General features: G+C 48.0%; 9 protein-coding genes across 23 annotated transcripts; 6 read left to right on the top strand and 3 right to left on the bottom strand.

Moving 5' to 3' along the window:
• Positions 1-34,481: 34,481 nt before the first annotated feature.
• On the bottom strand, positions 34,482-40,381 carry FBXO2 (F-box protein 2). Of its 4 annotated transcripts, none has more exons than XM_075114289.1 (6): positions 40,273-40,381; positions 38,464-38,762; positions 37,208-37,334; positions 37,015-37,110; positions 36,506-36,641; positions 34,482-36,105 (listed from the first exon to the last, which is right to left on the bottom strand). In XM_075114289.1, the coding sequence occupies exons 2-6, from the start codon at positions 38,711-38,713 to the stop codon at positions 35,971-35,973; spliced, it is 744 nt and encodes a 247-aa protein (XP_074970390.1). In that variant the 5' UTR covers positions 38,714-38,762; positions 40,273-40,381; the 3' UTR covers positions 34,482-35,970. The 4 variants fall into 4 exon arrangements, with proteins under 4 accessions (XP_074970390.1, XP_074970387.1, XP_074970388.1 ...); XM_075114286.1 differs by having other exon boundaries at positions 38,464-38,818; positions 40,268-40,369; XM_075114287.1 differs by having other exon boundaries at positions 38,464-38,739; positions 40,268-40,365.
• On the top strand, positions 38,551-44,997 carry LOC142066613 (F-box only protein 6-like). Of its 3 annotated transcripts, none has more exons than XM_075114283.1 (6): positions 38,551-38,664; positions 40,992-41,321; positions 41,946-42,072; positions 42,799-42,894; positions 43,232-43,367; positions 44,045-44,997. In XM_075114283.1, the coding sequence occupies exons 2-6, from the start codon at positions 41,063-41,065 to the stop codon at positions 44,189-44,191; spliced, it is 765 nt and encodes a 254-aa protein (XP_074970384.1). In that variant the 5' UTR covers positions 38,551-38,664; positions 40,992-41,062; the 3' UTR covers positions 44,192-44,997. The 3 variants fall into 3 exon arrangements, with proteins under 3 accessions (XP_074970384.1, XP_074970385.1, XP_074970386.1); XM_075114284.1 differs by lacking the exon at positions 38,551-38,664 and adding an exon at positions 40,367-40,444; XM_075114285.1 differs by lacking the exon at positions 38,551-38,664 and adding an exon at positions 40,433-40,510.
• Positions 43,679-52,183, bottom strand: MAD2L2 (mitotic arrest deficient 2 like 2). Its single transcript, XM_075114290.1, has 9 exons — positions 52,095-52,183; positions 49,749-49,800; positions 49,395-49,513; positions 48,775-48,846; positions 47,742-47,842; positions 47,527-47,621; positions 47,338-47,411; positions 46,163-46,255; positions 43,679-45,872 (listed from the first exon to the last, which is right to left on the bottom strand). The coding sequence occupies exons 2-9, from the start codon at positions 49,786-49,788 to the stop codon at positions 45,831-45,833; spliced, it is 636 nt and encodes a 211-aa protein (XP_074970391.1). The 5' UTR covers positions 49,789-49,800; positions 52,095-52,183; the 3' UTR covers positions 43,679-45,830.
• A 274-nt stretch (positions 52,184-52,457) lies between these two features.
• DRAXIN (dorsal inhibitory axon guidance protein) lies at positions 52,458-66,208 on the top strand. Of its 2 annotated transcripts, XM_075114280.1 has the most exons (7): positions 52,704-52,942; positions 59,704-60,185; positions 61,510-61,697; positions 62,268-62,379; positions 62,737-62,826; positions 63,069-63,158; positions 65,190-66,208. In XM_075114280.1, exons 2-7 carry the CDS (start codon positions 59,726-59,728, stop codon positions 65,300-65,302), a joined length of 1,053 nt encoding a protein of 350 aa, XP_074970381.1. In that variant the 5' UTR covers positions 52,704-52,942; positions 59,704-59,725; the 3' UTR covers positions 65,303-66,208. The 2 variants fall into 2 exon arrangements, with proteins under 2 accessions (XP_074970382.1, XP_074970381.1); XM_075114281.1 differs by lacking the exon at positions 59,704-60,185 and having other exon boundaries at positions 52,458-52,942.
• A 5,489-nt stretch (positions 66,209-71,697) lies between these two features.
• AGTRAP (angiotensin II receptor associated protein) lies at positions 71,698-81,641 on the top strand. Of its 7 annotated transcripts, none has more exons than XM_075114044.1 (6): positions 71,698-71,838; positions 77,406-77,469; positions 77,666-77,777; positions 78,364-78,562; positions 78,790-78,828; positions 80,746-81,641. In XM_075114044.1, the coding sequence occupies exons 3-6, from the start codon at positions 77,673-77,675 to the stop codon at positions 80,850-80,852; spliced, it is 450 nt and encodes a 149-aa protein (XP_074970145.1). In that variant the 5' UTR covers positions 71,698-71,838; positions 77,406-77,469; positions 77,666-77,672; the 3' UTR covers positions 80,853-81,641. The 7 variants fall into 7 exon arrangements, with proteins under 7 accessions (XP_074970145.1, XP_074970144.1, XP_074970143.1 ...); XM_075114043.1 differs by having other exon boundaries at positions 77,406-77,497; XM_075114042.1 differs by having other exon boundaries at positions 71,699-71,838; positions 77,406-77,440.
• Positions 81,642-87,446: 5,805 nt separating this feature from the next.
• On the top strand, positions 87,447-91,988 carry LOC142066535 (uncharacterized). The gene is made up of 7 exons (XM_075114037.1): positions 87,447-88,245; positions 88,805-88,848; positions 89,421-89,640; positions 89,823-89,998; positions 90,481-90,578; positions 90,939-91,125; positions 91,567-91,988. The coding sequence occupies exons 1-7, from the start codon at positions 87,466-87,468 to the stop codon at positions 91,841-91,843; spliced, it is 1,782 nt and encodes a 593-aa protein (XP_074970138.1). The 5' UTR covers positions 87,447-87,465; the 3' UTR covers positions 91,844-91,988.
• A 31-nt stretch (positions 91,989-92,019) lies between these two features.
• Positions 92,020-101,399, top strand: C19H1orf167 (chromosome 19 C1orf167 homolog). The gene is made up of 13 exons (XM_075114036.1): positions 92,020-92,271; positions 92,435-92,657; positions 93,228-93,409; positions 93,575-93,671; positions 94,079-94,221; positions 94,721-94,929; positions 95,689-95,833; positions 97,754-98,018; positions 98,593-98,701; positions 98,951-99,182; positions 99,291-99,426; positions 100,189-100,299; positions 101,014-101,399. Exons 2-13 carry the CDS (start codon positions 92,505-92,507, stop codon positions 101,071-101,073), a joined length of 1,842 nt encoding a protein of 613 aa, XP_074970137.1. The 5' UTR covers positions 92,020-92,271; positions 92,435-92,504; the 3' UTR covers positions 101,074-101,399.
• A 1,018-nt stretch (positions 101,400-102,417) lies between these two features.
• MTHFR (methylenetetrahydrofolate reductase) lies at positions 102,418-113,583 on the bottom strand. 2 transcript variants are annotated; one of them, XM_075114035.1, is made up of 13 exons: positions 113,430-113,571; positions 110,560-110,811; positions 110,399-110,455; positions 109,192-109,430; positions 108,769-108,879; positions 108,396-108,589; positions 107,664-107,914; positions 106,779-106,913; positions 106,288-106,468; positions 105,722-105,904; positions 104,205-104,306; positions 103,838-103,957; positions 102,418-103,282 (listed from the first exon to the last, which is right to left on the bottom strand). In XM_075114035.1, the coding sequence occupies exons 3-13, from the start codon at positions 110,407-110,409 to the stop codon at positions 103,085-103,087; spliced, it is 1,725 nt and encodes a 574-aa protein (XP_074970136.1). In that variant the 5' UTR covers positions 110,410-110,455; positions 110,560-110,811; positions 113,430-113,571; the 3' UTR covers positions 102,418-103,084. The 2 variants fall into 2 exon arrangements, with proteins under 2 accessions (XP_074970136.1, XP_074970135.1); XM_075114034.1 differs by lacking the exon at positions 110,399-110,455 and having other exon boundaries at positions 113,430-113,583.
• A 49-nt stretch (positions 113,584-113,632) lies between these two features.
• On the top strand, positions 113,633-134,675 carry CLCN6 (chloride voltage-gated channel 6). 2 transcript variants are annotated; one of them, XM_075114032.1, is made up of 23 exons: positions 113,633-113,740; positions 114,678-114,737; positions 115,777-115,842; positions 116,345-116,410; positions 117,091-117,157; positions 117,571-117,677; positions 117,872-117,998; positions 118,604-118,671; positions 118,776-118,834; positions 119,490-119,622; positions 120,520-120,633; positions 120,896-121,062; positions 121,951-122,077; positions 122,452-122,578; positions 122,922-123,075; positions 123,172-123,331; positions 123,474-123,580; positions 124,178-124,364; positions 125,014-125,171; positions 126,013-126,169; positions 126,879-126,986; positions 127,641-127,766; positions 129,149-134,675. In XM_075114032.1, the coding sequence occupies exons 1-23, from the start codon at positions 113,657-113,659 to the stop codon at positions 129,227-129,229; spliced, it is 2,610 nt and encodes an 869-aa protein (XP_074970133.1). In that variant the 5' UTR covers positions 113,633-113,656; the 3' UTR covers positions 129,230-134,675. The 2 variants fall into 2 exon arrangements, with proteins under 2 accessions (XP_074970133.1, XP_074970134.1); XM_075114033.1 differs by lacking the exons at positions 117,091-117,157; positions 117,571-117,677 and having other exon boundaries at positions 113,635-113,740.
• The last annotated feature ends 1,269 nt before the right edge of the window (positions 134,676-135,944 follow it).

Here is a 135,944-nt window from a genome sequence, read left to right as displayed (position 1 = left end):
ATCAGCTTCTCCAGGCTGCTTAGCTTTTTGATGTCTCACCAGTATTTAATTGTCTTAACTTGGTCTTAATAGAATTATTAGGTTTTATATTTTTGTAGATCTTGATTTATTTCCCAGCTCTCAATCTATTGGCCTGTGGCAGCACTTCTGCTTAGCTTTGATTTGTGGGAGGAGGGGGGAAGTTATTAGACGAGCAAATTTGTTCTGCATTAGCAAAGGGAACAGTTCTTAACCAAATCATCTATGCTTTAGGCTGCAAATTTTAAGTGAAATATTGCTATGACAATGCTTACCACCCTGGATGCACTGGATGTTATCCTGATGAGTTAATTGTTCTCTTTTCCCATCTTGAAATGGCCTCTGTCCTTCAACATTGCATATGAGTCTTGCTGTCCTTCCTTTCTCAAATAGAGCCTTAGCTATAAGACTGCCTTGGGACTCAAGGAGATGCAGATCCAGACAGGCTGTGTAAAGTCAAGGAGGACTCCATAGTTATTTGTGCAGACACCTGCTATGAAAATGAGGACTGTGGATTTGCAACCTGGTCTCGGTTGTACCACGTCTCCTGTCCCACTGGGGAAGGCAGAGCTTCTCTTGGCTTGCCTGGCTTCAGGCTGAGCCTCACGAGGCAGGAGGCATCTGTCTCTGCATGCCCTGTAGCCCAGTTGTCACAACAAACATGGCACAGGGTTGGGGGTTCCCTGCTGCCTTTGGTGTCTTCACCTTTCTTGTTGTCAGCGGTGAGGGGTTCTATGCGGGGAGGGGACGGTGGCTTTGCTGTGGCTAAGTTCTCCTTGCTGTCCTTGCATAGTATGAAGGGTTGCTGCTTCTAAGTCTGAGGAGCTGGAGCAAACCTCTTCCAAGCAGACCTGGGAATTAAGTTTTGAGTCAAAGCTGGTGGCTGGAGGGTGAAGTGAGGCAGGAAGATAAATATCTTAAGTTTCAGTATTTGTGTTTTTCTGAAATGCTGAAGTATGTTTTGAAACAAAGTCTTTGTTTGTTTTTATTCTGTTTGATACAAACCAGGATTTTCTGGACTCAAGCAAAGATGAAATTTCACTCTTCACATCTTCCTTGGTCAATGACTAAAAGAAAGCAAAGAAAGAAATTAACTCCCTCAGTCAACTGCATCCTCAGGCTGCCAAGGTTTTGGCTGGGAGAGATTGGCCCCATATCCTCAGGGATCCTTTGGAGAAGAAGCTGGTCAGCAGCAGATTGGGGAAGGCACCTTGGGACACCAGTGGGTTTAGCCCGTAATAACAGCAGGGGTCAGTGACAGCTCTGTCTGTAGCTGATAAGCAAAAGAACAAGCTCAGAACTGCAGGTCAAGAAACAGCAGCTGTCATTACCCTAGAAGTCCTGATAACATAATCCTTTAATAACACCAACATAATGCCAGCAGCTGAGGGCAGGGGAGGATGGGGAAAACTAGAAAACCTGGCCCTGCATTTGGTGTGCAGTGACATGGGAGGAGGACACGTGCCCAGGTGGCTGGAGCACCGTGCAGGTGAAGGTGGGAGTCTCTGGGCACAGGAGGTGGCTTTGCTAGGAAGGATGCACTGTTGCATGCCCCAGTGATTATTTTGTTGTTGTTTGTTGTTTTTAACTTCTTTTTCCCCACCCCTAAGGTGGGGAGTAGGATCTGTGCTCCTGCTTGTGCCCTGAACTAATGCTGCAGCTGCCTGCTAGGAGGAGGAATCCCCTTTGGTTGCTCCTTGGCCACGCTGTGTCTCGGCCAGAAGTGCCAGCTGTTTGGGGCTGGGAATCCTTTTGCTGCCAAAGACCTTGTCTAAGGCTCAGGAGGCAACAGGGTTCGGTTAGCCTCTGCCGAGGAGGTCAGTGTCCTCAGAGCTGTGCAAGCTCTTCAGAAGCCAGGAGCTTGTGCAGAGCCTTGAAAAATAAGGCAAAAAGTATAGTTTGCCTCTTACTGGGTATTTTGTCCCTCTGCCCCCCACTTAAGAAAATATTGCCCTCCAGATTCAATCCTGTAGCCCATTATTCATGAGGTCATTACTGTTTAATTTAATCACCAAATGTCAGCTGAATCCCATTTATTCTGCCAGCTCACTAGAGATTTACCTATTTATTTTACATTTCAAATGAATTGCTCATTATTCTGTCATTCTGGGATTTTATTCTGTAATTTATTTTGTGGGCCCTGACAAGTTGAAAATGAGCCCTGGTTCTCTCCTCTGTCTTGCATGTTAATCGTCAGGCCTACGGTTCAACTGTGTGCTTGCAGGACCGAGGGACCTGACCCAGTATTCCGGAAGGGAAGGGAACCAGTCTCTGTAATCCCACAGCTGCTGTTGCTGATTCAACTGTGACAGGAAGGAAATAATTTCTCTTCTCTCGCTCCCCTGCCTCTCAGGTCAATGACAAAGGACAGATCTCTGTGCAACTCTGTGCAGCTTGCTACCAAAATACATCATGGCAGTTCAGAGGTGCGTCATACCTTATGGTGTGTGGGCATGGGTGTGGATGTGCATTAGAGTTCTGAGAGCAAAGGCTGTGAAATAAAAATGTTTGAAAGAATACACTGTTTGGGGTATAAATCAGCCTTCTGTTTTAATGAGGTGAGGATGAAATGGTCCTTGGTGAGGGACTGGCCTTAGATTGCCTATTTCTGGCTCTTTTCTTTTTCTTGGTCTTGTTGTCCTGTGTTGGTGCTGGAGGAGACAGACCAGTGCTCAGCTCTAGCTAGCAAGGTGCCAGGCGCCTGCGGTGTCCCCTCGCCTGGATTAGGTCTCGCTGTCTGCTGTAGGTCCACGTGGCTGAGCTTGCAGATCAGCTCCTTGCAAATAAGTTGTTGTGCGTATATGTTTGCCTGGCTACCATGATCACTGTGTGTGATCTGAGCCCCATCCAGCCTCTTTCTCCTTCCTTTTGCAGAACACGTAATATTATGGAAAACCACTCTTCTGTCCGGATTAGTTCTTTATCTGCCAATTGAGTGCTTTGCGCTATTTCTCAGCTGCCCTGTGAGCTGCTGGGGCCCTGCAGACTGCCCCTTTATTATCTAGTTGAAGATCAGCTCTTCTGTGCTGGAGATAAGACTTGGTAAGGAAATTCACAAAAGGCCAAAGACACTGGCAGGCACTAGAAAGAGCAAGAGGAGGAATTCAGAGGATACAAAAAGGGGTTTCAATCCTCAGGCCCGTTTCTCAGCTCAGTGAGAGCAAAGAGCAAAAAATCCACTGGGTTTGTCTTTGACGCTTTCCCTGACTCTGACACAAATCCCAAGTACCTCATTGATTTTCTGCTTTGCCCAGCCTGCGATCAGCAGTATGAGGTTGCTCCTATTTGCTGGGCTGAGTTACTGTCTGCTGCTTCCAGGGAACTGCCCTGGCAGGTGTTGAGAGTTGGATGGGGTTAGACCTGTTTGGCTTTTCTCTGAGATGCTGTTCTTGGATGCAGTATTTTCTGACCCTTCTCGGCCTGGGTAATCAAGGGCATGATTTGGAAGTTACTGTTTTACAGGACTGGAAAAAGCTTCTGTGGATCTGCCTCACCATCTCTATGAAGTAAACTCAATCTGTCCAGGCCGATACTCGTGTAGGCATACTAAGAAATCCTAGGTGCTGTTAGTAGCTCCAGGAGTGACTGTAGTCAGACTATTACCTTGCCTGCATGTCTCCACTGCTCAGTCTGTCTCATCTGTTTTACTAATATCCAGGGCAGAGGCTAATAAATGTTATGGGGCGCTACTCCGTGAGGGGCAGGTGGCTCTGCAAGCCAGTCTGATCCAGCTTGGGGGTCTTCCATGGTCTCGCCTCCCCTGTGCAGATTAGGAAGGCCCTGTCTGCGCAGGCTGAGGCTGTGAGGTGGGTGAGCTACTCAAACAACTAGCTGCCTCTTGATGGGTGCTTGTACTCTAAGCCTTTTGAAGCGAGGAGCACCTTTCAGTCCTGCTTTGCACAGTGCTTCATGCTGAGAAGAACGTGGGCTGAAACAGGGCCTTTCGGGCATGGCTGCAGTATGAGCAATTGCAAAAGTACCTAAAACACGAGTGGCTCGCTCTGGTGCTGTCCCCTGGGAGTCCTCCCTCTTCCTGGGGTCTGTGCCAAGCTTCTATGCCTTCACTGGGGAGGAAACCTCCCTTGCTGATGGGGAGAGATGTGCCTGGTTCGCACTTCCTCAGCGCCGGGAGGAGTGGGGTGGCCAAGTGCTCAGTGCCTGTTCTTGGGAACAATGGCTCAGAAGGTGTCACTTTCCAACAGGATGTCCGGCATGTTTATTTCTGGATACTTAAGTACTCTTGACTTGGCCCTAACTGAATTTGTGTCCCAGCATTTTTCTTAATTATGCTCTCCGATTCCTCTCTGTCAGTGTTTAATTGGAGATTAATTGGGAAAAACAGTGGTATGCATCCTGCTAGAGGAAATGGATCTGCATATCTCTTCCATGCTCCTGGCAGGCTCAGGGGAGGAGCCCGGTTCAATTTTGACCTTGGTCCTCCCCCTTCAAAGTCAATGTCTTCTCTGCTTCTCTCTCTGCCCTGCTGATGTCAGGGAGGGTTGCTGAATATCTTGATCAGCAGCTGTCTCGGAGCAAGGTGGCTGCGCTGAGAAATGCGGTGCGGTGAGCAGGTTCTCCCATGCGTCTTCTTGCACCCTGGCTCTTTGGGGTGCAATGGGGAGGGGTGCCAAACCGTCCGTAGGTGGTTGGTGGAGGAATTAAGTCCTGCCTGGCTAGATCCTGCCAGAGGAAAGGCTCTGGGGCCCTGCTGAGCACTCCTGGCCATGCCTTCAGCTGAGCATGGGATGACTAATAGAGGTTATTCCTGCAAATGCTCCTTCCACCCATTAACAAGCAGTTAATGGTACAGAGATCCAATAACAATCCCTCACACTGGCTCGGGAGATTGCACGGCAGTGTCCCTGCCAAGCAGCATCTCTCACATCCTCCTGTGGCTGGGAGAGCAGTTAAAGGGATGAGGGGACTGCTGCCGGGGACCTCGTTAAATTTAGGAGTTTAAGCTCCTTATTCTGCCTGTGTAAGGTGAGCGTAACCATGGCTGACACAGATGTAGCAGCTGGCGTCCCTCTGATAGCCACGGAATGCAGGTCTCAAAATCGCTGACAGTGTTGCAGGCAAAGACTTGCTTTAGGCTCATTTTCCCCAAAACTCTAAGTTCCCAGATAGGTCGGGAAAGCAAGGAGCAACCTTTGCTCAATTCAGAAGGCTATGTGCTGGTTGGGGTGGCTGTTTGATGTTGCAAAGCTCCTGGTACCTCTTAACTGTAAAAACTCCTGCTCCTTTTGAAGCTGCATAAGCAGTTATGTTACTGAGAGCACTAAGTAGAAAATAGAGCCCCTCAACATCCTCCCTGCTGGTAACACATTGTGAAAAGCTTCCTTTCCTTTTAAAAGGAGCAAAGAGCCTTGCTTTACTGCCAATAGAAGATGCATTTCTCTGGCAGTCAGTGTAAAATAAATCTATTTAAATAGAGGTAATTTGGTGCAAAGGAATTGATTTTGCTATCACAGTATGTTGGATAACACTAGTTTGTTTCTTTAAAAAAAAAAAAAAACGTAGGGGCAGGACTAGTTTGGTACATTGTATAGCTGTTTCCCTCCATATTTTTGCAGTCTGTCTCAGGGATGTTGCTGTCCCTTCGCACCCCCCCTCCAGTAGGTTTAGTTTCGCTGTCCCATTTAGCATGAGAAATGCCTGGTTAGTCCAGTCCTACACTCCAAAAAGGCTCATTTAATTTTGAAGGATCCCACTTCTAGAGGAGATGGGGGGTGGCATAGAGATGGCAATAGTTAAGGCTTTGGACACCCGTGAGCTCTGGTAGAAGATGCAGGTGCTTAGAGCATTTGATAATTGTACCATTGGTTTCCTGCAGCTGAGTACTAAAACTGAGGTGTCTAAGAAAAATGGGTATTTGGTCAGCTTAGGCTGTCCAGTTGCAGAGCTGGCTCGTCTTGTCTCAGTTCTGTCCCTCTTTAGCAATGGGGCACTTCCCAGCACTGCCACGTTACCCCAGGGCCAAGTAAGTCTGGGGTTTGGTACCCCTGTTTCATGGTGCTACAGTGGCCTCCTCCAGTCCCGGCCCCTTCTTCAGGCTGAGGTCGGACTCCCCTGCCGGAGGCTGCAAGCTCCCCAGGGTGCTGTTCCTTGGGAAGAGGCTTTGCCTCTTTTGGCCCAGTGGGCACTGGCTGGAGTGAGGGCGCAGAGAGCAGATCCCTGGGAGGTGCTGAGCAGTAACATGACGGGGACAGTGGGCAGGGATGGAGCTGACCTGAGCACATCTCTCCTTGGTGCCTGTCAGTCAATAGCACCCAGCAGACCTTTGAGGGTGGGGGTAAGATGTGAAGGGGAGGGTTGAATTATGGCTGCAAAACCACCAGATTTCTTGTTTTTAATCAGGAAACCTTTCAAATTTACCTCTGTGGTCTGGCTAGTCTAATAATGAATTGATTTCTCTGTGCCTTGGCACGTTTTACAGAAGCCCTGTCAATATAAGGCCCTTGATTTAGTCAATAAGAAATGGGCTGGGGACTTCAGGCTGGGATTTAATCATTGCAACATCACCGGTGACATTTCAAGTGACAGATTTCCCATTAACCTGGGGAACCCTGTTTGGCTGGTTCCTGCAGTACCCTCTGATCAGCTAATGTTTGGGGGGGGAAATACCTGCAGACACGCTGGTGTTCGTGGCTCCAGGACCAGGGAGCTGAGCTGTGGTGCCGAAGGGAAGAGCAAGACTCCGGACCGGGATGCAAGACTCAGCAGATGCACCGATGGCTCCATACACACATCCCATCGTCACACGGCGAACTTAATGTTTGGCAGCAGCTAATTAACACATCTCTGAGCTCACCTCTTCAGAAGCACGGCCATACTTGTCTCGCCTACGAGGTGGTAGGTTTTTAGTGTGCGGCCAGAGTGTGCCGTCTGTGTAGCGGTTCTGACCTGTCCAACTAAATCCTAGTGCTGGTGAAAACGCTATTCAGGCAGGGGTAATTTTGCACTTGGATGCAAAATGTAGTTCTGCAGGGTTGGTAGCTGGACTGCTGCAGTGGTGTGTCTCCTGCCAAGCCACTGAAGTCCATGGAAACCTGAGATGTCAGTGGGCTCTGGAGTACAGGGATGTCCAGGATATCACACTTTTCCACCTCCCATCAGAGCTAAGTGGACATGAGGCATTCAGCCTCTCCCTGCAAAGACATGTGCTGCCCTCATCATGTCAGCTGAGCTGTTGCTTCACTTCCATTGGAGTGGCTTTTCCCCCTGACTGGGGGCTGCCTGTGTGAGGGTCTGTCCAGACCCTGTTCTCCACACAATCGCGGTGCACCGTTCCACTGGCAGTCGTGGGAAGAGAGGTCTCCCTTGCTCCAGTGGAGCTGAGATGCTGCCTGTTCCTCCTGGGCCTGGAGCAGAAGTTGCTGGCAGTGGGTTACTGCCAGCTCTCTGCCTTTCAAGAGAGCCCTTTATTCTCAGCAGGGCAAATAGAAAACCCATGACCCCCTCTGCTGGCAGTCATCTCCCGTTGAAATATTATTTCAAGCCAATATAAAATTCATTCACATCATCATCAGTGTGAAGTGAGGAGGCAAGGGTTTTCCTTGCTTTTCCCATTAAGAAAAATCTGCCCTCTGAGACAGCCTGTTTACATCTTTTAATGAGCCTCTGCTCTCTGAAGCGGGATCGCTGCCTGCTCTCCAGGATAAGCCACGCTTGCTGAGCACCCTCTCATCTTTCTGCTGCTCCTACAAGGAGTGGGAAATGCTCCCGAGTTGCCTGTGCAGGGCTGCTGGGATTCCCTACCCCAGGACTGGCTGTATTTCAGCTCTGCTGCTGACACTGGGAGTTTTGTTTGGCCGGATGATGCTAGAGCACAACACAGAAACTAGCTGAGAATTCAGAAAGAATTTTCTTTTTGCTGTTTTAGTGAAAGAGGCTGTTCTGCTAATTAAGCTAACTCAGGGCCCTTGAGGCTGGTGGTTGGACTAATTTGTGCATTAGCTGAGGGGGGAGGTAGCCCGTGGCATGAGGTCCGAGCTAGGAGCGCTCTCATGGGCCAGGCTGCACTTTGTATACTCCTCCTCTGTGCTGTGACAAGCTCGGGTTTGGGGCATAGGTTGTGTGGTTTTTTTTTTTTTAAGAGAAATTGGAATCTCAGAGTTTAAGATACCATGTTCCTTTGGCTTATTTTTAGCTTGCTGTGGTAGTGAGATTAAATAATCTTCCAAGCCTCTCTAAATGAGGAGCTGCTTGCTTCTCTTCACTGGATGTGTTTTATAGGTGAAGGAAGAGAGTAATGGAGCCAGAAATGTAATTATATCCCTCGCAGTGTGGGGCTGTTCCATGAGAAGACCTTTGCTCTGTGCCTAGTGGCGAGGAGCGGTGCTGGGCTGCAGGATTTCCACAGAAGCAATGATGCAGTTGTTGGCTCCCTCCCCCAGCTCAGGAGGCCCTGAGCGAAGAGAGGGCGATGCCATGGAGCCCTCCTTGGGACAGGGCTCGGAGGTGGTGTCATCTAGGCTGGGCTGGCACAGGCAGTTCTTTGGGCTTGACTGTTCAGTCTTGCACCATGAAATACGGAGCCTTCTTGGGTTGACTGGGATGGGCTCTGGTGTACGGGCAGAGCCAGCTGCCTGCTCTGATGCTAAGGGCTTAGACTTGAGAAAACCAGCAAAAATGGCTAATTTCTGTCCCCTGCCTCCCCTGGCTAGATGGAGGCTCTTCAGAGCTAGGTGTGCTGCGAACTGACGGCCAGCAGCCAGATCTGCCATTTGTGCCTGACCAAGGCATACCCTGAGGGAGCAGAGCAGTGCTGTCTGACCTGCCATAGCCCTGGCTTTCTAGGTGGCCTCCCATGGCCAACGTGCTCCAGCTGCTCTGTGCTTACACTCACGTAACAGTGTTGAGGGAAACCACTCAGGAGGAGGAGGTGATTTCCAAGCATGTGCTGTGGTCTGTGGGGTGGCCAGTCCTTATCCCCTCCTATTAGCAGCAAGCTGAGGTTTCCCAGGGTTGAAAACTGTTTCTGATCCATTTGTGCTCCTTGGCACTGACAGGAGAGCAAAAACCTTGTGGTTAATTGATTTAGCTCAGAAAAGTTCTCATCTTTGCTCTGTGATACATTCTCCTTTTAACCCAGCTCCCTGCAGCTGGGAATTAGCTGCTCACTGGTTATGTTGCCTATACAAGCTTCTCCTTTGCTAGCACCCAAAGGTGCTATTTGTCGCAGCCGTGCATAGCTAGAGATGGGAGTACCTGTAGGTAACTGGTGGAGCTGGAAGAAATGGGGGACAGGGCATGTAGCTAGCATGCGATGAGGTGGTCGTTACCCTGTCCTCTGCTCAGAGCTGGAGGGGACAAAGATCTGGGTGTGTGATGGAGCAAGGGGCTCTGTGCCTAGCTCACTCCTGGGTAAAAGCACTGTGCGCTTTGCTGTCTGCAGAAACTGGATAAAATCCTGAGCTGGCACAGCTTTGCTGCAAAACACTCTTCTCTGACTTGGCTTGGATTGTGGAGGAGGATGATGCATGTTTACACCAGCTGTAGTGCTGACCTACTAACTAGGAAGTAGCTTTTTTTGTTAAAGGATGGAATTGGCCCAATTTGGTCTGTACAAAGCAGCTTTTTAGAGCTGGTCCTGCTGTGTGAGTTGAAAAACAGTGTTGAAATAATAATAAAAAAAAAAACACTCCATAAAGAGGAGATCTTGAAGACTTTGTCCTAATCATATGAATGCTTTCTGCATTAAAGCATTACTATAATGAGAATGTGTCAAAGGCTTTGCTGGAAAAGCCATTAAAACAGATTAGAGCATCTATCTGTACCATAAAAAGGTCCTTTTAGTAGAACTGCCCATAATTCCAGCTGTCACAAAACAAGAGACTCCTGAAATGCCCTGTGAGCAGCCATTAAAACTGGGGAAGACTCAGACACATGGTCTTGCTTTGATTGTTTTCAGTGCAAAAAGTACTTTGACCTTTGGGCTGTCACTGCTTGGGGAACCTCTGCCTAGAGGAATTAATGACCTCTCATTAAACCAAGATAATCGTCACCTCGATTCCCAGCTGACTGCGGGGAGGAGGACGAAGGCAGTGCTGTGTGATGTGCTGTGTCCTGTGGCTTTCCCTTGGTCCGTGGACCTGTCTCCACCTCCCTGAACACAAACGTGAGCTGCTCAGACAAAGACTGGTGTGTCCCAGGGCCCGAGAAGGGCAGGCTTCAGCAAAGCTGGGAAAAAGGAGTCTGCAGAGACACTAGCCTAAGGTGCGATGAGAAACTTTGCTTCCTTTGGAGCTATAATAATCAAAACATGTCCTTTTTCACTGGAACAACTTTTATTTTTATCCACATTTTCTCCTTTCTCTAGCAAACATATGGGTACTTTTTAAAAAGAAAATCCCATCTCTGAGACTTTAGCTTAGCTGAAATGACACTTTCACTTGCGGAAAAAATAAGAGGAGGGGAAGCATCTATCTGCCTTGGTCATGATTACCCCATCCCCAATAAAGCAGTGGAGCCAGAAGGACAGATGCACAGGGCTGAAAGAGCTTGGGAGTATCTGAGAGAGAATAGAGGCAGGATCAGATTAGCATCAATGCTTTTGGGTTTCTGCCCTAGTAACAACTCAGACACCAGTCCCCAGATCCTTGTTTTGATCCTTTTGAGCTGGGAATATAAAAGGAGTGCTCCTCCATATTCAACAGATGCATCTGAAGAAGGTACAAAGGGGAGAGAAAGTGCCAGATCCTTTAACGTCTTTGAAGAACTAAGCATATGAAAGAATGTTTTTAATTTTAAAAGGGGGGGGGCGGTAATTAGGGTTTAAACAAATCAAGAAGGAAAGGGGGGAGGGGAGTGAAACATAATTTTAACCTGTAATTGTCCTCTGCATTCATTTCACTACTCCAAAGGGTGTTTCTTGTGCTGTGACTCCTCACAGCTTTTCTCACTATTATCCCCCCCCTCCTAAACTGAGTCTTTAGGCATGATGCCGCTTTGTCTCCTCACCTCCCTGCCAAAGAGTGAAGTGCCCCTCTGGGAGGGGACCTGGCCTTGCCATTACACTCCTAGGGTATGATTCATGCCAGCACAAAGCTGTAGCTACCACGGGGGTAGGGGGGAGGTTGGTTTGGGCTTTTTCCCCCCATGTCTCTTGTCCATGTGCCTTCAGCCACCTGTGTGTGCTGTGATGGTTCTGCTTCAGCCTCCAGTGAACGAACATTGCAAGCCCTGTGTGGTGTTTGAGGTTTCCCCTCTGGTCCCACGACAGAGCTTGTTTAGACAAAGACCTTGGCACAGGCAGATGGCTTCTCTGCCGTCTTCGCTTCTGGCGTTTTCCCTTGAACGTTATTGTTTTAATGCATCCTCCTTTGTTTAGAGTAATTTGTTTTGCAGTCTCCACCTTGTGCTCCTTTCCTTTGCTGATAGCCCCAGGTTATGTGTCAGATACAAGCATTCCGGATAGTGTCTGTCATCCTGTAACAGGTGCTTATGCTATCTGAAAAATATGCATTACATTACCAAGCAAATAGCCATGGCTTTTGAGGGGTGAAGAGGATCAACTGCATTTAGATTTGAGGCACCTGTGAACGAACTTGTGATAATAGTTGCTGGTTTAGCAGTGAGACTGCATTTCTTTTTCCAGTGCTTTGGTTGTATACGTAAATTATAGTCCAGGTCTCAATGGAGAAAACTGTTGGGGAATTCTACTTTTGTTTATCAGGTCTTTAATGGCTGTGTAGGAGGGTGACAAGCTTTTATAGTGAGTGCAGCTGTGACAGTGGTCACTTGGCAGCAGCTGGTTTGTAAGGGGTCAGGTGGCTTTAACAGACATGCACATTACTACTGTTCTTGTATTGAATCCCAAAGCAGGTAGAATCCTCCCTCAAGAGAAAATACCAGGACAAGCCACATCGTAGCTTTGCTATTATTGCAGAGCACTGGGCAGTGACTGTAAAGTGCTGTTGTATTTTATTTGCTTCCATTTACAGTCAATTGACTGACCTGTGTTCTGGATAGACAGCCATGTGTTTTGAGCTTAATGAGTCAGTGGCATGTGGGACAGAGATGGGTAGCTCCTCTAAGCATGGGTGAAAGGCCTATTTATGTCTCTTGTGAATTATGTTAAAATTGATGGGAGTAGATAATATCCAAAGTATGTTGGCATTTAAAAATGCTCTGCAGCTGCCCCTGTGGCTGTTAATGCTCACCCATACAAGCACCTCGTAGCTCCAGGACCCTCTGGGACTGGAGCTGATGTGGGTGGAAGGTGCAGCAGTGGCTGTGTCTCCCCAGGGCGTGCTCTGGAGGACAGCTGGTCTCCTGGGGCAGGTGGGAGGCAGCTGCTTAGCTTTGTCCTGTTTCTGTACCAAAACAGCTTGTGCATCTGCAGTGTTCTGCTGCAGTTATTCCAGAGGGACCCTCAGCGGGGGCAGAAGGCACTGCCGTAGACCTATCAGTTGTGGCTTGTGTCCATGCCAGCTGCGGTTGTGAAGTGCGGAGCTGTGAGTTTCTTCCAGGCTGCCTCAGTTTGGGAAAAGGCATCAGGACCCAGCCCTTCAGAGGCACTTCAGTGTCACAGGGCATCCTGCCTAGGCACAGTGCTGGGCTGAGGGCTCAGAGCATGCCCCCGCTGGTTGTTGCTAGGACCAGCCTTGGAAGGACCTGCACAGCCCAGAGCTGAAGCTGGCTGAACGACCCCCTTGCTACTGCTGCTTTGTAACATGAAAATAAACCATTTTCTATATATGAAAGCCTGCAAGGTAATTAATATCCTAGCCATTAAATTCTGCTGTAGTATACTCAGCGTTAATAAGCTAGCTAAGAGCTCTGCTTGAAATTAATAAGTTGCAAATGACCCAAGGGCCACTGCTCCATGCTTGCTTTTTTCCCCATTTACCCACCCAAAATTACAGAATTTAAATAGACAATTTTCATTTATGAGCTAGTAACATTATTCATAACTGGAGAGTTGTAAAGAATAAAAAGCTTTTCCGGTTAATTAGAAACTTCAGCATCTCAGGGAAATTTGGAAGGGAAGAAGATCTGGGTTTGACTGAGGTGCACAAATATAAAGCACAAATCAAAAGGAAAGGTAATGTAATTTCTGCAGAAATTTCAAAATCCTTGATCCCAAGGGTCCAGCTCTCCTAGGCAGACCAACAGTCTCACTGCAGGGAGCATGGAGCGTGCCAGGAGGCAGAGTTGCTGCATATCTAGGGTATTTCCCCACCTCCCGGCTGCTCTCTCTCTGGAGAGGAAGAAAGATGGATGTGCTCCAAGAGGGAAAGCGGGAGCAGAATGGCACGATCAGCTTCTGATCTGAAAGAGCAAGTCCCTTCTGCTGGTCATACTGTACAACTCTGGAGCTTTCTCCCAGCACTGATCTGCTTGGTCTGCCTTTGGGGAGCTGCTTGTGAAATGTGGGAGGGGTGCTTGGGAGGAAGCAGGAGCAGAACTGGGCAACTGCCTTTGGAGTCACAGAGCTGAGACTAGTGGGGCAGAATTCCTTCTCCCCTTTGAAAGGGAGCAAGATAGCAGAAACTTGCAATGCTTTTGTGTGTAACTATGGCTTTTTTTCTTGTTCTCAGAACTGTCAGTCTGCTATCCCTTGCCAGCAGCAGAATCTCTAATTAAAACAAATTAGGGGGAGAAGACCGAGAAGTAGAAATGCTCTGCTAATTATGTGGCTTGCTTAGCAGGAGAGCTGGGCTGCGGTTTTGTTAGTGTCGTTTCTAAGAGAAGGTGGCATTGCTCAGATGCTGGGGAGTGAGAGTGAGGGAAGTCTTGGAAACTTGGGTTGTTTTATTTGCAACCATTGTATGCATGTGGGCTACCTCTGTGCCCCAAGTACCGGCCTGGTTCCTGTATTAGTGCTGCTCTTCCCACACTCTCTAAAAACCTGGTGTTTCTACTGAGCTGCTGTGCTCAGAAGCATCTCTAACGTTGTGTACAATCCCCCTGTAGCTCCAGATGCTCATCTTTTCTTCCAACCGTACCCCATCCCTTAGGGACAATTAGGGAAGAGCTTGTAAATCCATAATTATGGACCTTTTCAAACCTAGATTAGTTCCTCCAGTCTATCGGGTGAATACATATTTATAAGTGTTCTTAAAAATGCGCCATCCTTCACTCAATGAGGTGTAATGAATCCATCATGTAAATACATGCTCAGGTGCAGAATGGAAAAATCCTTAGGGTATTTTTTTTTAGGATTATTAGAGGGATGTTCCTTGAGTAGCTTGGCTTCTCTCACAAGTGAGAATGAAAGTGATTTAACTATATATAATGCACAGAACACTTAATGGATGTTGTTTCTTTATCAAAAGCATACTGGTGCTCTTCAGGCAAGCAAGGTCTGTCTTATCTCTGCAACTTGGTTCATCTTAGGAGTAGTAAGGTAAAAGAACTTCAGGAATAACTCGCCTATGTGCTGAGATCAGACTCTGAAGAGTGCGGCTTCCAGGTACAAACCCAAAAACCTCAGTATATTGATACAAGAAATGGTGTTTGAGATGCCTGAATCTGAAATGTCTTGCTATCTAGTCTCTCTTCTGCTCTGGTGAGACTTAACCATCACTGGCTTTGGTGCTGACTCATGGGTGGCCTTGAACAAGCAGTTCTGGTTTCCTTCTTTCTACTGCATTTTCTCTCACTGCAGAACCTAGCATTTATTACTGTTTTGAGTATTTAGCATTTTCCTACTAACAAATGTTAGTAGTGAATCTTAAAATAACACTAGGGTACGTCTCTGGGATATACCTGTGATTACAGTCAATCAGGGCTGTAAGTGCTTCATTGGACTGATGCCAGGGCACTCAATCACACTCAAAGTCAAACTGGCTTCTCAAATCCTCCTGCTGCTAGGCAGAAGAATGTGCTTCCTCCAGGTTTCTGGGTGCCAGGTGAGGGGGATATTCAGTATTACAGCTGGAAGTGAGCCTTTCTCATTTCAAAGACAAGTTAGGAAAACTTGCAGACTTCTATCCTGACCCCAATTAATAGAATCTTTTCTGCTTTCATTGCGTGCTACTACTTAGCTGCTTAGAAAGGAGATGACAATTATTCTGGAGTGTTAACGACTATCCTAATTTAATGTTGCAGGGAATAGCTGATGTGGAAAGAAATCTGGGATTTTATGGCTTTAAGTCTCCAGAGTCTGCCTACCCAAAGGGAAAGGACTCTTTTACCCAGAACAAAGGGAGTGTATTTTGTAAAGCAAGGAGTCCAGAAATGCATAGAAAAGGGGCAAAACATTTTTTCTCCTACGCCCATTTTCCTGCAGATTTATTAATTGCTGTGTGCCACACAAGGCAGCAGTTGCTGCTGCTTAAATGAGCAGGATCAAAGTCGTATACTCAGACCAAGTATTTGCAGGTGAATCCTGTGTATGCAGTAGCCTTTGTCTGTTACCTCTCTGCTTTGATGTGATGTGCAACAGACCTAGAGATAATAGAGCTGAAAGGTTGTACCTCGGAAAAACTTTGCATGCTTCTAGTCCAGACTGAGCTTGTGTGAACCCTACTCTCGTTAAATCCACAAGCAACTGAGCACATTCTGCACGTTGCCAGTTGCCACCAGCCACAGTCCCAAAGTTTAAAATTAAAAAAGTCAAGTATCTGAGCATGGCACTGCTGGGTGGACCAGATCAGTATGCAGGGGGGGTACCTCCTTTCTTCCTAACAGCCCTTTTTCTCCTAAACAGTATACCTGTTTGTAGGTGTTCAGTTTTAAGCCAGGTTGATGGTGTTACAGTTCTCTTACAAGGCTCCCAGACTCCCACACTGAGCTGATACAGAGAAATTACCTTTGAGTGCCTTTCTAAACCCTGATTGCTTGTGTGTAAGCAGTTGTGGGACTGTGGCGGGGATGATAAAGATGAGGATCAGCCAGCGTGGAGGTATTCAGGCTGTTTGGGTACGGCCTTTCCAAGGGCTCCGCGTCTGTTCTGGAGAGCCTGGTGTGCCGGGCTCCTGGAGGATCCTACTGCCTGCCCGCCTCGTGCTCCCTGGGAGCCTGCTGAGAGGCTTGCGAGTCACTGGTGACCGGCAGGTCGTTGATGGACGAGATCAGCTCCTGGCACTGCCAGCAGATCCTTCTCCAGTTATCTTTTTCTCCTTTTATACTGTCCTGTTAAGCTTGCCTTTAAAAATTGCCAGTTCTAATGTTACAGCCTGAAGATGTTGTTTCATTAATTGTTACAGCTTATTATGGTTTTAGTTACTCCATTTTTTTTAACGTGGGCTGAGCTTTCTGTAACATGAATCTGTTTGCACACACTTTTTTCTTTCCATAAAGCAGAGTGCTTTACCATCTAATTACAGTGGACTTCATAGACTTAGCTGAGGGGCAATATTAATTACCCTTTGTCCTAGCTCATCTCTTGATGCATTTATTTTTTTTTTAATTTCCCAATTATTTCTTTTTATGTTCTTTGCATTGTGAAGCTAAGGAATAAAACTAAGAACAACTAGGAAGGTCAAGGTTTGGGGTGGGGGAGTCGTATGCAAAACCTGATCATCAACTGCACTGTTTCTGCACTGTTGATCTGTGCTGCTGCAGCTGGACACGGCAGGCTGTATCAGGAAACCCAGAGCCAGGACATAGCGCTCTCGGCACTGGTTTGCCTGCTCCCGTCCTCTTTCTGCTCCTGATGTTAGAAGGGTGATGGATTTCACATACCACCACCACCACCCCCAGGCTAAACCTAATGGTAAAGCAAGCAAGTAGGGGAGGTGGAAAGAGGCAGCTGGCAGCAGTGCAGTGGCCAGGTGCTCATTAAAGTCTCCAACTCACAGCGACCATTAATGACCAGCTAGTTGTGCTCCCAGTGCCCCCACTGTAGTACTGCCTTAATTTAACAAGCCTTTCCACCGCGCTCAGTACCCATACAGAAAAGCGGGGTCTACATGGCATCCACATGCTCTGCTGGCACCAGGGCACCCCCAGCCTGACCGGTGGCCAAGGAGGCAGGGTGCTGCTGCACCCAAGGCTGGCGACAGGTTTGTCTGGGTGTCTGAAGTCATCCATGTGCTACAAGCCTCTTCCCTGGCAGCGGGCAGTGGGGGATGCTGGCTGCTCTCCTGCCCCAGGCGAGGGGGAGCAGGCAGAAGATGACTTGCAGCATGTCCTTCTGGTGGCCTGCCTGCTCCTCGCTCCCGCTGTAATTTACTGAGGCCTTGTGGTTTATTAGCTGTGGTCTTAGAATGATGGATGGTGCTTGTTTAATGCAAACCTGCCTGTGGTGCTGCTACTTCAGCAGCTGCTGATTTGTTTTCTTCCCTCCTCTGCCGCAGGACTGGTAGTACCTTAGCTGGCATCAGGATAAGGCACTCTTTCCTCTGATACAGGCATGAGCCTGTCCCTCTTGCTGCTGCTCCACCAGCCACCTCCTCTCCCCCTTGCCTTGGTAAGAGCTCTGCCCAGCGTTCGGAGGGCTTCCTGCCTGCTGGGCCTGCGATGATGAACGCGTTCCCCTGCCTGAAAGAGGTGAATGCATTCCCTGGCTGCTCTGCCTGGCTCTGCTGTGCAGCCTCCAAAAGAAAAGAGGATCTGCTGCCATCCCAGCACCTTGGTGCTGAGCAGAGACAGGAGCCAGCTCTGGCCATGGGGGACAAGGAAAGGAGGAGCAATGGCTGTGGGGTGAGATTGAGCTAGCCTGGCCCCCGCTGGTGTGTGGTGCGGAGGCTTGTTAATTGTTTGGTGCTGTGTTACATGGCCCATTTGCAGCTTTTTCGTGTCTGTTTTGAAACTGTGAAATGAGGCGCAGTAATCAAGGAGGGTTGTAATAACCATCCCAGCTCTGACATTTAAATTACAGATAGCATTTTCAATTAAACAGGCTCTCTCAGCAGGTTTAATTTAGCTATCAGTTCTGCTCTGTTCTTTAAGTGCTTTCTTTAAAACAGTGATGAATTTAGAACTTGCTCCAAAGGGAGAAGGAGCTGAGGAGGGATTGGAGCTGGCTGGAGAGGGGGAAGCCTCTCCAGGGGATGCTGAGTGCGCAAAGGGAAGCCAGAAGCTGAGATGAGATGTTCGACTCCCCCAGCACAGACTTGCGTACAGGGTGCCTGACATGCTGCTCCTAAGTGTCGTTTTGTGGGCCTACATGCGTGCACACGCAGTCACAACACCATGCTTCCCGATGCAGCGACACCTGGACTTGAGCACCCCATCTATGGGCTGATCAGGTGCCTGTGTGCCTGTCTGCCTGCTCTCCCTCCTCTGCTCCAGACCGGCTTTCTGATGGTAATACATTATGCATAATCTTAGAAAACATGCCTGGCTAACATAATAGATTGCCTATATCTTGGTGTATACAGCATGGTGTTGCCAGCCTTGTGCCTGGTTGTACTCCAGCTCTGGAGTGGGTGCCTGTGCCTGTGCACTGACACTTTCTCTGGCAGAAGCCCTGTTCTACCCAAGTGCATCTGTGCTGCGCTCCTGCAGTGTTTTTTCCACCTGTGTTTCATTGCTGTCCTGCTTCTGCCCATGCTTGACGCGCTGTCCCACAGCACAGCAGCCTATGGAACTGCTGATGCACAGCAGCATTTGCCTGTGGGCCCACAGCTGTCCTTTCTACCTTTTTATATGTTTATGCTCCCAGTTTACCAGGGCACCCCAATCCACTTACACATGTGAGCTCTTCCATGCACCGGATAGTTTGCTGCTTCCAAGCAAGGCTGAGGCTCTTTCCAGCTCTGCTTAAACCTGAACCTAACAAGAGAAGACCATAAGGGGCATGGTGGGATTTACTGGTTTGGTTCAAACTTAATTGTCTCCCTGATGGCTCTGGCTTGCTTTCCTCATTAGTTACTGGATGTGCTGGCTGCTGGCACACTGAGCTTGGTGTGCAAGTCCTTATGGGCCCTGGGAGCTGCTTTTGCTCCAGGCTGCCTGTGCTGAGAAGTGCCCTGCCTCCAGGTCTCTCCCAGGAGGAGCAGGGAGCATGCGGGGAGGGAAGCAGCCTGCTAGCTGTGTCATTCACCTGGGGTGCGTGCTGCTCCTGAAAGCCTGTGCTGCCTGGCACGCGGAATCTGGGTGGCCTGCAGGCAGAATGATACCCAGGGGGAACTTGCTGTATAATTGAGGCAGGGGTGAAGCTGGGACAACCCCAACTTCTGTGTGCCTGGGGCTAGTTGGCTGCCTTGTTTGTGAGGTGGACACAGCTGCTCTTCGCTTAGTTCAGACAAAGCCTGGTAAGCAGCCCTGGAAGGTGGGCTGTGTTCTCCCTCGCCTGTCCCTCTGCACACAGTGCACGAGCCTCCAGGTCCTCACGGCCCCGCGTGCTCAGGTCCTGCTCTTCTCTCCGGGTATGGCAGCTGCGTGGGCAGCCAGTCTGGCACCTGGTGTTTCTGGAGGATGAAGCTATAGGGCTCCTGCTTCCAGATCACTTCCTGATCTCCAGGAATTAAATCCTGCCTGATTTTTCTTGAGGCATGTGTGTTTCTAGTCCTCCATGGCAGAGCTCGTGGTCCCCTAGGTCAGAAATGTCTCCTGTTACCTCCATACCCAGGTGAAACAGCTGGAATTCTGCCCAGCTCAGTTATAGATCAAGGATCACTTGTGATCCTGATAAAGGGAACTCATTTCAAGTAGTACAGCTGGGGAAGGTCCTGCTTGGGCCAGAGCTCAAAAAGGCGATGGCATTGGGAATTGCAATGTTAGTAGTCGGCTCTGTGCTGTGTTGCTGCAAAGACCTGGAAGTCACAGCTTGTGTGACGGTGCAGCTGACAACTCAGCTGGTGTGTGTGCTCATGGTCCACAGCTGGTGACTTCTGCGGCAGAGGTGTGTTGCGTAAATTAAGACTGTGGTGCTGGGCCTTCCTTTGGGGGGGCTGCTGTTACCCTGAAAAGCAGGTCCGTTTGCCTGGCGTGCAAAATGCCAAACTACACACAGAGCGGAGGTATTTTATTCAAGTCGTTTTTGTGCAAAGATGGGTGCTAGGTGGTAACGCACGAAGCTACCACACCAAGAAACTACAAGGCATTTATACAGTTAAATATGTCAGTCACAGCTAATATTCACATGCCTCAGCTAATAATTGGTTAATTTCCTTCTCGTTTGGATACAACAGTACAGCTCACTTTTAATTTACCACACGTGCTCATAGATTAAGGGACTTACTAGAGGTGGGGTATGGTTCCTGGCCTATGGGCCCGACTTTTAGTATTATAACAAGGATATTTCCCCTACTGAAAACTTTTTTTAGTTCTTATCTACATCCCAGTTAGTTGTTCTCCTTGACTATATGCTTTATCACCCCGTTCTCAGCAGCTTCTGAGGTGGGATGTTTGCTTTGATCAGTCTCTCAGCCCTCCTCAAGGATGTAGTTGTAGAACAAGTGCTTCTCTATCTCTGTTTCTGTTTCTGGCCCTCAACTTCTGTTTTGCCAGGCTCGCATAGTTCATTGTTGACTTCAGTGGGCAGTTCCAAAAATTCAGTTTTCTTAGGGATATCACTGTGGCACTTGCAGAAGAGCCTTTCCCCTTCTGCCAAGGAGAGCGCCCACTTGCTCGCAGCTGTCATGAAGAGCCTCCTGCATTTCTCTCCAGTGTAAAACAGGGCTGGATAATTTCATCACGGCTTAATGTAATTTCTAGCAAGGCAAGCTACAATAATGATAAGGGTAATTGAATCTCATGCTTCAGGGATAAGCTGAGCTCAGGAGGGGGATCGGGGAAGAATTCATTTCCCCCTTCCCTGAGGAAGCTGCTTTGCACAGTCGATCATTTGTGGTGAAAGGCTGATGCTTTCCCTGGCGCAGGGGCTGGGCTGACCCTAACAGCTGGGCTCCAGAAGATCCCTATTGCCTGCTGTCTGTCCTGGGTCTCGGCGCTCCGCTCTGTGGTGGGAAGTGAGCCGGGTTTCCCTGCAGTTGTTCCAGGAGAAAGTGGAGAGCAGTGATAAGGGAAGGCACTGCCTGCCCAAGGCTATCGGTCGCTTACGGCCTGCTGGCGTGTGCAGGTGCGTGCTGAGAGGCAGCGTGAGTGGGCGAGGGTGCCAGGGCGAACAGAAGAAACTAAAGTTAGCATCTATTAGTTGTGATCCTGTGCAGCTAGCTTGCTGTCGAGAAAGCATTTGAGCAACTTCTGATAGTGGTAAATTGTTCTATGTCTAAGGCACTGCTTTGATTTTTAACTTTGGAGGGCTGAGTTAACCTATAGGGACATGCGATGAAATTAATAGGAAGCCAGACTGTCCTAAGGGTTGCCAAGAGCTCTGTTGTCAGCTAACACCTTTGGGCTTTGGTGAATCTAATCCCCAGGTCTTGGAAAGTCTCAGAATAGCTGGGAGTTCTAATCCCTGCAATCACATTATGAAAACTGTTTTTTAAAAAAATTGCATTACAAAAATAGTATTTATGGTGGAAACTTAATTTCAGATAATATAATTTGAGAAAATCCTGACTGGGTCAAATCTTGGAGGGGGCCTAGGAAGCAAAATGTGTCTGCACAAGTGTTTTGTGGTCTTCTCCCAGCTCCTAACACAGTCTAGAGGTAGATGCATTTCAGAGCGGTCTGAGGGGATCTCTTAATACCTTTCCATTACCTTAAAGGAGCATTGTTGTTTGTTTACCTCATTTATGCTTGTTGGGAAGCTTAAAGTGTTCTGAGTTGTGGGAATGAAAGGGGCTATAGAGGATAGTGTGGTGTTATTTGTTAGGAATAAACCACAGAGTGATGTAGCTCAGCTAAACGGAGCTTTCAGACCTATCTGTCAGGGTGGGAGCTCTTGCTCATAGGACCTTGCTGGCTGAGCTGGAGAGGGGAGATGCCTGCCACGTGGTGGGAGAAAGGTGTCAGCAGCCAGCCATCTGCCCTCGTCCCCTCACTGTACTCTGACCATCCCTTCGGATCGGGCAGTAGAGTTGTCTCAGGGTCTGTAAGTGGGCATCTGAGACCTTGCGAATGAAGTGACATGTTCAACAGCCATGCAGGGAGACTGTGCAGAGCAGCATATTGAACCCAGCCGCACAGAGGTGTTCAGGAATGCGCTGGAGTCTGCCTTTACTTGTAGGAGAGAAATCTCCAACCTTGGCTGTTAGTCCTGGAGAGAGGGCCCAGGAGGCAGGAAAGCATTTCTATTCATTTTTCCCCTTAGTAGCTGTGAATTATTCATGGAACTCCACTGACTTAGTGCTGGGGAAAGGATTTACTGTTCTCTTCAGAAGCATTACACTTTTTTCTTTTTTTCTTTTTCTTTAGGAGCAGGAGAAGTTTGTCCCCCTGGACTTTGAAGGAGTCCTTTGCCATGTGCCTCTGTTATTTATTCTTTATAATGAAGCTGCTAGAATTAATTCCTAAGAAAGACAGTGTAAAGGAACATCCCTGTCATTAAACAGTCTTCAGAACTGTGGTTAAAAGATTTCCAAGTGGCAAATGAATGCCTCTGTGGACTCTGTGTCAATTGACTCATTATGTGATTGACTGGTGGTGTCTAGTCTCATACTGAGGCTGTCCTTGGTGTCTATCACCTGTTTCCTTCCCTGGCTGTAAGCATGGGTTGAAAGACTGCAGTGGGATGCACAAAAGCCCTGGTGACCACGCTGGGAAGGCGTCCAGCAGTTTGGCCGGCGACTAGGTCTCTCTTGAGGTTACTGATCCCCAAAGCAGTGAGGATATTGGGGTAATACCTTTAGATTTTTTTTTTGGTCAAGGCTGTGGTATGTGGGATCCATGCCCTGTAGCAGGGTCGCTCTTTGTTCATCAGACAAAATCTGGGTCACATTCCTATCGGGTCTCCATCATGGGGTCTCTGAGAATCAGGGGGGCTGGTCTGTGCCAGCATGTCCTGTCTGTTCTGGGGTTGGGTGCCTGAGTGAGGCAGTGACATGTCTCCTACCTCAGTCCCACACACGGCATTCACACGCATTCCTGCACATCCCAGGAGGCACACTGAGTTTGCTTCTCACTGGAGTTTTGCTCTTTTTTCTCTTTTTTTTTTTTTTCTTCCCCTCCAGCCCTAGCACTTCGTACAAATGCAGGTGTTGCAAACTTTACCTATTGTTGGGTTTGTGTTTTATGGGGCATTTGCTGTTTTCTAAAGGTGCTTTTCATCCTTATCTTGTGGTTTGCAGATAGGGTAATTTCTCCAGGTCTGTTTCCAGGTGGGACTGCGATAGTGTCAAGTAGTTAATTGGGCTACGTGGCCTCTGAGTCCAGCTTCAGATGCCTGATTACCTGTGTGGACGAGCTGGGGAATTACTGCTGTGCGTATTGATGAAGACAAACTTTCTGTGGGAGCCTGCCAGGCTGGGGTGGGGGGATGATGAGCAAAGCTGAAGGTAAGACCCAGAGAGGGGAGTGGGAATAATCACTGCTGTCAGGGGGAGAATGGCTCAGAGGGTCTGAATTGCCCAGCAGGCATCGGTGCAGGCATGGCTGCGAAACAGACCCTGCAACATTGCTCTTGCAAGCAGAGCAGTCCCTCTGGGACACTACGGACAGAGAGGGGACACCGTGGCTCTTCATATGGGTCTCTGTTGGCATGCTCGGACTGTTGTATGCTACATCTCCCGTATTGTGCTCCATCTGCTTTTGTTTGTGCTTGCTGTGCAAGGTCTGCCTGCCTCTCTGTAGGGTGTACAGCTCAGCAGAGCTCTGGTTCCCAGGGAAGCCTCCTCAAGACTCTTGAAACACCACAGGAGCAAAGTGAGTTGAGGCCTGAAACTTAGTCGCAGTCCGAAAGAAGGTAGTTGTTCATCTAGACAGGAATCGCTCCCGCCTTGGCTATTCCCACCTTCTCCTCTCCGATATCATTAGACTTATGAAGGAGCAAATGCAAAGGAAGGGTTTGAATGCAGCCTGGGAAAGCTTGGCTGGCATTTCTGGGTTGCAGAATACTAAGTCATTAGGAAAACAGCAGCACCTCTGCCTCTCAGTTAGCTCTAACATTCTCTGGAGACGCAGGTTAGCTGTCCGGCCAGGCTGCAGTCTGGGGAGATAGGGAAATGGGCATGATTAAATTATTCAGGCAGTTCAAAGGTCTCTGCAGGCAGCTGCCCGTTGTGTATGTGTAGGGGAAGGTTGTAGCAATGCTAGTGAGCGTAACCTGTATGGGAGGAGATCCGGAGCTTTGGGTGCAGCCTGGCAGTTCTTGGCTCGGGGTGTTCACTGGTTGGCACTGACACCCAGGGGCTCGGCAGGACAGGCTTCCAGTGTCTCGCTAGACAGATGTCACTATCCAGCACTGCGCCACGCTCTGACAAGAGGCAGCGTGGTCCCTCCTGTCTCCTCGGGGTAGACATTCTCCAGGCACCCCGGGGCCTTGGGGTCTTTCCAGGCTGTTTTGCTACCTGCTGGATGTACCAACCCTTTCAGCTACTTTCTACCACACAGATGTGCTCAGGGAGGGAGAGCTTGTGTGGGTTCCCCTCTGACACCAACTGGGTACTGTTTTTGAGGGAGGTGGGCCTGGACACTGATGGGGCTTGGAAATGAGGTGAAACGTCATCCATTTTGCATGCAGGCAAAAAGCACAGTAAATGAGAGGATTAGATGGAGTATGTATGAAGGGGAGAGCTCTTGCCCTGACCAATAACTTAAAAATTCCCAGGCAAGTCAGGGTTAGGGCTGCAAGTACAAACCAGTTATTTGAGGCTTAAAAAAAAAAAAAACCAAACCAGAAAGCAAAGCAAACAAAAACAGACAAACAAAACAAAGCAAAAAACCCTTCTAAGCAGCTATTAAAAAGACTAGTTTGGATTTACTGGTTGTACTTGAGCTGAAGGTTGCAGTTAAATGTAACTGGAACTTACGCATGTATAGGAATTCATAGTTATTTGCATTCAAACTGCCTTAAACCCTGACCCCTATGATGATAGCATAAGGGAGAATAAAAATCCAAGGTAGCCCCGTCCACTTAGAGGATTGGTTTTGTCTTACTGAAATCATAACAATTCAAATGTTTTTTATCAATGTGTACTGAGCGTGTTCAAACTCTTATTCTGCATGGCCAAGTGCTGTGTGGGAGGCTGTACAAAGCGGTGAACAAGGCTTGGCTGGGGAGGCGATGGGGCTCGGAAAACAGGGATGTGGCCTTGGAATTCTTGGCTGTACTCACAGGCTTCCTGTGTGACTCACAGGCTAAGGCAGGCTTATGCCTCTGCCATCCCTGTGCTAAAATAGGGATAATAGCTCATCGAAAGAAATAAAGTTTGCTGATAGTTCAGGTGTATTATGGCCCTCATTCCTGGAGCAAGCACTGTCTTAGATACAATAATTCCTGACCTGTATCCCATGCTTTTTTTTTTTAAAGACCTTGCCTTTTAGGCTTGCTGGCCTGTATCAAAGCCCCTTCCCCCCCCCCTTCCATCCATACAGAATCCCAAACTCTCTGCTAAGAATGGAAGCACTGACCTGCATAATTGTCCATCAGCAGCATCTCAGGAGTGTGTCAAACCGTAAGTACAGCAGCTCCTCATTTCTTTGAGCCAAAACATCCAAAAGCAACGGATCAGTATAACTTCCTTTGTTTTATCTGGTTTTCCTCATAATCTCTGCTAACACTGAAATTTTTTTGGGGGGGGGGGGGGGGGGCGGGGGGGGAGGTCCTCTGCTTCTTCAGATACATGGTGATACCTTTTCAGCACCCCACATGCCCTGAGTGTAGCCCACCCTGTGAGAAATAGTGGCATCAGCAAGTGTTAGTGTTCTTGCTCTCTGTGAAAGCTGATTTGAGGGGTCTCGGCCCAGCTATTCCAGTGAAGAGTCCCCAGTGTTGTCGTGTTGCCTCTGGGGATTCCCAGAGCTAGGTGTGCCAGTTCATCACCCCAAGTGAAGTGTCAGAGCCTTGCAGGTGAGAAGGGTCAGTTTGTGTGTGCTGGTCCGAACCCCTTCCAGACAGGGTGGCAAGCTGCGCCTGGCATAACTGCGGGCTTGCCCAAGCCTGGGTACGAGGAGGAGTGTTTTCATGTTTGTTGTGGTGGTTTTGGATCAGTGAGTTATCCCCCCGCCTCTGTCCACTTGTACCTAGCCCACTCTCACTTGAGTGCTGCGTTTCTCGGCTTCATGCCCGTGGCTTTGCTTGCTTACAATAAGAGCTGCCTTGTACGGGTTATTAGGCATCCTGTCGCTGCGGGGTGCGCTTGAACCTGACGCGCGCCCCGAGGGTGCAGGGGGAAGCGCGGGCTGGAGCTGTGCGCTCTTCTCTCCCGAGCCCTGGTTTCCACTGACGGTGGTGGCTGCGAGTTTGCGCTGTGCAGGACGGGGGACGCCAGCATCTGAAAAGGGCGACTGGGGCTGCTGCCAGATGTTTTTGAATGTTGCTTAGAAACCAAACTCAATATTACCTAACTCCACCAGATCTGCAGTGCAGAAATCATGGCACAAGGGGAAAGGAGGTTTTTTTATTTTTATTATTATTTTCTACTTTTTTCCTTTTACAAGAAATAACTCACTTTTCAGCTGTTGGAGAAGGTAGTAATTGATCTAGAGCTTTGCAGCTTGCCTTCCGGAATGGTTTTATTCTTAATGTAGGAATAAAACTCTGTTAGGTCAAATACACAGCAATAAATACAAGAAGCACATTAGCTTTAATATATTGGATTATTCCACTTGATGGTGACGGGGGAAAAAAACAAGATTTAATTCCCCTGGCAATGCAGGCAAAGAAAATCACTTTTCCTGCCTTTTTTTTCAAATGTTAAGTCACTTTTGTCTTTCAATGTCAGTGCTGCAGGCTTTGACAGGGTTTAATTTTAATAATTTTTTTTAACCTGGTGTGAAAGTAAGAAGTATTTTCTGCAAGTAAATTGTCCACAAATTCACTCAGTGCCTTTTATTTCTAGCTGTTACTGCAGATTCCTTCCCCGGTGGGATGTGGGGAGCTCTCGGTACTGTCAGAAACGTGGGGTGGTTGTGAACTGGCAGGGCAGGGGGTAGCTTTTAGCTTCACTGCTGTTGGAGTGGGGCAGCGAGTTCAACACAGCTGCTCCCCTTTTTCCAGGCATGCTGCTGTTGGCTCCTCTTCCTACCATGAAGCTTCCCAGCTAAAACTAGGATTTGCTTCTCCGTGCCAACTGTTTTTGTGATGTACCACCACTCTTCAGTGCCATAACATCTGTTGCATCTTCCCGTGTGCCCCACAGGCTAGTGGTGGCTTAGGGCTCCCATATGGGGGTGAATGTACCCAGCAGTGCATGAATGTCTCCCAAGTGATATGCCTTGCACTGCTGAAGTCCATCGGCTCCCATAGTCAGTCCTTGTGCCAAACCTTCTCTCATTTTCCTGGAAGAGCAATGACATTGGATCCTTTTCCTACAATCCCTGCTTTTTCCCAAATTTCAGTTGTATGTCAGGAATAGGATGGATGAGAAGAGGCAGGAATGATCAGGGCCCATCGATTTGTGCAGGAGCTTGACCCCTACAAATCAATGGGCTCTGACGCCATCCACCCAAGGGTGTTGAGGAAGCTGGCTGACATCATTGCGAGGCCGCTCTCCATAATCTTTGAGAAGTTGTGGAGAACGGGGGATGTCCCGGAGGACTGGAGGAAGGCAAATGTTACCCCTATCTACAAGAAGGGCTCAAGAGAGGATCCGGGTAACTATAGGCCCATTAGCCTTACTTCAATTCCTGGGAAAGTTATGGAACGAATCCCCCTGGGGGCCATCACAAGTCAATTGCAGCACGTGATTGGGAAAAGCCAACATGGCCTTGCTAAGGGCAGATTGTACTTGACAAACCTGGTGGCCTTCTATGACAAAGTGACTTGCCTGGTTGACACAGGGCAAGTGGTGGACCCTATCTACCTGGACTTCTCCAAGGCTTTTGATACAGTTCCCCACAGCCTCCTGCTGGAGAAATTGATGCATCATGGCCTAGACAAGTGGTCTGTGCAGTGGGTGGGGAACTGGATGATGGGCTTCACCCAAAGGGTGGTGGTAAATAGCTCCTTTTCCAAATGGCAACATGTCACAAGTGGGGTCCCCCAGGGATCTATACTGGGCCCAATGTTGTTCAACATCTTTATAAGTGATCTGGATAATGGGATCAAGCGTAGCCTGATGAAGTTTGCTGATGACACCAAACTGAGCGGGGAAGTAGACACTCCGGAAGGGAGAGCTGCTCTGCAGGGAGATCTGGATAGGCTGGAGGAGTGGGCCAGCAAGAACCTTATGAAGTTCAACAAGGACAAGTGTAAGGTCCTGCACCTGGGAAAACATAATCTAAGCACAGCACAGACTGGGATCCACCTGGCTGGAGAGCAGCTCTGTGGGACCTGGGGGTCCTGGTGGGGGGAAGCTCAACATGAGCAAACAGTGGCTGCTGCGGCCAAGAAGGCCAACAGGATGCTGGGCTGCATCAAAAAGGGCATCACCAGCAGAGATAAAGAAGTCATTATCCTGCTCTACTCAGCGCTTGTCAGGCCACACCTGGAGTGCTGTGTAAAGTTCTGGTCCCCGCTGTACAAAAAGGATGTGGATGGGCTGGAAGGGGCCCAGAGAAGGGTGACCAAGATGATCAAAGGAATGGGAAGCTGCCGTACGAGGATAGGCTGGGAGAGCTGGGTTTGTTCAGCCTTGAGAAAAGGAGGCTCAGAAGGGATCTCATCCCCATGTACCAGTACTTAAGGGGCAGCTACAAAGAAGACGGAGACTTCCTTTTTACAAGGAGTCCCACGGAGAGGACAAGGGGGGATGGACACAAATTGCTCTTTGGATGATTCTGATTGGACACAAGAGGGAAATTTTTCACAGTGAGGACAGTCACCACTGGAATAATCTCCCCAGGGAAGGGGTTGACTCAGCCACGTTGGACACTTTCAAGAGTCGGCTGGACAGGGTGCTGGGCCGTCTTGTCTAGGCTGGGCTCTTCCTAGAAAGGTTGGACTAGATGATCCCTGAGGACCCTTCCAACATGGGATTCTGTGTGATCTCCTTGCTTGTCATCATAGCAGACAGATAGGTAGAAGGTGGTTCTGCTGTGGACCAGGCAAGTAGCAGAGAGACTACAGCAGAGATTTAGCTTGGGTAACAGAGGAAACATCTCAGCATGGTGAAGGACTCTAAGAAAGGATTTGCAGGGGGTGAAGCCTTCGTAGCCAGAAAGGTTTGGAAAGAAACCCTAGATGAATCTGTGTCAGGAATGATGTACAGGTGGAGAGGTGTCTACCATAGTCAGGAGAAGGGGACTTAGAGTAGGCAAGCCTGGGTTGTGTGGTTGGGGGGTGTGTGTGTTGGCTTTCAAAAAAATAATATATCTCTGTGCAAATTGGCAGGAGAAACTGGGTAAGATAGCAAGGCAGGAGTCTCCATGTGGTTAACTGAGTCTTTGCACTGAATTCATCTGTCCAGGCAGAGTTATCGCTCCAATAAGCAAGGCTCCTCCACCAGCACCTAGGCTGTATCTGATTTTATTTGTCTAAGACGAGAAAGACTTCACAATAACCCTGCTGGCAATTAATTGGCTTTTGTTCAGCACAAGTGAACAAGATCTCATCTTAATCTGTTTCATTATTTCTCCTTGCATAGCACAGCCAACACAAGATTAGGTTTAATTTATAAAAAAAAGCAAAGTCATTACTTATATCTCGATCAGGATTTTATCTGCTTTTGTTTTGCGGTGCTTCACATGTCAATATTAACAAGAGGAGCTGCATGGCATGTGGTGAGGTAGAAATGGCACTGCTTGATTTCAAGACCTTTGGTAGGATTGCAAGCAGTAGAGCTCTAATCCGTCCTCTACCCCATCTCCTGCCCTTCCCCAGAGAAGCAGCTTTGTGCTCAGGAAAACTAGTCTCTTCCTGCAGGGCAGTGGGCCGTGGTGCTCTTGGCTCTCATCCCCTAGCTCCTTATGCAACAGCAGCCCTGGGCGTACGTGTGGGAAGGAGCTAAGGGAAGCCAAAAGGAAATGTTCTGGGGTCTATGGCAGTACCAGCCAGAGGTGGGCTCGTTTGACCCCAGGTGAAAGGCTGTACCAGTTCCCTACAGTGGTTGGTGTCTGAGGACATCCTGGCACTGGCAGAGCAGAACGGCCAAATTGGTGGCTTCTGAAATGGTCTGTATGGCTGTGGACATGCAGATATGCCTTTGGGCTTACCTACCCCTGTGCATTTCAATGCACTTACCTGTGAGTGCTCATCCCACTAACCAGGCTCCCCTTCTACCGTGGCCCCACCAGGCAGCTGGCTCACAGAGCAGTTCACAGCATGTTCCCTTTCCCCTGGTTCTTCTGAATGTGGTACCTACATCTGCCACATGCTCAGTGGGAGGCATCTCACTGCCGAAGCTTGCTCCCCTCCCTGGTTAGTGCTGAGCTCCTGTTCCTGCAGCAGTTTGATGTGTCCCCCCATGATCCATCGGTCCTGTGAGCACTCATGACTTTATTGTGGCCTTTCTGGGAACACCGATTGCGCTGTGGTTAATGAGTCTGCACAGATAGCCGCTCCAGATGAGTTGCTTTAAGTGCCTGCAAGTGAGGTTAGCCAAGGGCATGTGTAATGTAGCTGGGACTCTTGCCTTGCTGGGGAGGGCTGTTGAACTTTGCATGCGAGGAAGGTAGGGGGGTGGCTGCGTGCCCTTGGGCACAGCGTAGATGGGGATGCAGACAGCCCTTCTGCTCTGGGTGTGCTGCTTCTGATTCTCGTGCGCTGGATTAAGGTAAGAAGATACTCTGCAAGGAAAGAAATGGTACAGATCCGAGTGATACTGCTAATAAATCAATGCCCTAGGATAGTGTTGGGCGAGTTGTGCTGATTCCAGTCAAATCCGAAGAACAGAGATCAATGTCTGCCTAAGAAAGCTTTTACTGCTCTCCGGTTAGTGTGTAACAATTTAAAAGGCTGCCTGCATCCAAGACAAGTGTGCTGTGAGTGTCTGTTGCCCAAGAGGCAACTGGGCTTCAAAAATGCCTGGGGTGTCCTAGATGGCGGGGGTAAGCATTAGGGCCTGTATAGCAAAAGCTGCTCCGCAAACCACGGCAGCGGGCATTTAAACAGGACAAAAGAGAAAACAAACTTGAGCCGAAGCCGCAGCTAGAAGAAACAAGGTGCAGTGATCGGAGGTAGGCCCACAGATGCAATACTCGGGGTACCTTTGCCTGTCCTCTGCGTGGGAGCACCCGCGGCCGGCGCGGCTCTCCGGGCTCGCTGCCTGCAGCCCGAGTGCCCTCTGCTGTCACGGCGGCTCTGCGGAGAGCGCCGGGGGTCCCGGCAGCGCAGGGGGCGAGGGCACCCTTCCCTGGAGACGGCTCGGGGCCGATGGTCGCGGGAGGCTTTTGACATTGCTCCTGCATGGACTGCAAACGGGGCTGCATGCACGGCGCTACCTTCGGACGCCGCGGGCTAGCTGGAGCCCAGAGCTGCTGGGGAGATAGGCAGTCGGCACCTCTGCTGCAGTCTTTTTTTGCATGGGGCAAAACTCTCGCCCTCAAAAAATGAGGGAGGCTGACACTCTGCCCAGAGTATGCTTGTGTGCTTGCCTGGCTGTATCTGCCTTTTCGGTTCCTGTGGCATCTCTCCCTCCCATGCCAACCTTGACCATGTACCTTGTCTATCCATTTCTGGTTTGTCTGGGTACCTTTGCTTTACATGCAGGCTGCCGTGTAAGGAGCTCAGCTCTCTTGTGCAGCTGTCTTAACAGCAGTTATGCTTTCCAGCTTCCATGAGACTGCCCTGCTGAACTCATGATAGCTTTTCCCTCTAACTTCAAAGTACCTCCCCAGTAGGAGGGCATCTTTAGGCCATTTTTTAACTAATAGGTAAGGAGACTGCGAAGGACAGGGCAGTCGCTGCCCCAGGGACATCAAGAGGAGCTAGCTCGGTGGAAGGAGAAGCAGGAATCGGGTTAGCTCAGTGCCAACACTGCTCACGTGCGGACTTTGTTTCTCCCTGAGGTGTCTGTGGTGTGGGACGGCAACGAAGGGTATGGGAATGGCTGTGTCTGAGCCGCAAAAGGCACAGTGTGTGCCTGGGGGACGTATCTTCACTAGCCCACTATTTTCCAGTTCTTCGGAAGTTTTCTGCTCCTGACAGGCTTGTGGGCCCAAATGCAAGGGTAAGTCACTGGTGTTCTGTCCCATGTGTGACCATACTCATCTTGGCTGCAGCTTGAGGCTGGAAGCCTCTGCCGCAGGTGTGGCTGATGCCCTGCTATCCTGGCTTTCAGGAGGTGCCATTCCCAGCCTCTACCACCTGTTTGGTTTAGGGGCAATCAACCTCCTACACTATCCTCCCTCTTACAGCTGGCTGGAACAGCTGGGCTGCAAGCAACAGGGAACTGTCAGATAGAAAATTTTTTCCCCCCTCCCTCTTATCCACAGTCTTGAACACCTGGTGAGGGAGCAAACTCCTCCATCTGTCCACAGACCCCCCCAGGTAGTTAATAATAGATGCTTCATATAGAAAAATTCAATTGGACTTGACAGAGAGATGTATGCTACTGCTTCCTTGCCAGGTCCCCATCTTGCTCTGTTCTGTTCCTGTACAAGAGATTTGCTGTAGAAGCTATTATGAAAAGAAAAATCCTTTTAAGTTTAACGTCACTTATAGCCAGGACTGGCTGTGGTGGGCTTTGTAGAAAAGAAAATTACAGTGGGATCTTGTACAACTGCGGCCACTGAGATGCAATTGGCTACTCAGGACATCAGATGCCAGCTGCTCAGAGCTGCGCTGTGCTGTATCTAGGGCTTCTCTTAGTGCCTCTGAGTATTAAAGCTGCTAGGGTAAGAGGTGTGTTCATGCCAGTGTCTTGGCCAAACGTGAGTAGTTCACGTCCTAAACTCTCTCTCTCCCCAGTTCTCATCATCCAGCTGTCTTGTTCCAATGTGGGGTGTTTCGGAGGACGTGTTTGGTGTAGCTCACTACTAAGCTCACCAGTGGTCTGCCCCAGACGTGGCTCTGGTGCACTGCGGGTTTGATGTGCAAAGGAAATAGGAGCCCTTTCTACAGCTCCAGTTGCCCTGTTCAGGACTGGGAGCAGACCCTTTTGTGTGGTTTTTAGCTTTGTGTTTTGCTCCAGCAACACTCAGTTTTTGTCTTTTAATGCTTGGATTTCTAAAGACTCTGAGTCTGGGTGATGAGAGTATCTGTTATAATGTACTCAAGGACAGATGTGTCTCTGTACAGCACACTTGTCTGCATTGGCCATCAGTGTTCCCAACAGCTACTGTGTAGTATCACACAGCTGCTTGCTGCTGTTGGTACAACAGAAAGCAGGAGGAACCCCCATTTGAAGCTGTGTGTTAGAGCCCTTCAGCAGCTGGGAGCTTTAATACATCCAAATCCTTTTGTCACAGTTGCACTGACTTTCTGTAATCCTGTAAAATTGCATTGTCTCAATATCTGTGAAATAACATGTGAGAACCCATTAACCTCATGCGCTCTGCTCATCTCTGACAGATGACTTGACATAGTCTTGGAATCGGATGTATTATATGTATTGTGCAGGTTTCGGTGTGTTCAGACTTCTGGTATTTGATCAAAATTCAAAAGGCATTTGGAACAGAATAGTTATGCAAGCAAGATTTCCTCCCCTCAGCACCCAGGCACTCGCTTGCGCTGGGGCTCTAGCACTGACACGGCTGAACACAAGGAGTATTCGCTCCCCTGAGGTCAGCAGCAGCTTTTGCAAGAAGCTCTGTGGAGCACAAGTAGTTCTTTCTCTGCAGTGGAGCTCCAAGGCATTGAGGTTTTGGAAAGCACCTCTCGGAGGCGAGGGGGAAGGTCAGGACGGCTTTGCAGGGTGCCCTGACAGCCAATGTGAACGTCAGGCCTGCTGGCGTGGGGGGAAGTGTGGAGCAGGAAAGCCCCCAGGCAGCTGCATTCATTGCAGCAGAGCTGCTGGGGAGGCTGTGTGCATTTAGTAGTTCAGCCTAGATAAGCCTAAAGTGGGCACTACGGCCCTACCCTGTATTTACAAGGGACACAATATCTGAAGGCTTAACACTGGGGTTTATCCTGACTGAGACAGGGGTTTAGGAAAGGTGCAGTTTAACAATTGCATCATGATGTGGAATGTTGATCTCCTTGCTGTACTGATTCCTTAGGGACAGATGGAGGCCTTATTTCTTCTGAGGGGTAGAGAGTTGAATATTAACTAACAATTTTTACATCTGCCTTAGAGGCTGTGGTGAATAAAGCTGCATTGTGTGACGGTGTGTCCAGAGGTAATGGAGGGGAAAGAGTCACATTCTGAACTGGTTCTGGTCTCTCCTGGGTCAGAACCAAGGCTGAGCTCACAGTAGAGCTACAGTTAGAGATGACCTGGAGGGCATCTGTCGGGGCTGGGCTGTGTAAGAGCCTTCCTGGACCTCCTCTGTGCCTTGCATGAATTCCCACTGTGTTTTAAGTGTGCCTCTGCCTGCTGCTGCTCTGCAAACCTGTTGCCCATCAAGTGCTTCCAACAGGTTCAGGCTGCTGCGTTAGGGAACAGAGCATGTACCTCTTTCTGGGAGACCCATATACTACACAAGATACAATGACTCCTGTGCCTTGGATAGGACTGTTTGCCGCTGCTCCATATAACTAACAGAAAAAGCACAGGACACAAATACCCAGCACACGAGGGTAGATCCACACACGATTGTGTCACTTTATTAAGCTTGCCTGGACTCTGGCTTGGCACGGCTGTGGTTTGGAAGGCCAGTGTGCCCTCGGCGTCCAGGCGCAGCAGTGCAGAAAGCCCGATGAAGCAGAGCGTGCACGAAGCGACCAGCTCGGAAGCTCTCCCCTTCGGTGACACGTAATAGTACACTGCCTTTCTAATGGTGCACTTTGATGCAAAGTGACATTCAAGTACGTATGCGCCAGCAGCCCCAGAAGGGAAGACAGACAAATGGACACAAAAATGTAAGTGCCTATCTCTCTAGGCAGCACCAGCTCTATTAAGCAGGTGCACTTCCGAGAGGACTGCCTAGCAGGGACAGGCTTGGCTCAGGGAAGCTTGCGTGTCTCTCTGTTCAGGGTGGTGGCTCGCAGCCCTGAGTGATATCAAGAGGCACTAGTGGGAGTACGTACAAAGTGCTGTCTCACCAGTGAGCGTATTGAGTGGAGGCAGACCTGTACTTTTTGCAGACACCATTAATAGCAGGAAGAACTGAGGTCAAGTGGGGCTAACAGCAACTTTCTGTGAAGAATATCTCCTGCCTGCACAGTCATACTGTGTGACCAGGGTGCTTGTTGCATGAAGCATGCAGAGGCCAGGAAGGGGTAGATGACTTTGTAGTTTGTTCCTGAACCCCCTCCCTAATTTGCTTCAAACCCATTTCCCAAAGTCCTTGTCTCTCTCGCAGCTATTATTCTCAGCTGCTGAGGGAGCCCAGTGAAGCCCCAGGGTTGGTCACCAGAGAGGTTTCAGCTCCCAGCACTTCCCTTGATAAATGAATGCTGGGAACAGTGTAAGAGAAAAGGATCCAATCCCTATTGCTTTGCATTATCATCACCAAAAATTAAGCACTTGGCAGCCAAGCTAGAGCTCCCGTGAGGCAAGCAATGACATCTATTGTTTATAAATGGGAGAAGCCAAGGTTCTTACTGCAGGTCATGAGAGCAGTTGATGACTGAGATGTGACAGGGCTCTGCGTTTCCCTGGTATGCTCTCAGACACAAGGCCTATGCTTTTCTTTCCTCCCTTTTTTTTTTTTTCCCTGTTCTTTAACCTCCAGAAAATAATGCCCGCAGTACTGCTTAAAGGTAAGAGGTGCCCAAGTCTGGGAAGCAGGTGGGAGGGGTGCCTAGCTTGGGCTGGGTGCTAGGGATTAGTGGCTTAGGAGAGAAGTAAAGTCTGCAGAATTTCTAGGTGGTCTCATGTCCAGTGGAGAACATCAGTGAAAGCGGCGAGGCCAAGTCTAACGTGGTGCATTCGCAAATCTATTCACATTCTTTGCATAGTCCCCTTGAGGAAAGACGGATGGTGGCTCCTGGCATCTCGCCCCATTCATACACAGAAAGGTTGTATGCTCTACAGCCCAGAAGCAGCACCATGCAGAAACCATCCAAAGGCCATGGGATGCCCTGAGGGAAGTCAGCTCCAGCATGCAGGCCCCAGTTCAGCATGGCTATGGCTCCACTGTCACGCTGCTGTTGGTAACACGTACGCCGTACCATCCCTTCCAGAATAGTGTGTCCTGGCCACCGTGTTCAAAGCGGACAAAGCGGACCCCAGGCCCATAGTTGGAAAAGGTGTGGGAGATCTTTGGGATGAGACAAAATGGTGGTTGGTAACCGACAAACCACCCGTGAACCTTACCCTTCTTTAGTGCCCAGAGCCTTCAAATGCCCCTGCCCGAGTCATACCTACCAGCCTGGGTAATAATGAGGACACTTCCACTGGGAGTTACTGGGAAGAGCTTTGATCCCATTATTGTTCAGAGGCCATTGAACCTCTCCCAGCTGGGCATCTCCATCTTACGCATGCAGTGATGGCTCAGCAAGTTTTATGTAAGGCAGCCTTCCAGCATCAAGGCGCCACAGAACACGACAGAGTCGCTGCCGCCACCTCCTCCAGGGGAATCTCCTGCTTCCCTCTACTTGAAAATATTCCCCATTCATGCAAGTTGGGTGTCACTTGCTGAGCCTGCAGCTGTAACTCACCTCAGTCCAGTTGGCATCGTTGCCCTCTGGGATGTCAATAGTCTCACTTTTGTACTCAGCCAGAACATCCTCATTCTCTGAGAGCAGCTTCACACAGAGCTCATAGAGGCAGCCGGCGTCGCTGCGTCCTGCATACCTGCAAGGAGATCCGAGCTGCTAGCCTTACCTGTGTGAACTCGGCAAAGAGCCGGAGCAGCAGCTGCATCTGGCTGAATGCAGGCTCTACCAATCTCACCAAGCTACTGGGGCCTTGGTTTGAGGTGGAAATCTGTAATGGCTCTTGCCCCTACCCACCACCTCCCCTCATTCACAGCAGGAACCTAGTCTTTAGAGGCAATATGCACCAACAGTTTGAAGCTTGCGGGAGCTGCTGATGGCTCTGTAAGCCAAGACCCAGCCCTGTGTCACATCTAGGTGATCGGGCCGCTGGGGTTTTAAGGTCCACTGCAGGTATAAGCCCTCCCTTTCTTGACTCTCTGCCTGCCTTCTGAGGCATCCTTGCTACTTACCAGTCTTTTACCACAACTTTAGGCTGGGTTGTATCCATCAGCTCTTCCCAGTAGCCCTCAGCCCTAAGGTCAATGACCTGAGCCTTTTGACACCACCTGAAATGTGAGATGTTAATTGGCATCACAGTCTCTCCTGGGAGTGGGGGAATCAAAAATGTCCCCTTCCCTGAATAAGAGAGGAAAGCAGCCTTACTCATAAGATGTAACAAAGTATTTATGGACCTCTTCACTAGGGAATTCTTTTCCAAAGTCTCCAGGGAGCTCTTCAATTTTCCAGCCATCGCCTCCATTCTCTACCTCTCCCCAGTGCTGCAAGTCCTCTGCAAATGGCAGAAAAGAGGTTCGGATGAGTCTCAGTTTCTGTGGGCCTGGGTGAGCTGATCTTCTTCCACTGGAACTTTTCTCTGGCTTGTAAAAAGTTTGCTGTTGGTGCAGCACTAATTTTGTATGTAAACTACGGAGATGGAGTTTAGTAGAAGTCAGGCAAATACCTTCAGTCTGGTTAAACTCTAATATTAACAAACTTTAGCATTCCCCACCAAAACAGCTATGTACATGTGGGTTTACTTAAGAAAGTACTCCAGTGAAATTATTTGGGTATTCTGAACTGTGTGTCAGCACTTTCAGCTTTGTAACATAGGAATAGCCTGGGGAGAGATGCTGACTGCTTTATTTCTAAATTTTCTGAATTGCTAAGTGTATTTTTAGAAGCAGTATGGCCCTAAACATTGGGATTTTCTGGTCTTAGCCAGAGGGAACATGCATGTTGGAAAAGCTTGCAGAAAAATAATCTGTAAACAAAATGGAGAAGCTGTGTTGATATTGCTTTGGTCTATGATGTGTGAAATATATTTGTTGCTGCTTGGGTTATGAGGCTTGGTTACTGCTGCTTATTGCTAAGCATCTTGTAGACCTGGCAAGCGAAGCTCATGGATTATCAGAATAATGGCAAATGGGGTATGTGCACAGCTCTAACATGGGCGGTAGTAAGGAGGGCACAAACAAGACTTGCCTGAGCTGCTTCAAGGAAGGAGGCCTGAATTGCCTGCTGAGCTAAGGGCAGACTAGCCCCTGAGTGGGGAAAGGCTTGATCTTCCCTTTTGTGGTTTGGCAAGAAGCAGTCTGGAAACCCAGATGCCACTACCATGGCTGCACCGGACAGGGGTTCTGCAAAGGATGTTTTTGTGTCTCAGATGTGATTCTGATCCCTGCAGGGGCTTATATATAAAGTTGATGTCAAACAGAGCCTTTTGCAAAGGCTGATTATCAAAGGCCTTCATGCCTATTAAATGATTTAACTGCATCCATTAAGTGATTTGACTTGGGCAAGAATAAAATGCTGCAACCTGATAGCAACAAATTTTTTTTTTTTCAGAGACTGGAGATGCCCAGTTCCCAGTGACTGGTCATCTCTATGAAACCTTGGGGCTTGTTACGCTTGTCTCTCACCTTCACCACAGGGGTTCTTGATGAGATTCTTCTTTTTTTTACTCAGGAAGTAGAAGTTCTGCCAGTTCTCTGCATTCTCCTGTGACTCTGCTCCAGTGAGGCCTTCCTGCTGACACTTCAGGATCCAAAGCGCAGCTCCATCGACCAGGTTCTTCCACTGGCAGCAGACCAGGCGGCACGCCAGCACCAAATCCGCTGCAGGTATGGAGGCCAGGATTCTGATCAGGACTGCCTCAGGGAGGGACTCCATCCTCAGGCCAGGCTGGATGGAGCTTTCTGAGGGAAGAAGGGGGAGAGGAGTGGTGACACAGTAGTCCTTCAGACATGGGGTTCCCCATCCTCGGTGATGTCAAATCTGATAATTTAGAAAAAAGGGGAAAACAAGCATGTTATCTGAAAGCATGATTTTGGGGGTATAGATTGCTTCCTGACCTCAAGGCTTTCTGGCCTCTATTAAGTTAATACCCTGAAGCATGTGAGCAGATTAATATTTTATGTTCTAAGAGAAGCCCTCAGTAAAATCCATCCACAAAATGCAAGTACTTGACATCTGCAATTGGGAACAGTGTCAGTTTCCCAGACTGGAGTTAGTCCTTCCAGAAATCTCTACTGCTGCAAAAATCAGCTGCTTAGTAATGACTTCTTCCGCAGAGGGAGGCATCTGGGTGTTTGTTATGCCTTTAAGAACATCACTGATACCAAACGCTGCAGAGCAGTACCTAAATACCAGTGGTGAGCATCTTGCCAACCACATCTGCAGTGGTTCGTTCTATATCTGAAAGCCCTTCAAGGGGCTGGCACTTAATCTCCTTAGCCATGAGCCCCTATAAAGTACAGGCCCGAGGACAACTGAAAATAACTCAGTTGATATTCTCTAATATTCCTTTTTCTATGGCCTTAAAACCTGAGCAATTTAAAGTCAGAAGCGTGTGCTTTAACTCCCAATGGCACTCTGCTGCCCTGAGCTGAAGGGCCAGGTGCTGCAGGAATAAGGGAGGAGGTGCAGATTCAGAGCCCCACGTCATCAGTGTGGGGTGCGCTGTGACACCGCTTTTATCTCAGCTGAGTTCTGGTGCTGGAGGAGCTGCTGCGACTGCGGGGAGCTGCACAGATGCAGCCAGACTCCTGAGGAGTTGAGTCATTAAGCCTAGGAGAGGGATAGAAACAAAGCAGGTGAAATATCCTGACAGGCTGCTTGACGAAATATGGCAGTGCCAAATCTGGCGAGGGAGGGAAGAGATAGGGAGTCGCTACTGTAACAGCATCCTAAATCTACTTGTTCCAGATGCAGAGCTATCGTGTGTCCTCTGCCTGCACTGCAGACAGCAAGAGGAAACTGTCGCTTAAAATTCCCTGGCTTTTATGGGGGTAGCATTGGCGATTTCCCATTTTTTTTCCAACCTTCAACCACACTCCTGAAGAGTAAAATGTGATTTTAAGAAAAAAGAGGGGTCGTGCAGGTTCCGTGTGCTGCAGGATGCTGCGTCCTCCTCCGGCGCTCTGCCCGCTGACGGCTCTCCCCGCTCAGCGAGCTTCCCCACGCCCTCGGGGAAGGGGTGAAGGTCCCCGGCTGGCCTTCCCCTCCCGCTCCCACCCGCAGCATCCCAAAGCCGGTCCCACTGGCAGAGACCTCCCGCCCCAAGCCCTGCTGGGGCGCACACCGGTTCCCTGTCTGCGTCCCCCACCCCGCGGTGCTGCCCCGCCGAGACAGGCTGGGAGGAACCCGCAGGGTAACAGGGCGGGGGCTCGGGGTGACCCCGCACCCCACCCCCCCCCCGGCACGGCTGGCGCCGAGCGCTCCTACCTCAGGCGCGGGTCCGGGGCGGGCGGGCCGGGGCCGGGCCTGGGCTGGGCCGCCCTGATAAAGGCCTCCCCCGCCGGGCGCCGCCTCCATCCCTGCGCACCCGCCCCGCGCCCCGCCCGCTGCGGAAGGGCCGCCGCCGCCTCACATCCGTGTCCGGAGGGCGCAGGCGGAGCCCAGGTGGGGCCGGGGCCCGGCGTGGGGTGCCGGGCGGGGCGCGACGGCCCGGCCCACTCGGGCCCCCGGGTGCGGGCGCTTTGTCGTGTCGTGAATTGAGGGGCTGGAGCGGGGTCTGGAGCACAAGTGTGCTGGGGGGCGGCTGAGGGAGCTGGGGGGGTTTAGCCTGGAGAAGAGGGGGCTGAGGGGAGCCCTTCTTAGCTCTCTGCAGCTGCGTGAGGGGGGAGGTTTGGTCTCTTCTCCCAAGTCACCAGGGACAGGACGAGAGGAAACAGCCTCAAGCTGTGCCAGGGGAGGTTTAGGTTGGGTATGAGGGAAAATGCCTTCCCTGCCAGAGCGGTCAGGCCCTGGCACAGGCTGCCCAGAGAGGGGGGGGAGTCACCGTCCCTGGGGGTGCTCAGAAACGTGCAGACGTGTCACTTGGGGAGATGGTTTAGGAGGCCTGGGGGTGTTGGGTTGGGGGTTGGACTTGGTCCTAGAGGTCTTTTCCAACCTTAATGATTCTATAGTTCTGTTAGTAACTAGTCAAAACTCTGCTTGCTTCCTAAAGCGCTGTAGCTGTCGGTGCCCCAGGGATTTTTCCATCGCCCTACTTCCCGTCACGGAAGCTGTCAGTCTGTGATGACAACCATTTGCCACCTCCCGGAAGATGTCCTGGTGGAGCTGCTTTCCCTGCTCCCAGCCCAGGATCTGATCTGCACCTGCAGGCTGGTCTGCAGGCAATGGCGCTACGTGGTAGATCTGACCACCCTATGGAAGCACAAGTGCCAGCGCGAGGGGTTTTATATCCAGAATTTGGACAGAAGCATCTCTGACTGGAAGACCTTCTATATGCTCTGCAGCTTGAAGAGAAACCTCATCAAAAACCCCTGTGCTGAAGGTTTGTTTAATTACTTATAGTAGGGAGCTAAGGGAGTTTCGTCGTAGTCAGGATGAGTCAGTGTCCTGCGTTGCTCAAGTACTGCTGGCGTTGTGGGACTGTCCAGCTACTGATGGATTGCTGCTGGGTCAGATCCACAAGTAAACATCTGCAATAAAACCACTGTGGGTAGATAAAGTATTGGTAAACGTGTATCTGTGGTTGCTGCCACAAAAAATTTCTGGAGTTACTAAGGCCCCAGCACTGCAGACAGCAATGGTTAATTTGCACAGCACGTACAATAAGGTCATGAAACTATCGGGTTTCAGGATTAAACATTCAGGTAGCTGGGGAGTTTTTGTTGTCAAAGACTTGACTAATACAACTACAGGAGTTCTGCTTTATGACTGATTGAGTTTCTGATGTGGTCAGAAGGTTGCTACCTGTTGTCCTAGCTGCTGACAGCCACGTGAAAAGTAATGGCAACATAAAGGCAGGAGTCACTTTCAGCTGTAGGAAGAATACAGCCTATCTGAAAACTCATCAGAGTAGGTTCCTAGTACTCTTCTGTAGCCGATTCTTTAACAAAGCAGAGATACTGCTGGAAACTGAAGTTCCACTCGTCTTCGATATCTATGTTTTTAGAGAATTTTCGGCACTGGAAACTGGATAATAATGAGGGAGATAAATGGAAGATTGAGGATCTGCCTGGAGCTCATGGAACAAACATACCAGACCCCAAAGTACAAAAATACTTTGTCACTTCATATGGGTAAGAACTGGATTCCAGTAATCTGGAGCTGGGAGACCTGCTGCCTCCTGTCTGCCTGCAAGGCACTATGGTTAGGTGGCTTCAGGCAGGTCACTGAGCCTTAGCCCATGTGTGGCAAAAGGAAGGACTTTAATTAGTTAACCTTTTATACTAGTTAGTCTAAAGAGACGGGTGTACAGCTGAGAGAATTAATTGCAGCAAGTGCTAAATTTCTGTCCCTACTAGGAACTTCCTGTAACTTCTTTATAGTCATGATAACCCACAAGATATCAGCTTCTCCTGTATCAAAAGTGGTGAGCAAACGTGAATTTTGGCAAGCTAATCAGAGGCACCTACCTGACCAGGCCAAAGCTCTGTAACCTCTAAGAGTGGTAGGTGTGTTTGTCGTGGTAACCGCTTGCAAGAAAAGCTGTCAACAGAGGAGGATTAACTGCTTTTTTACATCCCTTAAGCAGTAGTTTCCTGTTACCAATATATACTCTACAAGCATAGGGACTCCTCTTAATCTAGCTTGTAGGTAACTATTCTTTTTATCTGGGGGTGAAGCTAATCAGTTCACTTCCTTATCTAGTTCTGGCTACAGAAAAAGGCATGGCTTAGCCATGTCAGCCTTGTGGGCCTTCAAGGTCTGTGTGGGCTTTTGGTGAGAGTAAAGCTGTTGGGGAAAGTGTGGACACTGAGAAGGAAGAGATGTGTTTTGTGAAGTTCTGAATATTTCTATTGCAGACCATGCCTCAAGTCTCAACTCATTACTCTGCGTAAAGAAGGATACTGGAACCAGCTGATGGATGAGAAACGGCCCGAAATTGTAGTCAAGGACTGGTAAGTGTATGCACTGAAAACTAGAATTTCTGGCATTAGCTTAGAGATAAGTTGGGCCTCTGAAGCTTTTTGTGCTATAAAATTACTTCTTTTTCCTTTTGGAGTGGTAGTTCTTCAGTAAAGCATAAGCTAAATCTAAGTTTATTCAGTGGGCTGTAAGGAGGTGACGATCCTGTGAAGAACAGGATAGCTACAAGTTTTAGAACTCCTCCATAGCTATGGGGATGACGTTCCTTTTTCTCTACAGACGGGGATCCCCTTGGAGACTGTTCTTGAATGCTAAAAACTGGACTCTGTATAGACAACCCTGCTCCTTGATTCCTCCCTGCCTCTCTAGGTATGCTGCCAGGTTTGACTGTGGATGTCGCTATGAACTTACAGTGAGGCTGCTTTCTGAAGACTACATTGTCCTTGAGGAGTTCCACCCCGAGCCAGTGGTTATAGAGCAGTGGAGTGATGCAATGTGGAGAGAGGTAAGCAGCAGCCCTGGGGGCAGTAGCTTTACATCAGTATTGTGACACTTGAATCTTGCAAGTCTTTACCTGGCCAAAAGTTCCAAGTGGACCTGCTTTCTGTGCTCTTCAGCCTCCTCTACTCAATACAAAAGGTTATGTCTTTGCTGTTGACAACGCTGAAGAAGCAATAGTGCCATGAGGAGCTAGGTGCGGTTTGTATGTGCCCAGGGTTTTCTAGAGTATCCCCCAGGCTTCTGTGTTGTTTTAGCTCAGTCTCTTTAACTGTTTCTGTTTTTCACTTAAGGTTTGGTCTAAATAAGTTACAAGAGCACAGTTCTTGTTTTTATTGATCAAAAAAAATTTGTTTAAAACTACTGCATGGATGTAGTTGAAAGGATTGCAGACATTACTTAAACTTGTTTAACTGGTTTGACTGTAGATTACCTGTTACATTGTTGCCTACATGACTCTAAGCTTAACCTTAAGTTTGACTGGGAGAGGATTTCAGGGCAGAAGGCTGAATGACAGGGCTTTTTTCCCATCCCTCAAAAAGGGGCATGATGCACTTTTAATAAAAGACATCTTAGAATGAGATTTTCCTGAGTCCAAGACTTGCATACTCTAGTTCTCCTAGCTTCTAGGTCAGTGCTGATTTATTTAAGCAAATTAAGACACGTTTTCTTCTTTCTCTCCAGATTTCTCACACCTTCCAGAATTACCCAGCTGGAGTTCGTTACATCTGGTTTCAGCACGGAGGCCAAGACACCCAGTTCTGGGCAGGATGGTATGGGATCCGAGTGACAAACAGCAGCATCACCATTGGGCCCCTGACACAGTTATGAAGGCACAATATATATGGTAGCTTTTTTACCTCAGGACTGTAACCAGGTGGTCTCAGGTGCATTTATTTGTCTGTACTCTCTGGGTGAGTGTCCTGGCTTTGTACTTGCACAGTTGATCTCTGATACAAGCAGCTAGTTCTCCTTGTTCACAGCAGAACTTGTGCAGGCCCAGCCCTTTGGAAGGACTTCTGTCTTCATCCTTCATCCTCCTGTGCTATCCACATCACTGCAATTACTAGTGACCTTCCACAGGAGGACTAGGACAATGAAATGTCGTCTCCTCTAGTTTATGTCCTTGTGCTACAGCCAAACGCTAGGTCTTAAATAGAAACTATTTCTTGTGTTTATGGAACTTATGAAAAATAAGGCTAAAATGTTTCATTTCAGATTAGCAACGCTGTCCTCAAGGCTCTGCTATGGAGAGATATGTTTTGTATGGTATTTCTGTGGTTTAGTTTAATTATGTATAAAACCACGTATCTTTCACATCAGACTTTTCATAGCATAAGGAAACTATTAACCAACCCTTTTTCATAAATGCTGTGTCACTGGTACTTAACTGCTTACTGTTTTCTGTAAGTGTATATGATCAAAGTGGCAAATACCCTCACTGACTGAATACAGCCCATGGTTGTTAGAATAAACAGCCAGAGAGGCAGGAGATAAGGAGTCCCGTAAGGTGGCTAGCTTACAAGTGCCTTTTGATTGTGCTGGGCTTTTTCCATACTATCTTTGTACTACCAAAGTGCTTGGTTTGTACTGAATGGTCTAACCCTATATAAAATGTTAAAGCAATGCACAACCTGGATCTGTAGTATTCTTGCACTTTTTACTTGGGGGAAGCAGGGAGGCACTATACTGGCTGTCTTATCAAATTGTCTGACCTACTAGCTCAGCTCAATACCGCGAACCATGTCTTCTACCCCTGTATGCAAAGAGCCAATACTGAGGCCTTCCATCTCCTTTGTCAGGTGTAGGATTAACCTTGCTCGTGGGTGAAAGCTCTCCTGTGGAAAGGGCGGGAGACCAAGGCTGTTATAGGAATTGATAGATCCCACATATGTACCAGAAAAGGTGTGGAAAGGTGGTGGAAGCTCCACACAAAAATACTTCCTCACTTGGTGGGGGGGGAGGCTGGTTTGGACAGAACTCAGCCTAGTTCAACTGGGGTAAAACTTAGTATTTATTGAAGACTACTTGGGACAGTCACAGTGGACAGACACTACATAAGGCCTCACTCACCCTTAGTACGAGTCCATTGCTCTCGTGGAGCCTATAGCGTATCACTGCGTATCACTACCACTGTGCAATGGCGATGCCCTGTTAAGGCGAGAACTGGATTTGTACAAAGCGCTGACTGCACTCTGCAGCTGGTTATATCCTGCCCCTGCCCCCAGGGATTCACTGTAACAAAGCCCATACTCACTCTCACACGTGAGCGTACATGGGAACAGGCTCTGGCTCCACATTCCAAGTCAGTTCTATATACAGTGGTAAGAGCACTTGAAATAAAGAGGCAGCAGCTGCTCTACATTCACCCAGAAGGCCAGCTGAAGAGACGGTTATCAAGGTACAGCTTGTGAGATATCTTATTCCACTGGAAGATCAGATGAGGCTTGAAGGCAAGGAAGATTTGAAATCAGGTGCCTTTGTGGGCTCGCTCTTCTACATATAGTTGCATCTGGAGGACAGAAACGAGCATCGGTTCTGTTAATACGCAGGTAGGTGAATGGAAGTCGCCTGCAACAAGCTAAATAGGAAGAGTTTGTACCTTCCCCCATAGCCAGGTTTCGTATTTTGAGCCTTGCCCTGTTTTGATTACTGGCACAGGCATCTGCAAGACTAGGCAATACTGCTCGGCAATATTACAACCGTTAGCCTACAGAAAATGGCAGAGCTGGCGTCAGAGGAGACAAAGCTTAGAACCCCATACAGTTTCAGCCACCTCTTGGGCCAGAACGCTCTGCTCACCTTTAAGATATCTGATGTCATAGTTTTCAGGGGAATAAGCCGGGGGTCATGCATGTGCACATCTTGCTCATCAGCGAGGATCCACGGGAAATCCTAGGGGCAGGAACACAAGGCGCTTTATTTGCAGCGAGGCTGGCAGACTCTGGGAGGTCAGCTCTCTTTCTCAGCACTAGGTCAGCATTAAGTGAATGACAGATCTAGTAGCTGAGGGAAGAACCGGGTACTCAAACCTTTCATAACAGCAAAACTTAACACTTGCAGACTGGCCCTGAGACTCGGCATAATTATCTTCAATTACATTGAACCATAGTGTTAACCCACTTTCCTTATTCCAAAGGTGATACCTCTCTTCCTTAAAAGATAAACTCTTAGCTGTTCTGAGCTAGTATTTTATATTCATTATACCAGGTCTTAACTGCAACTCCAAAATGCTCAGGGCATGGATTTCTGTCCTCCCTTGCAAGTGTAAAGGTTGGCCCTCTATACTACCAGTTACCATTGCTAAGCAGTACAGAGCAGACTTCCACTTTGAAACAATTTCATACTTTACTAGCTTTATTTATTATGCCTTAGGACACCCAAAATAACTTGGCTCAGGGAAGAAGGTTTCCCTGTACCTAAGCAAGGATTCTGGGGAAAAAAAAAAATACTGCTTTAAGAAGTGATCTGCACACACTTTTCCTGCAAGATGAAGTATATCTGTGCACCCAAAACCCACTAGTTTCTTTATAAATAGCAGAGATGACTAAGATTCAAGTATCAGTCATCCACACATAGTGGATGGGGTGAGAGGGGTTTGGTGGTTTGTTTCGGTTGTTTGGGTTGTTTTGGTTTCAGGGTTTTTTTTCCACTTAAATTCAAGTACCTATTCTCTATGTCAGAGTACTTTTCAGTGACTGGGCAGGCATCATGGAGTAAGTATTGTCACAGCCTCATTCAGGCTTTGAAGCAGCTCTTGCCTGCAGTTGTGGCTGGTGTGTGGTGAATGTGCTCAGTCACCTCACCAGTGTAAACCATTTTAACACATTCAAAGGAAAAGTGTGAAGTGCATCACGTAAAGCTAACACGTGTTCAAAATATCTAGCAGCCTCAACCTTAGAGATGCCAAAACTCTTCTAATTTCTAGTCTTTGATATCTTTGGCTATCTGATTGCAGGTGAGCAACCTGCACTCACCTTTATCACCTGGATCTTTTCCATGTTCCGTGTGGCAGCCTCCCGTGTGTGAACCAGAACTGTGAAGGTGCAACCTGCAAGAGAAATGGTAGCTGCAGATCGGGGGCGAGTGAACAGGGGATCGGACACTACCTATTGTTGTCTCATGTCAAGCACTGCCATGCTGTTAGCCTGTATGGACTTGTTTACCTGGGGGATTGTTGTCAAGCACAGCATCGCACACACTGATCTTCAGGATGAAGGCACGCAGTAACTGCTCCACGTGGGACAGCAGGGACTCCGAACTGTTGAGAGATAGCAGTTGTTATGGCCACGCGGCAGAGTACTGGGGCCTGGAGCTGCTTCCGAAACACCTGCAGAGGCAGGTGTTGGATGCCACGGGCAAGCAGGAATGGAAACTTTACCTAATGGAGAGAAGAGGTGGCTGGGTGATCTCAAAGACAAATCGCTCCACAGGGTGGTGCTCTTTATCCAGGATTACAACTACAACTTTCTCCACATCATTCTGCAAGAACAAAGATAGAAAAAATAAAATCCCTTCCTTAAAACAAGCTTTCTTCTGCCTGTGGTGTGCTTTACATACTTCTGATAAAGTGGGAGTGTGCTTATTTGTTGTGGCTCTCAGCACTAGCAGTTATCCAACGCTTGAGTGCTATCAGATTATTCTTACTGATGAGAAAAAAATGCTTTTGCAAAGCCATTTCTTGCTAGATGTTAAACTGATAGCTTATTGCTAAGGCCTAGGGAGATGAAGTGCACTAAATAGTACATTTCTCTAGATACTGTTTTGGAACAAAGGAGGAAATGTACAGCCATCTCATTGCATCACTTGGGAACGGACAATGCTGGGGAAGTTAAGACGTGCTTAGATCATTGGCCAAATATAGCAGCTTTGTACTACTGTGATGAAAACTGACATTTTCATTCTCTAAATGTGCATTAAGGTTGGCAGATTTTGCCGTGTCTGCTCTTTACAGACAGCATCCTACATCCTAAAATGTTTCTTATGGTCATGCCTTTCTCACAAAACCTAGAGTTCAAACCTACCTGTGCTTGCTGGCTTACAGCAAAGCAGCCCCACTATTCTGGCAAGTAGGTGCTTAAACTTAAATGTATTCCAAAGCAGAATGTTAACTGAATACGTATGATGATGTTCACACAGATGAACACCATATGCGATGAAAACACATAGATGTATATCCTCATATGCATGTATTAGATGCAACTAAACGCCAATAACCAGCAGCAAGGCAGGGCCTTACCTGCAAGGAAAGGTTAGGGATGTTATTTTTATTGTTGCTAGTAACTCTGTCAGCTAGTGTATTCTGTATGGCAAATCTGTAAATAAATTTTGCAATGAAGACAGCACTTATGTTCTCTTAATTACTATCAAAACCACTTGCAGTACTTTTGCTAAGGCTCCTAATATGATTTTACCTTCTCGAGCAGCGGCTTTACGCAGTGTAGCGTGTCCTGGATGTACTGATTCAGCTCCGGGTGGCAGGACATCTGTAGCAAATACAGGGAACAGTCAGCTGTGTTCTGACGTGAACCAGGACAACAGTAAAGGGGAAGATTTAAACAGCAGCACCAATGTGTTACAGGGCACTTGAGTCATGCTTCAATTAGAATTTTTCACCACTAAGTTGCCAGTTCAGACCAGTAATTCTTTCATGGAAGGGTTAATGGGCTGAGGCAGATCACTGTACCCACGCTGTTGTAGTTTATGGGGACTATATATCCAATAATAGCAGATTGGGAATAGTATAGTCCAACCATCTCTACTTCCTAGGAAGCATGCTTTCATGTTACCTTACTGCACATAGCTGGGGAAGCCTTGTACTACTGTTGTCCATGATCTGCTTGTTCCATGAGTACTGCTGTATCCTCAGCTACAGGCCTGTTTTCCCTTCTGACAGGAACTAAGTTCTCTTCAAAAATGAGTTTGCACATTAAAACAAACTCTGGAAGCGATTTAGTTTGTTCTGGTGAGCGTTGACTGATCCCTGCTATTTTGCTTGTCCATGTGGCTGTCAGCTTCCAGGAAAATCTCCTACCTGGACAGGTACATTGTATTTTTTCCTCTTCTGAAAGATCCCAATAGGGTAAACTTCTCTGACATACAATATAAGGTGAACAGCCACTTCCAGAAATTCTGAAAGAACATCTGCAACAACTGAAAAACAAAAGTAAAGGATGCTGAAGTAGGGAGTGGGGGAAGCATGCAGGGCAATACCATATACTCATAGGAATTTTTTCAAGGTATTTTCCCCTGCATAAATTTCATCTGCGTCCCCTTAGCTGCAGGAAGTTTAGGGATAGAGCAACTCTCCAACAACAGCTCCACAAGCTCACATGCCAACACGAAGCCTTGCAAGCATACCAGTTTGCAGCGTAGCACAACACATTACCTTGCCCAAAGTTAAGGTCCTGCCGTGTGAGCGTGGTCATCTTTCACAGAACCTGGAAGTAATCACAAACAATGTTTATTCTCTAGCTCCTATATTAATGTAGTCAGCTCACAGAGCCGCCCACCTCCCTAGTGCTGCTGAGCTCAGACCCAAACTGTCCTGTGCGCTCAGTCACAAGCAAACGAGCAGTGCCACGACACATCGGCAGGGCCCACCATGAACAGTTTAAGCACCTTCCATAACCAACAACACCCGCCAGAAGTCACCAGGAGTGCAAAAACAAAAGTCAGCATCATTGCTGTGTTCTGGCTCATGCCTCAGATTGATAGATTGCTCATAATGTAAGTCCTGCTTTTTTAAATTGGGTTTTATTTAAGAAAACAGTGAAAAATCTGTCCAGTTCATAGTTCTTCACTGCCTCCCTTTTTGATGCACTTTGCTGGGACTGGAGAATTCATGATTCCTAAGACACAGGACAGTTTAGACAATCACCTTTTAATAGCACAAGGAACACTTTTTTCTCAGTGTTACGGGTTTATTCTCACCATGCCACCATGAAAGGCTAGGCTCTGCACTACACAACACAGGTACTCATCTCTGCCCGCTACCAACAGCTTGAGTGTCTCTCTCTAGTCCCAAGGAAACCAAACACTGCACAGCTGCATAAGTTATAGAGTTTGTCACACAGGATCATAGAATCATGGAGTATTTCAAGCTGGAAGGGACCCATAAGGATCATGGTGCCCAACTCCCTGCTCCTCGCAGGACTACCTAAAACTAAACCGGACACTCCTTGAACTCTGACAGCCTTGGGGCTGTGACCACTTCCCTGGGGAGCCTGAAATTTGTGACAGTTATAAAGGGCTGCACATCAGATAGCCACACGGCCTACCGCGTGCCAACAATCAAACAGCAGACACCGGGGCTCAACTTCCCAACAGCTTTCCTTATATAGTGCAGAACATGCCTTACACATTTTAACCTACAGTGTACATACTTTTCTATTACATTTTAATTTGTTTCATTATTTTGCCCTCGCTCTTGCATGCATGCAAACTCTAGCCACTAACAGCAGCACCATTTTTCATAAACTGTAGCTGTCTTTAAATGCCTCCAGGAGCACTGTGGCTCCACCACTAACACAGGTGTCTTACACAGACCTCTGACAAGCCACAGGCATGCCAATCAGTTGCTTAGCCACTGATTTTCAAGCTGCTTCAGCTGCAACAAACCATGGTTTTCAGCCCTACAAAGACCTTCATAAAATAGGAAGCCGCTCTCCCCGCCCTTTTTAAAGCAGAATCTTACCATTGTATACAAAGACTCCCTGGAATATTAGAGATCTGCTACAATAAACACAATTAAGATACTTCAGCATCTCTCTAGCACCCCAGCTGCAGTGACCCTCAAATTTGTACAAAAGATCTGTATCAGAATAGCATAAAGTAGCTGTGTTTTTAGAGGTTTAGGTTCACATCCTCACCTAAACATCCCCCTTGATTAAACTGAGGCCCCAGTGAGGCAACAGCATCCCAAGAGACCCACCCTTAGACGCAGTCACAAGGTTAGACCTAAAAGCCAGCCGTTTAATACTCCCTCAGCTTAAGGTTTTGGAGTAATTGATTAGAGCAACGCTGCAGCTAATAGCCTTTCATCTCTTCAGTTGAATTTGCTGTCCTCTGCGTGTGAGGTCAGTTTCCCGCAAATATCGTCCCACCTTCCCAGCATACAGACAGCACTGGGGGTCGGCTGGGGGGAGGGAGGAAAAAGAAAGCCTGCACTTCCTTCGAGGTGCTTTCAAGAAGCTAGCAACCCCTCACTGAAGAAGAGGAGGCAGGGATTAGCGTGTCGTTTGCAATCCATCACCTTCCAAGCGCCCGTGTCTGCTACCCGGGCTCCCGCGCTAGCCCAGGGTATCGAGCGCGGGCCTCCCGCACCGGCGGCGCTGCGCCCTGCCCGCTTCATGGCTTCAGAGAGGCAGGAGAGCCACCCAGCGCTCCCGCACCGTTTCACACCCGGGTTTCTCTAACGGCTGGGCACACGGCAGGGCAGGGGCGGGCACCCCCCCCAGGGCGCCCCGGTCCCGCCGCTCCCCAGCACACGAGCACTGCCCGTGCCGCGGTACCCCTGCCTGCGCTCAGAGCCCCTGCTGCCGGGCGTTCAGCGCCGCTCCCCGCCGAAGCAGGGCTCCCGCCCTCGCGGAGCCCCCTCAGCACAGCCCTCCGTCCCACCGAGGCTCCCGCCCGTCCACGGGACCCTCGGTGCCCGGCACCGCCTCGCCCCGGCCCGCGGGGACCCCCGGTGCCCCTTGCCGCCCCGCGCCGAGGCCCTCCCGGTGCCCCTTACCGCCAGCCCGGTGCGGTACCGCCCCGCACCGACCCCCGGTGACCGACACCGCCGCACCCGCGCAGCGCGGGTGGCCGGGCGGCGGCGCGGGCGTGTGACGTCAGGGCGGCGGGCGGCCCGAGCGCCCCCTGGCGGCGGGAGGAGCGGGTGCGGGGCGGGGGGGTGCGCGGTCCCCGCCGCCCGGTCCCAGCCGCCCCCCCGGCCCGCACCCCCCGCGCCGCAGCTCCCGCCCTTGCAGCGGGGCACGCTAGTCACCCGGCCCGGCTCCCCACCCCGTTACCGTTAGGCGGGGGCGCCCCTGCGGGGAGCCCGCCCCGCCGAGCCGTACCGGTGAGCGGGGGTCCCGCCGCCACCCCACCCGACCCCACCCCACCCGGGCCGGGCCGCCCTGCCTTTGTCTTCGTCCTTTGTCTGCCCCCGTCCCCGGCCGGGGCAGGGACTGCTCCTGCCACCAGCCCTGCGGGAGCGCGGGGTGTGCGCTCCCGCACCCCCCCCCCCCCTCCTCCGCACCGGGCACCCCCGCATCATGACGCCCTACAGCACCCCCCTACAGCACCCTCCGCACCCCCGCGGCCAGCACACCCTGAGCCCCTCCCAGCCCCACCTCCCCCCGCACCATGCGCCCCAGTCCCCCGGGATTCCCGGCGTCCCCAGTTCCTCCCCACATTCCCCCACTGCCTTCCCCCTGTCTCCTCCTCCTCCTTCTCCTTCTCCTCCTCCTCCTCCTCTCGGGTTTGAACACCCCCCTGCCCCCCCGGCAGACCTGCCTCCCCTCCCGCTGCACGCACAGCCGCTGCCCTGCCCTGCCTGCCGGGCTCAGCCCTGCCAGACCGAGGAGCTGCGGACAGGTAGGCAGCGCCGCCGGCACCGCGCTCCCCCTGCCCCCAGCCCGGGGGTGCATGCTCCGCCGAGCCCATTTCCCTTTGCTTTCCCAGAGATTGGGGGGGCGGGGGGAACGACACTTTCCCACTTTCCGTGCGCCCCGGAGGAGACAAAGGCCGGGGGTGGCGGGGACCCCCCAGTGCCGCCGCCTCCAGGCTGCCGCCGCCGGGGCGCCCCCGGTGCGCGGTGCCTCGGGTCGCGGCGGCATCGCTCGGTGGTGGGAGCCGAGCTCCGAGCCTGGACAGCGCCCGGTGCCGGTGCGCGGTGCCTTCAGCCAGCCCTATTGTCACCCGTGCAGGGGAGCAGGCTCCTGGCTCCCCCGCTCCCGCCGCGGTTCTGCCCCCCGGCTCGGCCTCAGCGCTGTGTGCAGCGCCGTGCACCTTGCAGGGATGAGCAGCGTGGGCTTTGGGGCTTGTGCCCCACCACCCGGCTGCAAGTCCCCGCTACTTGAGGGGCTACTGCAAGCTCCCTCCCGAGATGGCTCTCCCCTTGCGTGGAAGGAAAGTCTCTTCGGACAGAGGCATCGGCCCTCTCGCAGGTAGCTGCTGAGCCCCTCGCGCACCCCAGGGGTACGTCCCGGCTCTGAGCCAGAGCTGCTGCAGGAAAGTGTCCGAGGGGTGAAAGAAGCTTTTCCCACAGAGTCATTGTGTTTGCTGAGCAGTGCGCTGCCACACATGCACACGCCCCAAGCCCCTGAGTACCCGCGGGTTATTCTCTGCTCTTCCTCTGTTGATAAAAGTGAGACCTTGTTTCTGAATTAAATCAATTTGGCATCAGTTAATGGCTTATTACAGCCAGTAATTCATCATGTAGGATTTAAGTGACATTTATCCAATTCACACCTGAAGTCTTCCGTCAACCAGATGTTTTAATGGAAATGGTTTTGTGTTCCCATCTCCTCTCCCTTGCAGAAGGAGGCATTAATCCTACACATTTAGGTTCAAAGTTAGAATGACATGCAAGGAAAAATGTTGAAAGCACAGCCTAACTGCTCTGCCAGTCGGGACACATCCACTCTTCCCCCAGTGAAGATTGGGCCAAATCTGCCCCCCTTCCTCCCTGTCACACTGGCGGGTGCTTTCCAGCTGGGTGAGCAATGACCTTTGCTATTGATTGTGTCTCATTTGTCACTAGGCATTGTGCATTAAACTGGAGAGTCTTCTCTGCTGTGGTGACAGCAAGCGACTATATCTTGGATGCTAATCTCGGACTCATTGCTATTTTAATCTCATTATTGGGTAGCGTAGACTCTGTTTGATAGCAGGTTGCCTATGATGGCTGTGTCAGCCACTCGTGAAGTCCCAGGGGGAAGCAGAGCAGAGGGTACTGCATATTCATTCATGTGCCCCTCTTCCACTTCAATGCAGTGACTTGCTGGGCTGCTCTGTCCCTGGAGGATGTTGGTGCTGCACCCTCCCTGCTCGCACACTGACACTGAGCAGTGAAGCCCTCTGTGCGGGTCAGGCTTGGCACAGGAGAAAGGGTGCCATGGCTGTGGCTGAAGGAGAGGGGCACGTAGTGACTTGAAGGATTTGCAAGGTGTCCAGTGTTCATCAAAGCCAGGGTGCTGGAGCTTAGCAGTGACTCAGTGATGAGTACAAAACTGCTGGCTTGCTCACAAGCTGGGCTGCAGGAGAGGGTATCTCGTGGGTCACGCTGTGTGAACAAGCCGCTCCTGTCCTCAGTGGTTAGGCAGGCAGAGCGCAGTCTGTCAGCCAGAGCTACCGGCAAAGGGAAGAGATTGCCTCGGCCAGTGGGTCAGCGAAAGGGAGTCCCAGTTCCAGCCCTTCAACTAATGTTGAGTGTGTCTATGAATGTGTATTTTGTGATTCTACGTGAATTCTATGATTCTGAGAGTCACATTTCAAGTGGCCACTGGGTGTGAGTCGCCCCCAGTAAGATGCTTTGTGGAGGCACAGGGGCAACTACAGCTACTAGTCAAACCCCTGCAAACCTGAGTCTTTATGTCCTGTCTCTTGTGCCACTGTGCAATTAGTGTATTAGTGAATTTGGCCCTTTCTACAGTGGAGAGCTGTTTCGTGGTGGCTGAAAGTGAGAGAAAACAACACAAGCAAAAGGCAGGTAGATGTTTCAAAGGGTGGTGGCGGGATTCAAGTAACCTAGCCTAAACAGCTAAATAGAGAGGGAAAATCTCTCACACCAAACAGTCATGAGGGACAAGGAAACTGTGGAGTCAGATAAATATGAAAGGCAAGGTACGTAGGAAAGGTGATGGATAAAGGAAACTTAAGGAAGGAGGAGGGTAGCTTTGAAGGGGGACCCAAAAGGGCAGGAGATCTGTGAGCAGGGCACTCTGCTGCTCTGTCATCCCAAGGTTGTCTGGGCCAGCAGCAAAAAATAAAATATTCTTTACAAAGTGAGTGTGCAAGAAATGTTGGAGAGAAGAACAGTGTTATTACTTTTGCCCCAGGGAGGAAAAGAGAAGGGTGCATATAAGATTACCTGTCTGCTTTTGGGGACTCTAGAAAGCTTGGAGAGATCCCTTTGAAATGGGAAGGTCTCTTGGCAGATAGTATATGAAGCTTCCCAGCATTTGCCTCCAGAAACAGAAAAACAGATGGAAAGAGACCCAGCAGGGAAGTGAAATCTCATTTATCTGCACAATGCCATCCTCCTGGCTCCAGCCAGCTCTCTGCATGTCAGCTACCATAGAGCCTACCCTGTCCATTCTGCTCCAGGCCTTCCCAAGCCCATCCATCACCCTGTGGCTTCTTATTTACAGGGAGCCTGGCACACGAAGCTGGGTTTATTGTCTATCATCCCTGCCACACATGCACACGCACACAACACCCATGTAGATGCATATACACTTTGTCTATTGCTGCAGCTTGGGATTGTCTGGAGTCCGGGAATTCTTTACGCACTCCTGCCAAAGTCTGAGCTTATCAGAGCCAAAGAGAAATCTGGCCCAGAGTATGTACTTGGGCCTAGCTTAGTGCAGCCCTTAAGCATACAAACCGCATCACTGTGGTCTGGGGTGATAAAGGATCTTGATACTCTCTATTTCTTGGTTCAAGTGTGTTGCTTCTCTTGGCTGTGACATGAAGTCAAAAGTTAAGGCTAGGACTGTCATGTATCATGTTTTAAGGCAGCTACGTGAATGAACGTAGATGATCTGATGGTCCTGCTTTGTCAAATACAAAACAAATACAGCAGTGGCAGTTTCAGAGCCTAATTCCCCACCAAGGTGACATAACTGTATTTATAGGGGAAAAAACAGGCCTGAGTTTCTATGTACCTGCTCAGTCCATGGCTGCCTGGCAGGATTGCAAGCAGAGAGCAGAGTAATAGCAGTTGTATCAGTGAGTACAGAGAAAGAGACTGCCCACAGGGAAAGTTACTCAAGATGCAAAACAACCCCTGATTTCCCTTACAGGGTTGTGACCATCCACTAGCAACCCAAAATGGATCAGAAATAGTGGCTGAGAGAGAGCACCGCAACTTATTCATCAGCCCTGAGCCTGCACCCTGGGTAGTGCTAAGGCCTTATCTTTGCTTTACACATTTTCTTGTTACTAGGCAAATTTGCTACCTCAAGAGGCAGGTGGTTCATAATCCTGAGGAGATATATATTTTTATATATATATATATATATATAAAACTGAAGTGCAAGGCACTGGGTGGAGTAAGGAGGATGTGGGTCTCTTGTTGTGAAGAACTACAGGGGCAGCTTAACTTGGCAAGTTCTTTAGATATTTCCTTTATTACTATATGAACCCTAAGAAAAGGATGAGTTCTGGACTTCTGACGTGTATTTGTTTTAGCGCAGTTTAGGAAAATCATCTCCTTACAAAACCAGACTTCTTTCTGCCTGGCCTATGTGTCTGGGCAGAACGTCACCCTTTGCAGAAAAGGTGCATCAGCAGTGTGAGACCATTGCTGTCACCTACATCAACAAGCCCGGGGCTAGCACGGGCTTCTTTTGTGGACTGTGGTTGTAACAGAGGAGAGAGTGGAGTTTACTTTGGTGCTCAGATATTGATGAACTTGAGCACTGAGGAGAACCAGGGATGCCATTGTGTCTTCTAGCTGTCTTTTGGAAGTGTGAATTTTACAGCTTCTATAGGGTAAGAAAAATGCAGAATGTAGGAAGAGGTTTCTGACGTTAAAGATAGATCACGACATGCAAATAATTGGTTAAGAGAAGGCTGGGACTTCTGTGCCTCTGGCAGAGCAGTGTTGCGTTAAGCCAAGGTACCAAAACTTGTGCATGCACTGTTTTCGTTTGGCGAACGGCTCAGACCTCCCCTGACAACAGTGCAGGGCAGGTATTTATCTGCATTATTAATGCAAGATTGCCATTGACACAGTAACACAGCATGTTAGCCTGCCCTCTCAGCCAGTGCAGGGATGAGGCAACCCACGTGCTCTAGCTGCACTTTCATCCTGTGTCATGCCAACAAGACAGCTGGGCAGCTTAAATAAATGCCCCCTGCACGTTGAAGCAGACCTTCTGTATAACTGCCCTGCAGCATTTAGCTGCTTTCTAGCTCCTGCTGAAAACCAGAATCCACAGCTAATGTGTCTGTCGGGTTCACCATCAAAGAGCCCATGTCTGTGTGAGTGAGATAGGAGACACCTGCCTTGCATTCTCTTTGCACTTGTTCTCTCCTCTTGGCATTTTGCCTACAGATGAAAAGGTAAGATGCTGTTTCCAGCTCTTTGAGTTGTTCTGAATGCTGCCTTGATGCAGCTGGTTTGCTCTGGTTCTTAAAGAGAAAATCCTAGGAAAAAACAAAGACTGTAGATGCAGAGCTTGGGTTTTGCTTGGTTGCTATTTGTTCCATTGAGTTTGAAGCAGGATTTCAAGCGCTTTCTTAATAGATTTAGCTGTTGGCCTGGTTTTCCTTTGTTCCAGGTAGCTGCCAATAAAGTACTATTTCAGTGTTATGCCTTTGGCAAATGAACCACCCAGCACCTCCTAATTCAGTACTCAGGTAGCGGTTTGTTGTCCTCTGTGGCCAGTAGAAAGCCCTGCTTTTCAGACACTGCATTAAAGAGAAGGTCCCTGTGCTGCCTACCTCTTTCCAGGGGAGGTCTGAGCTGAAAATCTGCACCCAGGCTCTAAGCAACAAGAGAGATGAATCTTGGAAAGGCAGAATCTGCTGGTAAATGAGTAAGCAGGCTTTTCAATTAAGAGGATGAAGACATCTCCCTGCAAACTTCCCAGGTGCTCCATGAGGCTGGGGCTACTATGATGGCAGAGGTTTCACTGACTCAAAACATTTCACACCTGTCTCACAGGTTAAAAGAAAAGAGGAGAGGAAGAACCAAGGCCATTCTTAGGGTGTCTCCTGTCAGCTTCACAAAAAGGCACTGAGATTGGCCTAAAGGGATGTTACCTGCTGCCCTTCACAGGTGACAATGGCTGGTCAGGCAGAAAAACACCTGGAGGAGGGAGTACAAGCCATTGTAATTATGCAGCAAAGTGGTTTGCCTGGTGAACAGACAGATGGAAATCAGGTGCAGCTGGGGGCTGGGGTGCAAGAAAGATGGGGAGGAGGTCGAGTGAAGAGCTGTGGCTGTAACTTTGTGAACAGTATTTCTCAAATGTAAGCATAGGCCTGGTTTTGTGACAGTGTCACAGGGAACTCTGGCTTTAAGAATGCCTTCATCCGACCAGCTTGAGAGGGACAGTCTGAGAAAGCTACCCCAAAGTGAAAAGCTGCACTGGAAATGCTGAAAATCCCTTTCCCCCTTTTGTGGGAAAGGACAGGGGAGAATGACCTAACTGGAGAAGCGTCTGACTTCTGCAATGTCCCAAAGCCATGTCTCATAACACAAACCCAGGGATGAAGGAAGACCCTCAAAAATATTACCGTGAAGCAGAATGAATGAGAATACTGTGCAGCCACTGTGCTGAGGGACCTGGTCTCGGTGTTCTTTGGACTTAAATTACCCTCCCAGTGACAGCCTCACCTGGTGGGGTAAGGTGAAGTGACCTGTGTAGGGTCAAGGAGGGAAAGTGGGACAAGCTAGGGAAAACTCAGTCTGCCTCCCTGCCCTTGCCCCTTGGTCTTTAGACCAACATCCCCTGCTCTGCTGACAGCAGAAAGTTTGTTTCTCTGCTATATTGTGAGGTATTAGCACAAAATTTCCAGTGTTTTTTCTTCCCTTGACCAGTTTCAGCCACCCTGAAGCAGTATGTGTGTGCATGTGTGTGTCTCTCCGTCTTGAGCTGCTCAGAGCTGTTGCTGGTCCTGCAAGGCCACCATCTGCCTCCAGTTCTGTTCATCCTAACATCTTCATTGCAAGGAAACCAGCAGTGAGGAGAGGCCAGTGCCAGCCAGGCCCAGGATGCCAACCTGGCAGCAAACAGCCCTAGCCAGACAGCTGGTGCTGTGCAGGCGGCTCTGGAGCTGTGGCCTGCAGGAGCCAGCCTCCCCAGCCCCTCAGATGGTAGGCTGTGAATGGGAGGGTAGGGGGGCTAGTCAGGAATCAAAGGGAAGTGTCCTACTGATTGATGGCCCTCATTTGCACATGAAACTGGGACCTCTCAGCCCTGCAGGCCCTGCACGTGTGTCTCAGCTGCTGTAACAAGGGCTGGGACAGGAGGAGGTAACCAAGGAGGGGGAAAAAAAGAATCACTTCCAGCTCTGGACACCATAATTGGTTTCATCCAAGTGTCCTAGGTCTGAATCGTGCTTGCCTTTACAGTTCCTAGAATTTGGTTGCTTTTTTTTTTTTTTTTTAATTTTAATTGCAGGTGAGGCAAAGCACCCAGGATTATGGCAACTTCTTCCACCTTCTCCTCTCCTTTCCTTTTCCTGTGTGTGCTGGTTCTTTCTGACATCAGTCTTGCAGTCTCCCTGGACCCTGCCACAAAGCTCAAAAATGTCCCAGAGAACAACAACCATCTTCAAAATCAAGAGATGTGGCTGCAGCAGCCCAGAAGTGGGCACCACCACAAGCATGGCTTGGCCAAGAAGGAGAGGGTCCATGCCATGCCTTCTAGAGGGCAGCCAGCAGGGGAAGAGGCCCTCAGAATGGGTAGCGGAGCTCCAGCTGTGGAAGAGCTGGCAGCAGAGGGACAGCCAGCAGCCCTGAAACAGAATAAGGATGTGTTCCTGGGTTTTGAGCTCCCATATCCTGAGAGGGAGAACCAGTCCCCTGGGTCTGAGAGAGGAAAGAAGCAGAACCGAGAACATCGGCGACACAGCCGCAAAGACAGGCTGAAGCACCACAGAGGTATTTGAGCTCCAAGGGAAGCTGAGGCTGTTGGGTCAGTGGAAATGAGTGTCACTTGTGTGAGGGCAAGAAGATGCAGCTGTGGTTGAGCCGCATGGGTATGTGGAGGGTGTGGGATGCGTGCTTGCTCTGGGGAGAAATCTGCCAAACAAAAGAGGCACAAGAAAAAAGGGGAACTCCAGAACCAGAGGTTTTTAACTGCTGGCTGCAATTTTGGGAAAAATGACCTGGTTTGCCTTACAGGGGGAGCTCTGAAAGTTTCTAGGACCTGAGGGGTTGTTTTGGGGTGGCCTCCTCTTTTTTTGCTTTTTTAGTAAATGGTTCAATATATGAACAAACACGAGCCAAGCCAAGCTCAGTCTCTCCTTTGACTTTGAAAGATTACTAGAACTAGAAATAATACAAAACTTCTACTTAGCTTGAAAATAAATTTCTTCTCATCAGAGCTTGTATTCTTCTATATTTATGCTGAACCACAAAGAAATATAAATTTTGCATGTGTGAAATTGCACTAATTTAAAACGTTGCTTGTTTTTGACTGGGACTGCTTTCCTTTGCAGGTCAAGTTGTGGGTGTGTGTCTCTGTGGTATGGTGTGCTCAGTGTGGTAAATCTTTAGTTCTGTTAAAGCCAGGCAATTTGTGGCAATCTACACTATTTGACAAGCTGGGTGTCGCTATCCCCGAGTTCCAGCTGTCACTCCTCCCTGCATCAGTAAGAACTCTATTGTCTTCTTAGGGAACTGACTAAACAACTCATGTTAAGCAATATAGAAGAGTATGCAACAAAACTGGTTTGAAGCAATGTTTGCAGACTACAAAACAGGCCTTGTTTCTTTGGTTTAACTTAAGGTCTATTTTTAAATTAATACTTAGGAAAAGCAGGGCCTGGGCTGAGAAGATATTCTTATTTCAAGTTAGGTAGGTCCTGACTTAAGCTAAATTGAAATAACCCACTACTAAAAATCAGATAAGAATGTGTTCACAGGTATTTGCAAGCAGCTTAATCCATCAGTTTTAAAATGTACGCTTGAGACCAGAAGAAATCCTTTGCTTCTTAAGCAAGACATAGACATATCTTCAAGAAGATGTGATTATGTATGACTTAAACGTGTAAAAATCAAGATGCATATACTCTGGACCTGATCTATCACTTTAATTTAATAGCACATGACTCCGTTTTACGCTGGTCTAAACAGCAGATCAGGGTGGTAGAACACTGCCCAGTGGCTGGATGAAATCTGAATTCATCTGAGTTAAATATATGGCACATGGAGGGAAAAGGGGTGAGAAAGCTAATGCTATTGTACCTGTTGCCCTCTGCAGGGAAGACTCCTGATAATGGGCCAAGTTCCCTGTATAAGAAGCCTGAAAGCTTTGCAGAACAGTTTCAAAACCTCCAGGCAGAGGAAGCTACAGGTCTGACTCCCACCATGCTTCTCATCACTGCACTGGAACTAGCTGTTTCCACAGAAGAGCCTCCTGTTCTTCCAGCCACATCACCACGGTCACAGGTAAAGAGGAAGCTGGTAACTGCACCGTACCTCTGATGCAGACAGAAATCTCCTGCAGCTAAGGTCCAGTTTTTGGTTGGTTTATTTCTTTTCAGTTAAAGGTAAGTGCTTGCTTAACACCAAAGCCAGCAAAAGCAAAAAAAAAAAAAAAGCAGCTCTCTGTCTTGGAGACATCTAAACTCCTTTTCTTCATAAGCAGTTCCTTTAGTCGCTTCTCTTCCCTGCCCTACCTCTCCCTTAGCTAGCCATCTTCATTCAGCTCGGAAGACCAGAGAGGCAGTAGGAGCACATGGCTGGAGAGGCAGCATGTCCTAATGCTCCTTGCTCACCTTTTGTCCACACATAGAAGCAGTGGAAACTTCCCTCTTGGCTTCCGCTGCAACAAGGGAAAGCTCTTTCCTTCTGAAAATGAGATGCCAAGAAACCCCAGTGGACAAGACGGGGTGTGGGGAGGGGACAGAAATCATAAAGCCTTTTTAAGGTCTAAAAGCACCAGGAAAATTTGCAAAAGACTTCAGTGTCACTACAGAGGTGTAATCCATTGTCTCTTTGGTTTCTTGTGATTTGCAGGCCCGCCTCAGGCAAGATGGGGATGTGATGCCCACCCTAGATATGGCACTCTTTGACTGGACAGATTATGAGGATCTCAAACCAGAAATGTGGCCATCTGCTAAAAAGAAAGGTGCTAAACTTCCCTGTCCTCTTTCCCAGAAGTCATTCTGTAAGGCTTGTCCCGTGGTTAGTGTTCACAGATGTGCTGAATCATGTGAGATCACAGTGGTGGGGAAAGAAAGGAAAAGCATAATGCTGATTGTGTTTTGTGCTCAGTTTCAGAATGTTTCTCATTTGGATGCATAGTTTGAGGGCAGAGGAAAAAATGACAGACGGAGGGTTGAGAAATAGGGAGGAGATTAGACCATGAAGGTTTACAGTTCAAACTCTTGAAGTTTGAGGCTGTTTTTACCCTGGAACAATATAGGCTCCAAAATAAAAACACTAGCATGAAATTTTCTATCAGCCTCTGTTTTTTTTTCCATAGAGAAACGCCGCAGTAAGAGCCCCAACAGCGGAAATGAAACAGTGACAGCTGAAGGAGAGCCATGTGATCACCACCTTGACTGCCTCCCAGGTCAGGATCAGCTCGGTAGAGTCTTCAGATATAAGATTATTTGAAATCTAGCCCAGGTTCTAAGACAACTATCCTGATTTTTTAATACTGATGGAAAGTGGCATGCAGAGGGGAGGGCAGAGGCTCTCTAGGTGTGTTGTGGGAACAGATGATATCTGTACCATGCAGCTGTCATGGGTGTCAATAGCCCTACAAGGGAAGAGGATAAATGAGCTGTGCTGACCCTTGTTCCTGTGTTGCAGGCTCTTGTTGCGACTTGCGTGAGCACCTCTGCAAACCACACAATCGAGGCCTTAACAACAAATGTTATGATGACTGTATGTGCACTGAAGGTGAGTTCAGCTCTTTGCTCTCCCCCTTCCAGCTGGCTTCATAGTTGGCTGCGTTGACTCGGAATAGTGGTTTGCATGTGAAAACAGGAGCCATACTCTGCTGCTCTTAGCCTTTCCCTGCAACTGACTCAGTGTGACCATTGAGTTGTCTAGGATATCTTGTTCTCCATCTTGAAAACAAAAATCCTGATATCTACAAACCTAACAGAAGCAGCCACAATATATTAACACTTCAATGGTGCTTTCAAGTATCACAAGTTATAAAAACAGACTACTGTCCTTGTTTTACATGACCATATGCCTAATATGACTTTCCTGAGTTAATTTCAACCGAAACTGTTGCAATTTAGTACATGCGGAAAGGACATAGACCTTTGTTTCTTAAAACTATTTCTGAAGAATCCACAGCAGCCCTTAATGGACAGTTGTGTTATGAAGATGTTGAAAGGCACTCTTCTAGTCTGAACATGTTCAAGATCAGCTCCAGGCACTGCGTCTTGTCTGCCAGAACAAAACTCTGGTGGCCAAATTTTGTGACCTGTGTTGGGTACCTAGAGACTTGAACCAGGTCATTCACCCAATTAAACAGACTGCTTTCTGGAATTGCAATGTTACATGATAGTCTTCACCTTGGGTGTGTCGTGTAACACTTGAAGTTCCTCCTCAAAGTTGATATTCTGATAGATTAGCCTAGAAAAGTGTTTCTGCAAGCCTAATGAGGGCTGCTCCCCACCCCCCCACCCCCTGGCCCTGCTTTATGCTTAAGCTAGTTATAAACTGATGCCAAATGTTCATCCTCTGTAGCGTTAAAAAGATCCCCAGAGATGTAGGGTCCAGATAAGATAGACAAGATGCCTAGATAAGAGCAGAGCTCTGATCTTGTGTGCTCTCCTGGGAGACCAGACTGCCCTGGGGGGTTTGGTAATGAGAGGCAAAACCCCAGCTTCAAGGTAGCTGGTCTCAACATAGCCCAGGAACATGCACTCCAAAAGGCTGCTCAGTGACCTTTGGCATCGGCTGGATCTCCCGTGTATAAGTACTCAAGGACAGTTTATGGGCTGTCTCATCATAAAAGCTATAAATCCTCAGCCTCCCCCACTCTGGGGATGCTGGCACTGTTGCTATCTGCTGCCTGCTCTGGAAGCAAAAAGAGTTGCAGTTTCTAGGATGATCAAATCAGCTTCTGCCAAACCCAATGACCAGATCCTGGGCTACTGAGAATCAGGGCTTTCATGAGAATTATTTACGCATAGGCTGTACTCTGTCTGGCCCAACTAGCTATGCCTTCTGGTGTAACAAAGTCAGACAATAGACACCAAAAGATAAAACTATCAGTGCCAGAAACTGATGAGTTACCTTCACCAGAGGTTCCCATTGCCTTCCACTGCCATGGGTGAATAGGTACTGATGTTTTTTACACATAAAATGCCTTCTTTCCCTTTAGTATTCATCAACACTTTATCAGATAGCTTCCTTCAGACCCTGCACTTCCAGCATCCAAAACAGAGAAACTGAAGATCAGCAGTGAGCTTTGGATCAGACCTCCCAGTAATATACTTCAAAGTCTCTTCCCTCCTCTCCTGAAGCTTCAGGGAAATAAATAGCAAGGGGAGCTCCCTAGCCATTGCTGCTGTACATTAAGTCTATAGTAATTTCCCAATGGAGAGATCACTTAGACAGTAATGGGAAGTAATAGGGGGAAACCAAGCAGGGCTTCCATAAAATCACTGGAAACCATCTGGATAATTCATCGGTATTTCAAGAAGCCAGTGAAACCTTCTGCCTGAGCCAGTGAATCCCAAACCAGAACAGTGAGCCAAACAGAATAGTGGGACCCGGAAAGCAACATGCCTTGCCCATGTGAGGCATTTCTCTGCCACCTCATTTGACACAGCTCAGGTCTCCCAGCTCTGGGACTGTCCCCACTGCAGCAGGTGCTGTCAGGAACTGAGGCCGAGAACTAATTGTTTGGCATTATTGTTGTAGTGAGCCCTGGTCCCTCCTGCTCACTTATGTGTGTCTTTTCCATAGGGCTACGTTGTTATGCCAAATTCCACCGGAACCGAAGAGTGACCCGGAGGAAAGGGCGCTGTGTGGAGCCTGAATCAGCCAACGGAGAGCAGGGATCATTCATTAATGTTTAGGAGGGAGGGACTCCTGCCTGGATGGTCATGAGGTGGTGTCAAACTATTTATACCTAGCAATTGGAATTAGAGGAAAAAGACAAGAAAATGGCTGAAGCTGCAGGCTCTGAACATGCCAGGTTCCAACCAAACTGAAGCTCATGTTAATTACAAATAGAGTGGCCTCAGCCTTTTCCATACCAGGGCTGCACTCACCCTCCCTTCCCCCGGCACATTCCTGCCATCAGGATGAGGCCCCTCTGCCGGTTAGTAAGAGATGATCATGACTGACGTTCTGATGGTCCTGGCAGGAAAAGGCTCTGTAGTTTCTTCTCTCAACAGAGGCAAGATATGAAAGTTCCTTCAAGTCAAAGGGGATTTGAGCTTAAACTTTACCCCTTAACTATTGCTTGAGAAGAAAGGTAGATCCTCCTTAAGGACCAGAGGTTCCTAGGAGACAGGAAGCTTGTAGCCTCTTGGTGGAATCAAACATGGGAAATGGATCAGCAGGAAGCTGGCTGCCCAGGTGAGAGGGGACCCCCTGACAGAGCTCTTGCTCTCTCCCTTGTTCACTGCTACAGACAGATATTCCCTAGCTGTTACACACTACCGCTTCCTACCTGTCTTCTTTGGGACCATCCAGTCCCACTCCTTCCTTCCTTTCTTGCTTCCAGAGAACTACCTGGTTTCTGCAAGGATGTGGCAAGACATCCCAGCCTGCAGCTCTCACTCATGTAGTTATCCTGCCAAGTCTGTTATTTTTAATGCTTATTTTTAGGAGCTTTCTGGGGAAGTGATAGTTTTCCTAGTGAGCCAAAAATAAAATTTTTGGTAACAGGAGATAGGGACAGGCTGTTCCGTTGTAGTAAATCCTGTGACATGTTGCATGTGTGTTTCCATGATATGTAAATAAAGATATGATAGATATCCTTTGTGCAATCCTTCTGTTTCTTTGACAGCACCTAAGGATGTGTCAAGAGCCAGAAAGGCCTATATGGTAGCACCGATGATTTCAGGTAATCACACAGAGCAATTGTGCCACTTGATAGAAAAATTTCTCTACCCAAATTGGGGATCCAAGCTTCCCTGTATCCTCACTCAAATTACAGCTAATAGTCAGTTTCTGCCTGGCGTAGCCATCCAGATATTTAAAACTTCTTTATATTACTACTTAGTTACTGGCATCACTGATACATCGGAGGAACACAGGCTACCTGTGTTAAACAAGAGTAGTGTTAGTTGGTAAATATGTTCTTTTCTACTGCTAACACCCCAGTACCCTGGCCTCTGGTGGGAGAGAGAGCTCTGAAGCCTTTTAAACGTTCAGTTCAAGAATCTGGAGATGTACAGATTTTTTGTAGGAACAGAAATATTAATCCTGGGGCTGTGGTCAGAATCTTCTTCACTAAACTGCTTCCCTAAACCCTGCTGTGTTCCACTTAGCTAGGCAAATCTCCATTTTGCACTCCTGTTTCTGTTGAAGTGTCACTCTGCATTGTATATTCACTCAAATGCTGCTAGCATAATAGTTTATGCCCCTAATATGATGAGTGGCCAGTCATGACTACAAAGATATGCTGTGAATACAGTATTAGTTCTGACCCACATACACCTGCACTGCGAGGAGGTATGCTAAAGGAGGAATTTGTAAAGGAGCATTTCGGCAAAAACCTACCACTCTGTTGAATGTAGCTATTTAGATTTCTGCTTACAGCATTGCAGTCCTAGCCCAAAAGGCAGGAGTAAAGAAAGGTATTTTGCTTCCAGCTGTATGCCATGGCAGCAAGGATGCAATTTGTTAACCCAGACGGAGAAATGCAGCCCCTCCCTCAGCCTAGATGCAGAATAGTGGGTGGTGCTGCCAGGGCTATTGTCAGTGGAAGCATAAAGGGAAAAAGGCCTTAATTGATGGCAGCCAATTGCAGAGCTCTCAAACCCTGGGTTGTGTGACACCGATGAGAACCACATGCATAGCTATTATCAAAGCCAGGTTTTGCTGCGTTCCAATATAGGAGCAGAGGTCAGTGTTGGAACAGTACAACTGAAAGCAAGCAGGAAGTTCGGCAGGGGTCTTTATCCTTGGTGGTGCAGGTATTCATTGCCCCATACACTAATTACATATGGAATCTGTGTAGGATCCTGGGCAGTGTTTTGGACAAGACTGTTTTGCAAGTGATGTGAAATACTAGTAGGCTTAAACGGCAAGTCTGAATTTGAAGCCAGAGCTTTTAGACTCCAAAAGGAGACTTGCTTCTTCAGCTTGTTTTTTCAGCTTTCAGTCTGCTACTAACTCTGACTATAAAGAACAGATTATTCTTAATTGTTGGGATTAGTTAAATGTCTAAGGTCAGTGAAAATTGATTAATTATTATAAATCAAGTCACAGGATTACTGGATTGATTGCTCACACTGGAATTTCAGAAAGAGAGCTCATGACCAAGACCCATTCTTTCTGAATTGAACAGTGATGTTGCAGAGGTGAAGCAGAAAGGGTGAGCAGTGGCACAGGCACATGCTGCACAGCCACAGCAGTGTGAAATGCATCAGACGACCTGATTTATGTATCAGCCAGATCAACTACTGACTTTGCAATTGCAGTGCAAGGGAAAGCTGTTGAGTAAATAACATGCCAAGGGGTGGAATGCAAGACCAGCCTGTGATATAAAACCCCAGGGAAACATTTGTACAACAAGTCCAGCCCCCTTCTGAGTGTAGCAAAGCTTTTTAGTGCTGCTCTATGCTGTCTCTAGGGCTTGGCAGCAGCTGCAGAACAACAGTATCACTGGGTTACATTTAGCAACTTTCCCCTTCCTTCCCAGTATCTCCCAGTCGCAGCGCAGTGACAGTTCTGCCTTTGGGGGCATTAGGTCTGACTGAGAGAGAGGGAGGCAAATGTCAAGCAAGCCTTGATTTATATGTTCTTCTCAACCGATTGTTTGAGAAACTCAAATTAAGAATTCACACAAGCTCAGCTTTTCTGCTGCCCCCAGAGAGCTTAAGCCAGAGCATTTGCAAGATTTTCTATTGTCTTGAAAGGACTTTGGATCAGGCCCAAACCAGCCATAGCAGGGCTCTGTGGAATAATTTTTAAAGTTAATTGCAGGGCATGCATTTAAGAAAGGTGAGTGACAGTCCCACCCAAACTCCTGCTCTACAGCTACTGCTGTTAGCAGCCTCACAGTCCAAGGGGTATGCATCATTTTAAACCACTTCTCTGAGGGTGAGAATCATTAGACATGGAAAAGAGAGGACAGCGTGCTGATTTGACATAATCATCTCAGCAGCTGCCTGCTCGGCAAATGCTGTTGAATCTCGGGGATGTTGCTGGCAGTTGCCAAAATGATGACTGCAAGGGAGACAAGGAGTAGAAGCACAAATTAAAACACTTGGGAATCATTCTGTCTCAGGTCTGTAATAGTATGCATTCATTTTAGCTTGGGGGTGTTTTACTGAAACCCTCTCTGCTCTCTTCTCCCACCCCCACCCCCCCAACCCCCCCACTAATTGCCCTGTTGTCAATCCACAGTGTGTGAAAGTGCTTCAATTTCAAACCCATGCTATACTACATTGTTCAAGTCCATGCCAGTCACTCTCTGGTACATAAAGCCTGGAAAAAGCATCCCTTTCATATTTTTTTTAATCAGTAAAAATGAGGGCTGTTGTTTTCTTGGAATGTTCTGAGTGATCATATGTACCCCATAATGCCATTTTTGGTATGTCTCTTCATTTTCTAGAGCGCCAGTGAACCTTGAAGAGTAGTCCCTCAATTATATCTCAAAGCTCTAGTTAGATTTTAGAAAAACAGAGGAGCAGCTCTTCCTTGCTGAGATTGGAAAGGACTTTCAAGTGCACTTGTCAAGATACCACATTAGTGCAACCCTCTGAACTCCCCAAATCATCTTGCCATAGACTGTTTTGCAGTAAAGTTGCAGGAGGAGGCTCCCCACCCCCGTTACAAAATGCCTCCAGTTTCCCCTGCAACCCAAATAATGTTTCTGCTTGCTGATTTCCCATTGGGATTTAAAAGGGAATTTGTAAAGCCAGGACAACTTCTATATGCCCTTCCTCGCTGCTTATTCAGAAAGGCTCTGCGCATTTCTCCTGAGCTGATACTTTCATTGCCCTCAGCTCCCCACCCAGGGGCACAACGCAAAGACACCGGTGTCAGCTGCAGCCTTTAGTTACCCTCAGGCTAGACCCCAAGTGAGGGACAAGAAGGACAGAACCATGAAGGGTGAGCTTGTCTCCATCCCCACAGGCCAGATAAGGACAGGAGGAACAATTGTAATAGCTCCTCTGCTTCCCCACAGTGTTTCTATCACCTTACCCACCAAGGGTACAGTGTCCTGAAAACTCAAAGGAAAGCATTTCTGCCTTACTAATATGACTTTCATGCTGTCAGGAAGGGAGCCATATGCATATTAGGTGTTCACTCAATCTGCACAAAACATACCACCAATATATTTGACATAAACCAGCTAATTACTGAATATTAGTTGCAGTGAGCTGAACTCACCTGGACTGGTCTTCTAGTCAGGAAAATCTCCATATCCTGTTTCTAGTAGCCTGGGTCATCTTTTTCTCCCTGCAGGTCTTCTTTAACTTGCTGCTTATCTTTCACACCATGTTTATGTTACTTTGAGTTATCAAGCCTAGGGAAGGGAACAGAGACAGCAGGTTACACAGAGAGGCAATTTACAAGGTACGAGCAAAGCAAAGCAGAGATAAAAAACAACCAAACCCCCCAGATCAGATAGGTGTGAGAGGCGTGCAAACGCATAATGTCTATCGTAGCTCTCATTGTTTTCATATCCATGAGATCATTAAGACATTTCTAAGTCCCTCGAGTCCATGACATGCAAGCCCAGGATATAATAAAGAGGGCTGAATTAATTGCACAATACGTTGATGAACAAAATGAAGTAAAGCACTTTTATTGTACAAGGGGAAACGAATGCTCTGCATTAAACAGCAGTCACATCAATCCAAATTATGGCTCATGCTGCATAAATGATAATGAGAATCTGTCTCACTCAGACTGAGTGAGAATGCTGAAAGGAGCAAAGACGCCCACAGACAGCTGCATCTAAACAGTGCTTATACTTAAACTGGGACACTGGGATTTGTCTTTATAACAAACAGTTCTCCTTCTATAGATACCTATCCTGGCAGAAGGGTATCCCTATCACTCTTTGCACCCAAACACTGAGCCAGCCCCCCCACTCCAGGTGTCACATCTTGTTTTTGTCATTTAGGATAAAACCAGTCCTTGCCATTACTGGGACCACTAGCATTGATTCCATTTGATGCCACTACTTCTGTGAACAGAGACAGGGCTTCCCTGCAAGGCACACCAATGGAAATGAAGTCACATGTGGCAATAGATGAGTTATATTTCAATCTTTCATTTGGTAAAGTAGCACATTCAGAGAACCCGGGGGGGGGGGGAACTTTCACAGCCTCTTTTTTTTTACTGCTGTTCTGAGCTATGCAGCCAGTCCGTTTCGTTCTGCTGCTTTCTCTGGATAGCATTTTCTAGGTTGTTTCATTCTGACATTTAATACTTTGCCTTGGGACATAGTCAAGTGCGCTGCATATTAGCATTGAATAGCACTCGGGGTGCAGTGAAGAACAGGCTACATAGGGCTACATTTGTGGCTTGTTTGAGAATGTCAGGGTGTAGGCTCAGTACTGCATGATTCTCATGCATAACCTTGCACTGCACTGCTTGAACTGGAAATGAGATTGAAGGATGACTCGTACATTTCCACATTCAGCTTCTGCAATGAACTTCTGACTCCTTGCTCATTCCTTAGAGGCCCCGTCTTTTCTGTAAGCATACATGATGACAAGAAAGCAACTGACCCAGTAAAACATTGTAGTCTTACACTGCAGACGGGTAAAGCATACATTGGGCAAGGGTTTGAGAGGGGTTGTACTGACTTCTTGGCTGTTAGTTCATTTACCATATGTGGGGAGAAAACTGCTATTATGAACTGGACAGGAAATGATAAGTTATAACTGTACTGTGTGGGGTTGGGTTGGTCCCTTATCAACTTCCCTAGCTCTAAAATGGGAGAAGTTTCTTTCAGAATGAGAGATTAAGAACTTGTGATATGTACCAGGCTTTTAGGCAAAGAGTTCAGTCACCTAGTTCTAGGGAAAAATCTAGAGCCGAAGGAGACAACTAAGTATCTGCCAGCCATTCTAGCAACATGGCTAGAGACTCAGTGCTCAACCGCAAGGATTGACCTGAACTTGACTTGCTCGTCGTGTGATACAGCTGAGCACAGCTAGTGCCTCGCAGTTGCTTTTTCATTGGTGTTTATCAAGAGTCCCTTTGTCACCCCTCACCTTTTTGCCACAGTACGGATGTGTGCACAAAAGCTTCCTCTTCCTCCAGAAAGCTGCTAAGTCCTATACACGCTTTAGCCTTCCCGGACTCTGACTGCAGCCCGAGTATGCTGGCAAAGCTTCCCTCAGCTGCATTGTAGCAGCAGTGTAGGCAGCAGCATGACCCGCCTGGCCGGGTGTTTGGAGTCAACAAGCCCATCCAGGTACACTTGTAACCCGGTGGTGGCTTTCTGTTTCGGAAGCAGGTGCTGGGCAATGCGCACCAGGTAGCCACAGCACCCGGGCTGTTTCCTCGGCTGGAATTCGGCCGTCTGGCAAGAAACCACCACTCGCCACCCAGGCCACGAAGGCACGCTCCGGAGCCACGGCGCATCGGCCGCGGCGGCCGGGGCCACGGCTGAGGGCAGGGGCCGCCCCATCGCCCCGCACCGAGGGCCCGCCGTGGGGCCGGGACCCGCCGTCGGGCCGGGCGGGGCGGCTCCGTGGGGCGCGGCGGGGCGGTGTCCCGCCTCCTCCCGCCCCACCGCCCTCCCCTGGGCCAGGCCGTGGCGGCGGGGCCGGGCCCGGCCCCGCGTGAGGCGGCCCCGCCGCCGGGAGCCGCTGCCATGGAGCTGCCCGCCGTTAACCTCAAGGTAGGGGCCGCGGGGCCGAGCCGCTCCCGGTCTTCCCTGGCGGGGAGGGCCCTTTCCAGCGACCCGCTCGGTCTCCGCGGGCTCGGAGAGAGCCGGCGGCGGGGCCGCCGTGAGGAGCGGGAGCGATGCGAGGGGGGGTGTGTCGGGGCGGCGGCAGCGCTCTTCTTCTTCTTCTTCTTCCTTTCCTCGGCCGCGGCTCCGGGAGCGGGTGGGCGTGGGGCGGCGGGACGGCGGTCCCGGGAGCGGGCGCTGGGCCCGGCCTCCCCTCTCCCGCCTCTCCCGCAGGTCCAGGACCTGCCTGAGGGCCTGGGCAGGGCATGCGGAGGCCCCCGAGGAGGAAGGACTGGTGTTTCTAAACTTTTTCATCACGTCGACAAACTTTGCAAAAAGCTCTTGGCCCTGTAGGACGGCCGGCAGTGATTCCAGGGTTCTCTCTTACTTCAGGGCAGTTGCTGAAGTGGCCAAGGACTGGCTTGGGACAGCAGCTGATTATTAACTTGTGTCCGTGGAGGCTTCCAGCTCAGCTGACCAGAGCTAATCCAGGATCAGCACTGCACAGGATCCTGAGGAGGCAAAGTTTTTGCTTGTCAGGCGAAATATCTTAGAAAGACCATCCCACTTTGGGGTTATCATCTGGTAGATAACTGAAGTTGCTTCTCTGTTGGGGGGGGTGGGGCTTCAACTGGGGCAGTCTGAAGATTTCAGTGAATATCTGGTAACTAGAGAAATGGGAAATAAGGGACTTATCACAGTTACGTTACACTTTTCACTTTGGGAAGAAGCACATCCTTGCGGAGAACCTGGAGGATGCTAAAATCTCTTTTTTGCACCTTCCCTCATACCAGACAGGTGACTCTTTTTTTGTCTTTCATATTTTCAGAGCCCTGAGATCTCTAGGTGTATATGCCTTTTTCCAGCTTAACAACTTTGTGTATCTTGTTTGGTACAGCGAGTTTCAGATGCTTTCTTTAAAACTTTGCCCAGAGAATGAAAGCATCACTGAACACATCAGGTTTTTTTTCCTGCTATTGATTCGTAAATCTGTGAGCAGTGGCCTGGGAGCAGCTTGCCTACAGGCTGGGTGGGAGGATAGTGTTACCTCAGCTACCGTTATGAATTAAGCTTTGTACAGGCAGGCTTTCATGTGGCTGTGCTAAATCAAAGCTTGGCGTCCCCCTCTTACTGGTTCACCAAGAAAAGCAGCTTCCCTTCTTCGAGGCAAGTAAGCAAATGGACTTCTCGGGGACTGCTGTTACAGTCTGGAAGCTGTCTGATACTTTGCTCTGACAGTTTTGGACTATTGTGTGATTCCCAGGACACTAGGAAGATTAAAAGATCTTGCCTTCTGCTTTGTTTTTTAATTTAGTTTTATTTTTTTACCCCCAATGCTAAAACAACAATGAAAAATAAGGACATTTAATTAAAAAGTTTGCCAACCTGAAATACATGTTTTACCATGGGAGGTGGAGCTAGGGGAGCTGAAAAACAGACTTTCTGAATGAATGAGTCACCATGACAACACAACTAAAATGTTGCCTTTCTTCTCTGATTTCAGACAACCATTCCCAAATCTCTTCCTAGGTAAGAGTGAGCTCGTCCTGGGCAAACTGTTTTTAGCATTAAGAAATTCCTTGTTGTCAAGTCTGCTGGTACTGAGGCTGAAGAGCTGCGGAATATCAAATTTATAAGCGCACCTGTATTTTTGTAGCATTCCTGAGTTAGGGCCTGCTTCCCCAAAACATATTGCAAAGGTGGGAAAGATCCTTATTCAGAAAGGGACCGGAAATAACACACCCTGCTGCTCTTCACTGGCATGATCTACTTACAGTTTCTGTGAGATTACAAAAGATGAGCCTCGTGATAGAAATAGCTCCAAGAAAACTGCATGACTGAGCTGTGTTTGTGCCAGAACGTAGCCAGGTCTTAGCCTTGAGGGCTCTCTTTAAGTTACTTCCAGAACTATGAAATTAATGTAGCAGGCTTTGCCCTAGAGTGGATGAGGATCATGCTCATGAAACAGCATCTGCTGGCTCAGCTCTGATAGTAATGCTCAGCAAAGCATGTGAGAAGCAGCATAGCCGTATTTTGCAGTGAATGCTTGACACCTAGGATTATTGCAATAACTATGCCGAGCCTTGAAATACAGAGTTTGAGTTTGATCAAGCCTGGACCGTGCCCTACAATCCATGTGCCTAGAAACATATGTTTTATACTTTGGCATTTTTAAATGGTAGGTCACAGAATAAGTTAGATTAAAAGAGGCCTCTCTATGCCATCTAGTCCAATCTCCTGCTCAAAGCAAAGCTAACTTCAAAGTTAGACCAAATAGCTCAACTCAAAATTCAGCTGACTTATAAGAATTTCTAAGGATAGAGCCATGACAACCCTGCTGGATAGCCTGTTCCACTGCCTAACCGCTCTCATTATTATCACTCTGCTATAATAATGAGGAGCATCCTCACAGGTGGCTCACTCACAGGTGGCCTCTCGGGTCTAGATTTTTGGTTAGTATATCCTCAGGTGAATATCTCACAGGGTAGATGAGCTCACCCCACCCCACACCCCCTGCCCCAAGTAAGTTAAATTTTAAAAGTTAGATATTACAAGAAAATAACTGTAATTTGGAGCCATGTAATTTTCAACTTAGTCAAAATTCAGCCTTGTGCTAGGTTCTGTGCTGAAACGTGCTTAAAGGAGTGAGTTCCTGTTCCGAAGAGTTTCCCATGTAATGAGACCCAGGCTCTTTTTGTGCTTGGCAATTAGTTCCATCACATGCTGGGATTTGCAGAGGAGCTAGGAATTCCCCTTAGCTGTCCCCAGTTTCCAGTAGGATGCTTTTAATCACGTGGTCATCCTTCTGCCCAGAAGGGATGGGGGCAAAGGTCCCACCTTTCTTATTTTCTGCTCTCAGCACTAGTTCAAGTCTTAGGAGTTATCTTCTCAAAAGAAATGTATCCCTTTCTTAGGTACAGACTTAAGTCCTTGAACAGATGGAAAAAATTTGAATTCTGCTGCTGTCTCATCAGGAGACTGCCTGCAAATTATCTGATCTCACATAGTGACTGTAGCTTTAAGGAATGTTTGTCATTAACACTACGTTTTGTATGTTCAAGAGTACCAAAACCACCAGCTAATTCCATAGTGCCCTGAAGAACTGCCGGGTAAATTGGACTAATAACCAGGAGGTGAATGTCTTGGTTTTATTTCAGCAGCCTCTCATACTATCAGCCCTAGTTTACCTGACTTTATGCTGATGAATTAAGCTTGCTTCATAATTTAATAACTGCAATATTGATCTAGACAGCTTTAAAAAAAAAAAGCCACCCTGCCTAATTATGTTAACTGGTGAGCCTTGAGGGGTCTTGCGGGTATGTAACATGCAATTAAATACTACCTAATTAAGAATTTCCCTGATGTTATGATAGTCTCCTGAGTAAATGCTATTTGCATGTCTACATTCTTATCCAAGAATGTCTTGTATTTTCCTGATTAGCAGTTTCTGCCTGGTCTCCATGGCACAACTGGGGAGAAGGGAAAGGGGGTTGGGGGGGGCGAAGGATTTTGTAGGCCTTCACGAACAATTAAAAAATAATAAAAAAATCTGTTTAAGCAGTGTTTGAAGTTACGGCAAAATCTAGACTGCCCAGGGTGGATGCTCAGTAGATGTGCTAGGGAACTGCAGTGAAGCAAGAGCTCTGTCTTGTCGCAAGGCATCTAAATTGTGGTATCTTGGCAGAGCAGGGTGAGCCACAGCAGATGTGTCACTCCTGTTGGTTTCCTGGCTGCCCTTAACTCATGTCACCTGTTCATTGGTTATTAACTCTCTTCTTGAGCAACTAGTTTTGGATTAAGTTAGAGCACAGGTAGGTGTTTTAAGTCTGTGAACATAGATCTTAATATTTTTTTTAGTCTCTTAATGCTCCTGTCCCCAAACAGCTTTCCTGTGTTCACCAAGGAATTTAGCCTTTTGCTACTTACTCATTTCCAGATCTTTTTTTTTTGTGTGGAGGAGTGTGCTTCAGAGGGATTTTAGTGGTGGGTTGTTTTTTTTTTAATACCGAGGTCAGTATAAATGGCAGTTGGAGCCTTTCTCACACCTAGAAAAAATGGAAGAGTGCCTGTTTCCTGTGGATCCTCTGATAAGTCCAGGCTTCAACCTTTCTTTTGAGAGGCTGCTAATAGACCCTGTCGTCTTGTTTTCACAAACGTTTAGAGCGTGAATATGACTGATCTCCCTTTGTTGCAATTGGCCAGCAGGCTCAGAAGCAAGTGAGCACATGGATATATGTATAGAAAAAGACTGAAAATGGTATATTCTTGTTCCTATCTGCTGTCTTAATAAACATGTAGAGTATGTCTCCTTGGTTACAGAAATGTCAAGTGCTGGTGAAGAGAATCCTTGTGTCACTTGTTACAGTAAGATGAGTTCTGCTTGGATTTGTCCCTTTGGGCACAAGGATCAGGATCATTAGGGACACTTGCAAAGTACAGAATCTGTGCCAGCATTGTCTTATTGCTACTTAGGGCACTGCTGGCATTTGGGTTCTGGTGGCTTCACTGGGAAAGAAAAGAGCTGTGTACTATGGCAGGATCAGGTTCTCGGGTTCCGAGAAGATGCATTTGGGTCTGTTAATACTGCAGTGACATTGAGCCACTACTCTGAACGGACTGGAAGGAGGTAAAAGGAGGATTTACAAGGACTGGAGTGAAATTGCTGGGGGCTGCAGGCATGACTTTGCATGGACTTCTTGGTGGTGGAGTGCCAGATTGGTCGTGTATAAACTGTGCTAACATAGAGTGAATCGGATTGCTGGGCTTTCTGTACAAACTCTTCTGGAACTCCAAAATCAATAACCCATTTACAAAAGCCTAAGTGGGCCCTGAATCAACTGTTGACGGAGATGACAACAATAATGAATGACTACAGTGTAGCACCACAGGAAATACTCAGCAACAGAAGCAGAGAAAAATGTTTTTGTCTTCACTGTCCCAGTTGCTACGCCAGCTTTCTGCACTGGTTCATGGGTCCAGGGCACTCTTCCACCCGTCCCTCAGAAACAAGATGGTGTCATTTCATGTCAGTCCTCCTACAGTTCTCCCAACTTGCTGAACTGTCTTACTCTCTTTTTTTTTCATAGGCCATCATCGTGGTACACTGGCTGCTCACAGTGTGGTGAGTGATTGGTAACTGGCCTGGCCTGGGTAAGAAGAGGGTATTCCTTCAAAATAGGTATGGGACATGCTTGGGCAGTCAGCATTCCCTGCTTGTGCTTGTCTGTGTGCAAGGAGAACCTAAATCTAAGGGTGAGGTGTTTGTATGGGAACAGGGCTGGATGCAAACAAACTGTTGGAGGCTTATTGTGAATGTGGGCTGGGTTTTTTTTGTCTTGTTTGGTAGGGGATGCATGAATGACATGTTTCAAGCCTCCTATGCCTGGGGAAATTTCAGTGTCCTTGCAGTGGGGATCTGGGCCATTGTGCAGCGAGATTCCCTCGATGCCATCATGATGGTGAGTGTGAGGGTATTTGCTTTCATGAGGCTGCCCAGGGAGAGGGTGGAGGGCAGAGACAGCTTCTCTGAGTCAGTGATGGCTGTCAGCTGTTCCCAGTACAGCAGTGAACAAGTCAAATTCCATGTTTGGGTTGTTTTGGTTTTTCTTAAGAGAGCCTATAAATCTATGAGCACTGTAAAACATGGTGAAAAGCATCCACTGTCACTTATTTTGCTTCTCAGAGGTGAAGCATACTTGATTCTTACTTTTTTTGCCTGCTTGTAACTGTGACTTGTAATGCCAGGTGAGAACTCAAAGCATTTAATATGCTTGAGTTGGAGGGGCTTTATAAAACCCTTCTCTGAACATTAAAGAGATATCGTGAGAAGGTGCCTGACAGATGTGAAGAAAATGCACGAAATACAAGATCATTCGTTTAGGAATCTCTGTCTACCTGGGGCAGTGTCGAGGGTTAGCAATGTGTGATACTGGGGCAAAGGCATGATTGTGTGAACACAGATCTCACAAGAAATAGATGCTGTAACTGTTACTCCTAGTGGTTAATCCCCTATTCAGTTCATGTCCCATTCTCTCTTTTTTCCAGTTCCTGACTGGCCTGCTGCTCACAGTCCTCACAGACATCATTCACATCTCTGTTGTCTACCCTCCAAACAACTATCTCACTGATGTGAATCGTTTCAGTATGGGCATGGCCATCTTCAGCCTCCTCCTCAAACCTGTGTCCTGCTATTTGGTATACCGAATGTATCAGGAGCGTGGAGGAGAGTACACTTTTAACATAGGTAGGACGCTTCCTCTGCCTCCACATCAGTGTGGGCCACCTCCTCTGGTGTTAGGGAGACCACCCTGCACTTTGGACCCTTCAGCCTCAGCTCTGTGCAGCTGGATTCTGCCCCCCTTTCCAGGGAGAGGGGATGCTTGCCCTCTCTTGCTCATGTCTGTTCTCCCCTTTTGTGGTTCTGGTGTGTCTTAGGCCTTAAACTTACATTCTTCCTCTCTTCCCTTGCAGACCTGGAGTCCTCGTCTGACAGCCATTTTGCCCACAATGGTATTGATACCACTGCTGTCTCTCTTTTTCAATATAACTGAGAGGCTTTTCCTCTCTTCCTCCTCCTGCATTTGTGTGTGCTTGTTGGAAGCCTTTGGGTGTCCTTCTCTCTTTGTCAATCCTTTCTTTTCCTTCTGGGGAAAAGTAGAGGCAGCATCCCCTCTAGCTGGATTATGCATGAAAGGGAAAGAAGCTGGATTTCTAACCCCATGTTTTCTCTGGGCATCACATGCCCTAGCTACCTTGATTGCTTTGGACCTCCATTTCCTCACCTGAAAAATGGGATTGATGTTTACTTCGAGGGACTTTGCCTGGAGGCACTCATTTTTCTCCTGGTTGTACTTGCTAATGATAATGTGGCAGCCTTTCCAGAGAGAAGGGGCTGTGGCTGGATGTCCTGGGTCTCAGTCAGCTTTGCCAAGCGTGCCTGGTGCTAGTTCAGCCGCCAAGGATTGTTTGCTGTGTGGGAGTTCACACTGGCAAAACCAGCGGCCTGGCACAGTTATCTTTTTGCCTTCCTAAGAAGGCTGTGCAGGACAGAGGATGGTATAACTGCATTACAGTGTTTGAAAGCTGTCACTTGTGCTGCTTTGGTGCTAGCAAAGCAGCTGCCAGTGAAGAGGTGGATACCTGCAGAGGAGGAGAGGCCGTGGAAGGAAACCATAGCTTGGGGTGCTATGTACTGTTTGCATCTCTCTACTGGTGGAATGTGGATGTCTTCTCCATCAGCTGCTTTTGCAAGTGCCAGACAGATCTGTCTTACCTGGGTCAGAAGGACTGTGAGTCAACTGCAGTGCCTTGCTGTGGGCCATGTTTGTGCCAACTTTTTTTAGCTGCTCACTGTGCTTGTAACTGGGACTTGACATTTGAATCCCATGGAAAGCATAGGTATCATTGGAGTTTGGGAGTACTCCTTTTCAAGCACACTATCCCAACACAGGCGTGATACTGTCTGAGAGCCTCCTCTCAGGCATGGTTTGGAATTCAGACACTTTGTGGTTTCATATCCTCTTCTGAACTCTTTTCCTCACAAGATTTTCAGTACAAACTGTGCTGTTGTTTTGTCAAATGCAGCTGACAAATTTCCTCTCGCATCTTTCTGCTGTATGGCATTTTAATTTTGAACCTAACAGCATTGCATTTTTCCTGGCCTTCTCTGTCTCGTTTTCTTTCCACACAAAATCCCTTTTTGTTGCTTGGCAGCATCCTTGCTGCATAGAACAAGCCTCTGTTATGGTTTGGTGCCCACCTGTGATTCAGATTGCTTTCTTGCAATTGCAGATGCCTGGTCTCTAGATAAAGAGCTTTCCATGCACATTCTCTGTCTCTCTTCTTTCCCTGCTTATCCCCTGGACAGTAAACATGATTTTGTACCATTCTTGTACCACGGTCAAATTGTTCAAAGTGCAGTTGGGAGCACTGGTGGGTTCAAATTGAGCGCCATGGTGTGGCAGACTTGAGGCATAGCTGTGTTGTTGGGAAGAGTGGTTCATGGGTGAATCATGCTCTTAAATCTGTGCTACCAGCTACCCATGGTTCGTTCCTGCTGCTTCTGTTTTTGTCTGCTCATTTTCCCACTAGATCTCATAAACTTGATCTTGCTGAAATATGCTTTTACAGGAGCCTGTTATGCTGCTATGTAGCATTGCAGGTCTTGCTTTCCACACAGCCATGTGGCTACTAAAAGGGCAATTCCTAGGGAATGAAGAGGCATGTTCAAATGTATCTCAGTCATTTTGCAGTTGTTGGAAGGATGAGTTTTCTTACGTCCTGCCTGTGTAGATCAGAGAATCCATCACTTGGGAGTTGATAGAGCAGCTAATGTGGTGTGCTCCTGAGCTGTTGGTTTCTTCTAGGGGATTCAGTTCTTGTGCTTTTGGTTTTTTCCCAAGCTTGTTCTCTTTCTTCTCTGTCCAGGTGTAACCTGTGCAGGCCAGGACCGCAACACCTATGAGCCAATTGATCAGCAGGATGCCTCTCCACAGTGGCCTGACTCAAGCAAGGCAGCCCAGCAGCCGTACTGAGGCCCTCTCTGCAACCAAGGACGGATGCTTCCCTCACCCAGTCTAGCCTTCCGCTTTTCCCATGTCTGTTCTGATGGAGCAAGACCTGCTACTAAGCAAACAGGAGAGGATCTGATTTTTCATTTCTTTTGCCTCCCTGAAGGTTAGGCAGATGGGTTCCTGCAGTAAGTCCAGAAGATCTCAGAGATGTCATGTTAAGCACTGTGACTCTTTGTAATCCCAGTGCTTTCCTTTTCTCCTTCCCTCTCAATCCCTCCTCTGTATGTGTGAGTGGATGCACCTTCTGCAGCCTTACAAGTCCTATATTGTGCATCCTCTCTATTGTAAGTAAGGGTACCACTCAAAATATTCCTGGACAAGCTGTCTTTAAAAGGCTTCTGGACTGCCCTTAAACAATACAGTTTGTCTGTTTTTATGCAGATACATTTCCAGGAAATATCTGGAAGTTCCTGAAGGCTGTTATTGGTGGTGTTACTTAACTAAAGCTTATAATCGTGACTCCCTATGCTAGCTGTGGTGGTTTGCACAAAGCTGGGGTTGGTATAAAATGCCCTTACTGGGCCACGGAGCTGCTTGTGCTCCCAGTCTTGGGTATTAATCACTGATGTTTTTATGCAAGTTGAAAGTCCTTCAGGATCCTTAAAATGGCTGTTGAATGTAGGTTATAGATACTCTGTGCCTTGAAATGTACTTTTACCTTCAGCTGCCTATCTTAACGGAACTTGAAATGTTACATTTTTCTAAGAAAACTATAAAATGAGCACAGTTTTTCTGTGTTAGAAAAAGTTACACTGGTCACCTGTGTCTCATTTGAAAATGTCGGTATTCCTGAGGGGTTGGGACCGCAGCCATGCAGTTAGGGAGAGTCATTATGGGGGAAAGGGCTTTGATGGCTTTTAGTCTAAACTTTACTCAGACAAGTACAGGGTACTGCTTGTAAATGTATGGGTGGGAAGGTGGGCTGGTAAAATGAGGACTGGGGAAAAGAAAAGATAGGGTTTTTACACTGCAGTGGTGAGCTCTGTGCAGTGTGACAAACTAAACTATAATCTTATGCACAATAAATCTGTGCTGCTGTGGCTTTCAGGTAAGATACTGAAAAAAAAAGTTCATCGGAATTCTTTTTTTCAGAAGAAAAAGAGTATGTCAGCTTTGGCAGAAAGAAAATACTAGTAAGATCTGTGTTTTTCTGAAGTAGTTTCGTTTTCAAAGTTTACATCTGTTACTCTACAAATACATTTCTCTTGACAAGACCTGCTGCTGCATTGATTCTTCAGGACCAAGAGCCCTGTTACCTTTGCTCTAACCTCTAGAACCATGTCATTTATATTTTTAAAACCAAGCAATATTCTCCCAAGTTTGATCACTTTATACATACCCAGATGCTTCCTCCACTACACTGCACAAGCACTGCAGTGACCTGCTGCTGTACCTGGACCATCACCATTTATGCTTGGACCAAGCACATGGTAAATGCCATAGGAGTGCAATAGTCTGGTTTACTCTCCCAATGTGAGTGTTGTGCGTTCATTTTGCAGGCATAGGAATAGGAATCAGTCTGCTCTTGTGATCAGATGGGGAGGAAAGAGGAATAGGTAGGCAGAAATTCCTGGGGCTTGTGGAATTGCAGAGTGGGCCTTCATTCAGTTAATGTATTTTTTCAGCTCTTCAGAACTGTACAGTGACCCACGGATCCCTGAATAATGCATTTAAATACTCAGGCTTTTTTCTTCCCTAGACCTGTGAAGCACAGACTGAAAACAACTGTTTTGAATGTAATGCTTTTTGTATATTTGCACAAAGAGTTACATCTAGCAAGGCCTTCCCAGCCATTCTCCACTGTGAAAGACACCACAAAATCTATTAATACCCATCTAGCTAACCCGCTGGGCACTTTTCTGTGGAGAATTCAGCACGTCTGGGAGCTCAGGGGAGCAGAGTAAGGCAGGAGGCTTACTGTGCCTCAAGGATAGCTATTTTAGGCAGTGATTCAGAGAGGTGATGATAAAAACAAGGCCCCTCTCCTGGCTTCTGAGGAGGAGGGTGTTTGTTTCGGCAGTGCTTACGGTAAGCACCAACATGCTCTTGGATTGATACCTGGTTTATTAGGGCGTGTGGGGATTCATCGAGCCTGTTGTGCTTCAGCACAGCCTTGCTGATCCCGGCAGCCTGGCCTCACCGTGGGGCTCCTTGCGGCTTGTCAGCGGGGTCCCCTCAGCCTCGACATGCAGTGGGTGTGATGCTGCTCAGGTTTTGGTTTTCTTTTTTTTTTATTTTTTTATTTTAAATCTTCGGGTCCTTGATGTGCCAGGTTGTGGTTTTGGTTGGGGTTTTTTGGGTTTGGTTTTGTTTTGTTTTTCTTCTGGTGATGAGCTAGCAGCTCTCTAGGATTAACCACCACCCGCCCGCTGCAGGTGTCTCCTTCAGCACCAGCACCCCTCAGGCAGGAGGCCGCAGCATGGCTGCCAGCCCAGGCTGGGCTCGCCCGCCATCTCTCAGGGGTGGCCACGGGGCCCCGCCACGCTGCCCAGAGCCGCTGATGGGAGTGGGGAGATGGCGGCTTTGGGGTGCCTCACAGGGCGAGGAGGAGAGCGCACCCCCTCTCCTGAGGCGCTGCCTGGTCTGGGCTGCCTTCAGGCCGCAGCTTTAATTACCCGTGGGTGAGAGCGGCTTTCCCGTGGCCATCTGCAGCCCCGGTGACAGGCGGCGTTGCTAATCGCGGGGGATAAGCTGCTTACAGCGACCCAGCTGGAGCGCCATCGCTGCTGAGGTTTGGCCGTTAAGCGGGGGACAAAGCGGCGGGTTTGCCCCTGTGCTCGGAGGCGCAGGCATGCAGAGGCGTGTGTCCCGTCCCTGAGGTTCTGGCGAGGCCCAGCAGTGTGTCCGCCGGCGGCTGTCGCAGTGAGTAAGTGGCTACGAGGAGAGGTGACGGGGAGCTGTCGGGGATGCTGAGTGGGGGCCTGAGGTGTGCGCCACGGCTGTGCCAGCTAGAGCAGGCCTGAAATGGCTCCCCCGGGCTGGGACCATGGGTGACAGCCCTCCCGCTCCCACCACCCCGTCCCGGGACACCGGCTGGGTCTTGGATGGCAGCATGCCACGGGTGCTGCTGTGCGGCCGTTCCTCAGCTGCTGGAGCAGTAACTGACCTCTGTCTGGTTAAGGGAAGAGCACTTGGCACGTGCCTGTTGCTCCCAAAGTGGCAACGAGAGGCTCGCGTGGTGGCAGCGATGGTTTGGTCTGTAAGGCTGAGCAGTGGGGGAAAAGCCTTGTTTCAAAGGCAGGTGAAGTGTGATCTTGGACTGATCGCCAGTCCCAACTTGCAACGTGAAATGGATCAGCCTTGGTCTGCAAGGATGGGAAAATTATCATTGTGCGGTGCTTATGTTTATTATGGGTCTGTCATTGCCATCATAGTGCTGAAATGGCATTCACTTGAAAGGGCTTGATTTACTTCTCATGAACTGTTCTATTCCTTTTGCTTCTAACAACAGAAGTACATTGATCAGCTTCATTTTTGTTTGCTTAATTGGATTTGTTTCAGGTTTTAATGTGTTAGTGTGTTGCTTGCAATGTGTATAGAGTAAGCGTGCGTTAAATGATTTAGTTGGAAACATCAAAGCTAATATGAAATCCATTGTTCTTGGATTTTTGCAGTTTGCAAAATCTGTCGCTTGCCTTGAGTACCTCTTTTAGCCTTTAAAAGCACTTCATAAAATCTTGTTGCCTTTTGAGTAAGAGTAACCACTGCATAGAAGTGGTTACATTGAAGGTGTGAATGGCAATTTTGGGAAGGCAGACAAACATGATTTTTAAAGGACTCTATCTCTTCCTAATCTCAATGAGACTGAAATTAGGAATGAGTGAGGTGAAGAACACTGCCATGATCTTTTTTAGGTAATGTGTTGAGAACCTGGTGTACCTGGCAGAAAGAACTGAAATGGAGAACTAAAAAAAAATCTCATGAGTCATCAAGAAAATACATTATGTCTACATTTTTGAGCATAGAAGTAGTCCAGTGCCAGGTTCCAGGTGTTCATGGGGCAAAACAGCAGAAATAAACATGATGGTTTCATGTCCTTTCACAGTTCAATTCCTTTATATCACCCTTTTGTGATACATTACCAGTTGGCCGGATATTCCTGGGATGCAAGGAGTGCTTCTTCAGAACACCAGGCACTGCGTTTTGTGGTTACACTTCATGCAGTGATAGGCACCCTAAAGAAGGCAGCCATGCTTTGTCTGTTCACTCTTAGTTGCCAACTTCTACTTGTCCAGAAAAAATAATGGGATCTTTCTGTTCACGGTACACTTGGTGAAGTGTGAAAGGCAGTTCCCAAGGATAATTGCAACACTGCATTACTATCTCCTGTGGCTTTAGTAACTGAGTTTACTCCCCAGTTTGTGGTGATCGCTGAAGCAGTTGGCATGTGAGAAGGACGAGCGGGCTGTTTGCAAACAGGGATGACTGAGGCTCAGATGCTTTCATAGAAGAGAATGAGATAAGCATAGTTTGGAAACAGAGTGCAGTTTGACAGGAGGCTTTCTGGTATTCAAATATGTTTGAAAAAAACAGTGGGCATTGATTTCACAGGCCTGCTGTCACTTTCTTTTCAGATTACATAGCTATGTGTGTCTTTTCACGATACCCTTTCCATTCTTTAAAAGGGGGGTGGGAAAGAATAGTGGTTAGAATGACAGAGTGATTGAGAACTTCCTTTTCAAATTTGAGGGAATGAAAGCATAGTCCCATCGAATTGCACTTACCTGTTAGCAGCAACTTACAAATCTGCTCTGCACGAGAGATATATATAACCATCTGACTCAGCGGCTAGAGTGCATATTAGGTCTCCCACCTATGCTGTAACTCTTCAAGGTTAGGAGACAATGTAGGTTCTCTGGATGTGTAAGCATGGTTTTATCCTTTAGTGTGGACAAGAAGAAATGGGCCTGCATAACCTTGAACCTTTGCAGGGCCGTAGCATGATATGTGAACAGATTTTCACTTGTTAAGCAGTACCTTAAGTTGAGACACTGCCTTTCCTACCAGCCCTGGAGAAAATACAAGTGTGGAGGAGAGCTGAGCTGGATTTCCAATCAATGACGAGGGGTAAGCATTGTACTCCAGCTGGAACCATGTTGCACTGACTTCTGTAAAACCATTTTCCTTTAGACCTGTTCTTGTTTGGTGTCACGTAGATCTGGTTAGATGTAAAGCATTCTGGAAAAGCATGTCATGGCAGGAGGATAACTCATCCTTGCTAGCAACAAGTTCTTTTTGAGGCCGCAGGTGCATGCATAATGCTGGAAGTCTTTGTTTTCCAGGTTTTCTGTTGAGAACTGAGTCTGTTCCCTTCAGTCATTCCTGCTCTGCCAGACATGATTTTCTGCTGAGAAACAGGAAGACAGCAGTGTCTGTAATACTTTCAGGACTGAAGCTGGTGGATCGGAGACAAGAAATTTGTAACAAAAGTACCCAAAGCCTTTGGCAAACTAGGGAAGATGTGGTGAGAAATATGCATGCTCCTTTGTTTATATTTCTTCTTATTTTCTTCCAGAGCAAAGAAACATTCAGAACATGAATGTTGATCTGTGTTTGGGCACTAGAAGTCGAGTAGACATTTCTCATCACTGGCTTGGGGCTGCGGCATTCAGTATAACTCCCAGCGAGAGAGCAGAACGAGGCCGGCTGTGTACCACACCTCTGTCAGCTGGGAAGAGATCCCAGTCTGAGACAGACTAATCTCTCCTGCCCTTCTCAGCCATTCCGGGACACCACCAGGCAGTTCTCCAGTTCCTGCTTCCCACAGCAGAATAATCTCTGCTCTAGGCTGCAGCAGCACAGCTCTAAGTGTGGCTCACAGGATTCCCCGTCTTGCTTTGTCAGCGGTCCCTGCTGTGAAACTCCCTCAGAGATGCTCACTCCTTGAGGCTTATAGTTTAGAAGGGAGAAGGAGTGAGAATATTGACTTTCTTCAACACCACCATCAGAAAGCTGCTCTATACACACTGCTCGCCATAGCCTTTTAGAAAGTAGGAACAAGAATAGTGCCTATCCAGTGGAAAAGCAACAGCATCAGCCTCCCGCTGCTTCTTGTATGGATCCTGTGAACCCTTCACAGGTCAATGAACGTTTGTCATCTCATAGTGTAGATTCCTCTCTTAGGCATGAATTAGTGGTGTGTCCCTCTTCAAGGAGCTCAAGTGAAAGAGTGAATGCTTGTCGTAGTTCAGCCCTGACCTTGGGGGATCTTGATCCATCTAGTTTGGAGTCCCTTCAGTCTCTTTTGCAATCCTCACAGATTTCTGCTCGCTTATACTGTTCAATCCAGAGGCTTAAGCAAGAAACTGCCTTGATGGGGATATGGGGCTCCCTCCCTCTGGAGCCCAAGTCTTCTCCAGTCAGTGGCAGTTTGTGCTTTGCTCCTGATGATTCAGCTCCTGGTATCCTGAGCGCAGGAGAACAGCTAGCTGGAGTAAAGACCAGTGCTGCTCAGGCAAGATTGAAATGGGGTGTCCCATTTGCTAAAGACTGGAGCCTTAGTGCAGTGGCAAGGGACTTCAGTTGTGCAGAACCTCTCTCTGTCTCTCACAGATATGGATACATTGGCTCGACCATGTGGAGAACCAAAATTTCAGGTGACATCCAGCCAGAAACCCTCGCTTCTGGGGGGGGCTCTGGTGGGTTAGTGGAAACAGAAGCAGATTCCTCCTACAATTTCTCCCCTTATTTCAGATGCCAGTCCCAGACAAAGCCAGCTCTGGAAACTGGTAGTCTTTATGTTCACACAAAAAGAAATTCCCCTGAAAAGGTCCTTAAAGGAGAGGAGATGTCTACTGGGGGATTCCCATGTGCTGCATCTTGGAGGAAAGACCTTCCAGCCAGTCTGTATTCAGAGGGTCTGCAGGTGTCACTGGAGACAGATTTGGGGGGGGCTCAGATGAACGTTGGTGTAGCTGTGTATGGGACTCCAAGGGAGGTGTGCATTAGAGTCACTTCTACTCCTGGAGATAACGAGTTTAGATCAGTCCAGCAGCTTAGTACTAAATCTGTAGAAGTCAACAACTCTGAACCTCGTGTTAAGTCCAGCAAAGAGTCAGAAGGGGTGCGTGACTCTAGATCACGAGCAGCCAGAAGAATGCCAGTGGTGGGCAGCAGCAAGTCCAGCCCTTTTGGTATTCAGGTTGAAGAAGGCTTTGGTAAATATTCTGGCATAGATCGTATGAACGTGAGCAGAGAAGGAAGAAGGAACAAATACTCCCACCAGAGCAGCTGGAGAAATTGGCGAGCCGATGCCAATGTTGGCCAGTCTGAAGAACCATCGGTGGAGAGGAGTGCCAAAGAGCCATGGTGCTGTGAAGAAGGGAGCCAGACACAGGAAACTGTCTCCAGAGAGGTGAGGGTGTGCTCACTGTGTAGCATCCCTGTTCACAGCTATTACTTGTGCTTGCTTCTGCTTCTTGCTAGAGGTGCAGAGTTGAGGCCCAACAGTGATGGGGATGCTTGTCCTATAGTTTTTTCTGGCACTGAATGGTCAGAATTGCCTCTCTTCAATCTCCTGCTCCATCCCAATGTACGCATCTTTCTGTCTCACATGCTTCTTCCTGAAGACCAGTTTGTTTACTTGGTTGTTCTTGGCAATGTAAACACCTGTTTATATATTCTCTAGCTCTACACGCAGAGGGAAAGCATTAAACTGGGTTTTACTCCGTGCATAGTTGCAGGGCCCTGAGATATCAGTTTTGCTGTGCTTTTCCATGTCTGAAGTATGTAAGAGTATTCACAGGGCAATGGTGGGGCAGTGTCAAAGGCATCTGACATAATACACTACCCAGAGGCAGCACTGTCCTGGTCTCCATCCAAAATGACTTGCCATGCTGGACGCAGACAAATTCTTCAACAGAGTAGAGTAGCGTGAATAATCATGTGAGTTACTGTCTTATGTCTGTTCGCAGGGGTCAGAGAAGAGCTTCTGGTCATGTAAAGTGAATGAGCAAAGGTAAAAAGACTGTGTTTACGTATGAGTGTGCTGGTAGTTAATGGGAGGAAAACTGCTGGAAAGTAGCTAAGGAGCCACGTTCCTGGGAGCATTTGGTTTTAGGATTTAACCTACGTTATTCTGCCATGGTTTGCTCAGGCCTGCATCCACTTCTTTTCAAACGGTTGCCATCTAGAATGGATCATGCTCTAAAAAATGTCTGTATCTTCTAAATTCTAGCTCCTAAATTTCACCTTGGTTGTTGCAATGAAAAGCACTGGTACCATGTACTCTACTTTTCAGTGCAGCAAATTCTGGCATGCTCACTGCATAGTTAGTGAAGATCAAGAACTGGGCTTATCCATGAGATGGGATTCAAATTTGTGACCTGCGGATAAGATCCGTGTGAGATTGCTGCCAATTTAGCAACGGTGATACCTTAATTTGGTGTGAGGCGTTAGGATTTTCACTCTTTAGAGAGAATGATTTGAAATACCTCTTCACCTTGATGGCTGAACTCTGATTGCCACCTCCTGGCTATGTTTAACTTTCCTTTCTGTTAACTGGAGCTCACTTTTGTTTTTTTCTCTAAGTTTCCAGCACTTGTGTAACAGACAAATGCTAACTAGGTGTTTCCAAGCATGGAGGGGACACATCCTCTGCAAAAGGGCTGCAGCCAGGCAGCTTTACAGGCAGCAACTGCTTCGGAAGGGCCTTGGGGCTTTGCAGTGCGCTGTGCACCAGAGGAAGATGCAGCTGGAGGAAGCCCAGCAGAGACATGCCTCGGCTCTGCTAGCTGCCAGCTTCTGCAGGGTGAGAACGGGCTAGGGACAGTGGAAGGGGTGCCATGAGTTTTCTGTTGCGCAGTCAGAGAAGGCAGAAATCCTGTTTGGATAGGGAGGAGGAAGGGGTACCCTGTGTGAAATTCAGTGATGTGGACCCTGATACTGATACTCTGCCTGCAGTTTGTTCTAATCATGTGGTTTCTCTTTCAGTGGAAGGAAGCTGTGGCAAAACGGAACAAGAAGCAATCTCTGCAGCCTGAGCCATATTCTTATACCCAAAGTTCATCAGTGGGGCTTTTGGGAGTAGGAAGATTAGCAACTATGACAACCTCAGCTCAGCACCAGCTTACAGTAGGATACTCAAAGGAAGCTGAGCAGGCCTGTAGGTAAGCTGAGAGCATTCTCTTATCATGGAAAAGTGGAGTTTTACAAGCACAGGGAGAAATTTTTCTCACATGGTGGGAAACTTGTTTCCAGGTCCTTGGATGTATTGGTGCAGATAAGCACTGCAAGAATTAGTAACTTAGTTTTAAGAACTAAACAATCCTATTCCAGAGCTTCCATGCACTAGTGATTTCAGCCTGATTTGAGTGTCTGACAGAAATACTCCTGTATTATTTCTTGAGTTCAGGTATCACCTGCATATATGATACAGGTGTAAATGAGGCTGGAGTGAGGCAATACTACAGCCTCCAGCAGGACACTAGAGGTGTCAAAAGAAAAACCTTTTGTTGTGACTTCTGATTCTGTGAAGGTGGAAGAACAAGTCCAGACAAAAAGAGAGAACTACCTAGGGAGAAGGAAGACTCTGTTCTCTGAGTGCCTCTTGGGACAGATGGATGTTAAAGCATGCTTGTGACTCTTTCAGGGTGGAGGGAGGACTGTGGACACAGCTTCATCGTAGGCAGAGAGGAGATGAGTTCCGCTGGAGAGCTGAAGCAATCAGAGATATGAGACGGCTAGCTGGTAAGCACGCATTCCGTAGCCTTGGAATAGCTTGGAGGTAATTACAGTTTTACCACATTTCTTAGTTTGTGTCGCTTTTACTGGACTTTTTCAGAACCTGATGCTGCAAATAGCTGGGCCAGTATCTGTGATGGTGGAGGGTGGCCCACTCACCGTGTCATGCACCTTTTGCCTTGTTCCTTGTACTAATTCAGGTGCAGCAGATGCTGTTGCTCCAGCAATGTGAGCGCTCTCCCCTAAGTGCCCTTTCTCAGACAACTGGAGTTCAGCCAGGGGATGTTTGCTGTGTGGTGCTAAGTTGTTTGAAGTTCTTCTAAGTTATTTTTCTTCCTGTCACTCTCTTCCTGCCCTGCAACACAGCAGCTTTCAGACTGTGGTGCCTGCAGAAGGAGCTGCTGAGCAAAGAGGAAGCCAGGCTTTTGGAAGCCCGTGCTTTGCTGGAAAAGAAGCAGCTACGAAACGCCTTCTGGGTTTGGCGTTTCCGATGCTTGGAAACGGAACAGATTTTAGCACTGACAAATCGGATACAAAGAAACTTGGTCTCTCGGTAAGTTGATGAGGTCTATTTTTCACATGAAAAGTCTGTTCACTGTGAAAGACCAAGGAATGACAGAGCCAACCCAGTGATATGTTGTTCCATCTTAAAGGCATCTATTCTTTTGGTTTAGGACTTAATAAAGTAGAGATAGAAACACGAAAAGGAGCAACTGTGGCCAGAGGTGTTATGACTTGCCTCCTTTGCACTGCCAAAGCTTTTTGGTCCTGACCTTTGATGTCCTGAAAGACCAAACCCCGAGAGCATCCACTGTGCTGCTGTGCTCCAAGCAGGACAGTGGCTTTTAAATGAAATAAATGAATAGAAGCTCAGAAGACAACAGGTTCTACCTGTCTGTCTTTCCTGAACTAAACTGAGTCTTAGGACGAGACACAAGCTTGTACACTCTTCACATGGTTTTCTATGTTGTTTTATTTTCCTTTGGTTTCTCAGGTGCTTCAGTGCATGGAAGGAGATTGTAGAGCAGAAAGCGCTTTACAGGTGCAACCTGTCCCATCTCAGAGCAGTATCACGGAGGAAATACTTCCAGAAATGGGTTCAGATGCTACAGGTCAGAGACAGTGATAAGCAGGCAATGGTGAACTTCTTCCTCCTACGATGGAGGCAGCATTATGGTGAGCAGCTTGGGGCCTGTGCAGAATGTAAGATTTGGAGGTGCTTAGGCTCCTTCCTCCTCTTGTATGATGAAAACCAGCTGAAAACAGCCTGATAACAGAGGCTCAGATGATACGTGGTATTAACAAACCGGAGCGGGTAGAAGACTAGTTGTTCTGAACATGTCAGTGAAGCTACAGGGAGATTTGTTGCTCTGCTTCATAAACCTAGCAGAAAGTCTTAGACCTTGCTGAGAAGAAGCAGTGTGAGGGCTGGGCTGGGCTGGGCTGGACTGAGCTTCTTAAGAAAGCCTTCTGACAAATGTTATCTGTTGTCATTCTCCATAACTGGTTAAGGGCCAGTTATAAACTGCGTAGCTGACAAGCCTGCGACAAAGAGGCATGAAGATCAGCCATTGTGGAGTGTAGAGAGATGGTTTCCTGAGAAAACAGGCTACTCTTTTGATGACTTCTGCCAAAAGGTGAAGCTCCAGAGAGTATATCTGCTGTGGAAAGCAAGGCTGTGCGAGCATCACAGAGCTGAGTGAGTGAAGAAGGGCCAGTTCCTGGAGCCCTGCCCTCAGTAGTAGTGTCCACTTGACTTCCTGGTCTTTCTGGAAGAACCCTTTTTACCATCTGTCGTCCATCGTGTCTGTACTAGTGTCCCCTTTTCAGTCACCTCACTGTCTCAATATATTCTGTCTCAGTTCTTTCTCTCAGGCTTTGGAGCAGCGTAGACTCAGAAAAGCTGTGCAATTATGGCGCCAAAAGTGTCTCATGATGAAGACAACTGAACAAAGTCCTAAGCACTCGCACAGGACTGTCTATGAAGAACCTCTTGCCGTGCTGTTTTCTGAGGACCTGTCAACATCATCTGGCTTTGGCAGCAGTGCTCCAGCTACTCTGGCCTCTCAAAGCTCTTTGGAAAAGGTGAGGAATTCTTGATTCACCCAGACTGCCCAGAGGTATTAAATTGCTGGAATTTTTCGGGGGAAAATTTCTGCTTCAACAGGATACTGTCATCAGCGAACTGTGCTTAGTATTTAGGCCTGAAGAGCACAGAGCCCGTAGGGTCCTGGAGTTTAAATGTAATCAGAAATCATAAAGTCACTTCTCTCTGTGCCCTTCCTGGTTCATCATTTAGTGAGGGAGGTGCTGAGCTAGTGAGGTCTCTTGTGCCCTTGCTCCTGTTTGTGGCTGCAAAGTGGAAGGGATGAGGTACAAAGAGCCTCATCACTGAGAAAGTGCATATGCCCGTTTCCCCTTTTCTCGGTAGAGAAATAGCTGTATAACTATTCAGTATAGAAATAACTTTCCCATCACTTATATGTTTGTACTCCAGAGCTGTACTTGCTAGCCTGCAGTTCCTTTGGATGCATCCTGGATTTCCCCAAATCCTTGCCAAAAAGAGGAGAAAATGGCATGGTCAGAACTGTTCGCTAAGTGACGCCATTGCGAGGACACTTACCTCACAGCATGTCCTTCCCTCCATACCTGCAGGAATACAGTTTTAGTGACAGCAGCCAGCAGAGCTTCTCCTCCATTCTCACTGCTGAGGATGTCACACGCATGCCGTGTTACAGTTCCTTCCTGCAACTACACCAATGTGCAGAGCTGCCAGCTGAGCGGGGTGGGGAGCTCTACTTGCAGGCCTCCTTTCCTCCACGGAGCGTTGGATCTGGGTGAGTTGCAGGCTGCTTCCTTGGGGTGCTGGTAGCAGTGGCCCCTAGTTTGGTCTGGCTGAATTCCTTCCTTCTGGCTAGTTCCTCGTGTCACCTCACAGTATCTTTCCAGATACTTTATCCTCTTCTTTCTTTCCCTATTCCCCTGACACTTTTGTCTTGCAGAAGTAATTGGTTTGTGGGAGGTCAGTTCCAGTCTTTGGCAGTGCAGGGTCCAGACAATAATGTCCAGCCTTTCACCAGTTACTCTACATGGGAAGAGGTAAGCCTGAAAAGCAGTGCAACGCCTGTAAATGTACAAGTGTGTTCTGCACAGCCCAGTGTAGCAGACAGCCTTTGGGTTTCAGTATCAGCATATGCAAGGCCTCACTGCTGTTCTCTCTTTGTTCTTTCTCCTCTCTCAGACAGAAGGTTTAGGGAATTGAGGCATTTCTCAGGGTAACTCTTCCCTACCATTTGCCAGCTGAGCTGGAAATTGGCTCTGTGTCAAGGATTTAAAAGGGATGTGTTAGACCCTCATGCCTGGGTGTTCACGTGGCGTGTGTGGGTTAGCAAGAGGGAGGTAGGCAATCATAGAATTCACAGCAGCAAGGAGAAGGGGCTGAGCTGCGTGGAGTGGCTGTGTTACAGCAGCAGTTCAAGGCCCTTTTTTGCTTTTCTGGATTATAGGACTGCAGTTCTGACAAGGAGGTGAAGAGTTGCTGGCACCAAGCAGAGAAGTGCTGCCTGCGGAGGTACTTCATTGTCTGGTCAGCTCAGACTCAGCAACTTGTAAAGGCCCAGCAGTACTGCAGGCTCGTTCAGCTGTCTCGGTAGGTATTGCGCTTTCCAGAAGTTTCCTAAAGCTGTCTGTTTTGAAGACTGTTTTGACACTTGCTTTAAAAAAAAAATTCTTCTTTAGCTACCTTTTTCTGTCTTCAGTGAGATTTTTACAGCCCATTATTTTGGTTTTCTCCTGCTTCAAAATTATTATCTCTGAACACAAACATTTCTGGTTTGATGGGATGCCTCAATAATTAGGACAAGAACTGCTGATAACAAGCCCTATCCACTGAGCTGGTCTTGCTCGCTACTTATTCGGAAGCTGAAGAGAGGAACAGGCTTGGCACAGCCAGGACAGAACACCTTACTCCCTACAACTTGCCCTGTCCGTCGTTTCCCCTGACATTTGTTGGGGAGTGGATGTTAACAGATCAGATATAGTTCCTAAACTCCCTCACGTGTATGTTTGTTGTTAAAGTTTCCGTTACAAGGGTGTGAGTCTCTGTGAGTTGTTCCTACAGTTGGTCCAACGACCTTTGTCTTTTTCAGAGCCTTTCTCAGCTGGCACCACTGGGTTGTGGAAAATAAGAACCAAAAAGCAGCAGCAGCCCTAAAATATCGAATTCATTGCTGCCAGATGGCTTTCAGCCTGTGGAAGAAGAGGCTGGCCCAGAAAGTGGAAGCTGACCAGAGATTCAGGCGTCACATTCACCAGATGACTGCTGATGCTCTGTGGCATTGGCATTCCTCCTGGCAAAGTGAGTTATCCCACAGCAGCACTAGCGGCTGTAGGAGAGGGATGCTGTGGGAACGGCTGGGTTGGAAAAAGTCCCGCTTCTGGTTGTAACTCTGTGCATTGCTCCTCTGGAACATCGCATACTAGACCAGGGGACAGTGTCTCTGTCACTGCCTTCTTGTGGTTACAAGCAGGACGCATGCCCTGCTGTTTTGTAGTGCTTTATGCTAGGGGAGAAGCTCCTTTGGAAAATGGGTGGATTTCACTTTACCTGCACTACCAAAGGAGTGATCAAGGAGTGCATTTTAGCAGCTGGGGAGTTAAATGGAGTTCAGATGCAGCATTCCGAGCTTGAAGATATCTCCTCAGACCCAAGTCAGGCTTTGCTTCAGTGGGAGCACAGTGTATCTTTTGGGGCTGCTTAACAGTCCTGATCCAGTCCTCCAAGAGGTTCCAAGTGCTTTAAGTGCTAAGTACTTACACTGTGCCAGGGAAGGAACACTCCCAATTTTTGATGGAAAACTGCCTTGCAGATGAGAGTTGAAGTGATCTGTGATCCCTTGCTTGGGGAAGGGTTGGGGGGGGAAAGGTCTGACTGCCTTGCAAACAAAAAACTAGAAGGTGAATTGAACAATCTCTTCAGCTGCTAAAGAGAGGAAGGAAATCTTGGGAAGTCTGGTCCCATTTGGTATTTGCAGCAGATATATTCTCTGCTTTTGTCTGGACTCTGCTATAGAAAAAAAAATCATTGGGCTCAGCAAGCTAGTGTGTTCTCTCGCAGGGAATCATGCTGAGAGAGAGCTGCAGCAGCAATGGGCTCAGCACAGCTGCCAGGAGAAGAAGAGGCTGGTCCTGCAGACATGGTATTGCCAAACAAGGAAGCAGAAATATGCTGCTTTATTCTGGGAACATCTTCTCCTGCGCAGGTTTGTTTCCTTCCCTCAAAGCATTTCCAAGGGAAGCTTTGAGTGGAGAGCAACATATGTAGCAGAGAATCCAGTGTATTCAGACCAAACCTTGGGTTTGAAAGTACAGCTGACTCATGTGTAAATGGAGCTTCTGTAGGAGAGTGGGGAGAACAATGATATTCAATTCATCTGGGTGTTGGTTACAACATAGGTGAAGCTGTAGTATGTTTTGAAGTCTTACATTATGGTGCAGATCCTGAAAACACAAGAATCTGAAGAGCAAGGTGTCTGCTGCCAATCATTAACAACGTCTTTTCTCTCTTAGCTGTTGTTCAGTAGCTTTCCCATTGAAATCTGTTTTGTTGGTTTTGTGAGGCTACCATCTGCCTGAAATGCATGGAAGTGTCCAGCTGCAATGAACCAGGAATTGTTCAGGTCGTTCTCTTTGAGATAATTCAGGAGGATGAGAATTAATAGATGATTTATGCCAAGGATTCATGTATGGCATGAGAAGTGCAGGTTTGGCCCTAGCAAATTTCCTTTTAAATTGCAGGTTCAGGCTGAGAGGAGGCAAAGGTCTGCAGAGGAAAGATCAACTAAAAACCCAGTGGCTGTGATGCTTAGGCTCTGCACTCACCCCACCCAATTGAATTTTCTTCTGCAAATCAATCTGTGTGGTGGCGCCCTAGAGGGAAGTGTGTTTGAGAGAAGTCCTTAATGTTCCTTCTTCCTGTGGAGTGTGTCTCCACCATTAATCTTCCTTCTGAGTCCTCCTTTGATGAGAGCGTGCTTCTAATTTCTCACCTGGATATGGTACAGGCTGAGCCCTGTCTCTTCTGAGGGGGGCATTTTTCATGCTAGGGTAACCTACAATAGATTCTCTTGATCTTCAGAGAAGCCTGCCAGGCAGAGGATATTTACACCTCTGCCCTATGGTGCAGTGGGGTGATTTGCGTAATGAAAGTCCAAGTGGAACAAGGAACCAAAAGGACAAGGCAGGAGTTAAAAGTAGATTGGCTTCTGGTGTAGCAGAGGAAGACTGGCTTCCTGTGCATCAGCCTGCAAGATATAAAGAGATTATTGTGGGTCCAGATTTACAGTGCTGTTAATAGTAACTTCTGTAAACACTGAATTTTTTTTTAAATAAAATTGCCTCCATAAAGGTGCTGCGTTATTCTAGTTGTACATCCCATGTGCACAGGCCCTAAATTTGTGACAGCTAAGAAAAAATGAAAATCTGAGCCTGACAACAAGGTGCTGTCTTAAGTCCAGCCTGGTTCTGCAGCAAGCAGACTTAAGGAGTCTGCTGGGTTCCATGCTGAAGGAGGTTTTAGCAGGTTTATTCTCATCCCATAAGGAAAAAGCCTTGCTCAAGCATCAGCCTAAAGGTCAGGTGCTGGCACAGAGAAAAGACTGAAGACTAATTTAATGGCGTTCTTTTTTGGGGGGGATCCACTATGTGTACTGGCAGGGCAGCCTAGGAAAAGCATTTGTTTTGTAGGCAAAGGAAAAACATAGTGTAATGTTACATTCAATTTGCAGAGGTCTTTGAAGAAGGAGAAATGCTAAAATGGCCAGAAGGAAGCAGACATACTCCTGGGCTCTGAGGAGTTGAGAGGTAACAGTGCTGGGAATCTGAAGTAAAATCAGGGCAGGATTTTAGCAGAAGGAAACTGTAGGGAGGAGTCTGAACTTACAACTCCCAAGGACAAGGCACCGGGAAAATAAGTAACACGGAGAAAGATATAAGTTAATTGCAGAAGGAATAACAGGAACAGCTTTTTTCTTGCTGAATGCTCTTGTGCTTGTTTTGACCACTTAGGAGTGACACTGCAGGGTGAGGTGAGAAGGTGGAATTTGTTCTTAGCCTGTTCAGTGCTGACATGGAAATATGACTTTAGGCATCCGCTGCTTTTCTGTGCTTGTATTGTTTTCCAGGTGCCTGGTTACCTGGGCCCAGGTCACTGCCTATAGACTGAGGCAGCATGAAGCCCTCTCTTGTTTTAGAAGGGTCAGAGAGCACCGTCTCCTAGTTGTGAGCTTTTCTGAGTGGAGGGTGAAATTCTTGAGAGCTGAACAGCAGGTGCTGGGAGAGAGAAACAAGTGGCAGGGACCCTCTCGGGGTAAAGCCTGTCACCGCTGGCGATTGGCTTCAAGAGGACAGCAAGCCTTGCACCTAGGATCTGTGGCTACCGTAAAACAGGTAAGAAAAGGCAAAGATCCCTATAAGACAGTTATTTTTTAACTGCCTTCTCTCATTAAGACATCACTTGGGTCACTAGGCACAGACGTACAGGGTCAAGGCTTGTATAAAAACCTGGTTTGACCTGTGGTGACTGCTTAGGCCCTGCCTTGAAATTCTTTACAGATTGTGCACGCAACTTCATCACCGTAATCTGGCACTGACTGCAGCAACCATCTGGAGCACAGCAATAAGGAATGGGGACATTTTGACCAGAGAGATGAGAGCGCTTCTTCCTCTCTGCTCAAAGATGATATGGGATAATCACTGTCCCTGCAGAGCAGAGTGAGCTGTCAGAGTTGCAGCTTTTTTCAAAAGACTCACAGCTAGCAAACCACAAAAAGGTCGATTGATTTGGAAGGGCTGAGTCAGTCCTGCTGGGATCTCATCTGTGCAGTTTCCAGCCTGGGGTCTAGCACATTAAACTACCTGCAGGGATATGAACATAAATGTATCTCTAAGGCTAGTCGGTGTGTCTGTTGCCTGTGCGCATTGTGTTTAGTCTTGGCTGCAGCTGTGTTATCTCTCTTTGCAGGCCTGCAACTACTGGACAAAAGCAGCTGCCTTTTCCCAGTGCTCACGGCAGCGCAGTACCCTGATAGGTGCTAGGAAGAGCAGGAAGATGTCTCTGTCTTGGTCCATGAGTAAGAAGATGCCCCTTCCTCTCTTCCTTTCATGGGACTGTGTCGGAAGTGTGAGTGGGGTGGAAAGGGGAGTAGTGTTTGCCGGCCACGTGACTGGGATTCCTCTGTGGAGTAGGTGCTCATGGCAGTCGAACTCCGTGAGTTGCTTCTGTGTTCAGGAACCAAAGGACTAAAGACTCATGGCAGCTCTGATCTCCCCCTCTCTAGCTCCAAGGTTAACTCCTGTGTGATTACTCTTTTCTTTCCTAGAAAGCAGAAAAGGCAGAGGAAAGGGTTCGGCACCAGCTGCCCCTCTTGGGCTTCTTCCCAGTGCCATTCACCGCTGGCTGGTGATCTACAGAAACCAAAACAGGGCTGAAAGGCTGCTATTCCCTCACCTGGTGGAGAGATCTGGTGTGGTAGGACCGTCTCCTGCACACACAAGGATTCAGGAGAACGAAGCAGAGGTGGACTCAGAGGAGCGAGATGAAAAGTGGCTTGGGTAACTGGAGTGGAGGGCTCTGGGCTTCCTCCTGTTGCTGCCATCAGGAAAGGACTCCCTTGTAGGGCTGTTGGGCTGATAAAGTTTATTTTCCCCCCTTGCCTATAGGAGGAAGTATCTGAGGTGGTGGCATCACACGGTGATACTTTGCCGGTGCCAGCGTGACAGGAGACTGCGCTGTCTGGCAAGGGGGTGGCATCAGTGGAAAGAAGCCAGCAGGGTGATGATACTGGCTCAGGTGTTGGTGAGTGTCTGGTACTGCCACCAGGGTGGCCATGATGGGTGTTACTGGGCAAGCCTGCTCTGCTTTCAGCCTCTCTTATGTCCTGGGAGATGAGATCTGGGGACTTAACAAGTACCAGAGTGCACCACAAATCCTGGTTTCCTGCTGTGGCTACTTTTTCCATCTTTCTCTTTGAAATGCCAGCACGGCAGGCTGGCATATCCACATATTTAGTTGTGCTTTGCCCCATCTTACAGATGAGAATCTGAGGCAGGGTGATTTGTATAGATTGTCTGTAGCCTGTGCAAAAAGTTCACAGCAAGTATTACCATATGTGTCCTTGTATGGGTTCCTGATACATCTCTCTGGTGTCTACAGCCTCCCTCGGCCCCCTTTTCTGCTCAGGCCCTAGCCACCTATGGAACAGACCTGTGTTCTCTCTGGCTTCCTGGGCATTAGCTGCGTGAGATGTGCTCTGACCGGCCCGTGGGACAAGAGGATGCGTGTGTAGCGAGTGCCTCCACGGTTGCTGAGGAGCTGTGCTGCCGCACTGACGGGGCACTGTCCTTTCCCCAGGGTACTGTGACTTAATTAGCCACAATACTTGCAGAAGACAGTGGTTAAACAAGAGTTTTGTTAGTAGTCAGCTTTTTCTGTTACCAATGCAAAGCCATTCAAGAGGGACCCAAGAAAACAACTGGAAGCAAGGTGGGACTAGAGGGAAGTGAGATAGTTTGCCTGCCAGAGCCCAACTAATCCGTGCACTGCCTCTTTTCCTGGCAGGACCAGCAGCGGCTGATAGAAAAGGCCTGGAGGGCGTGGAGACGACGACATTTGCAAAGCTGTGTGGTGCAGAATTTTTTGGAGGAGGAAGCCAGGAGCCTACTATCTCAGGTAAGCATTTATGACTGCTTTAATTCCTTGGACCTCAGTGGACCAAAGAGCACCCCAAAGGGACAACTGGTGTTCCCCACATCTCTCTCCCTGCACAACGCACTTGCTTCAGGGAAAGGGAATGGGACTTGCCCATAACAAAGGGAAACAGCGTCCAGCTTTATATGGGTTCATCTTTGGGTGTTTTTCAAAGCTTTGTGTCAGCAGTCAACCTCCCTGACTCGTACCCCCTTCCCCACTGTTACCAGAGATGTTAATCCACTAAGCCCCTGCGTCTCAAGAGCCCACTCAGAGAAGAAACAGGCTCCACCTTGGTGCAGGGGGACTGTGCTGACTTGCACCCAGGGGCAAGCAAATTGCTATAAATTTGAGTGAGCAGGCAAAGCATTGGAGCTCAAATAGCCAGCTCGCTCCTCTGCCTGCCTCCCAAAGATCCATGCAGGATTAGGTCCTCCTTTAACGAGATGTGAGCAAGTACTGAAATTAGAGGGCAGAGGGGATGTTGGTCTTCCTTGTCTCACATTGATTTGCACTCTGCATTTCACTTATTGGCCACAGGAACGTAGGGGAGACAAGGAAGGGCTCTGAGTGAATGGTGAGCCAGTTGGCATAGCCAATTGCTAGAGGAAAAGCTTTGTTTACCGGTACTGGGAGGGTGGCTGCAACTCCTCCAGGGTAATCGGAATGTTTGATTTGTCCACTTTACTATTTAAGGCCTTTGGAAGGTGGCGCCAGCTAACAGCATTCCAGCTCAAGGACAAAGGATGCTGCTGAACGGTGGGAGCCTGCCTGCAGCTGCTGCTCATTTCAGGACACGTGGAGGATACAGCTGGCTGTCACAACAAAGAGCTGGTCCTGCTGCAATCAAGAAAGGGAATGCTCTGCTCACATGAGAAAAGCAGTGCTGCAGGCCAGAAGCATGATCGCCAAAGAACAACCAGGAAGACGTGATACCTCGTGAAAGGTCCTCTTTAAAGGATTGATATCCTGTCTCCCTAGAGGCACAAACTGAGAAGTTATTCCCTTTTGTTGTGAGGTTGCGTTCCCTTCTCCTCTGGACCCTGATTTTGCTGGAGTTCTGATTAAAGGTCAAAAAACCACCCAATAGGCTCTCCCTTTACTCAGCGTTTTTTCCTGGACAGGAGTTTAGTGTCATGCAGGGGAGTAGCAACTACATCAGTCTTAAAGAGATGAGCAAGAGTCTGCCTGTGCAAATGCTACATCCTGTTGATTCCAAAGTCTGGATCGTCCTTGGTAGGTGCTAACACAGGTCTTTATTTTCAGATTTGGCTTTTCCCCTGGGGGGCGGACTCCCACATGGCTCCCACCTCCTCCCCGTCCAGGTCCATCAGCTCTTCATTAAGCCTTTCAGTGGGTGGCCAACCTCTTGACTGCTTCCTGCTGGTTCCTTTCTGTGCTGAATGAGCTAGGGATGAAGAAACCTGCTGGGAACAGCTGAGCACCAAAAGCTTTGCTGAGGCAAGACAGGCGTGTCTGACCCCCAACCTTCCCATTACTCGCTTCTGTGATTGATGCCCTGTAATTACCCTGGATATATGAGCCCAGTCTCAGACAGCTGTAATGAGAGGGTCTGAAGAATCTGGAAAAGGCTTTTCTTCCTTGCTTGTTTGAAAGAGATGCTCACAGCATGGCAGGGATCTCAAAATCCCACTGGGAACTGCCCCAAGGTCTTGTTTTCCTAGCCTGTGGTAGCCTTGCAGGATTGTTAAGTACACAAAGCAGCCTCCATGGCTCCCCCAACCCCTTATTTCAATGCTTTGCGGCCTAAGGCCGTTAAAAGTCATTAGGTCAGGAAAGAGAGCCTATCTTTTCCTACAGGCACTGGAAAAGGACCACCACAGCTCCTGTGACCTTGCAGAACTGAGCCAAAGATTGTAGCTGGTTGGTTTTGTTAAATTCTAGGATTTAAGGTTTTTTTTTTTTTTTACTCTGCCACAGAGCTTTGTCTATACTTTACTTAGGGCATGTGTTGAAAGTGAAGGCAGAGCTGGCCCATAAACAATTGGTTTTTTTAAAGCTTTCCCTTGTGCCAGGCTGATCAGTCTACCAGCATGAGTCTTTGCTACTTACAAAAATACAGCCTAGTACAAGAGACACTTGTATTTGTCTATTTTATTGTATTTAATCTAAGTAGTGTGATTCCTACTCGGCTTCATCCAGAAGTAAAATTCACATATTCCTATTAAAAAGAAAACAGGAAATATAATAAAAGAAGTGTTAGGGAGAAAATTTGAACCTTCTGGAGTGAGTGCAAACGTGAACCTGATATGATCAGTTATGAAGAAATACACCTCAGGAGTGCAATGTAAAAGCAACTTGAGCTTCTTTTCAGGGTTGGTAACTGCTGAAATAGTCTCATTGCATAGGCACTGCTGACAGGAGTGTTTCTGCTCCCAAGGCATCGTTTCTCGCATGAGAAAGCTATAAGAATCCCACTGAGCTTTATCACATTGGTGCCCAAGAGTTTCTCCTGTTACTGTAATCAACATAGCTGTGATCAGCATCTCCTGATCCTTTAGAGCCGGCCTTTCAAGCTCAGCCTAGAGCCTCAGCTCAGACGTTCAGGTAGTTCTGGCTGTTTGTCACTGAGAAGAGATCAGGGAGCCTTTGTGTTGGGGAGAGAATAACAGGTAGTGTAGGTAGATCGAAGAGCTAGCCTGGTCAGTGGGTTGAGGAATGTGTGATCCACCATCAGCACAGGAGCTGCTTTTTCTCTCCCCGCAGTCAGTGGATGGAAGGAAGAGCTAAGGGATTAGAAGAGGTTTCACTGCTGAGTTGGAGAGTTCAACAGCTCAAAAGTATCATCCACAACCTGCCAGAGGCAGTTTTCAAGTGGGAAGTCATTGTCCACCAGGTTGACCAAGTAGTAGTTGTCATGGATGTACTGGATGATCATGCGAGAGGGTGACTCCTCTTCATAGAGCTTGGCCCATTGCTCGATCCACAGTGCAAAGGCTTCATCCTGCCAAGGGGGTGTGTGGAAAAAAGCTTTTAGTGGTGTAATGCAATGTTAGCTGCAATTTCATACTACCTCATTTTGGACAACCAGTGTCACTTGTGCCTAGGGTCTGTGGCCTGTTTCGTCTCAGTAAAAATTGCAAGAGCTGAGCAAGGAGCTCCGGGCTGAGCAAGTGTTCAGGGCGCTTCCCACTGACTGGGAAGCACAACCGTTCGGAGCTGCAAGGAGACATGTTTGCAGTAAAACGGCTCAATACTGCCCCTGTGTGTGTACCAGGGGAGGGACAGCTACTGCCCAGAGCTCTGGGGACCAGTAGAGCGACAGCGGTAGCTCCCAAGCCTCTTGTTACTGGGCTCTTGGCATCTGTGAAGAGCTCTTGCTGGAGCAAAGTTCTCCTTTGCTGAGAACACTGAGGGAGCGGAGGAGCAATACCTGGACCGTTGCAAGCTAATATCACAACAGTACTCAAATACAAGAAGTCTCATAACTAAAATCAAACCAGACATTCAGAACTTCCAGGGCATCACAGCAATGTATCCAGCAGGAGCGAGGACTCACCTTCCAGGAGAGGAAGCTTACAGGATCCACTACAGTGGGCTGGATGATCTCCCTGCCGGGGAAGATGCCCCAGGTGACAGCATTGGGTTGCAGATCTGGAGCATTAGTGATATTCTGGCCCTGCCAAAGGAAGGAAAACCTTTCTGAATCCCTCCTCCAGCAGTTGATTAAGTGAGTTGGAACAAGTGCGTTTACAGTCTCCTTGTTAAGAGATGAGACAGCTGCGGCACATCACAGCTCTTGCTTCACTTTCCCTTCCCTTCATCAGCCTTCATGTCCCACTTTGTTCATTGTGATATCTGAATCTTTGGTATTTGCCTCTCTCCCAGGGTGGTGAAACAAAAGTGTCCTGTAAACAACAGCTTACCTTGACATTGACAATGTGGTAGTTCACTCGCAAGTCATACTTCTTCAGCACTTTGAGCAGTGCCGTGACGATCTCACTGGAGGTGAAGAACTCTAGGTAAGCCTACAGAGAGGGATTGGGGAAGGGGAAAGAGAGTAAGAGACTTAGCTCATGGCAGGGCTGGGACAAATACAGGCAACCAAGAGGACAGTTATAGAGTCTGGGCTGCCTGGAACCCAGGCAGCCTAAGAGTTATGTCTATTCCCAGAAACGTGTACTACAGAGGAGGCTTGAGCAAATTAGCAAGAGAGCTGGGGGAGGCAATAAAATTGGTGAGAGCAGAAGTAACAGCCTGGGAGCAGCCAGCTCAGGAAAGCTACAAGCTTCTTGTTTTGCACCCACATAAGCAGACAGGCTCGAATAAGCTCCACTCAGCGTAACCACCACTGCTGTGCCTGGGAAGCAGTCTGTGCCAGACCGAGTAGAGTGCTTGGAAGGGGCCTGAGCTTGACCTCTGTTCTACACGGTACCTGATGAAGAGCAGTGTCCTGCCAAGGCTGCCCGGTCTGGGGGAAGCAGAAGTCAGGGGCCTCAGCTGGGCTCTCCCAAGCACCCTACCATTCCCTGTCCTCATCTTTTGTTCACAGTTCTCCCTATGTGCTTATATAACCTAATTCTGTACTTCCTCTATCTACTGCTGCTCTGTGCTTGGCTGCTCCCAACGACCACTTCCTCTCTTCCCATTTCCTGGCTATTGTTGATAGATTTCCCCTCACCTCTGGGGAATTTTTTCCTTTGAACACGTAACTGCATTTGCCATCTGCTGGTCTCATGGCTTTAGCGGTTTGGATCCCTTTTGAACAAGGCTGCTTTGTCTCCTAGTATGAGCCACTTGCTTGGCATTTACCTTGATGGGAGATTCCTATCACAGCCATTAGTGGCAAGGCTCTAGGGCCTGAAAATGCATGACAGTAGGAGGCAGGCATGGCAGACAAGCCTGCTCGCAGGCCAGAGAAGGAACCTGGCAGCTGTCTGAACAGCACAGCAGTAATGCTGTGGGGTGGGGGCAATTGGTGGAAAGCTCTGCCTTAGGGAAGGACAAATAAAGGAATTTTTAAATGCCCAGTTATTAACACAAGACACTGGGTAGTAGAGATACTACATCATTGATTCCCATTTTATGATAAACTTAAGTGTTTCCTGCACCACTGAATGGGATCAGATGTAGCAGGCAGGCACGTTTGTGTCTAAAACTTCATAGCCCTGTCCTAGAAAGGAGTTACCAATAATTACTTGCTGAGGGTAAAACCAAGAAACTCTAGAGATGTTCAATAGATGTTTTGAGGTGGGGGAAAACAGCTACAAAGTACAGAGATGACATAGTCTGTCTCTTAAGACACCAAAGGAACTTCGCCTCATCTCAGCAAGAAAGCATTAAGATAAGGAGCGGGCAGAAGGATTATCTGGGTGGAAGCCTAGGACCTCCCTACCTAACAGAGCCATAACTCTTTGCTGCCTAGCCCAGAGTAGTGCAGTACCTTTTGGAAAACATAACCCCCGCTGGGCCCCCAGCCTACAATGGGGTCTGTGGAGCGTTTGCCATTGATGTTTGGCTGGGAGTTGATGGTCAGGATTCCTCGTCTGTTGACCTTCTCCAGCTGCTCCTTCAGAAGGTTGGTTTCAGTAGCAAGAGGGTCATCGTTCCAAGGCATACACGTAACCTACCATGAGGAGAAAGGATGCTCACAATAATGTAACAACCCTTTGGTTACTGTCTGGATGCTGAAGGAACTCAGAAGTGCCCTAATGGTTTCAAACACACCTGGTTCCAGAGAGTATTCCCAGGTTTGGGTCAAGGGGCAGGATATCCTCAACTCTAAGGATTACTGCTGAAGTGTATCAGTACTGGTCCTGTCATAGTGTAGCAGCTTTCCTTTTATATTGAGCCCTGGATTCTGACTGCTGGATTCCCTTCAGCCACTATCTCAGCAAGTCCTTTTGGATAAGGAAGTGCCAATTCTTGTTTAGAACACCAATGCGGTAGCAGGAGCAAGAGGAGATATGTGCTGTTGTCTGTGCCATCCCTTCCTAGGTCATCACTCACCTTGTGCCCATTTTTGTTGGGTTCTCCGGTGATGTAACATGTGAACACCTCAAAGACGCTTTCCTCACCAGTCAGCTCTTCCCCCCACATCTTCAGGAGCTCCTCCCGGGGAGACTTGCTCTTCAGGTAGAAGAGGTAATAGTCCTTCAGTTCCCCAAAGGCTGGAGAGGAAGAGTTACCCCTGTAAGGGGAGCAGACTCAGGATTAACAGCCCACTGAGGAAGATGAGCTGATTTGGAGATGCAGGAAGACAGCCACCCAGGAGGAGGAGTATCCAACACAATCCACCTAGAGACCAGAAGCCTCAACATCTTGGTGCCATTCTCCTCACCTCATTTAAATCCAAGCAACTGGGGACCACATTGTTAAAAGCCACCTGTTCTGTCAAGCCCAAAGTGTGCCCAGGATACCCACTAACGACAGAGACCTACTGCGGAGCAGGCTTTCATACCGCACCTCTACCTCACTGCCATTGCAGGCTGACAGCTTACCATCGGCCATTGGGGAAATCGTCCCATTCTTGAGTTCGATAGATGTAACTCTTTGGCCTAGAGGCCCAGAAGATTGGCCGAACATCTTCAACTCTTCTCTTGGGGTGAGCGCTGACTGCCCAGGGCAGGGGCCGCCTGCATGGGAGGAGCAAACATTAACACAGTTCATCTGCGGACTTTCCACTAGAGGCTGGAAGCCCTTCCCCTGGACAACTTTGTCTCTGGTGAGAGCAAGTGACAGGGGCTGAGAAGAGTTCTATTTGTCAAGAAGTAGGACAGAACACTCTTCTTCCTTTATGAAAAATCTTTTCTCACTCAGTTCCCTCACAGGATGTGCAGTAGGTGTCTATTAAATGGTTAAGTACAGGACTGACACCTGAAGTTGGATGAGGTAGGGGAAAAGCACTGTGTGAAGCTATTTTTAACAAGAAAAAACAGCCCAGCTGTCCCTTTTCCCTTGCTTCCTCTTGTCTATGCTGAAGCCATGGCCTCAGAGAGAAGCCTACATTCCCTTTATCAGCTGCAGAGAACCCCAGAAATACCCAGCGGGAGCTTACAGAGCACCTAGCCTGTAAAAGGGGTTGTGACAGACCTCAAACATGTTTCTTCCAAGTGGCAGCTCTAAGAGTTTAGGTTTTTAAAGTTGCAGAACCGGCTACCTTAAAGCCACTTGACTAAAACAAATTCCTCCTTCAGCTGTCCCCTCTATTCCTCCCAGCTTTTGTCAGAGACCTGCAGGAAGGGTGAACTTCTAAATGCAGAAAGATGCTAACAGAAAAAAAGCAGGAGAGGAGAGGTGCCAACCCATCCATTGCTTGAGCCTTGAGTAGATGGAATAGGTGTATGTGAAAGAGGAACTAACAGAAGCCAGCATATTCGGCTCACCTGGGGTCCTCATTCCATATACCCAGGCGCTTTAGGACTTCGGTAGTAGCCACTTCCCGATTGAGGGTGTAAAAGTGGAGCCCATGCACCATGCCACTATCCAACAGCTCCCGGCACATGGACACTGCCAGCTCCACCCCATAGTTCCGGATAGCTGCATCGTTGTCCTTGATGGGTTCAATCACATCTTTGATTTCTTGAGGCACTTCCAGCTTGGAGAGCTTCACCAGCTGGCGCAGGGAGTGGTAACCCTGGATGAGGATGCAGGGGATTTTCGTTTTTCCAAGACCCTTTTCAAACATCCCAGTAACACAGGCACTTGATCTCCATTTTGTGGCAGGAGATTTAGAATTGGGCCTCCTGGATTCCACTCCTAGGCCCCATCTCTAGGATGGTAACACAGTCCTGGTCGTGTCACTTTAGATGATTTCTTCCCATTTCTTGTTGCCCAAGCCCAGCATTCTTACAGTGATGATTAACATCTTAGGACTGGTAGGCCATTGTCCTTTATATCCCTTTTTGCCATATGGGCACAGAAAACCTTTTAAGCTTATTATTACATGCCCAGAGTTTAATTTGGCAAACCACCTACAGACTTATTGCATGTTTAACACCCTCACTTCCCAGAAATTTTGTGGAGGATATTTACAGACCTCCCTCAGGCCCTGACCCACAAACACCTAATATCCTGGATCCTTATTCCCTCCCTGAACCAGAATTACTGGATTTCACCTGTATGGGGAAGATGCCAGGAATAATGGGGCAGGTGATGCCAATGGCTTGACAGTCCTTCATGAACTTGAGAAAGGTTTCTGATCGGAAGAAAAGCTGTGTAATGACAAAGTCTGCCCCAGCAAAGACTTTCTCCTTCAGGTGCCTCAGGTCTGCCTCATAGCTCTCTGCTTCAGGATGACCTTTGGGGTAGCCTTTGGGGAAGAGGGAGGAAAAAAAAAAAGTGAAATCCTGGTGGTCAGGACAACACCCTAGAAATTAGAAAGCAGCCAATCTGATTGTACTGTCACTCACAGCCCAGGTCCAGAGAGGGACTGCTGAGCTGATTTCCCTATCTCAGACCCTACCCCACACTCTACAGTAAGACATTTACCTGCCACACAGATGTCAAAGTATTCATCAAATTCATTGCGAATGTGCTTAACCAGGTCAACAGCATAGTTGAAACCATCTACTTCTTCCTCCCATTCCTCACCAACAGGATCTGAAAAGAGAACACATCCACAGCTCTCTGCAGCTGCTTGCTGGACTTGGATCTGCTAGTTCCATAAAACTCTCCTGCTGTCAAAAGGAAAAGATGAAACCCCCAAGTTTACAGTTTTACCCATGGACTGCTTTTGTCTACCCTTGAGAGCTGGAGGGACTGCTAACAAAGGGGTCAGATGAAATGCAGTCTCAACATTTAATTCCCACAGCGGAAGGAGCCTCTAAATCTTATTTTCCATTTTTACCCTGGAATTGAATGCAATAGCAATACAGCCTCAGCCCTATGCAATCATAGAACCAAAGGATTCACCTCCACGCAGTGCCATAATGTTCTTCAACCCGAGCCTCTTGGCCTTCTGCAGATGCCCTGTGATGTCATCCTTGGTCTGATTGCAGCATGTCATGTGCAGGATGGTCTCCAGGCCACAGTAGTTGACCGCAGTGTTGGCAATAATCATGGAAGAGGTTTCCTTGTCAGATCCTGGGTCACCTGCAGGGTGCCATGTCACATCAATGAAGAGTGGACCACCTGCTCCCATGCGGTCAAACCTGTGGATTTGAGAGCTCTGTTAGCCTACCAGGTAGCCAACTCCCCTCTCTATGCCTGGGATATTTTGCTCACTGCTGGAATGCCAGCAACAGGCAGAGAGAGCTTGGACGACAGCAGCAGGAGAAACCAAGAAAAGTGCTGAATTAGGAGTTTAGCAAGTGGCCAATGTAAACAAGAAAAGTCATCCTTTAAGGCTGTATGAAGAAGAGCTTACAATCTCTTTGAATAGGCAACTTAAGTGTTCTCTGTAGAATAAACTCCCTCCCAGCATGCTCTATTAGACTGATGTGTCTTCTAATAGAAAAGTCCTGTTCCTTTTGAGATGAGAAACTATGCTGCAACCCCCTGTTCCCAGCTTTACCTGTAGAGGCCACAAATATGAAAAGATGGACCAGATCTCTATTGTGTTCCGAAGCGTACATAACAGAAGATGCAAAGGCTCGCCTAACTTGTTTGTCTCTTGCTCTGGGTTGGAACAGGCCCCTCTGTTTAAAGTAAACCTGGCACTGGCATACAGCAGTTATAAAAAGAGTTATGAAACTCCCTCTTCTCCTTCAGGTAAGTACACGGTGGCTCCTGGGGCTCCCCACTGGGCTCCAAGATACCCTTTAGCTCTGCTGAGAATTGTCACCTTTCATTTAGCAGGTAGATGGGGACACCTATCTCAGAGGCTAAAACTGTAGTCCTCAGTAATACGGTGGCACAAGCCAGAGTGGCCGGATGATTCTGAAAGCAAGTGGTGGTCTCTGTTCCAGAGGCTTTGCCATGATGCCCATCATGTAATATTTTCTGCTTTTAATAGGTACTTTTCTGCTCTATTGTCCCCCAGTACTCTGCTTCAGCCCCAGAGCATGACAGTGGGGTTGCTCCATCTTCACAGAGCATGGGAGAGAGGAAACAGTCTGGCCCCCTCAGTAACCCCACCATGACACTTAACTCTTCAGGACCTCCAAGGAAGACAAGTTACCTGGTGTCCATTACCCTCCTCAGCAGGAAAGCACATCCCCATTACCTGCTTCGTCACCTGGAAGGGGAGACAGAGCATGGGGCAGAGCCTGCCTCATTGGCTATTTCCCAGCCCTCCACCAGACGCTTCGTCTCTCCCCTCTCCTACCCTGCAGCCCTCACCTGGAGATGAGATTGACAGCAGCATTGGCTGTGCGGGGAGGGAAGAACTCCAAGGAGAACCACTTGTCTCCAGAGTCCTGCCGTCGGCGCATCTTGTCCCGCAGTCGCTCATGACGGTCAGTATCGAGGACAGGGGTGGAGCAGCGTGAGCTGTCCTTGGAGCTCTCGCTCCCGCTACTGCTGCCACCATCAGACTTAGAGCTGGAACTGGCACTGCAGGTATGCTGGGTCTCATTGACCATGGTGAGCTCTCTGGAGGGGAACAGAAGGAGCACAGTGGGTACAAGAGAGGACACAGATCTCAGCAAGAAGCAGTTATGGCTGGGAGGGCAGCAGATGATGAAATAGAAGCCTGTGCCAAGACCCAACGTTAATCATCATCAAGCAGTCCCTTTTGCCAGCCCTTGCTATAAGCTGTACTGGGGATCTGATGAAAACACAATAAAAAGCATGTGTTTAGATAGTGCTGGAGAAATAACACAGCAGATGGCTTCATGCCACTTTCATGCAGCTGTTCTGTGCCTACAAACAGAGAGTCCACAAACATTTGGGAGTCAAATTTGGCTCTGAGAAGAGTCAGGGCAAAAGTGATGTTGACCTAACTACAGCATAGCAAGCCACTATACCCACATGCATGAGGTAAGGGCCTCTTTGATCTTGTGGCCTTGGGCTGGACATGCCAGCATTTTTTTTTTTTCCTACAGCAGCTGCTTCTTGGACTGTATCCACCTTCAGAGTTCCCGTTCTGTTCATTCCCAAAAGGCAGTGCTTCTTTACAGTGTAGGTAGGAGAGAAAGTGCTAATAGGGCAGGTACATAAGAATGCACAACCTATTCCTATGTCAGAAAAAAAGTGAAGAATCCCCTCTGATCAGGCCATCCCCACAAATCCCATCCTTTGTTTTTCCTTTGCTAGCATCAGAGAACTGCATTTCTAACCATTAGCCTTCTTCCACAAGACACACCACCTCCACAGACAACTGCCCCCCGCGCCAATACCACTGCATACACTCAGCTATTTCCTTTACCAGGCACGCTGTTCATGTTCCTTTTCTCACCAATTGTGGCTGCTTGGAAACAAGGTCAGAGACCGTCCCCTTCTCCCTGCCTTGCAGCACGATCAGCTGTGCTTGCTTGGCTTCACAGAAAGGAGAACAGCACTGCAAGTCAGTGGTACAAGTGGGTCTAGGATGGCCAACTCCTCTTAGCTCCCAAATGTCTCTCACCCTATGCCTTTAAAATTAGGTAGTGGTTATGGATAATTACAGAAGAGCTACTACAAAATTTGGATCTACATTATTTGCTTAGGTACCTGCCAAAACTTAAAATTGTCCCTGGGAAGCAGCATGTGTCTGAGCGTTACATAACACTGGAGCCTTTTGGAGGATGCGGTTGCGTGAGCTAGCGCATACTTTGTCTTCATCGTAAGCTCTGTGGGTTTAGGTCATCCAAGGAGACTTTGAACTCATCTTCTAATGTTTACACCGAGTTGCCAATCAAGCAAAACCCTTTGGGAGAAAGTCTTTTACCACCTAGGGATCTCTCCAGCTGGCAGGAGATATGAGAAAGGAGCGCAAGCCTTCTGCTGCCAAGAGGAACTGGGAGTCTTAAATCTTTTGTGTACCAACACAGTAGGCCACGGTGAAAATCAGCAGCAACGACCTATTGACAAGTGAAGCAAAAGCAACCGAGTGCACAGTGACAGCCCTGACCACGCGCTCTCAGAGGACTTTGCCTGGCATCCATGTGGCACTAATCTGGGAGAATTATCCCAAAGCGTGTGTTGGTGATCAAGCCAGTGGCGCAAAATCACGTGCAGTCAACTCCCAATATCTCGCTTCTAGCAAGCATGCTACAGCACTGTAGGCAAATCAAAGGGCCTCTGTTCTCCCCTTTGAGATTTAACACCCATCACGAGGGAAGGGTTTGTATATTAATGTTTCTATAGGATGAGACTTGCTGTTGGGGAAGTAAGGTAAGGACTTACCTTACTATCAATCTAGAGCCACAAAGACAGGAGAAAGCCCCCACTTAAATTTTGTCTACAAGCAGCATTTGGAACAATTTCCTTACCATCAGATGCATCACAGATCTGCTGGCAGTTATTGCAAAGCAAAAAAAGATTCTCTAAACAACAAAATCACTTGCAAAATACGACAATCTTAAACACCCATCAGCTCCATGGGGTCAGCACTCCTGCTCCTCTGTCTCTACCACGCCACAGAGCTCAGAGCAAAGATCTCTGGCCCAGCACAGCGATGCTGATCGGCGTGGATGTGCCTGGTGGGTTTATGTGATGCTAGCGGTGCCTATTTCCTTCACTGTAGGGTATTTTGATTGCTTCCAGGCCCGAGCTGGCACTGAGCGTGGAGGTCTGCATCCTCCCAAGCTTAGTTCTACCACCCAAGCAACAGTGGGCTGCGCAGACACAGGGCACACATGCCTGCAAGGGACTTGTCCAGGGCCTTGCTGCCCTCGGGCACGGCACCGGGCTGACAGCGCTACGGGGCTGACACGGGGCCCGCGGCTGGATCTGCTGCCTGGCCACGGAGAGGCCGGGGGGGAAAGGGGAGCCCGGCACCCCGCGGGCTGCCGGGGGAGAAGGGGTGCCAGCAGCCCCGGGGCGGGGGGACCCTGCGCCGCAGCCGGGCTCGGGCCTCAGCAGGGATCAGGTCGCAGCCCCATCGCTCCTTCACCTCAGCTGAACCCCTGGGAGCGCGGCTCGGCCCCAGGCAGCCGGCGGGCAGAGCGGGCCGCTGAGCAGCGGCAGCCTGGCCCGGCACTGCGGCTCGGCTCGGCTCGCCCCGGGGTGGGGGGGAGCTCCCCAGGCGGATGGGTCTCCCCCCTTCCCCTTCCCGGGGCCCCGCTCACCTGCCGGCGGTGCTAGGTGCGGCGCAGCGCGGGCGGCCCCATCCCGCCGCGCTTTAAGGCCGGGCGGGGCGGGGCGGCTCAGCCGGTGCCCTGCCCGTTCCCTTCTCCGACATGGCGCCGCGGCCTCAGCTACGCCGCGCCGCGCCGGCGGGGGCGGGGCCAGGGCCAGGCGACGGGGTCACGCGCGCGCGGCGGGTGGGGCCGGGAAGGGGCGGCGGCGGCGGAAGATGGCGGGGTGCGGGTCCGGGCTGTGCTGCTGCTGCTGCCCGCGCTGCTGTGGCGAGCGGGAGAGCCGCACCCCCGAGGAGCTGGTACGGCCGCGGCCCCGCGTCTGCTGGCGGTGTCCCGACACCGCGCCTCGGCCCGGGCCCGCCGCCGCGCCGGCCCCGGGGAGCGCCTGAGGGCGGGCGGCCCTTGGGGGCGTTGGGTGTTGCTATGGCGCTGGGCCCGGTGCCTCCGCCCCGGGTGCCGGAGCCTCAGCCCGCCCTCGGCCCGGCGCCGCGGGGCCCGGTACCTCAGGTGACTCTGGGCCCGGTACCTCAGCTGGTGCTGGGCCCGGCACTTCGGGGCCCGGTACCTCAGCTCGTTCCCGCTCTTTTTTGCCTGGTGTTGGGCCCAGCACCTCAGCCGACGCTCAGCCTGGTGCCTCAGGGCCCAGTACCTCAGCCTGTTCCTGCTCTTTTTTGCCCAGAGTTGGGCCCCGGTACTTCAGCCACTATTGCCAGTGTCTCGGCCCGCGCTGTCCCGGTACCTTAGACAATGTTTGCTTTGACTGGGCCTGGTATCCCAGCCCCTGTGGCTGGTGCCTCAGCCTGCACGGCCGCTCGTCTCTGGGTACAGCACCCCTTGCAGCCATGAGAGGGGAGCAGCTCTGGCAGGGGCTCTCTCCAGCCCAGCATAGGGGAATGCTGCCTGTGCAATTTCTTGTCATGTGCTTCCCTGTAACCTGTTGCTGCAAAGGAAGCTGGGATGTAGGTTTAGTACTTTGCTTTACTCTTTAGCCTTTAGTCCTCTGAGGTGAGCTCCCATATAGAAGTAACACAGCGTGTTCTTGCTGAGGGCAAGCTTTAAGGTAAGACCCTATACAGTTACCCCAAAGTAAGTGGTGGTCTGGTAATCCATACTCTGACTTTATAAGCAGTAGTGGCATAGGCCTTCCCTAAGTTTGGCTTTGCTACCAATGTTCACGAACACCTGTACATGCATTCACTCCCCTGATAATTTTCGTTTCCCACATTTGTTTTGCAGACAATCCTAGGAGAAACCCATGAAGAGGAAGATGAGATCCTTCCACGCAAAGACTATGAGGTGGGATGTTCACTGATGGCAGCTTGTGAATTAATGTGAAAAGACCTGAAGACAGGTTTCAATCTGTTTGAGTTTGTAATGGGGCAGGTACTCAAAGCGCATCACTAGTTAGATTGCTTTGGCACCAGCAGAAATACCAAGAGTTGCTGCACTTGCAAAGAGCTGCTTCTCATCATTATACGCTTATTTCTAAGTTAAAGCCACGTGACATCCACTGCTTAACTTGGACTCTGGTTGAGAAAATTAATTTTCAGAGTCTGCTGCATTATTCCACTTTTGTAATGGGAAATTTATGGGCTGTAATGGTCTTTTTGCCTCATGACTGTAGAAAGCACCTGTAGCTACTTGGTCACTGTTGCCTTACTGCAGTTTCTGTTGTCATGCTGGCTCATAGCCGATCTTCCCATCTTATCTCCTGCTTCTTACAGGAGATTTTTGCTTTTTGCATGTCTGTATGGTGGCCCTGAGCTATTTAGAGCAGTTGGCATCAGCATGGGAGTCACCAGCTCAGCCGGTTACTGCTTGGCTTGGAGAGGTGAAGCTGATGTAGATAGAAGCTAGTAGTACTTTGTGAGTACCATTGGCCAACCCTATATTGCTTTTAACTCCCTGCTGTGATAAGCTTAAGAATCGATGCTGTTCATCTGGAGAGGAATTCCTATCTAGTGTTCCTTGTTGTAGTGAGAGGTTAAATATGAAGATCTAATGTTATCCCCTGTACTGTCAAATTGGAGGCACTTAAAGAAGTAAAGTCTAAATCTGTACAATGCAACTTCTTTAATTTAAAGTTGTATTAATATCCTTATCTCTCTCAGCTTGGGCAGTGAAATTGGTCTGTCTTTCACTTCCTTGTCAGGGTCTGGTTCTTCTTATTTAAATGAAGTTGTTTCCAGGAGCTTTTTCTCCTACTGTTGTTTGCAGAACCTACTGTGGGGGTAGTAATGACTTCCATAATCTTTAACAAGGTCTTCTATTCATAGTTTTATGCACAATCTGTTGCAGTTGATTCTCTTAAATTGACCTTTTGGCATTTTTTCAGAGCTTGGATTACGATCGTTGCATCAATGACCCATACTTGGAAGTTTTGGAGAGCATGGACAACAAGGTAGGACCTTGTTCTTTCTTATTCATTGGCTTGAGAGCTAGAACTGTGGAAATTGCACAGAGAAATTTGCCCAGAGAAGTCATGGATGTCCCATCATTAGAAGTGTTCAAGATCAGGTTGAATGGGGCTTTGAACAACCTGATCTAGTAGAAGATGTTGCTGCCCATGGCAGGGGGTTGGACTAGACGATCTTTAAAGGTCCCTTCCAACGCAAACCATTCTAAATACTCTCCACTGCGGGAAGTTTTGTGGGTTTTTAATTTATGAAAGAAATTCTGTGTGCTCTCTTGGTTTCTCTACAGCACCAGAACAGCATCTGTTCTGATTCTCAGGCTTAAACTGACTGAGAAGTTCAGCACTTTCAGTCCCCTATTTTCAGTTTGCTGTTGTAAGCAATCTTGTAATTGAGACATAGAGCCCAAAACTGCCTTTTTCTGATCCCCGTTTCTATGTTGCTTTGACTTGGCTTTTTTTTTTTTTTTCTAATACTCTTCCTAAACAGAAAGCCCAGAGATATGAAGCAGTGAAGTGGGTGATGGTTTTTGCTATTGGAGTCTGCACAGGACTGGTAAGGGTCATGCTGTTTGGGGAATGAAGAAAATTCAGTAGACTAAGCAGGAATAATTTAGAAGTCAGTGGCCAAGGAGTAAAGAGGAGGAAACATGAAGTGGAGAGCTTAGTAGCTGGAGCTGTCTTCTGGGAATTGTAGCATGTTGTTCCTAGATTATTTTCCAAGAAGCCTTTTTTTCTTTCAGATCTTGCTGGGCTTTCTTTGCAAAGTATTCTGGTAAATTCTTTAATTCTGCATACAGGAAAATTTGTCCAAAGCGAGCACTTAAAAAAAGATGGCACTTTACAGTTGAACTGTATGTTTTTAATGTTTGGCAGTACTAGCTTCACTGCATGTACTTTCTAGAGTGTCTGAAAATTAGCTTTGCTGACTGTGTGCCTCAGTTAAACACCAGCTTTCTTCTGTACCCTGATGTTGTGGGTGTTAAAAATGCTACCAGATTAGTACCCTAAAGTGCATCTCTTCGGGAATAATTCTAGGACAGATCTGTCCCAGTGAGGATGAGGGGGGCAGCAAATCTGAGCTTCTGAGGTTACTTTACTCTGAACAGCGCTGCTTTTGCCTTCTCTGCCTCTGTGCTCCCTTGTGTGCATACTTCTGGTAGGACTTACTAGAGAGTGATCTTTGTTACTTGTATGTAGTGATTTCTCATGGCAAATCTGTCTTCTTTTTCATAGGTTGGCCTTTTTGTGGATTTCTTTGTACGGCTCTTTACCCAGCTCAAGTTCCGGGTGGTACAAAGCTGTATCTTTTACCTGGTTTATGGGCTCCTGTTAGACTCAAGTGACCATTTCCTTTCTGTTCCCATGTTTTGCTCAAAACAGCTGACTCTGAGACTTCTGCCCACCGGTCATGTTATTGATGATTTAATTAAGTTTTCAACTTCCCTATGTAATTCAGCCCTTGAAAGCAAGAAATGGTTGTGGTATTGTGTATGTGGGCAAAGGTTAATCCCTGAAAGAATGAGCGGTTTCCCTTCCTTGTAGCTCAGTCTTGAGTTCTGAAAAGGAAGCCTGGCTTCCTGATGGGTTGTGTTGGCTGCCCTGGCTGGATTAGGAAGTGCAGGCTTGGCTCCTGTTGCCAGTGGGACCCCCAGACAGTACCAAATATTTGTGTGTTGGTGGGGGGAATGTTGTTTTCCTTGACCGTCCCTGCAGCGGTGGAAGAATGCACTGAGAAAGGATGTCTTGCCTTGTCCTTGCTGGAGCTGCTGGGGTTCAACCTGACCTTTGTTTTTCTTGCCAGTCTTCTGGTCCTGATCCAAGTAAGACTTAGGTCCACTGCTGCTCCTTACACAGCCTCCCTTTGCACTTTCTGCCCTGAGACATCAAACTAGCTTCACAGTGCTAATCAGTTTAGCTAAACAGGATCTCTTGGTTCTTGCTGTGCTCTCTAATAAGATATTGTTGGTCAGCTATGAAATCGGTGCAGCACAGCATCACTGTTTCTTCTTTGCAGCCTGTAGCAGCTGGATCGGGAATTCCTGAAATTAAGTGCTACCTCAATGGGGTAAAGGTTCCGGGGGTTGTGCGTCTCCGGACTGTGGTGTGCAAAGCTATGGGAGTGCTCTTCAGTGTGGCAGGAGGTAAGAAGGGCTGTGGTGTCTTGATCTTGTTGGGGTAAGGAATCACTGAAGGGGGAAGAACACTGTCCGTGCAGCACATAGGGCACTTCTGTGCAGGCTTCTCCTGCCTTTCCAGTAAAATTATTTTGATGGGCTGGAGGAGAGTGATGAGCCCTGAATGCAGATGTAGAGTAGAAAAGAGATGGAAGGATCAGGACTATTGGGGGAACAGGTACTTTTCTGGGTGGGCTAGTCAGAAGTGGCTCTGTGGCTCAGTCCAAGAGGGAGACCTGAAGATTCTCCAGAACAAATTGCCTAGAGCAGCCTGAGGGAGGCTGTGTTCTAGGCAGCAGGGCAGAGTAACTTGGAGAGTTCAGGGTCCTTGTAGCAGCTGTCTTTGAATGGTTCCACCCACTTGGAGCGCTAAGTCTGTGCAAGTCTTTGCAAACATCTGGGGGGTTCAGGGGATGGGGTCAGCACCTTCCTTCCCCTTGAGGGGAGAGGGAGGAGCTGCAGGCTTGGCACATGTGCCATGGCATGGGAGTGGTGGGCTGATCTCTCCTGGCATTGTCAGCAAGCGAGAGGGGTGGGACAAGTGTGTTGCCTCATCACTCCTGTTTTTACAGGTCTTTTTGTCGGGAAGGAGGGTCCAATGATTCACAGTGGTGCTGTCGTGGGTGCTGGTTTGCCACAGGTTAGTGCTGGCCTGGGTTGCTGGTCCGGTCTCAACACTGCTTTGTACAAGTACTGTGAGGAGTAAGTTTCCACCTCCTGTATTTCTAAATCTTTACTTTGTAGTTCCAGAGCATCTCTTTGAGGAAGATCCAATTTAACTTTCCCTATTTCCGCAGCGACAGGTACTGTACCTGGGATATGGAGGAGGGGAGAGGGGGATGAGTGAGCAGACTTCCTTGGGAGAAGGGTGGCGGGCTGGGATGGAGCAGTCAGTTGGTTTTTCAGTTTCTCTGGTGTCCTGCAGTTTCATTCTGCAGCAAGACAATGGCTCTTGGCTCTTCCATGTTGCTCTGCTCTGGTCTCCATGATTACTGATGTTCCTTTTTACTACTCAGCAAATCTCTACCCATTTAAAACCTTTAATCTGAATTGTTAAATGACATCATTTTGGGAACAAGCTCAGTTACTCATGCCTTAATGACCAAGATATAGTCCAGAGACAGCTGGTCTACCTGAATGTGAACAAAATCTGGCCCTTCCATCTCTGTAGTTCTTTCAAGAGAGGCTGGAGCCCTACAGTTTGGGATGGTTCCTCATATACTGGGCAGTTGTATAATGCCAGAGTTTTGCTCTGTACTGGTGCTCTAGAGAAAGTATGATGCTGCAACGCCTTGCTGAGTAAATGGTGTTGCCTGCCATGGCCAGCACTTTTCCCAGCTTTCACTCCTGTATCCCTGGGATATATCCATAAATGGGAACGGTCTCTTGATTTGCAGAACCTAAACACCTCCAGAGCTCTACTTTGTTAAACTGAGATTGTTTTCCCCTTCGTTTCAGGGATAAAAGGGATTTTGTGTCTGCTGGAGCTGCTGCAGGGGTTGCAGCTGCCTTTGGAGCCCCAATAGGGGGGACTCTTTTCAGCTTGGAAGAAGGTTCCTCCTTCTGGAACCAGGGACTTACATGGAAAGTGGTGAGTAATGACTCTGGCTCTATGTGTCTCTTCTTTGAGCTGGACCTTTGGGAGGGCTTGTCTGTGAGGGCATTCAGATTATCCTGTGTCTCCTCCTGAGCTCTCCTGGCAGGAGAGAGATTGCCTGCTCTGAGTGAGTTACTACAGATCGAGAACAGCGATGAGTCTGGTACTATCTGGAACTATGGGGCAACTCTGTAGGCAGCAGATTAGTGTACCTGGGAGAAAAGGCTTTCGTGCCTGAGCTCTTTGCAGTCTGATCCTTTGGGCGCAGACAGAGCAGGCAGGTGCTGGTATTCTTTCTGCTTTTTTTTTTTCTGCCATGGGGAGCTGTATTGCAGCAATGCCGTGTGCCTTCAGGTTGCTGATTTCTCTGCCTCTAGTGCCTACTTTCATGAAGTTGACAGTATTTTAAAAATGTATTGGATTTCATGATGTTTTTTGCATTTGCCAAATGTCCTGTTGATGGGATTCAGTTAGTCTGCTCTTTCTCAGTGGGGATAAAAGGAGCCAGGGGATTTGCCAAGATAGCAACTCTCTCAGAGCAAATGAAGACCTCAATTCCAACTTAAACAAGCTGTGTTGGTGCCTTGTAATTGATTTGCAACTGCAAATTAGTATCTTTGAGGGGAAAAAAAAGCTTTTGACGCAAAATTTACTAGGTGAAATTTTGAACTTCTTGTGTGGGAAACCAAATCCAATGATTACAGTAGTCCATTCTAGCCTTGCTCTCTTTTGCAGTCGGGAATGGGTGGTAAGCCTCAGTAGGACTATCTTCTTAAAGCTTGAGAAGGCTCTGAGATTCCCTTCCCCAGGCATAAGTCTCAAGGAAGAGCTGGCTGTACCAATCTTAATTATGGGAGTGTTTAGTTCTTCCTTTTTTTTTTACCTCCTCAGCTTTTCTGTTCCATGGCTGCCACCTTCACCCTGAATTTTTTCCGCTCTGGGATTCAGTTTGGAAGTTGGGGGTCTTTCCAGCTCCCTGGGCTGCTGAACTTTGGGGAGTTTAAGGTAAGATGTAGTTCTGTTATTTCACACTCCCCCCCACTCCAGTCTCTTGTCAATTCAGTGTTTCTTTCTGTTTTTTCAATACCTGTTTGTATTTCAATGAAGGGTGGTTGATAATTTAGCTGCAGTACATTGATAGCCTAAGACAGAATTGTTTCCCTTTGGTCATAGCTGCTGAAAGTCTCCTGTGGAGGCACAAGCATTGGTAGGAAGCTGCAGCAACTGTTCTAGTGCCTTTTCCTTTTTAATACTTTTCTGCACATAGTGCTCCGAGTCTGATAAGAAATGCCACCTCTGGACGGCTGTGGATTTGGGCTTCTTCATTCTGATGGGAATCGTAGGAGGCCTTCTCGGAGCCACCTTCAACTGCCTGAACAAGAGACTAGCAAAGTACCGCATGCGGAATGTGCATCCCAAGCCAAAACTGGTCAGGTATTTGTGATCTCTTGAGTTTAGGCGGGGATCTCTGATCTGTGTTCTGTGTCCCAAAGCAAAAACATCAATCTAGAAGACCCAGTGAGAGGGATTGGAGGAAATCCCAGATGTATTATTTTTGAAATCACAAAATGAAGCCTCCATAAAACTTAAAAGTGAACACCAGAAACCAGACGTTACAGTCCCTCTGAATTTTTGTAATTACTCTGGTGGTACAGAGAGAGCTGCAAACCTTCTTACAAGGGCTATCAAGGGAGCTCTTTATAATAAATGCTATAGCTGAACAAACCAGAGCTTTGTATCTATGCAGTATTTTTTGTCTTGTCCAAACAGATGTGGAAGGAATAGCTGATTCCAATCTCTTTTTTTTAATTATCTCAGATAATTAAATCCACAACTGAGCTAATATCTGTGCTATTTAGAGAGGGAATTGCCATGTAATTCTGGAAAATAGCTGTTTGTTTGCTCTAGACAACTCCTAAGTAAGAAGCCCAAATTTAAAAAAGTGTACTTCAGCAGTTAGAAAAGATATTATGAGAGACTGTGCATCAAACCTATCCAGTCCTGTCTAGAATTTTACGTTGTAAGGACCTACAGAACACTGTTCCCATGTGAACAGCCTCATCACTGAACCCTTCCCTGTGGCTTTTGATATGTGACTGCTATGTGTTCTCTGGGGAGAAATAGCTCCCTTTTGGGGCAGGCAATTAGTGCAATCCCTGCAACCAAGTCAGAATTCAGCTTGACTTGCAGAGTCCCTGCTTCTGACGTTAATCTGTGGTGACTGCGTCTTCTTGCAACCTTATCAAAGTTGTGTGCAGAGCCGAGACTGGATTACGGGGCTGAGTGTGGCTTCAGCGCATGGTTTCTATTGTGTACTTGCAGGGTCTTGGAGAGCCTGCTGGTGTCGTTGACTACCACAGTCGTGGTCTTTGTAGCCTCCATGGTGCTGGGGGAGTGCCGGCAGATGTCTTCCACCGGACGTAGTGGCAATGATACTCTGAGCCTGCAGGTGAGGGATCTTCTGTGAAGATTCTATGTCCCCATCATACTGTTCACCCTCCAGAGATGCACAAGCACATAATGAGCTTTTGACAGCATGCAGTACATAACAGAACTTCAGTGAAGGCCAACGGACAGTTGCAGGAGCTTAGGGTAATAATGAAAGCTGCCCTTCATGCTTTCGTACTTTGGCGAAGCAGCTCAAGCTGTGAATCAGGGAGCCCATTGATGTTGCAGACCCCACATCTGCTGTTGATGTTTGGTCTGAGCTTCCCAAAGTGTGGGCTGGCAGCCCAGTACAGAAGGGTTATTCCCATTCTGCACAAAGGCTAATGTAGGAGGGAGTGCATTTTAACTGTTCGTGTCTTTTGTGTCCTGCATTAGGGTATGTCAGAAGATGTGAATTCAAGCATCAAAACTTTTTTCTGCCCAAATGAAACTTACAATGACATGGCCACACTCTTCTTCAACCCTCAGGAGTCAGCTATCTTGCAGCTCTTCCACCAGGACGGTGAGTAGCTAAGAGACAGTGCCCCATCCCATGCTTAGGCTTCAGAGCTTCATCTTGCTTGAAACAGCCTCGTCATAAGAACCACAAGGCTAAGAGCATCTTCAGGCCATCATGGCTGTGGAGGACTGCTAGTACAACAGGTGAAAGCCTCCTCCATGGAAAGAAAGGCCTGCTTTTCCTCTCTTTTTTCACTTATTCATTGTCTTTGTGTGTGTTTGGACTGGGAGACTAAATAGCTATTGTGCGATGAGCCTGCTGTGAGCTGAGGGGTGGATGGTACAAGACTACTGTCTTTGTCTGACAGACCTGTGCCCCTTTAGTCATGATTCTTCTTGTGTTGCAGGTACTTTCAGCCCAGTCACACTGTCCTTGTTCTTCCTTCTCTATTTCTTACTCTCCTGCTGGACATACGGGATCTCTGTGCCCAGTGGTCTTTTTGTGCCATCACTGCTTTGTGGGGCTGCCTTCGGACGCCTGGTCGCCAACCTCCTCAAAAGGTGCACTGAGTGTGCGTATGTGTGCGAGATGTGCTGCAGGCGCACGCTGAGCTCTCAGTCAGGTTATTCTAACCTCCGGGCTCTGTTTTGCCCTAGCTACATTGGCCTGGATCACATCTACTCAGGAACCTTTGCACTGATTGGGGCAGCAGCATTCCTGGGAGGAGTGGTCCGCATGACAATTAGCCTGACCATCATCCTGATTGAATCCACCAACGAGATCACCTATGGGCTCCCAATAATGATCACCCTCATGGTGAGTGCAGGGTCTTAGCTCTGGCTTCTTGCAGGCTGCTTGAACATGTGCTGGCCCTGAATCTTACTTCCAGGGCTTTATCGTAGCCAAGGAGCCTTGTACTTGGAGCAGCAACTCAGTAGACCTTCTATTTGCTCTGCAGGTAGCCAAATGGACGGGAGACTTTTTCAACAAAGGCATCTATGACATCCATGTGAACTTGCGAGGAGTGCCTCTTCTGGAGTGGGAAACAGAGGTGGAAATGGATAAGTAAGGCTGCTCCTCTTGGCAGGGCTGTGGGTTAGAGTTTGTGGTAGGGTTCTTGCTCAGAAAGGAATGCTGTAATGTGGGGTGATGGTGCTTCATCTCTGGCAAATCTGGCTGCTGTAAGAGGAGTGGCGGTGAGAGGATTTGGGAGTTGTGCATCAGGCCTGCAGCAGGAAAGAGGTGCTGGAGCCCTTTCTGAGGAGGGGTGGGCAGGTGGAGATCTGATGAGCAGATTTGTGAGGTTCAGAGGAACTCTGTGAATATGTTCCACTGGACTTTGCTTCTTGTAGAATTTCGTCATCTTCCCACCTGTTGTCTTTTCCCAGTAGTGTTTAAACACTAAGTGATAAGTCGGAACCTTTTTCCTTGCCTATAGTGTATCGTTGATGCCATGTTATGTTAAAAAAAAAAAAAAAATTCAGTTGTGCCGGCATGGCTAATAATGCAGTGAGGGTGAGCACAGAGGAGCTGGCAGAACTAAACTGCAGCAGAGTCCTCCAGGATCTCATTCTGGGACTGGTTTGTTTCCTTGTTTGTCCATCACCAGCCTTTTGCTGCTGATGTGATGCATACAGCGATCGTGGATTTCTGTCTCCTCAGACTACGAGCCAGCGACATCATGGAACCCAACTTGACATACGTCTACCCGCACACACGGATCCAGTCTCTTGTTAGCATCCTGCGCACAACTGTCCATCATGCCTTCCCGGTAGTGACTGAGAACCGGGGCAATGAGAGGGAGTTCATGAAGGGAAATCAACTCATAAGTAACAACATCAAATTCAAGGTAAGAAGTTGCTTGTTTGGTAAGTTGAAGGGTAAAAGGCTTTGTTTTGCAGGTGGAAGGCCCTTTCTTTTGTTATCTAAGCTTTTGTCAGTGCAGAATTCGGGTCAGTGATAAGCACCTGCTGCAATATAAAATTTTCAAGGACTCAACTTCATTCCGTTCTCCGGGTCACGGTAAAGGCAGAAGAGTGGGCTGCATTCCTAGAGCCAAAAGCTAAGAGGACTAAGTAACCTGTTTAGGATAGATGTGGAAGAAGTTTGGATTTGGCACTGAAGTACTGAACCCACCATTGAGATCGGTAGTAGGTGCCTAAATGCTTATTTCCTTCCCTAAATGTTCCCTGAGAGCGGTAGTGGGCTAGATGCTTTAGTCTCTTGGAGAACATAAAATATGAGGTCAGAATGAATAATGAATGTGCCTGTGGGGTACGCATGCTCCAGCATAAAAGGGTGCCCGAGTTCGTAAACTCCAGGTTCTCTGTCCAAGAAGAGTACAGTCCTGTTGGCTATTCTTACAAGTACTGCAGCAGCACTTGACTAAGGAACACCTTATCTGTGATCATGAGGCTGAGATCAAATAGTTCATAGTCGCTCTTGGATAACTGTTGACCAGCTTAGGGGGGTATCTGAAAATTGTTTGTTGTATCCAGAAATCTAGCATCCTCACCCGAGCTGGAGAGCAGCGCAAGCGTAGTCAGTCCATGAAATCCTACCCTTCAAGTGAATTACGTAATATGTGTGATGAGCACATAGCAACAGAGGAGCCACCAGAAAAGGAGGATCTGCTGCAACAGATGCTAGAGAGAAGGTGAGATCCTGGTAGGCACAAACATATGGAAACAGGCTGTTTCCATATGTTGAGAAGTGTTGTGATGCTTCATACAGTCCCTGTCATTCCACGTGTCAGAGGGAACAGTGCTACTATCCACGTTTTAGGAGAAGTGACTTGTCAGGTCTCATCAGCCAATGCTGGGGCTCACACCTGTGACTGAGTCCCAGGCTAATGGCTTGATGGTGTCCAACCTGTTAACTTAAATTACATTCAAACACCTATCCAGAAATATTTCCTGGAGAGGATGGAATACCTCGGGAAATATCTTGTCTGTAGAAGTTGATGCCCTCTTGTCTGCAAAAACCTGAGGGCTCTGCAAAGCTCACTTTTCCCAAGAGAGGAGCTATGACTTGGTGCCATAATACTGATACCACCTTTCTGGTAACTGGGCTGAGTCACTGGGCGTGTACTGCAGTTGCTTCCAAGCAGAAGCCTAGTCTAGTGAATCAGCTTTTAAGCTAGTGATTGTGCCTCTTATCAGTGGAGTTCTGACCCTGACATTTTGCCAGATGCTTCACCTTTTATTAGAATCTGAATAATTTGGCACTGGAAATTGTTTTAGAGGCAAGTGATTTGAAATGGAGGATTAGGAGACTGTCTCCATTCTGCTGTTGTCGTTATACTCTGCCCATGGTAATGGCTCTTGGCCGTGCTCTGCTATATTGTTTGGTAGAGGAAAGGCTGGCTTGTCTCTAGTGAGAGTCCCTGAAATGTTCAGGAGAAGGTTGTCAAAGAGCTGAAATAGCTGCTGTTTTTTTGGAGGTGGAAGTATGTGTCTGTCCTTATGTTCATGCAGCTTATGTTATATCTGTCACAGGTATACTCCCTACCCCAACCTGTACCCTGACCAGTCTCCCAGTGAAGAGTGGACCATGGAGGAACGCTTCAGACCTTTGACCTTCCATGGCTTGATCCTGCGCTCACAGCTCGTCACCCTCCTTGTCAGGGGTGTTTGTTACTCCGAGAGCCAGTCGGTGAGTCTTCCTAATCAGGAACTGTAGCAGAGACGTCCCTGTCCTCTTGGCTGAGGAGTCGGGAACAGTATTTATGGACTGCCAAAAAGATTTACCTATTTTTACACTTTAAGGAATGCATCTGTGTTTTAAAAGCTGCAGACGGATAATGTGAATTCTCCTTTACAGTTCTAGAAGAAAGATCATTTAATTTCTGTTTAAGCATCCCCAGGGAAAGAGGACAGCTACTGTTTAAAAATAAACCAGCAGACCCATTTGTTGCCTAAAGGCGCAATCCCGTCAGAACTGGGGAATGGAGGGCAGATAGTAAATACGGATAGAGCAACCGGCAGTGTATACTGTGTGTTTTTACCGCTGCGTGCCGGGGTCTTACCAGGAGAGCTGTCACCGCTGAGATCAGTATGAGCATTGGTGTTTGAGGCCCATATTCCGCAAGGCTAATTTGTTGCTGCCCTTCAGTGTTGAGCATAGATGTGCCAGAGGTGGGAGAGCAGATCACTCTCAGCTAAATGCCTCTATAGGTTTAGGCTTGCACTGCTGCGTTCTGAGAGGAGCTGCAAGGAGCTCCTCAGCAGAGGTTGTATGTGTGGGCATGGGAGGAGGAGATCTGGGTGAGCGACTGGGAGGCGTTGTTCGCTGTGCTGCTTGCAGCCCGTGTACTATCTGTGGTGGTGACACTTCGGTTCAGTGGGATTTGTTCTAATTGCAGAGTGCGAGTCAGCCTCGTCTGTCCCATGCAGAGATGTCAGAGGATTACCCCCGCTATCCAGATATCCATGACCTGGACCTCACATTGCTGAACCCTCGCATGATAGTGGTGAGAGATGCATTGCAGTGTGACGGTGTTTCCTGATGCATATATTTTAGGACTGTCCCAAGCCTTTTAAAAAAGCTGAGAGGATATTTTAAGTCCGCTTTTGGGTGCAGTGACCAACATTCTGTACTACTTATGTGTTCAGTCAGCCTTGTTTGCACATGGAAATCAATCCTGATACATGCCAGGAGGTAACATTGCACACAGGTCCTTTACTTCCAGAATAAGATGTTGCCTGTCTAGTTTTAACTTCCTTCTAAATTAGACTCCTGCCTGAGTGAGACTGGGCAGGCAAATTGCTGATGTCTGTCTGGGACTCTGTGCTTCTAGCTCAGTCAGTGGCAGGCCTGTCATTGTCTTCGTGACAGGAAGGTTGCTGTGTAGGCCAAAGTGCTTTTTCAATATAAATTCTTATTGTCATGGATGTACATTTATCCTGCTTAGAGGCTTTCTGCAGCATTGGGTTCTTAAGATCATGGGTTACAGTGCTCAAACAAACTGTTACAAATTCAGGTTCCTGAAATAATTTCATACTTGTGGAGAAAAAGAAGATGCCCACTGTCCAGAGATAAGTGCGTTGTAGGAGTTGCTTGTCAGTGATTCCTAGAGATAGTGAAAATGCCCCTTGCAAATAATATACTTGTTTTTCTTTCTTAGGATGTCACCCCATACATGAACCCATCACCCTTTGCTGTCTCTCCAAACACTCATGTGTCACAAGTCTTCAACCTGTTTAGGACAATGGGACTCAGACATTTACCGGTTGTGAACGCAGTTGGAGAGGTGAGTCCTTATCTGCATTTTTTTCTTGGCTGAGCAAGGGAGTCACTGGGGTTTTTCGCAATGCTTTCCACCTTTGGGAGAATTAAGATGTCTTTTAACATCAAACAGAAATGCTTTAAAGAGATTGGAATGCGGTCTTCTTTAAGGCCCTGAAGCATTGTTGATTACTGTGAGTTTGCCACCATCTTTTGTGTCCTGTGTCCAAGCCTGCTTCCCGCTTTCCCTGCAAAGGGCAGGACGTGCAGTCTCTCCCCTGTCTCAGGCTGGCAGCATGTAGAAGCTGTTACTGTCTTGTATCTGTTGAGAGACCTTGAACTCATCAGAGGCCACTAATTTGGCTTCCTCTTTGACAGTTTTATTTAAGGCCGAGAGCAGATTTTCCTGTGTGTTGGGGCAGGAGGTTTTTCTGCTGGAAGGGAACTTGCATTCTGTTCCTACTCAAAGGAGCGGCAAAATAAATGAGTCTTTGAATGGCTTGTGCTTGATTCATTGTACTTGTCTCTCTGCCATCTACAATGCTCAGGAATAGTCAGTAGGTGTCAGTAACTTCCTATAAACATAATGAGAAACTGTTTCCCTTAAGCCTGAACTGGTCTGTCCCTATGAGGCAGCAGTGCTTTTTCTGCCTCATGGGATTCCTAATAGCTACTGCACAGAGCCTGTTGGTTGAAAACGAGAGAGGCCGATTCATTCCATGTTTAGTACAAGATGCTTTTGCAGAACTAGAGAGCAGCCTAGTTCTAAACTCTTTCAATGTGTAAAATTATTGAGGTGTTTGTTTCATTAGCTGAAATGTGTGGTTTGACTGTTCCCCCAGCAGGCTGGGAGAAGGTCCCTTTTGTGACCTGCCAGCTAGCGATGGCCAGTGTGCAGTCACCACTTAGCTAGTCTTTACCATTTCTCTGTTTTGGTCTTCAGAGCTTCCTAGAACATATCTGACATGAGCTACCTGCAGTCATGTTGTGGCATACCAGAAATGTCTCTAATGAAGCTATAAGGGACAGCTTTGTTATTTCCAATTACAGTTTTCACTTTCCAAAGGATTTAGTTACATCCATGTGCTGTCTCACATGGGCAGGATTTCCCCCCCCCTAGGGAGGGGTAACTCCTGCTGTGTCCAGACGTGATAATAGCAGTTAAGCTGTCTGTTTGGGTGCAGTTAAAGCAGTGTCTTGTCTGTAGTTAAGTGCTGGGAGAGGAAGGGGCGTTGTTTTGGCAAGATTTGAACTTGAATCCACTCTAATTCAGCATTGGTCAAGAACTGCTTGCAGGTTCCCTCTTTTTGGGGGTTGGAAAGAACAACAGCTCTACAATGCACATCTCTTAATGGCACATCTGTGATACTGACTTATATCTTTTTTCCTCTTTTCTTCCTCTTTAAGATTGTTGGGATAATCACTCGGCACAACCTGACCCACGAATTTCTGCAGGCAAGACTGAGACAACACTATCACACCATTTGATGCCCCTGCCCACCCTGCCCCACTGTCGGTGTGGCTACCTCCCTCTTCCAAGCCTGCACATGCGCTCGCATTCTGCTTGGACCCCACAAGGCCCAAGACTTGCCGTTTGGCTTCTCACATGCATATCAAGCCTGGGGAGCTGGAAAACATCTTGCTGGCCAGAGAATTAGAGGAGCTGCCTGAGCCCAGAGCTGTTGATTGGTCTCAGGCACTTGGTTTGACCACTCTTGATCCAGGTTTTTTCTTTTCCTGTGCCCCAGTTTATCTCCTTTCATCAGATGTTGTCCTGACACTGTATGTTCTGCTATTTTGGTTTGGTATGGGTTTTATTAAGGGTTGGAAAAAAGAATCATCTAGCCCCACTGTGTCCTGTGCAGAGAACTGCAGCATCTTTTCCTTGTCCTGTATGTCTCCCTTTTCCTCTTGTTCCTGCAACTGTTGCCTTATTTGTGCGAGAAGGGGGTCACTGTCAAGGCTGAGAGGAGATACTGAAGCTTGCAGTTATCAGATAGCTGCTCTGGAAGATGGCATTTCTCAAAAGCCAACTCTTTGGAAATACACCTCTCTTTGTGGGTGCTCCCAGTTGCCCATGTTTTTCCACTCTGCCTTCATTTTTCCCTAATTTCTCCCCTTTCACGGGGAAGCATCAGTGCTGTGATGTTTTTGAGAGCAGCTCAGTAAATCAGGAGTTCAGAACAGTTGAATTCCAGTTACTCTTTGGGATTATAAATATTTAATACATTTGCAGAGCAACTCGGAGAAGGGAGGTTTCTTTTCCCTGTTAGCTGTTGCTGTTATCTCCCTGTAAGAGACTCTTCTAAGGCACTTTGTGGCACTCCACTTCATCACTACCCTGACGCTCCTGCATTTCTTGGCATTTGTAGGCACTTTGTCCTTGTGCTGATCCAACAGTGAGTGCCTGGGCCACCTTTCCAGCTATGGTTAGAGACCAGCTGTTCCCTCTGGGGTCCTCAGAGCATGGTGAAGTGTTGCTTTCTGGAGGCAAATAGAGCTGATGCCCTGTCCCTCAGCTTGCTTGAATTATCTGTGTGTCATGAGAGGAGCTGGTGTAACTTCAGGCTGCCATATAGGAGGGGTACTTGGTGCTGGTGGCTAACAGACAGGATGTGCTGCAGGGTGATAAGTGGGGCTGTCCGTGCTCTAAAAATGCTTGGCATAATGTTCGCAACTGCAACAGCTGAATATATCTGTAAGGGTAAAACCAGCACTTAGGAGCCGGTTGCAGCCAGTTCACTGCTTTAGCAGGTACCATCCTGGCCAGCACCTGTACTGTTCCAGCAGGCACCTGCCCTCCTGAGTTCTGCATCCAGATAACCCTCAGTGGGAAGCCAGCGTTGTGCCTCCAGGGGCTGCAGGGCTGATTGGCTTGATAAAGCACAGAGCATTCTCTCAGCCAAGAGACTGGGCCAAGTAACATGGAGAACGTATCACAGAAAAGCTTCTACACAGCCTCTGAGCACTCCGATTAACCTGTTGTCTGCCATAAGGAGCTAGCTAGATGAGAGTTGTGGCAGAAGGAGATCAAAACATTGTATTTTCTGAATTCAGGAACTCATCTATGATGAAGATTTTCCTGACAAAGCCTGAAGAAGTTGTGCTCTTTCCTTACATGTGTCAAAACACTAAATCAAAACACTAAACAGCCTCTTTGACTTTGTGGAAGCTGATTGTTCCAGGGTGCTGCTCTGCAAACTGCTGGCTGCTGAACCCTACTACACTTAGGGTTAGGAGGAGGTTTTGTACCCAGGTCACCAGCCACGGCCTTGATGTAGAGCTCTTTAAGTCACTGGAACTCTTAGGTATTTGTGGAGTCTTTTCAGTCCGGATAGTTGGTAGACAGATGTATTCTCTGGCTGTGTTTGCAATAGAGGCAGCTGAGTCATGGGAAGCTCTTGAAAATTGTCCAGCAGATGAGAGAAAACTTGGTCTTACAGGTGGTTCCTGTGGCCAAATTTTAGGGTAGAATTTGTCCTTGTCATGCAGCGCATGACACGGCTCAGCCAGAAAGTTTGGGTTTAGCAAAGCTGTTTGTAAGCACTTAGATTTTAATTTTTATTCCTCTCCATTGACATCTGGAGGCCTTTTTTTCACTTAGTGTTCCTTCCCACCTGCTGCCTTATTAAAAGACAAAGGGCAGATCTTTCTTTGTTTTCAGGAATGGACTTATACCATTTCCACAAAGGAGAGAGTGGGCTGTGGTACATGCGGTGGCGGTTGTTACAGAGGAAGCGTGTGTCCCAGGACCCTTTAACTCTGGCCACTCTCCCAGGCTGCCTGGGAAGTGACTTGTCTGAAGAACAGGGAATACGTTCATTCTTTTCCCTTTCTTACTGTGGAACTTGCAGCAACAGCTCTCCTTCACTAAAATAGTTTTGCTGCCTTCTGAATATTCTAGCTGCATTTCAAATAAGGCATGCAAGCTCTTAAGCTTCCAAGAGTAAAGGAAAGGTGTTTTCCTGCAGCCGGTATCCATCTTGTGCCTTCAGCCTGGACTCCTTGGCTGGGACAGATGTGGCATGTTCCTCAGAGCATGTGAGTTGGCATCAGCTACTGCTCTTGACTTGCAAGTTCTCTCCCTGTAAGTAGAGTAAGGATGTTTGTTCTGTCTGGATAGTGTCTGCAGATGATTTCTAAAATGCCTGTGTTCCCTGAGCTCTGATCTTGTACTGAGCTATCCCAAGAAACTTCCAGCACCCTTTTGCACTCCCTAAAGCTGGACTGTAGGTTTGAAATATGCTTCTGTTAACCTACCTTTCATTCAAAGGATTTGTGCTCACGGGCAGTTACAAATCACAGGAATCCTGTTTTGATGGAATTTCGGATCCCTCTAATGTGGAATTAGCAATCCCATACTGTCAGAGCCCCTGTCAAGAATGCCCTATGTCCCTCCATGACAAATCTTTTTCCTCTTGCTCATGTTGAGTGAGTGTGTGTGGAAGGTTCCTTCTCTTCCTGCACATGAATAGGGCTCCTTAGATTGTTTGCCTTGAGCTGGTCGTGTCCTGTTTTATTTCTGTACACAGACTGCAGCAGTATATTTTGCTGCAGGATGTCTTGTCATTGCTACTGAGGCCTGGAGTTAGGCAATCCAGACAAGACAAGCTGAAAAATCTTGTCAAGGTTTGTCTGAGCACCAGCTGCGCTTCCCCATGAGAAGGCCACTTGCCTTCAGCCTGCTGTCAGCACTGTCAGCGCTGCCTATGCATCTATCTTACTCAAAGGTTTCAGCTGGAAAACACACCCTTCTCATTCCCTCAGTAAAAAAGTTTTACATGAGGATGATGGGTGACCCGGTCAACTGCGTTAAAGGGAAATCTCAGTGCAATCACTGTTATGTAGCCTGCAGAAAGGGAATTGCAAGTTTGACATTTGGAGATGCAGCATTTCCCTTCTGTGAAGGACTGATGCAAAGGGGCCTTGCTGAATCAGTCTTGTTCTCACACTTTGGTCAGTCAGCTCCTTTCTTACAACACACTAACTGCTTCTACTCTGGCTCTGGTTGCTTAGTGATTTACCAAGGAACTTACTTATAACATAGGTGCCTGTAACCTTTTACTCAGAGCAACACTAAAGGAATAGTAACCAAGAACTGGATTAGTATTTGTGGCAAAAGCTAGGGGGTAGTATGGGGCATTCTCCCCTGCCTCATGGTTTCCTGTGCAGTGTTAATTATGCCGTTTTGAATTGTTAACTTACTGTGAGCCATTCCAATGGTAGCAACTTACCTTTCCATTTGGTTTTTTTTGCACTGTTTTTTGTTATGAAATGATGTAAGCTAATTCCACAGTGTATATAAATTGTATTTTTTTTAAATTTATATGAGTATATTTTTATTTGAACTATGGCACTTGGGAAGTACTCATGTAACCGTACCATGTCTGAGAGTAAAATGTTTGTGTGTCTCCTTCAGCACTTTCAAGGCCTTTTGATGTTTCTAGTGTTGTCTCATTTTTGCCCTTTATTATAATAAAACTAGTAGAACATGGCAATATCCAAGAACATGACTTGAGGTAGATGAGTAGCTGCTATTTATGAGCTGTCTGGATCTAACCGTTTGTGAAGAAGGTGCTCTGAGGCTGGGCAAACATAGGAATTAGTGTCATCCTTTAGGCTGTGACCGCTCTAGTCCCGTGTTCTCTCACAACAGCTCTTTAAAAGAAGGGAATTACCAAATGTTTGATAAGGAGCTGAGTTGTGCACATTGTGCTAGAGGCGACTGCTGCTTTTCTTACCTTAGAAGTCTTGCTTTCTGCCTTCCTCCCAGTAAGTTACTGAAAGTCATTCAGAGTGCAGCATTGCATCTCTTGTTTTATGGTGGCTTCTCCAGTATGTGAAAAGTCTTAATTCTATCTTTAGGTTTTATTTAGCTTTGTGGTTATCTTTCCTCCTTTATATCTTGCTGTCTACTTTACAGAAAAGAACAATTTTTGATCTTTCATCACATGCTTACAGAGCAAAAATATGAGTAAGTACAGTCTCTGAGCACTGTAGAAATATCTGACCCAAAAGCTCACTGCCTTTCCGTGTTTGTGCTGTTTTTCTGTACCCAGTAGCGGTGTTGTACAGGATGCACATAGTAGCTCTCTGATGCACTCTAATACAACGTTGGCCAGGAGCTTGTGTGGCTCCTGCTCTGTCTCTCGCTTGGTGTGGACAGGGTATTCAGGCTGAATAGCCTAAAAAAGGTAAAAGCATCTGTTAGGAAGGGATGGCAGAAAAATCTGTGTTTGGGAGCTAAATACAAAGTGACATGGTGGTCTTAATTAAGCTGTGCTCCTGGGAAGAAATCAGGGTAGAAGAGAGTCATCGGGAGAAAAGAGCAGAGGGAATCAGCTCTGCTGCTGCCTTCAGTTGTAAATGCAGTAATGTAGGTGGGAATGAGAGAAGCATTTCCTTCCTAAAATCGAGGTACATCAACGACCACTTTAGTGTAACAATAAAGGAGGAAATAGACTATCTGTCTTTTGTCTACTTTCTCACCTCCTGCCTGCAAAAAGAAGGGGTGGGAGAGGTGTGTCTGTCCGTGCTTACAGGTGCAGCTTGACAGTTTGGTGTAATGACAAGTTTCTTGCAGCCAAACCTACTAAAGCAGCCAGCTGGAGTGACGCAGATACGAGACACTTGGTTAGAGCCTTTGTCAGCTTTAGGGCTGCTTTGGGTGTCAAGATTACATGCATGGTGATTCCTACTGCAGAGCAGGAGTGGTCAGGCCCTGGCACAGGCTGCCCAGAGAGGTGGGGGAGTCACCATCCCTGGGGGTGTTCAAACAATGTGCAGATGTGGCACTTGGGGACATGGTTTAGGAGGCCTGGGGGTGTTGGGTTGGCAGTTGGACTTGATGATCCCTGACGTCTTTTCCAACCTTCATGATTCTATGAATAAAAGCAGCAAAATTTCTTGCCTGAAGAAGGAGGCATGAAAAACAGTTGTAAGTGGTGGTTTGTCGTGCATTTTATCATGGGTGGTAGAGGTGGTTACTAGAAAAGCTGTAGAGTACATTTATGCTTAAAGCAACCCTGTTTAGATTTAAATCCCTTTCTACTGTCGTTTATAGGCTCATTAAATCCAACCCTGTGTCATGATCACCGTACCTGTAAACCGTGCATCTAACAGAAGAATATTTTGTTGTTCAGTGAGATCTTTTTTTTTTTTTGCTTTGCTGGCAGGGTCCAAGCTGCCTACTTTAGCATGTGTGCATACACATACAGGTGTGTATCATGCAGCATACACACGAAGAAACAGAGGATGGCCGCCCCCAGCTTTGGCTGCCCTTGTGTGTAAGATGAGAGGATGAAGCTGCTCTTCTTGTCCAGGGTGCTGAAGCGCTTTCCAGCGGCAGTGGGATACACGCGGCCTCTCCAGCGTGAACTGGAGCTTTCCAAATGCAGCGTGTGAAAAAGTCTTGTTCATAGCTGGAATGAGATGGCAGTGAGTTCCACCACCGTCTGGGAAGTGAGGGGTAGCAGCTTGTGAGGTTTAGACATTGAGATCACTGTTTAAAAGTAAACAGGATGTCCCTTTCTCCAGGCTGTTTTGAAACTCCAGAAATAAAAACACAAACCACTGTATGGGCCATGTATGGTTTAACACACATTTTAGTGAGTCTTAAACATCTAGGAGCAGGAGACTGGAACCTGTATATGCCAGTTTGAATAGATTAACATAGAAAACAATACTGTGTTGAAGAACTCATGACTCTAACAGAAAAGACAAGACAACCCTGAGACCCTTGCTGGCTCCCCCCGCAGGTCCATGATGCTTATGCTGGAGAATATCTCTGTGGGGTGGCCGGCTTTACACATTGATTTTATCTTTCTTTTGCTTCATCCCAATTCCCAGCATAGCAGGCCTGACCCTAGCTGGCTTCTCACTACCTTCTGTTTTCTTAAAACTTCCCCACCTCCCATCTCTGCTTCTTTTTCAGTACAGGAATCTGCTGGTTTTCCAAGAGAGCATTCAGGAGATGGAAAGGTAGGGGGAAGGTCTTCCTTCCCACATAAAACACCCCAAAACATGCTTATAACTGTAAGCCTTATTTCTGTCTTTTTTTTTTTTTTTTTTTTGTGGAAGACTCAGGGATAGAATCTGCTGCTAGAAAAACAAAATACATGGTATAACCTTCTATTTACAAAGGACAAGTTGTACTGTTGAGAGGGGAACTGATGTGCTCAGGATTCTTTGAACGAGGAGCCCC

This window comes from Phalacrocorax aristotelis, chromosome 19 (assembly GCF_949628215.1).
Source record: "Phalacrocorax aristotelis chromosome 19, bGulAri2.1, whole genome shotgun sequence".
Classification (NCBI taxonomy): Eukaryota; Metazoa; Chordata; class Aves; order Suliformes; family Phalacrocoracidae; genus Phalacrocorax; species Phalacrocorax aristotelis.
The sequence above is the reverse complement of the archived record's forward strand: the minus strand, read 5'-3'. Positions and strand labels throughout refer to the sequence as shown.

Bases quoted from the DNA above. Each gene is read 5' to 3' on its own strand.
- LOC142066535 (XM_075114037.1), top strand. From the start codon at position 87,466: ATGTGGAGAACCAAAATTTCAGGTGACATCCAGCCAGAAACCCTCGCT. The intron at 89,999-90,480 runs GTAAGCTGAGAG...TGACTCTTTCAG, and splicing joins GAAGCTGAGCAGGCCTGTAG to GGTGGAGGGAGGACTGTGGA. The intron at 90,579-90,938 runs GTAAGCACGCAT...CCTGCAACACAG, and splicing joins AGATATGAGACGGCTAGCTG to CAGCTTTCAGACTGTGGTGC.
- C19H1orf167 (XM_075114036.1), top strand. From the start codon at position 92,505: ATGATGAAGACAACTGAACAAAGTCCTAAGCACTCGCACAGGACTGTC. The intron at 98,019-98,592 runs GTAAGAAAAGGC...CTCTCTTTGCAG, and splicing joins CTGTGGCTACCGTAAAACAG to GCCTGCAACTACTGGACAAA. The intron at 99,427-100,188 runs GTGAGTGTCTGG...TTTTCCTGGCAG, and splicing joins TGATACTGGCTCAGGTGTTG to GACCAGCAGCGGCTGATAGA.
- MTHFR (XM_075114034.1), bottom strand. From the start codon at position 110,801: ATGGTCAATGAGACCCAGCATACCTGCAGTGCCAGTTCCAGCTCTAAG. The intron at 106,914-107,663 runs GTGAGCCGAATA...CCTCCCATGCAG, and splicing joins ATATGGAATGAGGACCCCAG to GCGGCCCCTGCCCTGGGCAG. The intron at 103,283-103,837 runs GTGAGTCCTCGC...CCCCCTTGGCAG, and splicing joins TAAGCTTCCTCTCCTGGAAG to GATGAAGCCTTTGCACTGTG.
- LOC142066613 (XM_075114283.1), top strand. From the start codon at position 41,063: ATGACAACCATTTGCCACCTCCCGGAAGATGTCCTGGTGGAGCTGCTT. The intron at 41,322-41,945 runs GTTTGTTTAATT...CTATGTTTTTAG, and splicing joins CAAAAACCCCTGTGCTGAAG to AGAATTTTCGGCACTGGAAA. The intron at 42,895-43,231 runs GTAAGTGTATGC...CTGCCTCTCTAG, and splicing joins GAAATTGTAGTCAAGGACTG to GTATGCTGCCAGGTTTGACT.
- DRAXIN (XM_075114280.1), top strand. From the start codon at position 59,726: ATGGCAACTTCTTCCACCTTCTCCTCTCCTTTCCTTTTCCTGTGTGTG. The intron at 61,698-62,267 runs GTAAAGAGGAAG...TGTGATTTGCAG, and splicing joins CCACATCACCACGGTCACAG to GCCCGCCTCAGGCAAGATGG. The intron at 63,159-65,189 runs GTGAGTTCAGCT...TCTTTTCCATAG, and splicing joins TGACTGTATGTGCACTGAAG to GGCTACGTTGTTATGCCAAA.
- CLCN6 (XM_075114032.1), top strand. From the start codon at position 113,657: ATGGCGGGGTGCGGGTCCGGGCTGTGCTGCTGCTGCTGCCCGCGCTGC. The intron at 117,678-117,871 runs GTAAGACTTAGG...TCTTCTTTGCAG, and splicing joins GTCTTCTGGTCCTGATCCAA to CCTGTAGCAGCTGGATCGGG. The intron at 123,332-123,473 runs GTGAGTGCAGGG...TTTGCTCTGCAG, and splicing joins CAATAATGATCACCCTCATG to GTAGCCAAATGGACGGGAGA.
- FBXO2 (XM_075114289.1), bottom strand. From the start codon at position 38,713: ATGGAGTCCCTCCCTGAGGCAGTCCTGATCAGAATCCTGGCCTCCATA. The intron at 37,335-38,463 runs GTGAGAGACAAG...TGCCATTTGCAG, and splicing joins CAAGAACCCCTGTGGTGAAG to AGGACTTGCAGCACTGGGGA. The intron at 37,111-37,207 runs GTAAGGCTGCTT...CTCACATTTCAG, and splicing joins TACTTTGTTACATCTTATGA to GTGGTGTCAAAAGGCTCAGG.
- AGTRAP (XM_075114038.1), top strand. From the start codon at position 72,241: ATGGAGCTGCCCGCCGTTAACCTCAAG. The intron at 77,441-77,665 runs GTGAGTGATTGG...CTTGTTTGGTAG, and splicing joins CACTGGCTGCTCACAGTGTG to GGGATGCATGAATGACATGT. The intron at 78,829-80,745 runs GTATTGATACCA...TTCTCTGTCCAG, and splicing joins CAGCCATTTTGCCCACAATG to GTGTAACCTGTGCAGGCCAG.
- MAD2L2 (XM_075114290.1), bottom strand. From the start codon at position 49,788: ATGACCACGCTCACACGGCAGGACCTTAACTTTGGGCAAG. The intron at 49,514-49,748 runs GTAATGTGTTGT...TTTGTTTTTCAG, and splicing joins GGACCTTAACTTTGGGCAAG to TTGTTGCAGATGTTCTTTCA. The intron at 48,847-49,394 runs GTAGGAGATTTT...TATTTGCTACAG, and splicing joins AATACAATGTACCTGTCCAG to ATGTCCTGCCACCCGGAGCT.